General features: G+C 44.0%; 13 protein-coding genes across 34 annotated transcripts in view; 5 read left to right on the top strand and 8 right to left on the bottom strand.

Moving 5' to 3' along the window:
• Positions 1-4,580: 4,580 nt before the first annotated feature.
• LOC108097668 (RAC serine/threonine-protein kinase) lies at positions 4,581-11,495 on the bottom strand. 3 transcript variants are annotated; one of them, XM_017200143.2, is made up of 7 exons: positions 11,426-11,495; positions 9,105-9,871; positions 8,827-9,024; positions 8,368-8,757; positions 8,077-8,310; positions 7,863-8,009; positions 4,581-7,791 (listed from the first exon to the last, which is right to left on the bottom strand). In XM_017200143.2, exons 2-7 carry the CDS (start codon positions 9,639-9,641, stop codon positions 7,708-7,710), a joined length of 1,590 nt encoding a protein of 529 aa, XP_017055632.1. In that variant the 5' UTR covers positions 9,642-9,871; positions 11,426-11,495; the 3' UTR covers positions 4,581-7,707. The 3 variants fall into 3 exon arrangements, with proteins under 3 accessions (XP_017055632.1, XP_017055623.1, XP_017055614.1); XM_017200134.2 differs by having other exon boundaries at positions 11,400-11,487; XM_017200125.2 differs by having other exon boundaries at positions 11,051-11,465.
• A 708-nt stretch (positions 11,496-12,203) lies between these two features.
• On the top strand, positions 12,204-45,419 carry LOC108096604 (unconventional myosin-XVIIIa). 7 transcript variants are annotated; one of them, XM_017198311.2, is made up of 18 exons: positions 12,204-12,310; positions 13,424-13,915; positions 13,973-14,791; positions 15,089-15,232; positions 20,703-21,128; positions 21,191-21,377; positions 22,064-22,230; positions 22,289-23,199; positions 23,261-23,864; positions 23,998-24,192; positions 35,676-35,810; positions 35,874-36,101; positions 40,129-40,497; positions 40,569-40,847; positions 42,372-43,330; positions 43,390-43,773; positions 43,835-44,011; positions 44,556-45,419. In XM_017198311.2, the coding sequence occupies exons 2-18, from the start codon at positions 13,463-13,465 to the stop codon at positions 44,725-44,727; spliced, it is 6,609 nt and encodes a 2,202-aa protein (XP_017053800.1). In that variant the 5' UTR covers positions 12,204-12,310; positions 13,424-13,462; the 3' UTR covers positions 44,728-45,419. The 7 variants fall into 7 exon arrangements, with proteins under 7 accessions (XP_017053800.1, XP_017053831.1, XP_017053849.1 ...); XM_017198342.2 differs by lacking the exons at positions 12,204-12,310; positions 13,424-13,915; positions 13,973-14,791; ... (5 more) ...; positions 23,261-23,864; positions 23,998-24,192 and adding an exon at positions 31,785-33,715; XM_017198360.2 differs by lacking the exons at positions 12,204-12,310; positions 13,424-13,915; positions 13,973-14,791; ... (7 more) ...; positions 35,676-35,810; positions 35,874-36,101 and adding exons at positions 37,070-37,435; positions 37,813-39,002.
• LOC122320756 (ras guanine nucleotide exchange factor G-like) lies at positions 17,252-18,464 on the top strand. The gene has a single exon (XM_043209158.1). The coding sequence runs from the start codon at positions 17,882-17,884 to the stop codon at positions 18,419-18,421; it is 540 nt and encodes a 179-aa protein (XP_043065093.1). The 5' UTR covers positions 17,252-17,881; the 3' UTR covers positions 18,422-18,464.
• On the bottom strand, positions 24,937-29,064 carry LOC108096635 (phospholipase A1 VesT1.02). Its single transcript, XM_017198395.2, has 3 exons — positions 26,470-29,064; positions 26,155-26,398; positions 24,937-25,920 (listed from the first exon to the last, which is right to left on the bottom strand). Exons 1-3 carry the CDS (start codon positions 26,537-26,539, stop codon positions 25,074-25,076), a joined length of 1,161 nt encoding a protein of 386 aa, XP_017053884.1. The 5' UTR covers positions 26,540-29,064; the 3' UTR covers positions 24,937-25,073.
• Positions 45,420-46,320: 901 nt separating the features above from the next.
• On the top strand, positions 46,321-54,513 carry LOC108097061 (NACHT and WD repeat domain-containing protein 2). Its single transcript, XM_017199099.1, has 12 exons — positions 46,321-46,481; positions 46,577-46,986; positions 47,460-47,604; positions 47,672-47,897; positions 47,987-48,428; positions 48,550-48,750; positions 49,679-50,527; positions 50,583-50,975; positions 51,035-51,348; positions 51,398-51,501; positions 51,679-52,797; positions 52,850-54,513. The coding sequence occupies exons 1-12, from the start codon at positions 46,379-46,381 to the stop codon at positions 53,734-53,736; spliced, it is 5,193 nt and encodes a 1,730-aa protein (XP_017054588.1). The 5' UTR covers positions 46,321-46,378; the 3' UTR covers positions 53,737-54,513.
• Positions 53,742-63,763, bottom strand: LOC108097027 (protein mini spindles). 6 transcript variants are annotated; one of them, XM_017199048.2, is made up of 16 exons: positions 63,389-63,761; positions 61,685-62,469; positions 61,557-61,627; positions 61,173-61,492; positions 58,586-61,116; positions 58,288-58,525; positions 57,714-58,228; positions 57,054-57,149; positions 56,451-56,864; positions 56,202-56,391; positions 55,889-56,142; positions 55,498-55,828; positions 55,267-55,440; positions 55,070-55,208; positions 54,755-54,984; positions 53,742-54,697 (listed from the first exon to the last, which is right to left on the bottom strand). In XM_017199048.2, the coding sequence occupies exons 2-16, from the start codon at positions 62,371-62,373 to the stop codon at positions 54,617-54,619; spliced, it is 6,273 nt and encodes a 2,090-aa protein (XP_017054537.1). In that variant the 5' UTR covers positions 62,374-62,469; positions 63,389-63,761; the 3' UTR covers positions 53,742-54,616. The 6 variants fall into 6 exon arrangements, with proteins under 6 accessions (XP_017054537.1, XP_017054553.1, XP_017054545.1 ...); XM_017199064.2 differs by having other exon boundaries at positions 54,755-54,960; XM_017199056.1 differs by having other exon boundaries at positions 63,661-63,737.
• A 236-nt stretch (positions 63,764-63,999) lies between these two features.
• On the bottom strand, positions 64,000-64,927 carry LOC108096256 (methyltransferase-like protein 23). Its single transcript, XM_017197715.2, has 2 exons — positions 64,679-64,927; positions 64,000-64,619 (listed from the first exon to the last, which is right to left on the bottom strand). Exons 1-2 carry the CDS (start codon positions 64,805-64,807, stop codon positions 64,005-64,007), a joined length of 744 nt encoding a protein of 247 aa, XP_017053204.1. The 5' UTR covers positions 64,808-64,927; the 3' UTR covers positions 64,000-64,004.
• Positions 64,928-65,200: 273 nt separating this feature from the next.
• LOC108097651 (inhibitor of nuclear factor kappa-B kinase subunit beta) lies at positions 65,201-68,221 on the top strand. The gene is made up of 5 exons (XM_017200086.2): positions 65,201-65,397; positions 65,704-67,172; positions 67,228-67,397; positions 67,461-67,856; positions 67,918-68,221. The coding sequence occupies exons 1-5, from the start codon at positions 65,298-65,300 to the stop codon at positions 67,949-67,951; spliced, it is 2,169 nt and encodes a 722-aa protein (XP_017055575.1). The 5' UTR covers positions 65,201-65,297; the 3' UTR covers positions 67,952-68,221.
• A 532-nt stretch (positions 68,222-68,753) lies between these two features.
• LOC108097663 (protein takeout) lies at positions 68,754-70,048 on the top strand. The gene is made up of 4 exons (XM_017200113.1): positions 68,754-68,930; positions 69,103-69,422; positions 69,499-69,553; positions 69,621-70,048. Exons 1-4 carry the CDS (start codon positions 68,828-68,830, stop codon positions 69,929-69,931), a joined length of 789 nt encoding a protein of 262 aa, XP_017055602.1. The 5' UTR covers positions 68,754-68,827; the 3' UTR covers positions 69,932-70,048.
• Positions 70,049-70,056: 8 nt separating this feature from the next.
• LOC108097660 (protein takeout) lies at positions 70,057-71,228 on the bottom strand. The gene is made up of 3 exons (XM_017200099.1): positions 70,987-71,228; positions 70,595-70,835; positions 70,057-70,516 (listed from the first exon to the last, which is right to left on the bottom strand). Exons 1-3 carry the CDS (start codon positions 71,111-71,113, stop codon positions 70,078-70,080), a joined length of 807 nt encoding a protein of 268 aa, XP_017055588.1. The 5' UTR covers positions 71,114-71,228; the 3' UTR covers positions 70,057-70,077.
• A 3,573-nt stretch (positions 71,229-74,801) lies between these two features.
• Positions 74,802-92,368, bottom strand: LOC108097931 (GATA-binding factor A). 3 transcript variants are annotated; one of them, XM_017200523.1, is made up of 4 exons: positions 91,617-92,368; positions 76,702-77,370; positions 76,364-76,640; positions 74,802-76,081 (listed from the first exon to the last, which is right to left on the bottom strand). In XM_017200523.1, the coding sequence occupies exons 2-4, from the start codon at positions 77,209-77,211 to the stop codon at positions 75,393-75,395; spliced, it is 1,476 nt and encodes a 491-aa protein (XP_017056012.1). In that variant the 5' UTR covers positions 77,212-77,370; positions 91,617-92,368; the 3' UTR covers positions 74,802-75,392. The 3 variants fall into 3 exon arrangements, with proteins under 3 accessions (XP_017056012.1, XP_017056002.1, XP_017055991.1); XM_017200513.2 differs by lacking the exon at positions 91,617-92,368 and adding an exon at positions 81,004-81,498 and having other exon boundaries at positions 76,711-77,370; XM_017200502.2 differs by lacking the exon at positions 91,617-92,368 and adding an exon at positions 81,004-81,497.
• Positions 92,369-100,538: 8,170 nt separating this feature from the next.
• Positions 100,539-109,342, bottom strand: LOC108096898 (box A-binding factor). 2 transcript variants are annotated; one of them, XM_017198848.2, is made up of 6 exons: positions 108,906-109,342; positions 104,334-104,671; positions 102,863-103,802; positions 101,884-102,379; positions 101,087-101,429; positions 100,539-101,018 (listed from the first exon to the last, which is right to left on the bottom strand). In XM_017198848.2, the coding sequence occupies exons 1-6, from the start codon at positions 108,948-108,950 to the stop codon at positions 100,922-100,924; spliced, it is 2,259 nt and encodes a 752-aa protein (XP_017054337.1). In that variant the 5' UTR covers positions 108,951-109,342; the 3' UTR covers positions 100,539-100,921. The 2 variants fall into 2 exon arrangements, with proteins under 2 accessions (XP_017054337.1, XP_017054345.1); XM_017198856.2 differs by having other exon boundaries at positions 101,087-101,405; positions 108,906-109,341.
• Positions 109,343-118,658: 9,316 nt separating this feature from the next.
• Positions 118,659-121,896, bottom strand: part of LOC108096858 (box A-binding factor) — a 10,622-nt gene continuing 7,384 nt past the window's right edge. For 2 of the 6 annotated variants that reach the window (XM_017198786.2, XM_017198828.2), the window contains exons 4-8: positions 121,728-121,896; positions 121,251-121,415; positions 120,800-120,953; positions 120,266-120,696; positions 118,659-119,892 (exon numbers count right to left, since the gene is read on the bottom strand). The exon at positions 121,728-121,896 is cut by the window's right edge and continues 55 nt beyond it. In XM_017198786.2, coding sequence (XP_017054275.1) covers positions 119,269-119,892; positions 120,266-120,696; positions 120,800-120,953; positions 121,251-121,415; positions 121,728-121,896 — 1,543 coding nt within the window. In that variant the 3' untranslated portion in view covers positions 118,659-119,268. Of the gene's footprint in view, positions 119,893-120,265; positions 120,697-120,799; positions 120,954-121,250; positions 121,416-121,727 lie in introns of those variants that run through there. The other 4 variants (XM_017198795.2, XM_017198803.2, XM_017198820.2 and 1 more) reach the window with 4 other exon arrangements.

The raw sequence follows: 121,896 nt of genomic DNA, 5'->3' as shown, positions 1-121,896 counted from the left end.
GGCGAATCGTGACATTGCATAATGGCAGCTGCAAGTGGACTCGCGAGTGGCCAGGCGGACATGCAAGGCGCCGCCGACGTCTTCGTCTTCGTCTTGGCCGTTCCCCAGTCAAAGGTGGTGTACGGGTACACAAGGTACAACCACACACACACTGGTAGAAGCTGGTGTAGATGCCACACCTACGTGGAAGGTGCAACAGCTGGGACTGCGAAATTGATTCGCCGCCTAACGGCAGAGTGGCCGCCCGCCGATCTCCGTTCTCATTCACATCTAAATCCCCATCTTCATCTCGATCGCAACCCCATCAGTCAGCTCATCATCTTTAGTAGCTACCGCACACAGCGTTTACTGTGGGCTATATTCAATTTTTTGGGTCAACCCTAGCCTCCGAAATGGACGCCTCTGCACAGCAATAACCATTTCACATTTCCATATTCCAATACACAATACGAAATATTTATGGCTAATAAACATGGCACGAATTGAAAAGCCTGAAATTAATTAACTTTAAAGTTAGGTACCACTCCAAAGCTTCCATCTAAATCAATAAGACATAACTTTTTTAATAGGTAAATATTGAATGAAGTAGACAGATATGTATATTATGCTGATGCTGAAGATGAAGATAAATTGTCCCAAGTGACTTACTTTTATACTAATAAAACACTTTTTCCTTAGCTAAAATCTTTAGTTGAGTACTTTTTCTTGAGAGTATGGAAATTATAGAAATGATAATCAATTCTTGGGACAATTTTCTCCATGTGTTCCCTTGGCTTCGATTCTTGGTCCAGGTTGCAATTAGAATCTTTGTCGTGTCGCTGGCTTATCGCCGCACACTTTCCGACATTTTCGAGGTGTGTTCTCGGCCAGCTTTCTTCTGTCTTGCCAGCCCATTCTGGCCCATCTGAGACCATCCCATACCACACCATACCATACCATTCCGATTGCCATTCGCATTTCCCCTCCTGCAAGAGATAAAAAGAATATGTTGCGGGTATTTTTTCCCATTTCTCTTTCTAGGTTATCGCTTATAACAACTCGTACATGGCTCTTTTTTGTCATACTCCATGGACTGCGACTATGAGTTTAGTTAAGACGGAGTCATATAATAAAGGCGTTCCAAGGCATGCTCGGAAATTGTCCAACGTCTATATTTGGTGTCTATGCTGTGTTCTGGTCCTCCCCGAGCCCCAAGCCCCTGGATCCGGGGATCCGGCCATTCTGCTGACCACAACTTGACCACGGAGCCAAAGACTCGCCTTCGGAAGAATGGGAGTAGAGATGTGTGCCATGTTGACCCGTTTTTATTATGTTCAACATGCGGGAGCAGCGGGGAGGCGGGCGAGGAGGGGCCAACTGGAACGCTTGACATGTGCACCGAAGCCAATCCAAAACGCTGTTCAACATGGCCAAAATATTCGCAAATGCGGTCAAAGTTGAAAAGGTTGCCGCGAAACTGGAGTGAGTGCATCGCAGTTGGTCAGCGAGTGGATGACTGCTTGTTTGTAGATAAACAAATGTACCAGGACGCTACCGAATCGGAATCTGGAGTGTGCGAAGTTGTTTGTACTGGTAGCAATGGCCAAGATAGTTGCCACTTGCAACACATTTGGTTCATGTCGAGGGCGATAAAAGTTTATGGAAATGGGGAAATTGTATTCAAGTTGAATGTGGGATGGTGACCCCTTTAAAATTTTAAAGCTGTAAACCATAAAATAATTATGAATTGCATTAATACGATTATAAATCTACATGAAAATATTATGATATAAAAATGTCTAATTACCTTACACTTTGAAGGGTTATTAAATGGGTAAATGTTTTATGTAAAAAACCAAAGTAAATAATGTACTACTTATGATTGTACTTCTCATGATTTTATTTATGTTACTTGTATTTCCTGTTCCCGTTTTATCTAAGTGATAATCCACAGACGAATGCCAGAGCAGATCTCGTTAGGCCATTAGTTGATCATTAGCAGATCACACATAACTCATCTCGAAAAAAGTGGATCACTGGTCGCCACACTTTCCCGCACTTCGGCAGCAATTAGCCGCCGGATTGGAGAGCCATCAATTCCCAATTCGATTGGACGGATGCCGGGGCTACCGAAGAGCCTCTTCTCTTCTCAATCAGCCTCAATCAAAGATTGTCCGTTTGGTGGATGGACCGATGGACCGATGTACGAGTATAAACGATCGATCCCCTTAAAAGCGAACAAACGAAAATTGCGGCGAAATCGACGAATAATGCGCGAAACAAATAAATAATTGCCCGCTAAAAAGTCAAACAAATCTTCGGCTACACCAAAAAGGAGTAACAACAGCCAAATACTGACAATGTCGGAATTGCTATATATAAGCGGCAAATAATATTAACAGCGAACAAACAAACGCCGATCAATCAATCAATCATTTTCTCTCAGACGTCGATGGCGAAGACTCGAGGCTGGATTGAGTTGGATCCAGCCGGCTGGTCTTGCCCTATGGATTTGATATGGCCATAACCCATAAACCAGCCCCTTGTCTTCTTAGCCTTGTCTTCTGCCCGGTCTGGGCGGCTGTGCAATTAAATAAACGAAAGTTTTTCATTAATTTCGATTGCAGCCAGACGACACTTAGACCAGGGCCTCATCTTCCTCCTCCAGTTCCTTCCCCCGATCTTTGAACAATTCCAATTCATTAGCCACGCTTTGGCTGGGCTTTTGGGCCAGCTTGGCGATGGCTGGCTGGAAGCCTGTTTTCGGTGGATCTGGTCTTGGTCTTCGCCTTGGTCTTGGTCTTGGTCTTGGGTCCAAGACCTGATCCGCTCTGGAGTGGGGCGTGCTCTCGTGCTGCTCATAAATGTCTGATGGATGTGACGTGCCTTGATGTATTTCACTTTTCTTCTCCGCTTTTCCTAGACGCCAAGCTGGAGTTGTTAAGTGCCAGCACATACTCACGATGTTGCCGCCGCTGCCCAACAGCAACAACAAATAGTTGTTTGTTATTTTTCTAGTTTCAGAAATTTTCACATTACTATAAAGCAAAGAGAGCCCCGAGAGCTTGAGGTGAAAATAGAAAAATCGCTTGGCAAATGAAAAGCGCGAAAAACGCGCGTAGCGAACAAAGCAAACGAGCCGCTTCCCTCTTGCCAACACACACACTTTGCAGGGATGAGGGTAATAAGTTGGTAGGAAAACAATGCTGGTTTCAGTACACATTTTCCAAAAGCGTACCCGATTTCCCAAGTGCACACATCTTTAATTAGCGATTGTCAGTCTCATCCGTATTGACTCCAAATCAATAGGAGGTCTTCTGACTTCCACTCGTATTTTAAAAATATTTAAGTTAACTGCACTGGATTACTAGATAAACCCTTCTTTTAAATTTCTTCTTTCAGTATCTAGAAGATGGATAGTTAGTTAGTTAGTTTTTTTTAGTTGTCTATACGAGAATATTAGATGCTCCTAGGAAGACAAAGTATCCAAAGAGCATCTAATGTTCGCAGCAACTATTTCCGATCGCCGGCTTTCATTTGGTTTCGGTGTTTGCCATTTCATTTGTCGTCTTATCCGTCATAAGCTCTCCATCTCGGCTCAGTTAGGCCCAACTTGACTTGGGCAGCACAAGCAGCAAAAGGGAAAGTACAAATCGCACTTTTCCTAAGCACTTAGGGCTTGCCATCGGCACTGTCACAAGTCGGTGCAGCATTGGCCCAAGGATGCAACCCAACCCAGAAACAACCTCGAATCGAACCCAGCCCAGTTCGTAAAGCACATCTCAAGTTCGAAATGTGATTCACTTTGATTCACTTTCGCTTTTGTTGCGTTCGAAATTTATTTTCTTCGCTTTGTCTTGGCTATTTTGGTTGGGCGCAGTTGCTAAAAATTAATAGCTTTTTGTCGCGGTTAATACGCGCGTATATCCGCCGGCTGGAGCGACACACATTCTGTCCATATACAAACGTATACTCGCATATATACACATACTATATATATATCCAAGCCATTTGTACTCGAGGTTGGGGGAAAGCTGACTGCACTGTGGCCTCCAAGATTGCGTTGCAATTAATCATCGGACAAAACGCATTGTTCGCGTTCCCCAACTTTGGCGATGGGATCGGGGAACTCGGACGAACTTGGGGCTCTGGAGGTGGAAGTCGGACCCCGGGCCTGTCACGCACCGCTCTCGCCCAGGAACTGCCCATTCCTCGGACTCCGTCCGCTGCTCCCGAATATTAAAGTCGGTCATTGGCGCTTGTCCAGTGGGTTTTTTCATTGCTCCCTCCATTTCCACATACACTTAAGATGTTTGTTTCCTCGTTTTCGCATAGTTTTCTTGACCCAATTCTTACAGAGGATGAGGTGAAAAGCATTCCTTAAGCCTTCTTTCCGAACGAGTTATGTAATCTGCAAGAGAAGTTTACGATTCTACTAATGCGTGTTTATTGCCTATTACTTCCCTTCTATAATTTGCGTAAAAAGCTTAAAATTATATAAAAATACTGAAAAATAGGCAAAACACTAATCGTATTTTCAAGTTAATAAACCACTCCCGACCCAAAGTATTATTTTCCCAAAATTCGCTATGCATATAAACTTGGTTTTATGTAGTTTTATTATTATGTTTTCACTGTATAATAAACTTGGTTTGAATGCATGTATAAGATACATACACACCTTGTATCGAATATATCCTGTATATATATATTCTCATTATGTATGCATGTTGGTATGCGTAAGCGCGTATAAATTAATCGTAATCTTTATAGTACTTATGCAGATCGTACATTATCTACATGGTTGCTGCTCAGTTGATGTTAGTCCTCTTTAAATATACATAGTGGTGTATATGCATGTTTTAATTCGATCTTGAATCGTTTTATAAATCAGCTTAGTCATTATTATCAATATTTAGTGTTATTAATAATTAAAACTTTGCGAAATCCGCAGTTTCGCCTATCAAAAATTACACCTAATCAATTTTCGGTTAGTATTTTGGGGTATGGATCTGGATCTGGGTTTTGGGAACGGGCTTTATGTTTTTCTTTCTACAATACAAAAACAACTCAAGTTGCTCGACTTGATCTACGATCTGACTGGATATATCTCTCTCAGTTTCTCTCTTTATATAGTCATCATTTAAACAATTTTGTTTTATTATTTTGCTTTAGAACACATTGTAGTTTGCAGTTCGTGTGAGAGTGTGTTAATATATTGAAATCAAAAATTGTCTTACAAAAATCAGTAAACTTATAAAACTACTTTCATAGATTTCTTCCAACCCCTTCGGCGGGGGGAAAATGCTTCGATTTGGGATACTAGAGATGTTCACGATTTCCTCTGAGGCTAGTATACTCATTTTGCTCCAGTTCTCTAACAGTTTTTCTAAATCTTTGCTATAGATCTCTAGCTGGTTCCCCTGATTCGGGCTGACTTTATGTCTAACGAGTCTATCAAAAGGGTTCTTGGGTTGAAGTCGTTCAGTTAAAGTCGTTTCTCGGGTTGTATGTCTAGTAAGCCATGCTTAGGGTGTTCTATATTTTGTCTATGTATTGCTTGATCGATCTGAGATTGATATTGGCTAGCCTAGATGTCAGCCGCAAGCTTGGGGAGCAGAAAGCAAGGACCTCCGAGCTGTTCAAAGATAAAGTGATTGGTTAATTCGGAGCTATCTGATATCTCTCGTCGGCTTGAGCTGTTTCAGCTAGTTAGTTCGTTCCAAGTCGCGCTTTGGAATCACCACAAGTCCAAGACTCTAACCCAACTAGACCGACTGGCTGTTAACTGTCGGTCCTCCTCGAGTTCCACCTAACTCTGCCGCTTCTTTGGCATTTTATCGTTTCATTATCGCTTCGTTTTCAATTTGCTGCTTATTGTGTTCGATTGATAGGTTTTGTTTAACATTTAGAAGAGAGATTATGCTTTCATTTCTTTGCTTTCAGTTGAAATACCCGAAATTGATTTTATTTTATTATTTTTATTTACAAAATTTATTTTTACTTTCTTTTCGAAATATAAAATAACTATTTTGTTTCTTTTTCGTATTTTTTTTCTCAATTTTTGTTTTTATTGCGCATATAAAAATATCAAAAATTCTTTTTTTTCTGTTATATAATTTTTTTTTCAATCTTCCTTGTGGAACTATTTGTAAGTCTGTTGTGGTTGATTTCATATATCTTTTGCCTGACTTGCTTTAAGTATACAAAACTTGTTATGAACTTTTCAATGCCAAAAACTAAATGACAAAGTTAAATTTTTTTTTTGTGTCAAAGGTTTAACCTTTTCTGTGGCCTCGAAACGGAGATTTCCATTTTCCGCCCGACACATTTCGTTTCTGTTTGTGTTGCTTTATACCCTTGCAGGGGGTAGTATAACTTCAGTCAGAAGTTTGCAACTCAGTGAAGAAAACACCACCATCTTCTGAGTCGATTTAGAAATACCAGTCTTCTCGTCTGAAAATTTACCAAATGTCGTATAGCTCGTCTAACTTAGCTGCTGGAACCACCGGACATTTTTAGAAAATTCATATGAAAGTCGAAATAATTCCGTTGTCGCATACAAATAGCTTTCGACCTAGCATTTTTTACTAATCGTAATATAGATAGACAAATGTATTTTGTTAAAATCCGATGTCTGCGTCACATAGATGCCATAAAAACCGAGATAATGAATGAAGAAATCGACATAACTTTTTTTTAAATAACTAGTTCCAGTTTAAACTGCAAGGGTATAAAAGCTTCGGCTTGCCGAAGCTAGCTCTTCATTTCTTGTTATTACTTGTTTTCATTTAAAAATGTTTTTTTGCTTTTTTTTATAAATATGTACAAATATATTTTTCGTAAAAAATTATAATAAAAAATGGCGTCAATTGTAATTATTTTGCTGTTATTGTTTCGAAATATGTTTTTGTCTGAATATATCTTTTAGTTGTTTGCTAATTATTGGCGCCTATAAACTGCATTGATGTAAGTTTCCGTCGTTTATTAACTATTAGTTTGTTTCTGTTGTTGTAGTTTTGCATAAAGCACAGCACATTAGAGGCATTTTTAACATTATATATAACTCGTAATTGTTTCTGTTTCTTTTTTGCTTCTTTGGAGTATAAATAATGTAATGTAATGTACACAAGTGTTGCATATTGGGGCGGGGGTTGAGTGTGTATTTCGATTTGTTGCTGTTCAGTTAACTTAACTTCATGTTTGCTATAAGCTAAGTGTCTGTGTGTGAGTGCTGTCCGCGTGAATAATCTGTATAATCAATCAGCTCGAGCTCTCCTGGAGATGCGTTCCCTTAACATTCCTAGGACGAATGACCATATCCTACTACTAAAACGCATCGCCTGAGCCGCTTGGTTAAATGTTTAACTTGCGTTTAAAATTAACTAATCACTTGACGCGCGATGCCCCAAGTGTTATATTTAGATATATGTGTATAATCATATGTAGTAAATTATTTTCCTCGGCTTCGGCTGCTGCCCTCTCGTTCAACGTTCCCTTTTCTCGTTATAAAAATAAGTTACTATCAATTGAATTTTCTTATTATTGGTGTATATATAAACTAGCAAGAAAACCCTTTGCTTGCCTTCGTTATCATGGTATAATTATTATTTAATATATTCTTGCTTTTTGTTTTCTTTTGCCCATTTCTATATGTTATAGGTATAGTATAGTAATAGGTGATGAAGCAGAACATGATGTGTGCTTGTAAAAGTTTGTAAACTTGTTCTATTGCATCGATGCGAGACTTGTGGAAGTACTAATGTGCGACGAGGTGCCCAACGTGGAGGCCATGTCTCCTTGGTAGCTGAACTGTGGCGGCGAAACCAAAAATCGGATGAGCAAACGGTGACCCGCTTTGAGTGTATGCAATGAATCCTTACCTGCGGGAAAAGCGGTTCTTCGGCTATGGAGCCAAGCGGCCCAGTGGGGTCCGGCGGCGTTAGCTCCACACTCTCTCCCGTGAACTCCTTGTCGAAGTACCTTGTATCCGTATCGGACGTGACCTGAGGCTTGAAAGGCGGCGGTATCTATGCGAAAACAATTTACAATAATTTTTAAACAAGGCCCTCGGAAAAGTAATCCCCTAATACACACCTTTTTCAGCACCAGATCTGTCCAGTTAATACTCGCAAAGAAGGGATGTGATTGTATCTCCAGGACATCATCTTTGCCGCCGCCCAAACGCTTCTTGGGATCCTTGGCCAGCAGACCAGCTAGCAGACTTTTCGCCTCATCTGAGATATTGCGTGGGAACTTAACCTCCTCCATCAAAATCAATGTAAAGAGCACATCATGATCACGATTGTAAAACGGAAGACGACCACAGCTCTGTCAATAGATCCCATTTGATGATAATCGAATAAATAAGTGTAGTTCTAGTCTTACCATCTCGTACATAACCACACCGGTGCCCCACCAGTCCACCGCCTGGCCGTAGTCAGTATCGTCTAATACTTCCGGAGCCAAATACTCCGGTGTGCCGCAGAAGGTTTTCGTTGTGCGGCCGAAGGTGATGTCCTCCTTGCACAGACCGAAATCGGCGACCTTGATGTGGCCATCTTTGTCCAGCAAAAGATTCTCCAGCTTCAAGTCGCGGTAGATGATGCCCTGTGAGTGCAGGTAGCCGAGGGCCGAAATGATCTCTGCCCCGTAGAAGCGGGTGCGGTCTTCGGTGAAGACGCGTTCGTGGCTCAAATGCCAGAAAAGCTCGCCTCCGTTCACGTACTGCATTACGAAGCACAGGCGGTCGTTGGTTTGAAACGAATATTTAAGTGACTGCGATGGAAGAACAATATTTCAATCAGATATTCTCATTGAACTGTAGTTAAGAAAATCAATACTCACAATGAGGAACGGATGATTTGTGGACTTGAGCACACGACTCTCGGTCAGGGTGTGGGCCACCTCGTCCTTCTGTATGATGACCTCCTTTTTGAGAATTTTGATCGCGTACAGCTTGGCGGTAGCCTTCTCGCGGCACAGGATAACCTTACCGAAGGTGCCCTTGCCGAGCACCTTGAGGAACTCAAAATTCTCCAAAGTCTGCAACAAGATAAGGTTGAAGGGGTCAGTTCGATCACGCTCCAGGCCAGTGACTGACCAGCCCGCCACCACATACTTACCACTTTCTTAACGCCGCTGCTGTTGCAGGTGGTGCCCTGCACCGAGAACTGTTCGGAAAGCTCGACCTCGGCAATGCCGGCCATGTCCACGTCGGACATGTCTGTCTGAACCGATGGCGACATGGCCACCTCGCCCACATCAATGAGCCGGCTGGACACATTGCGAATGGCCTCCGTCCACTGCTGACGCTCCAGTTCCGTATCCACGGCGAATGTCCGCTCGATGACCGTGGTCCATTGCAGGCCGCGGATGATAAAGGTGAAGGGCTTGGGGCGGTCCACGGTCATGATCTGGCAGCCGCGCACCGTGAAGTTGTTGAGCAGGGCTTCCGAGGCCGTGCTGGCACTGTCTGCCGGCTTGCTGCGGTAGCCTGTCAGTCGTCCGTCCGAGTGGAGCACAAAGTAGCGTTGACGCCAGGTCTTGATGTGCTCGCCTCGCTTCATTAGCCAGCCCTCCTTGACCGGCTGCGCCTTGATCGTCAGCGAGAGGTCCACATTGGTCAGTTTGGGCACATCGAAGGGGCTGTGCATCGACATGGTTACGGATCGGTTTGTATTGGCCAAGGGGCTCTTGTCTAGCCAGGATGGCTGCCTCCAGCTGAGGTTTTCTCCGCCGCTGCGGTTTATGTCGACGCTGGTGCCGCTGCTGATGGTGCTGGACGATTCCGGGATCCTAGATCCTTGCGCTGGGGCGCTGGCCAGGGAAAATGGTAGATAATTCGTGTTGAGGCTGTTCCAAAAACCCTAATGACAAGCAAATGGGGTACCTATAAAATATAAAGAACAATTAGAAGAATACCTATTTAAAATTATAAAACATCGACAAACGTTATAAAATATAAAAAAAAATTTATATCTAAAAGAGTTTATCCTGCTGTATCCAGTTTATAACAAATGCTAAAGGCAGCCATTTTTAGCACTTGAAGATAGGGAATCGTAACTTAACAAGTTCAAAGTACAATTAAATAATTGTTTCCCTTATGACGCTGATCCACAAATCCTAGAAATGTCCGACACAAGTTACCTTAACAGGGGGAAATAAAGAACTGAAAGGGTGCCGATTATATCCAGGTACATCCCCCAAAAAGCGCTTATCTCACGCTGGTAGTAAACAATTGTTATTGTCATTTTGCATGTTTATGACAAATGCAGTTGGCGCTTGCGTCAGCAGCTGGGGCAAAGCATTCGCGGCATTTCCGCTGCCATACAAAAAGGGATCGCAGTGGATCCGATTGGAGTGGATCCGATTGGATTGTGTTGGATTGGTTCTTAGTCACTGGCCCACATGCAGATGTAGGCGCCATCGTCGCCTGCTTTTTTTATATTGTTGCGGCTGGCACTTTCGGCTTCAAACGAAATTCCCCGCCATGTTACGCAGCAACACAGCAATACAGCGATACGAGCGAAAATTGTTTGCATTTTGCGCAAAATGAAATCAAAACAAGTCGACGACGGAGACGACTGTTCATGAACTTATATATGTATATAGGCGACACACACTGCCAGCACTCACACTCGCACAGCTGTGCAAAAGCATATTCATTTACAATTTGCGCAAATGTCAACGACGGATGGCCGCCGGCTGTACAAATTTCGCTATCTATCTAAAACTGTAAACAAATGTACATAAAATAAAAATCGACAAAATATACACACACTCGCAGGCACTCGCACACTCAGACAATTTACACAGACAGGGCTGCATTGCAAAGTGCGAGGCCAGACTGTGGATGCGAGGGGGAGGGAGACAGACAGTACGCGTGTCTGCCACAAAGGTGTGTGTGTGTACAAGTGTTTGAATGTGTGTGAGTGTCTGGCCGTGTGGGTGTGAGTGAGTCTTGAGCTAGTGTGTGTGTGTGTGTGGGCAGCGGCGACCTAGCAGCGCAACATGTCAAATCACTTCGTGGAAATGGTGGAAATGCTTGCGGAAAAACTAAAAAACCCACCTAGTTTTGGAAAAAGAACGCGACTTTTGCTTTCACTACTATTTGTTTTTTAGCTCGTTTTGGTCTTTTGCTTTTGATGGTGACGGCAGCGACAACGTCACGGGCCTTATTATTGTGCGTGTGTTGTTGCTGCTGCTTCAACTGCTTGGTGTTGTTGTTGTGTTAAGGTGCCGTCTGGCAGAGGACGGAACGGAACACACACACACACTCACTCGCGCACTGGAAAACACGCAGATTCAGCCTATTAATGCCACCCGAAGGTTTCCACTCGCTGTTTTTTGGCCTTCCAACGCGACGCGCACCAATTGCAATTGCTTAAAACCTATTTTTCATAAAAACAATAACGCACACAGGCACAATAAATTTTCCATGTACCGTTTGGTTTTTACGCTTCACTTTTTTTCGATTGTATCCCAGTGGGTATATTTAGTATTTTTCTGAGCTACGAAAATACGCTTTGTGGGAAAGACATTTCTCTCTGGTAACACTGTTCCATTTCCCTGAACTGGTTCCCTTTTCAGAAACGGTCACCCTGATGATCATCGGGTGTATTAAATTAATTTTTTATTTACAAAAATAAATCACTCACTATTTATGGGATTGGCTGAGAAATTTGTTTCACAAAAATTTTATTTTTTACAAATAAGTAATTAGAAATCACGGCTTCCGCCACATTTTTAATTAATGCTTAGGTCCCAATGCAGCTCTTTAAAAAAGTTCCTAGCCTATTTTTAACAAAAGCCCCTAAAGCACAATTTTTCCGATCAATTATATTTTATACAAATTTTACACATATTTTTCTATGATTAAAATAAAATGCGGCTACGAACTAAAATCAAAGTCGATGTATTAATACAACGACGATTATTTAAAAATGATTTTTAATTAAATTTTATAAACGTATTTAAGAACAAAAAAATATGTTTAAGCAATGACCTAATATTTTTCTAGTTAAAATATCTGGGATCACTTAAATTTCGGCAATTAACAACACTAACCGATTACTTTTAACGGCTTCCGGCTTGGACATTTTCGCAATCCTACGGTTCGAGTCTGTGATTTAATATAGCGAAGTTTTCAACCGCTTTATAGAAAAATAGCCTATTTTTTGCCAACTTCTTTTTAAGGCGTTTTGGTATTTCTGGTTCTCAGAAGTGGGGGCACACTGCTCAGATTTGTTTATGCAGAACGCGAAGTCTTGAGCCGAAAAAGCGAAAAAAAAATAGCAGAGATAAAAGTGCCCAAGTGGCAAAGAATAAGGTAAAGAACTTGTAATCCGATCGGAATGCAATGTTATGCCTGCCACTCCCGTATTAACAACTGAAACTCCAACGCGCATATGTGTGAGGGCCTGCAAAGTGTGTGTGTGTTATCAAAAAAGGCGTAGAAAAGTGCAAAAACAAAGGTGTTATTGACTCGCAACTTTCTTTTTCTGCCTTTCGTGTGTATCTTTGTGGGCTGTGGCTAAACATTAGCCGAATAATACCAATTCGAATCGCATAAGTAATGAGGCACCATCGAGTGCATTCAATTAGTAGGAGAAATGGAAATGGAAAATTGGAAGAGATGTGCGAGAGACTGCAGTCTGGGCCAATCAATACTAATACCAATGCAGTCACGAGCCCCCCTTTTGTTTCTGTGTATGTGTGTGTTCGTGTGAAAACAAAACAAATGTGTGCTGGCTGTGGAAAAGAAAGCGCATAATTGAATAATAAATAATAACAGAAACAGGGCAAATGGCAACGACTCAATGACAAAAGCAAAGCCGCCACCGCAGCACAAGAAATGTGGCTGCAAAAGTGAAGAAAATATGCCATTGTTTATGTGATTTGCAAATGTGCAGATTTACACATATACGGTTGCAAGATAACTGTTGTTGTGCGGGCGGGTGCATTGCTCGGCAGGGCCTTCCGTTTGTAAGAGTGAGACAGCTGTAGGCAGAGAGCAGGACAGTGGGACAGGGGCGGATCCAGTGGGAATATCTAAGAAAATACATAGTTCCTCCTTTTTGATGACTTCGTATTAATAATACGATAATAAATGAGTTTTTAATAACGATCATATGATTAATAGTTTTTAATCCGCAGAATAAACCTATGATTACATTTTTTTTGTTAAGTCATTGAACAGAAAATTATTTTTGTTTAAAAAAAAAGAAATTTTTGTTTTCTTAAAATAAAATAAAGCTGTTATTGAATATTATTCTTCATATTATATATTTTTAACTTTCAAATAGTTTGTCCGTTTTGTATGGTTGCGATCCGCCCCTGAGCAGAGAGCAGAAGCGTAAGAGAGCAGTGCAAATCAAATTAGTCCAGACTTTTGGTCACGCCCTTGAACTTTGCGTTAACCCACTATCAACCCACTCTGCAGTTAGCACCTAAGGACCCCACACACACACCACCACACAAGATGTTCAACTTTATGAAAAAGAGTGCCGGCGATGAGGAGAAGGAGCGCCGCAAGCGCGAGAAGAAGCTACGCAAAGAGGCTAAGGGCACCACTGGTGGACAGGGAATTGGCGGCGTTACTGGCGTCACCGGGAGCATGAGCACCGACGAGCTTCTTCGCTTGGATGAGGTGCGTCGTTCGCTTAAAATCCGAGGACGGCGCAAGGAGAAGGAGAAGCTGCCTAGTGGAATTACGGCGGACTACAGCGCCGACTTCTTCGCCGCCCTTAATGCGGACGCAAATGGTGGAAGCAACGGGGGAGCAGCGAGCGCTGCAGATCCCGAGCAGGATCGTGGCAATGAGGAGATTGTAGCATCTGTGATGACGCACATCGAGAGCCGAGCGTCCAACGGCGCCGCCGTGAGTGTCAACTACAGCGAGGTCACACATTCCCTGCTCTCCGGCGGACTTAAGGTGAGTTCCTCGTTTGCACCGAAAAATCGAAGTTAATTCTATGTATCCTTCCTTTAGAGTCGCTTTCTGCCGCCTATACCCCCGAAACCACCTAAGCGTGGCATCCTAAAGGGTTCGCGCAGCAACATGACCAATGTGCACGAAGAGATTAGCTTTGCAGGCGGCGCTGGAGGAGCCGGCGGCACTCCAGAAATGCTCTTGCGAAACACCTTCCAGAATGAGTTGCTCTATGAGGGAGCCGGTAGAGGGGCAGGTTCGATTGGCTCCAACTCCAGCCAACATGGCACCTCTTTCACTTCCGTGGAGAGCTTGCGCAGCGATGGAGAACAGCCGGGTGGTCAGCAGCGGGCCATGACTCTGCCGGCCAACGCCCGGTATGGGGCCACTCCCCAGGGCAACAGCCAGGGATCCCACCTCCACGTGCTCACCTCGCCGTCGCCCAGCGCCGACAGTCTCACAGATACCACAAACTCCTCGTTCGCCACACCTCCCTTCTCGCTGAGTCCCGTTGGCGAGTCGCAGGGCATCGACCGCTGGGCCCGCGTCCATGCCTTCGAGGATGTGGAGCTTCCACTGCCACCGGTGCAACTGGTGCAGCTTCCACCGCCTAGACAGTTGATCATCAGGCGGCAGAAGTCACCGCGGCAGGACTTCGGCTTCAGCCTGCGCAAAGCCATCTGCTTGGACAGAACAGAGTCTCTGACTTCGCCCATTTTTAGGCCGGTTATATTCGCCGAGCCAGGTGCTGGGGGCGGAGCCACAGGTCTGCTGCCTGGGGATCGCCTCATCAAGGTCAATGGAACGCCAGTCGGCGACTTGTCGCGAGAGATCATCATCGAGATGATACGGAACAGTGGCGATGCTGTGACAGTGGAGGTATGTATGAATTCCGGGAAATCACTAATCCCTTTCTCAAATTCTAGAAGCAAACATTCGATAAGAAGCATTATGATAAGAACTAACATTGGTGTCTTTATGTTATGAATTGTACCTAGCGTTGTCTAAGAATTCTCTTTATTCAGGTCTTGTTAAATTAATGTATATTTTATTTCTCTAAAATCTTTGCCTTCTACTTGGATTCTATTGACAAAGTATTAAAACACATAAAATTATGAAAATACATCTTTCTTGTAAGCTTGTTTCTGACCTTTGAATACCTTATCATTTATCCAGGTCCAACCAGTCGCTGAGTTGGTGGAGCTTAGCAAGCGATGCATGGCACCCAGCACGGCCACCGTGGAGGAGATCGATCATTCCATTACCAACGGCAACTGCAATACCCTCAGGCGCAGTGCCAGCAAGCGCTTCAAGCGTCAGGTGAGTCTCGATCGCATCCATTAGTGGGTCCAGCGCACACACGTGATTGATGGAGCTGACTGCCCGTCATCGCAGCATTGCAATGAGCCAAACCTCGGGGCTTTGGTTGCATAACAACATTATCCATTAGTATGTATTGGACTGTGATCAATTATGAAAAGCTCAGGTGCATCTCTGGAATTATTTACGATCTTAAGAATGATGTTCTAAGCTGAGAATTTGTTAAGTCGGTTTTGTTGTTCTTTATGCAATTAGAAAGGTATAGTTTGCTGACTAAGATAGCTCTTTGGTATTCCCATTAGGCGTTTCCCGTTTAAGTTCAGTTTCCGTTCGCAAAATTTTTTTTTATTTATTTACAACCTTTTCTTATATGACTCAATGTCAGTTTTGCGGAATGTAGTTAACTAGTTATTTTGTTTGAGATAAGAGTGAGTTATGTCATAGGTAGTAACTGTTGTGGCCAATTATTTTTGGTATTCATTGGGAGTCTACATTCCTGTAGAGACATCTGAAGCCACTTCCCTAATACCCTTTTCCGATTTTATTCTAAAGTTTTAAGTAAAACTCATTAAAATTTTAAGAAAAATCAAATGAGTTATGAGTTTGTACATTTAAAATATCTTTGGAGAGCATTCCATAATCGCATATTTCCTTATCCATCTTGTCGGCTGCAATTCTTATTGACTTGTTGACTATGCTAGAAACGTGTTTGACATTTTCTCGGCGTGTTTAACTTGCACAAATATTGTGAAATGTGGTCGCCAGCTCAGGCTCTCGATCTTAGCCAGCGATCTATTCACCTATGTGTGTATCTATCTATCTGTCCACATATCCAGCTCGGCCTGGCCCTTTCTATAAATATTTACGTGTATGAAGTTGGTGGAGCAACTTGGGTGGGGTGGTGCTAAGGCGTTGACATATTTCACCGCCTTACTCGCTTCCATTGAAGAACATGAAAATAAAACCAAACCGATTTGGCAACACTGTGGAAAAACTCGAACTGCATTTGGTATGCACTTTATGCCTTTTAACATTCGGCAGCAGCAGCAGCAACCCACTTCGAAGCGTCCAAAAGACGGCGATCCGTGGATTTTCACGATCCATGAGTTTGCCTTCGGCTAAAGCACCAAGCAAGCAGCGCAGCCAGCGTCGACTGCTACGCCGACTGCGACTTCAGCAGCGACTGCGGCTGCAGCTGTGTGTGCATTTCTACACCCACTTGGGGCTGCCTACACAAATATCAGGCAAAGCCACAACAAAACATGAAAGAACTCAATGGAGGCAAAGTCCAGACTTTCAGATACCTATTACTCCCTTCCTGGAGTGAGAATTTTATATCTTATACAATCAATCTTAAATATTTTTTTATTTAAAAACATTCTTTATGAAGTATTTCTTAATGGATATTTTATCTAGTAATAAACAGAATCTAATATTTAAATTTATTAATGCATTATCCGCAAAACTTTAAAAATAAATCATAATTTGAATAAGCGATCTTATCTCTCTATTAGCTTAAGATTCGTACTTATTCGAACTCCTTTAAGAAGGGCAATTAGTTAAATAAACATAATTTTCCCATATTGTGGGGGAACTAAATAATGAAATGCATTTCTTTATTTGTATTGACATAGGTGGTTGCAGAGGGGAAGTATTCCCAGGCAACAAACTAGTTTGGATTGCAATTCCAATTCCATTGATATCAATGTATGTCAAAAAGTGCCATTTGTTGAAAAGCTATTGCTTATCCATTTACGAATTCGAAACAACGATTTCCACAAAAGACTTGATTGTTATCCTATTTCCTATCCCCAATTATCTGTCCCAAAGTTGGGAGCTCGTGTCGGGTTCTGGTTCTAGTGCCAGTATGCCCTGGCACCCACCGAACTACCGGGTACCATCATGGGCAGAGGCTGAAGCAGCGCTTCACATCGCTGTCGACGCAGTGTGTTTTCGTCTGTGCTTCTTTTTTTTAGTTTTTGTTGTGTCTTTGGATTTGTTTTTGTTTGCGTCTCGGGGTTTGTTGTTGTCGAACGGCTCGCAGTCGCTGCGCTTGGAGCAGGGCCGTCAGTATGCTGAAAACTTTGCCCAGGTTCGGTACGGAAATCGAAATCGAGGAAAGACTGCGCGACGCCCACGGCGGAGTCCGATGTTGTTACCAGTTGTTGTGGCTTTAGCTGCCTGGCGGAGTGGATTTCGGTGTTTTGTGCGCCATGACGATTACGATTCTGGCTGTCACTCGGTCTGGGTCTGGACTGGCTTTAATTCATAACTCGCTGGCGTCGTCGCGTTCGTGACTTGAGTCTTACAGTGCAATCAATCAATCAGTGCGGTTTGGTCCATCGATCGGTCGATGATTGGCCATTTTTAGACGCGCAATTGTCTAATGTCAAAGCGCTAAGTGCTCCAGCCACAAAAAGCCAAACAGTTCCAAGGTTCCGCGGGCGCTCCAGTTACCCAATCGTCGACTACTTCCCGCTCCGCTTAGACTCTGGCTATTGTGTATCTTCGCATCGGTATCTGTATCTGTATCTGCATCTGTATCTGTATCCGTTTTCGTATATCTGTTTGCTGTTTGCTAATCCGCTCTGGTCATGCTCCGCGAGCTGGCCATGACAATTGTGTGTGCCCAGTGATCGCATAACAGCCATGTTCCTCAAGCCCAAAAGCTTTGAGCAGTCGCTGCGCGGCGGAATCGTTCCGGCTGTGCCAGCAGCTCCGGGATCGGGTCTGAATCCCTCTTTTCACAAGGGTTGCACGGGCAAGGCCCATGCCTGTGGAACGAACAAATCCCAGCGAACTGGAGGAGGAGGAGGAGGGTCTGGAACGGCAGCCACCGGAGGATCGAAGGCTGGCCGGCAGACGCCCAAGGCTCAGCGCAAGAACAGCATAAGTTCGGAGACGATCAGCGAGAGTGGTTCGGAGAACTCCAACAGCTGGCCCTCCTCCTCCTCGGCGGCGGTTCCTTCTACCGCTCCGCCTCCGAAACCGCCGCGACTGGCGGCCACTAAAGCTAAGGAGGCGGCTGCCTTGGCTGGCTCTCCACCACAACCTCCGGTCACGCCAATATTCGAGCGATCAACCAAGAGATCCCTCAGTTTCCGGAGCAGCAACAGTAAGAATGCTGAAGCGAAGGCTTCCCCGGGGGAAACTCCTCCATCCGTCCACCTTGGAACATTTCCGCCGTAGCTGCATCGAAGTATGCCGCTGCAGCTGCCGCCAATGCCCCACAATCGCCAAATCCGAGCGCCAGGAGTTCCTTCCGCCGACGTCGCGATGCCCAGAACATTGGTCTCCAGTGGCCGGCCATTTGGGCCAGTTCCCTGGCCGCCAACTATAAAAACTACGATGCCAGCGTTAAGCAAAAGGTGCGCACAAAGAACTACACTAAGCTGCAAGTTTTTTTTTTGTTGGTAAAAGTTGAGTTAATATGGAAAGTTTTAACAAAGAAAATAACAACAAAAAAGATTATGGGATTAAGTTGAAAAGTAACATTTACATTTAAATTTTATAGTTCAATTTTCAACTTCATATTGGGTAATTTATAAAATAAGTTTCTTAAATCTACTCAAATCGGTCTCAGAATCGCCACAAACTTGGTTGGACAGTGTGCGGGGAGCATTTGTGTATATCCCACAGAAACTTTCTAGTACTCCCCTCCACAATCGATGGGCGCAATAAAGAAACAAATGAATGGACAAGCCGACGAACGAACAAAAGATGGAATCGATCGATAGATCGCCGAACCATGACCCAATGTACGATTTAGTTGTTGGACCTTTTATTATTATGCTCGGACGGTGCGTGGGCCGTCGAATCCCAAGCTCATAATTTACGGTATGGTACGGTCGTCGTCTTGTCGCTGCATTTATGGCGGTATGACTTTATGGCTCAATACGCCTGCGAACCCGAAGCCGAAGTCGTCGAGCGGAAGTGTTCATTTAGGTTCGAGTTAGCTCCGCACTCCGCCTATTTAAAGTTCTTTGTGAAATGGGCGGGCGGGGTATTGGAATCGGGTTGCATAACGCAGTGAAAGATAGCTGGATATGAAATCCAGACGGTAGCTTTCGGTTAACCCCGTCTATCCATTCATTCCATCAATCGTCTATCCATCCATTGCCTTATCCTATCCGCTAGCCATGTTAATTAGTCAGCTCTGATGTCTCTGTGTGGCGTCTACGCCTCTTCTTCGTCTAATTTGTGTGCTCGCCATCACCATCATCGTCATCATCATCATCAACAGCTGCGGCTAAGTCTGCGGGTTCGTTGACTTCGCCGTGAAGTGGAGTGCAGCATTGATTGACAGTGGACATGCGCCCGGGGAACTACTTTGTTTATCTTAATATTCCTCTAAACAAGTTCCATCCGATTGATGAGTGTTCGCGCGCTGTAAACTTAACCGGGCGATCAAATTGTGGCCCAGTTGGAAACTAATTAGGCTGGTCCAACGGCGCAGTGAATAAAACTAAAAGACATAAATAATATCTTCCGCCTAAATTGGGTTTACTTTGGGTTCGTTTAGGATATAGTAGTCGTTTCAAGGGTATTTGTGTTGATTCGATTTGATTTCTGGATTGGTTTATATCATAAGAAACTTTTTACTATTAGTGAATGGCATGAAGTGTTTTTATTAATTAAAGGTCTTTGAACTCTTAGTTTATATTTATTAAAGTATTTGTCTTATAAATGGAATTTACTTTTCCTTCTAAAGATATTTTAGTCCAATACCAAAACTTGCAACAGTTTTAATTTCGTTTAAAGTCTATAAACAATCGTTTGAATCTGTTGAAAAGCCATAAAAATTAAGTGACTAAGAACATAATGAAAGACTACATTCGATTTAACATCCGTTCCGGCTTTCCCAACGTCTAACAAAATTAATTAGTTCCCCGCGCACACTCTTCCGAAACGTGCCTTTAATTGAGGGCTATTGAACCTTGCACAATATTTTCATAATTCGGGAGAAGATCTCTCTGGCGGATACCATGTGGAGGGGGATGGATCTTGGTGGGCAGGGAGCTTGGGAGGCTGCTGTTGCTGCAACGACTAAATGCCATTTATAGCCACAAATGTGAACTGATGCCGGCGACGACGTTGGTGGGTTGCATAATGGCGCATCCGCGTCGTCGTCGTCGTCGTCGGTTTGGCTGTCTAGCCCAATAGCATTTGGCGCGTCTAGGCGGTTAATTAGGATTTAGAAACATCATCAAATTTAGAAATGCACCCGAAATAAACAGAGAGCGCAACTTTGTTGGATGCGGCAGTGGAGTAGGGATAATAAATGGAATAAATGCGTGAAAATGTGCCCCGATCCGCGCCGATCCGAAAATAAACTCGAAGTACACCCCACACCGCCGGCGAACTCTGCTGCTGCTGCTGCCGCTTCAGTTGAAGTTGCGCCGACAAAATGTTGACCCCAATTTAACTCAATTTTCGTGTTCGCTTTGTTTGTTTTCCATCTTTTTCGCAGAGCCGCCACGAGAATGGCAATGGAGGCGGAGTCGAAGGAGGAGGAGCCGAAGGAGTGGGACGCAATCTGGAGGCGGATGTTGCGGATGCCAGTCAGCCGGAGCGCGTTTGGCTGGTGCATCGCGGTGGCTTCACAGCCGCCATCCGGCTGCCGACGCCTCCGTCTGGCCGGGATGAGGAGCACAAGCTGAATCTGCGCCTGCTGCACAACGGGGAGCAGCTGACCGTCGACGAGGACGACGTGGAGAAGCAGAACAGCCCCGCTCTCGACCTGGCCGAGGACATCTGCGAGCTGAAGTATCTGAACGAGGCGTCCGTACTGCATTGCCTGCGCCAGCGATACGCCAGCAATCTCATCCACACCAAGGCGGGGCCCACGCTGCTCGTGGTCAATCCCATGGCCCCGCTGTCCCTCTACTCCGAGAAGGTAACTAACTGGTTACTGGTCCGAGCTGGTCACTTATCGCCTGCCGTCTCTCTCGTCCGTAGGTTGTCTCCATGTTCCGCGGCTGCAAGACGGAGGACATGCCGCCCCACGTCTACTCACTGGCCCAGACCGCCTACAGGAGCCTGGTCGAGACGCGGCGCGACCAGAGCTTGATATTCATGGGCCGATCTGGTTCTGGCAAATCCACCAGCTTCAAGCATGCGCTCAACTACCTGGCGTTGGCAGCTGGTATGTCTAGACTATACACTGTTGCTGCTGCTGCTGCTGCGTTACCACCATCTCATTGTGCTGGCTGGAGGCTGCTCCTACTCGCCTTCGCTTACGACTTGCAGTTGCAGTTGCATTTTGTTTGTTTTCCTTTTGGCCGTAGGCTGTGCGGGCTGCTGGCTGCTGGCTGGCCCAGTTTGCCAGGGTGCCACGCCAAAATGCAATCTGTGTTCGATTGGCTCATTTGCATTGTTGGCCAAGAAATGCAGCTGCAATTAGTCAAGCCTCCCATTTGGTTCCATTGTTAGATTTATGACCCAAAAAGGGGAACCGTCTAATGAAAATGTAAATTGCCAAGATACGGATTATTGATATTCCATTTTATTGGGCAACTTATATTGCACAAGATAGAAAGATAACTTCAGTGACGTAAAAATTAACTTCTGTTATGTAACCACATTAATATTTTGGAGGCAAATTAATTTGGATTATCGATGTTATCTTTACTTTCTCTACAATATTTAAATATGTATTAACATATTCCACCTCAAACCTGAATATTTTAATTTTTTGTGAGCTTCATTAAAATATCAGAACAAAAGATATTGTTCATTAATATGCACAAAACAGAATTTTGTTTTGATAAATTAAATTCTAAAGCTTTTTGATCTAAATAAAATAAAAGAAACACTTTTTCTGCTCTTTAGGTGCCTACAATAACTTCATAAATGCGGAGAAGGTCAACGCTCTGTGCACGATTCTGGAAGCTTTTGGAAATACAAAAACTTGCCTCAACTCGAATGCCACTCGGATGACGCAGCTGTTGAGTCTGGATTTTGACCAAACCGGCCAGATTGCATCTGCTTCGTTGCAAGTGAGTTTTAATTAAATGCAGGCAGTCGTATGGTTTTCATACCTGGTTTTCCGATTAGGTTCTGCTCCCGGAGCGTCAGAGAGCTGGTCGTCGCTTGAGCCACGAGCACAGTTTCCACATCATGACGCGACTCCTGGCTGGCGCCGCTGGATTGCTGCAAAAGGAGCTGCATTTGGAGAACATAACCTCCGAGGACAGCCACCCGTTTATATCGCTATCCCAGAAGCTGGAGGATCGCCATCGAGCGGCCAATGACTTTATGCGCACGGTTCAGGCCTTCGAAACGCTGAACATCGATGCCAAGGCAGTGCGCGGAATCTGGAGCATTCTGGCAGCCATCTACCATCTGGGCATTGCGGGTGTCACAAAACTGGGCACTGGATCCACGGCGCGAACTCAGTTTGCCAATCCCACAGCTGCCCGCAAAGCGGCAGGTCTGTTGGGCGTAAACTTGGAGGATCTGTCATCGGCAGCCTTTGGTCTCACGCAACCCAATGCGCCCAACGGTGGTCTTAGCCCCTCGAAGTCACCCACCTCGGACTCTGGCCACGAGTGGGCCTGGGAATGTCTAGAGGCTTTGGTCATTGGCCTCTATTCGGAGGCTCTGGCTGCGGTGGTGGCTCTGGTTAATCGACAAATCTGCACTTCGGCCCACACAATAGCCTCGATTATGTTGATCGACACGCCCGGCTTCCAGAATCCCGCCAGCTGTGGCCAGCAGGTGGGCGCTACGCTGGCGGATCTGCGTCACAATTACCTGCAGGAACGCCTGCAGATGCTCTTCCACCACACCACGCTGGTTGCGCCACGCGATCGCTACGCCCAGGAGCTGGTGGAGATCGAAATGGATCAGGCTTCGGAGTGCCATCCGGGTCCGTTGATCTCCCTGATCGACAAGGCACCGCAGAACCATGTGGTGCGCTCATCCCAGCGAGATTTACGCGAGCACGATCGTCGGGGTATGCTATGGTAAGATATAACCTCCTTTTCGTTTTAAATTGGTAGTTAATGGTTACTTTTTCTATTACAGGCTACTAGATGAGGAAGCCATCTATCCCAACTCCAATGACGACACATTCCTCGAGCGGTTGTTCTCGCACTACGGTGACCGGGAGCATCACACGCTGCTGCGCAAGTGCGCCGGACCCCGGCAATTTGTGCTCCACCATTTGCAGGGCACCAATCCGGTGCTCTATGCCGTCGATGGCTGGGTGCGACACAGTCGCGAGCATCCCGGCATTCGAAACGCCGTGTCCCTGCTGCAGGACAGCAGTCGGGAGGAAATCAACCGGCTGTACATTGGCTCACTGACTCGGGGATCGGGAGCGATGGTGTTCTGCGGATCCTTCGCTGGATTGGAGGGCACTCAGTCGCTGCGTCGCGTGTCCAGTATTCGGCGCTCCTTCACCACCGCCGGGGTAAAGCGCAACTCCATCATGCTGCAGGTGAAGTTCACCGTGGACGGAATAATCGATACGTTACGGCGCACGGGCACCCACTTTGTCCACTGCTATCTGCTGCAACACAACGCTGGCAAGCACGCCAAGTTCACAGCGAACGGATCACCCAGCTCTGCTGCTGGTCAGGCGGCCAGCGAGGAGGAGATGGTCAATGTGCCACTGTTAAGGAGTCAGGTAGGCTTAAACTCAGTCTCTTAAAGTGATTTCGACAATGCTTAAGTTCTGTTCAAATCACATTTCTAGGATAATTCAATTGAAATCCTTCTTTAACAATTTTGTAATGTTTTCATTTGATTTTTTCATTCAGCTACGTGGCTCGCAAGTCCTGGAGGCAGCTCGTCTGCATCGCCTTGGTTTTCCCGAATCTGTGCCATTATTGGAGTTTGTCCGTCGCTTTGGCCTTTTGGCCGGCGATTTGGCTAGCAACAAGGATGTGAGCGTGGAGCAGATATTAGCAGTCAACGAGCTGGACGTGGCCAGCTATCGCATCGGACCTAGTCAGGTGAGTCCTTTAATTTGTAATTAAGTTATTATTATTATTGGCTTATCGAACTACAACTATTTCTGCACGTAGTCCTAAGAAATTATCATCTGGTGTATTTAAAAAAATTAAAATAAGGATGTGGCAATTCAGTTTTAGTACCTACCTTAAAGAATTTACTTTACGCTTTTAACTTTTTGCTTTAAAAATCATTTCGAAAACGGTTGGACTAATTACGTACTTCTCGGCAATTAAGTATGCTGATATACACCAGGTGGCTTTCATATGAAGCAACAGCATTACTTATGTTCTCCTTAAATGGGGGAAAAATCCAAATGTCAAAAATCAATTATGTGCAAAATGAATTGACTATAAATAATTAGAAATTGCAGTCTCTAATTGCTTTGGTAGTTAGACCAACAGGTTTTTGGTAAACATGTGTGTTAAATATTTTGTAGACTTTATGTGTTATTTTGGTGTACCTGCCAGCCGATGAACCAGTTTGATTGGTACCTCCCATTCGTTTCTCCCCCTCAAAGTTGTCTTTCGATCTCACGTTCCTATAACTTTAATCACTCTCCGATGAAGGCAACTTCCCTCTAATTGTTTTTACTCGTGCGTAATTAGTCGGTTAAACCGAAGAGTTGACATTGGCTAAACACACGTTCGATAGTTACTGCATATTAAAAAGGGCAAGATAATCTTGAGCCTATTTTAACTGAACTTGAGGAGTGCTTCAGTTTCGTTCAAGGAATATCCAGCTGGTTATCAATTGTAAATTAATCTTTGCTTTATTCGCATTCTTTGGGCGGAATGTCTCTTAAGGCTACACTTAAGTATAATATATACACCTAGATAAATCACATTTTGGTCTGTCGCAATTCGGTTTACTTGCTTTGGATCTATCCAAATCGCCGGTTCGCCGTCTCCCGATACGTAGACGGTCGGGGTCGACGGACGTGGACCAGTCCATCGGCGGAGCCGTACGGAGATCGCGGCCGAGTGCTGGCATAGAAGATACCCCTCTTGGGCACCGCCGGCTCACCGCCCATGAACTCGTTGCCACTGCATGTCTGAGGCTGAGCTGCAGCTTTTCGGCTGCCTCCGCCGCTGCAGTTGCAGGTGGCCGAGAGCACCGACTGCGCCGAGTTGCAGCGCAAGGCGGCAAACGATTCGGGCCGACGCACCGACTCGGCAAAGTAGAACATGGCCGCGAAGTGGTCGCACACGAAGTCGAATTCCGTGGCCGTGGCGTTGGGACAATGTGGCTGCCCCCGGCCCCAGTTCACAAAGAAGGAGGCGTGGCTGAGCTTGGTGCTCGGATTGCCCAGCAGCGTTACGTCCGTGTGAATTGACTCCACATACAGGGCGTCGTTGACATCCAACCGCTCCTCGGGTCCCAGGCTCAGTTGAGTTAGTCCGGCGGGATCCAAGGCGATAATGGCACCCAAGCGATGGGGCTTCAGCAACTTGCCAGCCAAGCCGGAGATGTGACTCCCGGCACTGTGACCCACCAGGTAGATCTGCTCGTAGGGAACTCCTGTGTTGTCGTGCAGAAAGCGCAGCAACTTGGCCACATTGGCAGCTATCGCAGGAAGCTGCTTGGAGACACGTGGATAGCTGATATCCAACGCCTGGCGACTCCAGTCCAGAATTATAACATTGTAATTACCCCGGGATAAGTAGGCATCCTTGATGGCGGCATTCGAGCAGGAGGTGCTCTTCCCAGCCCAGCCATGAATTGATACCCTAGAGAAAAAGAAATAAATAATTGTTCTTGAAAGAAATCATTTCAAAGCTCTTTCAAAGTGTATTAATATACTTTTTTTTATGTCAATCAACTTTAAAAGTTATTTGCATAATATAAAAGATTTTTGAATTTATTGGATTCATTTTAGCGACCCAACTTGAACTTTATAAAATTTAATTTTATTCAAATCAATTCAGTTCGTTTATTGATATTATGTTGTTTGGTCCACTCACCTCACTGGCCACTTGGGATTGAAGTGCGAGTTCTTCAGCATGCTGACATCTCCTGGCCGCAGAAACTGACGCTCCTCCGGATTAAGGGGCGTATAGAGATCGTATTGCAGCAGCTTGGATTGCGGTGGGCGAGGCCGTCCAAGGATGATGCCCGCCTCGGTGTTGAGCATTGCCTGGATAACATCCGAAATGGACACGTCGCACTTCCCGGGAGCATAGGCAAAGTACTGGGCAGACACAGCCGCTGAAAGAGCAGATGGAGGCGAGGGTTTGCAAATCGAACATTAAGATCGGATTGGGGTGATTGAAACTCACTTCCCGTTGCGCCGAGAAGCAGCAGCCACATCCACCGGCTTAATATATGCATTCCCGTTAACGATCCCATAAACCGCACTGGCCGAAACCCGAAAATTCGACGACAATTCACGACAAGACGTCAATTAAAATCCACTTTTAAGTGCGATTTAAGGTGCTCTGTTGTTTTTCGAATTCCCGTCTTAATTCGCGATCCAAATTTTATCGCTCGTTCGCGCCGCTCACTAAAAGAACGCTTAATTTCTGAGCGGACGACGCACACCTCCGAATCGTTACAAGCTCCGAGCCGAAGTATTGCAAGATTCTAGACGGAGGCTTGGTTAAATAAAGCCCGCTGCGTTCTGTCTCTGTCGTCGGCGATCGGCGAGCGGCGAGCGGTAAGCCTACCAACAAATCAAAGGCATCAGATTCAGCAGCAGCAGCAGCAAAAGCGTCAGCAGAGCGGTCACTGTCATGATGAACGACCGCTATGGCAACTGGTTAAAACGGCGGGCCGGTCAATCCCTCTCGGCAATTGCAGTGGCAGATGTACTCGCACATCCATTTTTTATTTTCATTCTCCTAAGTGCAGGCAAACACTCCACGGATTGTCAATAAAAGGGATAGCGACAACTGGTCGAGTAATGGATCAATGCTAATTCAAGCAGCTATCTCAGGCATGCTATATCGACTCTAGTTGATTAGGCTTCTTCACACTTGCTAATTTTTTGCATTTTAATGCAATTTATTCTGCAAACAAAAAACGGCAGGTCAAATTAAATTATATTTTTAGAGTCCATTGTGTGATTAGGTTATTTCAGTTCATTTTAAAGAAATAAGTTACTATAATTATTTTAATTGTAACCATTTTGCCTGGGCATTGCCCAATTTTGTACAGGTTATAAATAACTTAGAAAGAGAAATTTTAACTTCGTTATGAAGATTCTACATGAACACTGTTAAGCTTGTATTCTGTCCAATACGATCATTGATCATTTCGTCGGTCAATAGGCTTTCACTTGGCCAATGGGATGTCTTAAGATATTCATTTATGCCTTGATTATAAATGATTTTGTAGTATAATATAATCGACACGCACATCTGAGAGTGATTTACAGTTGCGGGTCGATAACTGCCATCGCCAGTTGGTTGATCTTTGCCAGTTGTTCGCTTATATAAGTTGACCGGATCATTAATATTAATTGGAAAACTGTCAAAGGCTGAGTCAATCAGGTGAACTGTCGTTTGGAAAGGGATTGTCTATTACACTTGGATGGATCAGATTAAATATATATAGTAATTGCACTGGTTTGTCTATTACATTTCGATGGGTTAGATTAAATAATTACACGGTGATTGAAAAGCGACCAGTAAACTTAGTTGGATCACAAACAGTTATTAGCAGTAGGCACTACTTAAAATATAGCAACTAGATCTTGTAGATCAAACATTGTTGTACCCGATTTAGGTTAAATTCCGATCAAGTAAAATGAGGTCGGTAAACAGAAAGCCGCGAGTCGTTGATCTCAATTAGAACGCGGCACTTCCTCACTTTTCACCTGCGCCACACGAAATGCGGCAGAGTTAGTTGGTGACTGGGCCAAAGATCCCAATTGGGTTAGGGTTCAGCTCAGAGAAGCGGGCTCGGAATTTTGGGCTGTTTTGCGAACCATTTAGCAGGTGTTAGGCTGGCTTTACGACTTCCCCTCCTCTTCTCCCCTCCTGTTTTTGTTATTTTTGGCTTAAACTCATTCATGCTCATGTTAACATGTATATGTATATATCTTTAAAGATCGTTAAACCCGTGCGTGGCGGTTGGCATTGTCGTGTGTGCTGATCTCGCGCCGACTTGTTACAAACAGTTTATTGACAGGATTTACGTTTTTAGGCAAACACATAATATAATATGTGCTTTTTGTTATTATGGTTATCTCAAACGAAACGAAACGCAACGCAACGGATTCCGTTGGCATTGTTCCGTGAGTATTTGTCCAAACAATTCGCTGTTACTTTCAATCTAATCGAAAAGTTACCTTGGAATTCGTCGGCTGTCGTTTGCCATCTACAAAGTATTGAAACGTTTTCTGGCGTCAGTCTCTTGTAATCGCTTATGGCATGCGAACAATCACCGCCTCGTCAGGATCCTTTAATTAACTGGGATCTACTCTGCAATTATTATATTAAATGGGCACCTCTCAATCATCACGATCCCTTTCCCGATGGAACTGCACAGCAGCGTTCGCATTTTGAGGAAACCTCAAACTGGTTACTCATCTCCACCATAACGTAAACTAAGTAAGCATGACTTGGCCAAAGTTCGCACGTTTGATTTGTTTTCAGTCTCTGGCACAAATGTTGTTGGTTCCTGTCTTAGCTCCAAATCGAATTAGAATAAATTAAGGCTTTGGTATAAATTATGCCTTGAATTAAGACCGATTGACAATAATGTTTTATTGTGTTGCTTCCCTATCAAATCTGTAGGCCTAAACCAGAATTTCCAGTCATTTTAGAACTTATTCATAAGTAATCTATTTTAAGCAATCGTTTGCACGTGTCTGATTTTTTTATGTTGCTAATATATATATTCTAATACATAATAATAATTTATTAAACAGATCTATTTTTCTTTTATTAGTATATTTACATGATTTTTAATTAAAAACATTTAAATTAACTGAGGAAACCAATTATTTATTTCATCTTGATTCAAATTGTATCCAAATATACTCATTTGCTAGGAAGATAGTTGCATGATCGGTTGGTTCTATATCCGTGTCCCCAGGTGTGCTGGCTCCCTGGGAAGATATCGGTTACATGCAGCATCTCTGGATTCACTCGGCTGCCCCTCTGATTTTTGTATTTCCTGTTCTCAGCGGTGCAACTGTGAATCGAACTGTGCTTTCGGCTGGTCAGCATTCAGTGTTCAGCATTCAGCATTCAGTGGTCTGTGGTCAGTGAAGTGATCGTAATAAAGCCACTTTGACGTCACTTGCAGCCAGTCCAGTTTGTGCGTCTTCCCCCGCCTTTCCGCCACTCTTTCTCCGCCCGTCGATGATGATGACGCTGGCTGCTTTCACGGTCAAGTTCATCTCCCCATTGTTGTTGACTTGGGTATAGAATTCCCCAGATGTAATCTCTGCGCGAAGATGGACGGGCCCAACTGCGACTCAGTTGGACTTTGCGAATGGAAATCGCCTGAGCTCTCGCCGAGATGTGGTCGGATAAAAGCGCAGTTTGTTTGCCGTGGAGCGGCAACGCGAGTGCCTCCCATTCGTTGCGCCACCGAGTTCAAATCCTTAGCCTTTTCTGTGGCGAGGGGCAGGAGGATTTCCTCGTGGTGGCCGATCCAATCCTGGGACTGCTGGCCATCGGCTGTGCCGTCGGTGCCCTCGTCGCCATCTGCCTTGTACGTACGGGAAAGTGTCCAAATCCGAATCCGAAACCAATACCGATTCCCCCGATTATGATTACGAACACACGCACGGCGGCGTTGTCGCCTCGCCGACTTTCACCAAAAATAAAAAACAAATGGGGGAAAAAAACGGCAACCAAAACAAAAATCGAAAATGACGTTGCAACCTGCATTCGCCTGCCTCACTGGGAAACCACATTTGACTAGTGCACATTAAAATTTTTCCTTGGCCAAAGTGAAACTTCCAGCGTTCGCTTTCATTAGAAATGGGGAGTGGCTTTCGGCGGATGGCTGATGGCTGTCTGGTTGCCGAACATGATTATGTAACTCGGTTGAGGCGGGTTCTGTCAACGCCAGAAAATGAAAGGGGCGGAGGGGGAAATACCTTTTAAATTAGCTCTCGCTGGTCGAATGGATGGGAAAATAAAAGCCCGAACCAAACTCGATCGAGACACGAAAACTTCATTAACGCCTCCCCTTTTTTATTTTGGAAGGGGGCGCGGCTGGCGTCTTAAGCTTTAATCTCCAGCCTCCCAGACATGCCCTGCATGCTACTATATATGTAAACTAGTTTTTAATTATGAAACAATAACCAGGAAGCTGCGTAAGATGCGCTTCGAACGGCCCGTGAAACCTCATCGCCGTTTGCCGGACCTGTTTGTTTACTTCTGTTATGTTTCTTGTAATTGCCTCAATTTGTTGCCTGAAAAACGGTAAGGGAAGCCCCAATGACATCGTTACCGCAGCTTCTGTCACGCCCATCGTAATGATGATCTGCGGGGGATCAAGGATTTCCTGATCTTTAAATGCGACGTGCATGTGTTTTGAAGATTTCTTCGATATTATTGAGGCTATAGATTAAATGTTGTCCGAGGTTGATGTAATTATCAAACAATTAAATCACAAAGTCTACAAATATTTGCAGATAATTTGTGGCTAAAAAGTGTAAATGGAAATAAATTGTGTAGCCCGCCTTTTCTAAAGTACAAAGTAATTTGCTTATTAGTTTAAACAATGCAATTATACACCCAATAATCTTAGCTAACTGGTTCTACTTTATAAAGCTAACTTAACATTTTAGGGGTTTGTTGGATTATTTTTTTTATAACAGTGCTAATTGCAATCACCAATCATGGCATTATTGATACTGTAATTAGCGTTAATTGGTTTGGGGTTCTAAATCCTTTTAAATTTATATTAACCTCTATACAAAGTTCACCCAACTTCCCCCATTGATCGATAAACCTCTTAAAATTCCGAGTTGTGGAAAGAACGCGCTCTGGTTAACGACCTTTCAACCGTGTTGCAACCTCTGAAGTCTAGACCAGTGCAGCCTATACCAATATTTATTTGTCCCCGATGGCATGGTGCAAGTTGTTTTTGCCCATCTCATTGGGTCTCTTTTGTGTGGGGAGCAGGGCGAGTCCAATTGCTGGCAATGAAAAGGCAAAATGGAAACACAAATAACCAGCCGAGGGCATTTCCAGACCTAGTCCATTGCCTCACTTGCTACGCTTTTCTTCGCATTTGTGATTTGTGACTTGTGATCGCCTTGATGATGGCGATGATGTGACTAATTATGCACTCGTATGCTGGGTAGCCGCCAGTCGAGCATGTGTGGCCAATTGTTGTTGCCGGTAATTAGCATCATTGGTCCAGCCAGCCGGAGGATCGCTGCTTTGGCTTTTGCTTTGGCTTTGGCTTGTTGCATTCATTGCTGCCCCTTTCCCTCGGCCAATTACCAACGGCCGCGACCTCAGCCAAGTTTTTGTTTTGCTTTGTTGTTATATCTTTATGTTGTGTGTAAGTTTTAGTGTGTGTGTATGTTTATGTGCCAGCCGTTTCTCGATAAGCCACTTTCGAATGCAGAGCCAGCATTTGGCTTGGACTCTTGGATTCGGGCTGGGGACTGCGTCTGTTTGGCCAGCCAATTCAGTTGCGTCGCCGAGCCCGAAGAGAAAACACCGTACCACCAGCACCACCGATTGTACAAGACGAAAAAAAAAAAAAATAGCAGGGAAAAAAAGGAAAACAAAACTGATTTGCCGCCGCCCAAGCCGTGAAAGTGGTGGCCAGTTAGCCGCCGTCGAGTATTGGAAAAGGAAACTGCAATTTATTGCGAAATTATATGCACTTTTACTTGCCGCCGCCGCCGCCGTTGCCAGTGGCCAGTGGTCCAATTGCTTTACATAACCAACCGGAGCAATGTACAAGCATACGGTCAAGTCCAAATTGAGCCAGGTGCGCAGTAGTCCTGCGCCCCTTCTCCCTGCCACGCCCACTGTGCCCAAACATGGTTTGGGGGCGGGCAAGAAGTTCTTCTCCCACATCAGGCACAAAATCGAGGATAATTTAACGCCGAAGCTGAGTGGAAAGCTGTACTGCAAGAGCAGCAAGCACACCAGATCCATGAGTGCTCTGTGTACGGTGGATGGAGGATGTGTGGGTGGCAAGTACACGCCGAAGGCTCTGCCCGCGAGTCCTGTGCCCCGGGAAGTGCCGGCCAACAAGATGTCGAGCAGTGTGTGCAGCTATGTGGACAGCGACGAGGAGAGCCACCTGAGCCTGAGTCTCAGTTTGGCCCAGCAGTCGCTGGAGGACGAGATCTTTGCGGAGCTGGAGAAGGTGGCCCACGACGAGAGCAAACTGAACGAGGTGCTCCAGAGCTTCGATCACATACTGAACGAGTATCCGCCGCTGGAAGGAGTTAAGTTGCCTGCACCCGAGGAGCTACCTGCTCCGCCTGCGGAGTTCTCCGATCGCCAGCCCAAGTTGGCCAAGTCACACAGCACATTGAGCATGGGCAGGAGCAGGATGCAGGTCTACCAGTCGCCGGAGCTGGCAGGATCAGTGCTGCTACTGCGTGGAGCAGGAGGAGGAGACTCCAGATACAACTCATTGAGTGACCTGAGTGGCAGCAGGATTCCTGTGCGAAAACAATCGAGTCTGCGCAAGCGCAGTGAAAGTTTCTGCCTGGAGCAACCTTTTTCCTTGCGAACTGCCAGTAAACAGAGGACTCGCTCCATGCTCACCCTGAATACGGCAGGACCTCAAAGAGTTTCCAATCCTGCCCCGATAACCATGCCCAAGCGAGCCAACTCCAGCCTGGAGAAGCGACAAATCGTAGCGAAGCCTATGGCCAGGAGAGCCAACTCCACCTTGAAACCAGGAGCTGCAAAACCGAAATCTCCAAACGCCAGCAGCGATGAGCTGCTGGTCAAGTGCCTGGCCAAGGGTCAGGACATTCTGCGCCAGGTGGAGAGCATGAGTGCCAAGCCCAAGAGAACCGCCAGCCGGGGAGTCACCAAGGAGCACTCGCAGCTGGTGAGGAACAAGAAGAAGCTGCAGAAGCTGCACTACGCCAACGAGGAGAAGGTGGGCAGACCCAAGCTGGAGTCCTGCAAGATCATACCGCCAAAGCTGGGCGAGACCTCGGACAAAAACCAGGAGCTGCTCGTACAAGTGGTGCAGGAGGTGAAGAGCAAACCGCAACAGCCGCTGAAGAAGCAGACCAAGGAAATCCGGGCGGAGCAGGAAGAGGATTCGGATGACTCGGGACACATTAGCAACACGCAGCTCTCCACCTCGACGAGCAACTCCACCGGGAGCCTGTGCGAATCCGAGGGCGACGAATCGGAGGAGCAGCCCCAGGAGACCAAGAGCTGCAGCAAGTCCAACAAGATCGCGGAGCTGCTGCAGAAATTCGAGGCAGCTGCGGCGGCCGGAAAACAGTGTGCCACTGCCACCAGCACCACACATTGTCCCACTACGGTGGCCAGCAAGATGGTAGCCCAGGTGCAGGCGGTGTGCTGCATCCAGACCCAGGTGGAGATCTACCCCACCTACACGAAAGAGGTAACTATGCGGCTGCACTGACGCTGCCCAGCCGATCCTCCCCAGCCACTCCACTCAACCTTACTGTTTGGCCTCTGTCTATATAGTATGCATATCTAACTCTATCTAACTTACGCTGTAAATGGAATAAATATTTATTGTACAAAACAACTTGCTATGGGTTTATCTCTCCCCTCTCCTCTGGCACTATACTCCCCTTTCCCTTCACCGCTTTAGTCTTGCTTTCATCTCCTTTGGCCAAATCCGAGGTCCTAACACCTGGTTTCTGGAGCTCATTTCCTGGATTGTTTGCAGTTATTTTCTGGTCTAATTTTTACAGCCCAAAAGAAATTTAAAACAAGATAAGTCTTAAAATGAAAGTGAAAGTGATACTAGTATCAATTTCTTTCTTTGTTTGTTAATTTAAAAACAAACAAACAAAAACGAATGAAATTGGCACCATATGTGTGGCTTTTAAGTTCAAATTAGTACTGCTTTTGTTAATGGGATTGGAATCTATAAGTGGAATACATTTAAATTTAAATTATTATTATGCAGTATTGAGTAATTAATGTTAGAAATCAAAATATTTTGGGAAGCCCTATTTTTATTTAATCGTAGCTGTGTTTGCTTTATCCTGGTTAATGTTTATCCCTTTTAATGTTTTGTTAATTTTCAGAGAGATAAAAACCCCTCATTTGGCATAATTCCATGAGTATCTCCACTTTCCCCAAATCAAAAGTTAGAATTTATAGGTGGTCTAAGGCACAAATATTGTTAAATCGTTAAGAAGCACTTCAGTTGGCTTTTTATCGCCCGGTGCCAAAACACTCCCTGGCTCCAAATGGACGCATCCGAGTGTCCAGGCAACCGAAGACCAGCAGGCGATGACTGTGCCACACACACTCAACACTCGACCCTCCACACTCGCCGGCACAAGACAGTTTAATTTGCCATTTCACATTGGTTTACTTTCATTTTTGTCTACGTGCCGGGCATAATTAAAATTTCGAGAAAATAGTTTCTCGACGCGGTCGCGAATTTGGCGCTGACAAATAGAGACACAGACTGGGATTGGGATTGTGGGGGCCACACCTCGAAGGTGCGTCTTTTCAGCGGCTAATTTGTATGGGAACCCGGTGGCCCTAAATATGCTAAGCACACACATATCCACTCGACTATGTGCATTGCCACCTGCATGAACCGCCATTAGGAGGGCACCACTCCAGTCCAGTCCACTGAGCTTTTCGCTTTATGGCAATATCTTGTTTACAATTTCGTTTTCATTGCCCTCTGCTGCCGGCCGTCGTTTCTTCTTCTCACTTTCACACCTGTAAGAGCTTGGCATCTTCACTTTTATTTGCGCACAGGTGTTCAAATTGCTCATAATTTGGATTTCCCCCCTTTCGGGTTGCCTCTCCAGTAATCTGCATCTACATTTGCATTGTTTGGGCTAAGTCAGCCCACCTTGACCTTCACTTCCTGGGAGTGATGTGATAGTATTTTTTTCATTTCTCATTTTCTGCTCCACTTCAGAGTATTTCAGATTGAATATGCACCTGACTATTAAAGTTGTGTCAAAACTAAAGTGTTGGCAGTGTGGGAAAGAATATTGCTTTTCCATTGCATTGTTAAAATGCTTATTATGCTTTTAAATGACTTTTTTCCAATTGCTAAGCTTTTTGTGTGTTGACTTGTTTGTCAAAAAACATTAAACGAAGTTAATTATAATATACGGACTTCGAATTTCTAATTAATATATTTTTTTTCTTAACTTAAGATAAATCCTTTTACAATTGCAAACATTTTAATCGAAATATGTTCTGTCTCTCTCGGTGGTATATTTTATTTATATTTTAGTATACCATTGAAGATAACACTTTTTAAAACAGAAGCATAAATAATAAAAGAAAAATTAGTTTTAATCCCAAACAAGTTAAAAGCCCAATATTAAATGAGAAATGTATTTTACTTTTTTCAGATCCTCTTCCGCTCAGGAGTACTAAGTGATCTGGAAGCCAAGCGCGATGTCCTGCTCTCGGATCGCATTATACAGCTGCAAGCTTTTTGCCGCGGCTACTTGGCCCGGAAAAAGATGGCTCAGCGTCGTGTACAGGTAATTTTCACCCAGATCGTCTTCTAAATGACTTCGTTATTAACTTTATTATTTTATTCACAGGAACTGGCAGTGCGCTGCATTCAACGCAATGTGAAGGCCTTCCTCGCCGTGCGCGATTGGCCCTGGTGGCGTCTCCTGGTCCGGGTAACTCCCCTGCTCAACGTCCATCGCACCGAGGAGCAGCTGAAGACGGCCAACGAGGAGCTGGTCATGCTGCGTGCAAAGCTGGAGAAGATCGAGTGCGATCGCAGCGAGGTCAAGGCGGAGAACCAGAAGCTGGAAGCCAAGGTAAGTGCAATCTCCTGGTGGAGAAGAATTCGCGTTGCTTTGCAATTAAAATTGCGCCATAAGTGACGTGACAAGTCATCTGCAAGATCATGTTTGCGTTGGCAGTGCTTGGATATCTGGGGCGCCAAAACAAAAAGAATGCTTAATATATTTAGATGATATTGCAGTGGGGGTTCGCCATTAAGAAACAGATTCTGTTGCAAGAGAAATAAGTATTCCCGTTTGGTGTTTAAATCTATATATAACTGAAATAATAACTAGATTGACAGTTGACTTTCTGTCGTCTTTAGAAATGGTTTTAGGGGATCATGCCTAATAGTTCTGGTTTCGCTTTAGTCAAATATTCACGGATTCAACTCGAATACGTATGTATATGTAGAAGGATGTTTAAATCCATTTAAAGATTTGCTGATTTGCCCAATCAATGGAAAGATTGATTTATTTTCCTTAGTAAGCGCGAATAAGATGCACAGTTCGCCAGTGGATTTCCATTGCCTCTCCATTTGTTTTATTTTGTTTCTGAAGTGGGCCAAAAATAGCCTTTTGGGCATTGAACACCAACTGACTCTGACTCTGAGAGTCCGTGTGTGTGAGCGCAGATCTTCTGGTGGAGATGGATGGGATGTGTTGTTGTGCCGAGTGGATGCTAAGGCAATGTTTCGCACATATCGCACACCAGAATAGCCAGATGTATTTTTAAATGCTCTAAAAGATCATTAATAATACTTTGTCGCGCTACAGTTGTGCTGCAGCTGGGATGGGATGGGATGCGATTGGATTTTTTACATAATATCCCACCCGAGGATTGCCAAATTATTGGATCAACAGTTGGCCGAAATCAAGAGACCAAATCGTCTGGCCATAGATTATGTGATAGGCGGAACTGCCCGATGTTGCAATTGACTTGGCCCGATGGCGGCGCCTCTTCTCTCGCTTCTCTCTGGGGGAAAAAGAGCGATTCCGCTGGCGATTGGTTTGCCAAAAAAACAAAACGAGAGCCGGCGAGCTTTTTTTCTTGGTTCCGCTGGCCAGAACCGAGCGAAAAACCATACGCATCACTTAGTCGCCGAGCAAACGTCGCGTACGCCTGAGGCCTTTGGCGCCGAACCCGGGAGATTCAATGTGATTCAATCCAATCCGATGCGATCCGTGCCTAAGCATCCGATTTGATCTGATCTGTCGCGATTCGTTTCCCTGCCGTGTGCGTGTGTGAAAAATCGCTGCCAAAAGCAATAAAAGCCCGGCGAAAACAAAGGAAAATCTGCTGGCAATTTGAAGCGAGCGCGTGCTGAGGCCAAAATAAATGCACCAACAACAAGTCGCACAAAAATTCAGTCCGAGATAAATTTAAATTGCATCAACGGTCTCAAGTTTTTGACAGCCCCCTAGCATAATATAATCCCCACCGACACCGAAAAAACCAAACCAAAAAAAAACAAACGAAAACCAACCCGATTGATATAACAAACAACGACGAAACGACACAATAAATTTCGAAATTTGCGAACCGAAACAAAAATCTGACAAATATTGGCCAAGGAAATTTGCACAGAAACAAACCGCAGAGCCAACAAACCCAGAAAAACGAAACCCCCATTTATAATTAACCCCCTCTTTGCCCCGCTTGCCACTAATCCAAAAAAAAAAAAAAAAAAAAAAAAACCCATGCCGCCCCTGTCGCCTGCTAATGAGGCTCCTGCTGACATTGCAGCTTCGGGAGATGGGCACGCAGGACCTCTAGAAGCGGACCGATTGGAGAAGGAGAAGTTCCTGGCCCGCGTGCTGGCAGCCATGAACAGTGGATCCAGATCGGGAGCCCTTGCCTCCAACAACAACAGCAGCGGCTCCTCGCTGAACTCCACCCTGAGTGGCAGTGCCCCACTGGCACGTCCGCCCAAGCCACCGCCAAGTCAGGCCAGGAAGCAGCTCCGCCTGCTGCCCAAGCAGCGGGAGCAGAGTCCTGTGCTGAGCAATGGCCACCATACCACCACACGAACCACACTGAACCAACAGAACAGCAGTAGCACCACCACCACCACCAATAAATACACTGCCACAAAGACAACGAGCAGTTCGTCGCTTTCATCGTCCTTGCTGGGTAATAAGGACACTGAAAGCATGTACGAGGTCTCGCTGAAACTGCCACTGAATTCGCCCACAGGAGCGGACAGTGACCGCCTGCGTCTGGTGAACCGTTCGCCCAGTCCCGCCTACTCGGTGTCCTCGCGCTGCTCCACCCAGTCCTCGATCTCCAACTACACCTCGAACTCCCGGCTGCAGACGCCGCCGCGAAGGGTCTTCCCGCAGAGCTACACCCGCGGATCCGGCGGCGTGGATCCCTACGAGATGCGGCAGCTGGAGAGCTCGCCCGTGGTCTTCGATGGCAATCTGTCCTTTGTGCTCGGCTGCCAGAAGCAGCCGGTGCACCAGTCGATGCGTGCCTCGCCCTCCTTCGAGGATCCGCGCACCTCGTCCGCCTATCTGAGCGAGAAGATCCAGAACTTCCTGAAGCGCACGGACCACGTGCAGGAGGAGTGGACCGCCATGGGCAGGAGGACGCGACGAACGACCAGCAACAGTGGTCGAGCAGGAGGATCCGACAGTCGCTGCACCACCCCGGGCAGCACTTGTTCCGGATTCGATGACTACGACACCATCTCGCTGATCGAGCGACAGCGGGAGAGGAACAGCATGGAGCGCTGTGGATCGGTGGGACGCACCCGCTCCTCCCAAAATATCCTGACCAAGGCCTTCCAGCTGGCCAAGCAGCTGCCCTCCACACCAACGTCGCGGGGGAATTCGGTGGCTCGGGATCGGGAGTCCTCGGTGGCCACCATCAGTCTGACCAACGGAGACCAAGACGATGATGATGATCGCACCATTCGCGAGGAGGATGATGAGGTATCAGATGGGACTAACCTTGAGCTTGTCGTTGACACAATTTTTACCGCCACCTTGCCATTAGGTTCTGTTGTTGTCGAGTGGGGGTGATGATGTCTCCTCTTCATAAATATTAAATTCCTAAACAGAAACCACAACACCGATTGGGATGAGGGGGCTTCCATGCTGCGCTGACATTGACAGTCGCGAAGCTCCTCCGTCCACTTCCCCCACACCTGAGTTGGATGGGTATCTATTTTTGGGATCGAATACTACTGTATGAATCACACGGCGGAATTCTTTCGGGCCGAGGAAAATATTCCATATTCATGTCCATAATATTCTGTGTTTAGATTTTCATTTGGGGCCGAATAAAATAAATCATAAGTTTATGTGGGCTGGAAGATTCGAAAATAGATTCTCCAAAATATTTTCTGTAAATTTTGTTATTCGGAAGAGTTTGAAATCCCAGAGTGATTTTTAATTTAACAGGGCAGTGAACCGACCTTCTGAATATTACGGATAGTTCATTGAGTCAGTTTCAATTTGTGTCATGGCTATAAGATCGAATAGTAGTACTTATTTTGACAGATATGCTTTGATCTATGGTTTAGAAAATGATCCTAGCGAATGAGTAATTTCCCTGTCGCATTTTGCGATCTTAAGTCAATTTTTCTTAGTGACGGTTTTCATTTTGTTTTTTACCATTTCATTCTGTTTGCTTGTATTTTGGTATTTCTACGTCACGGGAAGTAAATAATTCAGCTGGCATTAATAAAACATTTATTTTTAAATAAGAAAGTGTTACTCATTGAATTGTAATTTGTTAATATTTATACAGACTTTAAAAATAGAGATACTAGTGTTTATTAGAAAAGGAGGCAAACATATGTTATGTAAAAGTGATTAAATATTTAGTACTTCCACTTCGCATTTCCGCCATTCAAGGTCCGATAAGTGTATCCCATAACTTACTAAAAATCGGCACTCCGAAACCGGCGTTTTATAAATAATGATCTCACTTGTTTGGACACATGGCAGACAGAAATTGAAATCGGCGAAGCCAAACAAACAGTTTGCCGAGCAAAACTGGCACACAATTAAAATGAGTGTTCTATATTTTTCGAATGCCTCCGAATCTTTGCAGCTTTCCGAGCTGACGGTGGACTTGGCCGAGGAGCGGTCCACGGCTCACATAGCCACGGAGCGTCTGGAAGCGGAGACCGGCGAGCGTCTGAAGCTGGAGAAGGAGCTCGGCGACCAGGCCAACAAGGTGAAGAGCCTGCAGGAGACGACCGAGAAGCTGGAAATGGAGCTGATATGCGCCAAGTCCGATCTCAATGGCATCTCCGAGGACGAGGATGCGGAGAACGAGGATGGCGGCGGCGGCGGAGTCTACAAGCTGAAGTACGAGCGAGTGGCCCGGGAGCTGGAGTTCACCAAGCGGCGCCTGCACACGCAGCATGAGCACGATCTGGAACAGCTGGTCGGGCTCAAGAAGCAATTGGAGAAGAAGGTTTGTTCAATCAAGAGTAAAAGTTATAGTTTACAGAATCCTATAACTGATATTTTCCACTTTCCATTTAGCTTTCCGATGCCTACGAAGAAGTTGAGGAACAACGTCAAGTTGTGGGCCAATGGAAGCGCAAGGCACAGAAGATGACCAACGAGATGAACGATCTTCGCATGCTGCTCGAGGAGCAAAATGCCCGCAACAATTTGCTCGAGAAGAAGCAGCGCAAGTTCGACGCCGAGTGCCAATCGCTGCAGGATGCAGCTCGTCAGGAGCGGCAGGCCAAGGAGCGCTATGGTCGCGAGAAGGACGTCCTGCAGGCGGAGAAGTTTACGCTGGAGCAGACGCTAGCGGTAAGTACTTTCTGCAATCTTATCTAGATCAGTCTTAGCAACATGTAGCTGGCGCTTTAAAAATCGCGCAACATGTAGCTGGTAATTTGAAAATCGCGCAACATGTTGCTAACAGTATCAATCAACATTTGTTTAGCACTGATCAACAAAGCTATTGTAGGGCTAAGAAATTTATATTTAAACTGCAAATATTCATTTTTTAACAATGATTATAATAATGATTGATTTAAAAATGATTGATACATTTTCTAAACAATTGTTTGAACTAAATTTAAATTCATACATTTGTATAAATATTACTATCTTCTTTTAATTTAAGAAGTAAATAATTTGTAGGAACAACCCTATTTTATAATTTCTTCAAGAACAAAATCATTAAGTTTTGCAGACACAGTTCTTAACCGCCCATTAGCATTCGGTTCAGGTAATTTAAATATAGTTAACCAAACATTTTGGTTGCACAGTGTCTGAGCAAGTGGCGGCAGGGTGCGCACATTGCACAGTTGAGATACCGATACAGATACAGATACTGAATATCTCGGAGTGGAAAACTCGTTCGGCTTGTTTGCCCATGCACATTCTGGGTTCTCTACGCTGCACGCTCTACCTAGACAGACATGCCTACCTGCCTGCCTGCCTGCCCCCAGATCACCCGACACATGTACGCATGTGCGGCATGTGCGACCCGCTCTCTTGCATAGTTCCTTCCAGAGATCTCCAGTTCTCGGTTCTCAATTCTCAGTTCTTGGTTCTTGGGGTTTTATGTTTTTATCGGTCTGTACTCGAGGTTCGCTGCTTCTCTTGTGTCTCTGCCTTTTCGGTCACACATTTGTGGATCTCCGCTTTGCCGCTTTCTTCACGGTTCCGGTCGACAGTAGCTCGACGAACGTCAACGTGCGATAACTGGAGTACATGGTTCTGTCCGATCCGATCCGATCCGTCTGTCCCAGTCCCAGTGCCAGTGTGTTCTGATTGTTCGTCTGGCAAAAAAGAAATAAAAGAAATTAAAACGTTTGCGGCGTTCTCATTACGCTTTCGATACTCATAATTAGTTGGCAGAGGAAGAGCTTCCATGGAATGGAAGGGCGATAACTGAACTGGCCACTGCGATTTAGATAGCATAAGCCCAGGGTCAGAGACACACAGAGACAGTAACTGAATTTTCCCAGACCAGTACAGCCATGAGTTTCCGTTACTCAACTCGACTGATCCAAGTGAGTTCATAAGTCCAAAGCCAAGCTACAAACTCCAGAAAACAGAAGTCATTTCGTGAGTTAATGGGTAGCAGCTGCAGTTCATTACTCAGTGCCTTTATAGTGAAAATACCTCAAATTGTAATTGTGAAAGAGTTTTTGGAAAGTGCTTGTAGTTAAATATAATATTTGCAACACAAATCTTGGTTGAGGAAGACTTTTCAGAAGTCGTCCATAATAAAGTAAATTACAATAGGTATTTAGAAGTGTGGAAAATTGTTTGTTGTATTCAAAGTTTAATAAATCAAATCTTAATTTATTTTTTTAATAGGATACCCGTTTGGATCTTGACCTCAAGGAGGAGAAGCTCGCCTCGCTGCAGCGGGAACTAGAAGAGATGACCTTTGGCGGCGGCACCGAGGAGGAGTTCGCCCAACTGCGGCGCTCCAAGAACGAGACGGAGCGTCGGGCCAAGGAGCAGGAGGAGGAACTGGACGAGATGGCCGGCCAGATACAGCTGCTCGAGCAGGCCAAGCTCCGCCTGGAGATGACTCTGGAGACGATGCGCAAGGAGGCGCGTCGTGAGTCCCAGCAGCGCGACGAGGAGCTGGAGGAGGTGCGCGGCAATGGTTACAAGAAGATCAAAGCGCTCGAGTGCCAGTTGGAAACGGAGCACGAGGAGCGAACGCTGCTGCTGCGCGAAAAGCACGAGTTGGAGCGCCGCCTGTCCTCCATGGAGGATCGCGATCGCGTCGATCGTGACGCCGAGGAAGCCCTGAACCAGAAGCTTCGACGTGATCTCCGTAAATACAAGGCCCTGCTCAAGGACGCCCAGACGCAGCTGGAGAGGCTCAAGGCGGACACTCCAGGCAAGACGCTCATAAGGCAACTGCGCAACCAACTAGAGGATGCCGAGTCCGCTCGTTCGCTGGCCATGAAGGCGCGGCAAACAGCCGAGGCCGAACTCACCGAGGTACAGGCCATGTTCGAGGAGTCGCATCGGGCCAGGAACGATGCCGAGGAGCGAGCCAATGCGGCACACAGGGATCGTGCCGAACTGCAGGCCCAAATCGAAGAGAACGAAGAGGAGCTGGGCGAGCTGATGAAGAAGTACAGCGCCACGGTGAAGCAACTCAACACAGAGCAGATCAACGTTTCCGAGGCGGAGTTCAAGCTCAACGAGATGGAAGCCGAGCGCAATAATCTCAAGGAACAAGTCACCGAACTGCAGCATCGTCTGGATAATGTTGAAAACCTGGGCGATCCCTCTATGGCCATGATGTCCAAGCGGTTAGTTTTGGTTCTCTGGCTATGTTTTTCAGCTTAGCTAATTTTTAATGTTTTATCAGGTTGGAACTGCGCACCAAGGAACTGGAGTCCCGCCTCGAGCTGGAGCAAGCCACGCGAGCTCGCCTCGAGGTGCAAGTGAACCGTCACAAGGAGGCCCTGGAGAAGCTGCAGAACGAGGTGACGCAGTCGAAGATGCGCGAAATGCAGGCCCAGGATGTAATCAAGAAGTCGCAAAAGAGTCTGCGCGACATGCGCGAGGAGTTCCACACGGTCTCGAGTCGCGAGCAGGAGTCACTCACGCGTCGCAAGGACCTCGAGAAGAAGATGGAGCAAATGGAGTCCGAGGGAGCGGCGCTCAAGAACGATCTGCGCCTGGCCCTGCAACGGATAGCGGATCTGCAGCAGGCCATGGAGGAGGAGGGCGAGGAAGAGCTGAGCGAGAGGTGAGTACAGTCATTTACAACTCAAGTAACTCGACTAATGATCTCCTTCAATCCGTTGCAGTGACGAGAGCCTCAGCTCGGTGGGCTCAATCAGCGATCTGGAGGATCGCCTGCGGCCAGTGCATGTGAAGCGCAGCTCACAGCAGTCGCTGAACGGCAGCATCGGCGGCGGGGCGAGCAACAACGTTGTTAGCTCCACACGCACCGTGGTCTACGAAAAGGACGACAACAGCCCTAGGTACGCTGATAACGAAGTCAACTCGAACAGCAGAAAGCAGCACAAGCATTAAGGCCCAAGCACCCAGCGTAGTAGACTCTCTCTCACCCTCTATTTGTCTGACTCTTAATATGCCTATCGCTAGTTAGCTAGTCTGTAAGGTCTGTTGCTATTTGCCGGCTTATCTAATTTAAATAATTAAACCATACATGCAAACCATCCGCCACGATCCACATCCACAAACGACCCAAAAAACGAAAACAAATAACGACAACCGCCGCCAACACTTTAATGCAACGACTCCTGCCAAATCAAACAAAATCATAAAAACCAAACGCCCCCTAAAACAAACGATGCGTGTAAATATGTTAATGCGTATGTGACAAAAAACAAAACCAAATCACACAACAAATCCTCACTCCGCTCCGCTCTGATCCGATCCGCTCCGCTCCGCTGTACCGCCCTCCGCATCCGCTCCGCTCCGCAACAACAACAACTACGAAACCCTTCCCCTTCCTCCTCCGCGTGTGTGTGCGTGTAAACCAATAGCTTTTTCTTATTGTAGAATAACAGTGACGTCGCCATCGTCGCCACACATTCATAAGCTGGCACTGGCGGCCAAAGCCATACCGGCCAACAAACCGGACACAAAACCAGCAGCACCGACCACCAAAATGGGACTAGCAGTGCCAGCGGGCCAACAGAATGGCCAGGATGCGGGGCTGGCCAAGCCGTAGATCCATCTTTGTTAGTGGCTCGTCCATCTTTCGCAGCTGCAGCTTGTAATTTGTATCTTTTATTTTTTGGATATTTATTAGTTGTTTATCATTATTATTTGATTACTGTTTAGTTCAATATGTTTAACTATTTATTATCGAAATATAGCTACATGATAATATATATGATATAAACCCAATGGGCATTCGAAAGAGCAATGCTGAATCGTAGTTAATTTAATTTGCGCGACAGTCCCTAAACAAATCGAAGTGATTAACATGTTTTATCTCTCTCAAAACAAACAAACAAAAACAAAACGGAACTAACACCTATAGCCTATATAGAATATAGTCCATTATCCTATAGCCAACTTAAATGAAATTAGTTAAACGCGTTTCAAAATCATAGGCAAGTGTATGCAAATGCAATAAATTGAATCTTTAATCGAATTAAATCCCACAAAAGCGAGTATTTTACAAGTAACTATTATTCTTATACGAATCATCGTTCCCATCATAACATCAGTAATTAAATAACATCATTAGCTTCATTCATCACATATGGAAAGGAAATCTTATAAGTAAAGTCACAGTAATATATATTGGAATACGAAATTTTGCAGAAATCATTAATAACTAAAAAGATTCATACAAATCCTTATAAAAACTAACAAAACGAACATAAACAAATAAATATATTGTTATAAAACTTAGCTAGTGTGTTTATACTGGGTTCGTGCATCTTTAAAGGTAATAGTATATTGCATACTTTTTGGATCTCATTGGAACTCGTGTAAAGAAAACTCTTTTCATGCAAACAATTTTGTTGGGGCTCTGAATTGATAATCTTAAATGCTTTGCCCAATTTCGCTGGCCTAAGTTTCGAACCAAGGAGAAACCATCAAAGTCAAAACCTGAAAATGGCACACAAGCAGCCCAAAAGTGAACTTCCGGATAAGAAGTAAGCCAACTCTTGAGCTCCGCCACCGCATTGATTTATTTGTGTAAACACGCACCCTGCTAGGTCGAGGTCAGACGTGTAAGCCAAACCCGGATTCATGCCAGACCAGGGGCTAGAAATCTAGCACCCACTTACCTCCTAGGAGGTGCCCAAAACCCATTAAGTGGCACCATTCGGCTTCGGCAGTAGAATCCATCCCGGTTTGACTTTGAAAGTTGCTGCAATCGGAATTTGAATCCCACGCCCACGCCTCAAATCCTGGATCGGTCACGAATGAAAGCCAGGCACGCAAGTTCACCGCTTTTTTGGGGGAAGGCCCCGAGCACTTGAAAACACTTGTTGTATGTCAAAGCCGGAGGCCCAGACATCAATCAGCCGTCTGACATCCATAAGGCCCGGCGGCAACGATGGCTTTCCAATCTGGGCGAAAGCAACAAGTGTTGCCCGGGGAAACTCCTTCCTCTATTTTAGTTCGAGGAAGGAAGGGTAGAACTTGCCGCGTGTCCGTCAGTCGAGCTGAACTCAAAACAACCGTCAACTAGGCGACTGTCAAATGCGCCACGTATCCGGATTATCGATCAAACAGCAGCGACTTTACGCCGATTTCTGGGTCTCCGTTTTGGCGCAGACACATATTGGATTTCAAAGGCTGCGGAACGTAATCGCAGAGCTGCACTTGCGGCACTTGGAGTAGCTAAAGATAATACCAATATGGATGACCGCACCATAGACTCGATATTCCTGGGCTCCCTGGAGTCCCTGCCGCCGGTTAGTTCGAAAATCGTGCGAATCTTCACCAGCTCCACGTTCACGGGTGGGTCAAATAACAAAGCCAGCCGCCTTTTGGCCATGTGTGGCTGCGGGCCAAGGGAAGTGTGAACTTGTTATGTAATGCACGGATTTTCGCAGACACCACCATGGAGCGAAACACCCTGATGGCCAAGTGCTATCCGCGGATCAAGGACTACTGTCGCGAGAAGCACGGCCTGGAGTTCCAGGTGGTCGACATGCGTTGGGGCGTTCGAGACGAGGCCACCGACGATCACATGACCACCGAGCTCTGCATGCGCGAGATCAAGAACTGTCAGCGACTCTCGATGGGACCGAACTTCATCGTATTTCTGGGCCAGAAGTACGGCTACCGGCCCATTCCCACGTACATCGTCTCCTCCGAGTTGGCCCTAATTTGCGAGGAGCTGACCTCGATGGGCGTCGACCGCGCCATCCTCGACTTGTGGTACAAGAAGGACAGCAATGCGGTGCCACCCATCTCGGTGCTGCAGCCAATCTCCTCCATTTTAATTAATTTCAACAACAAGGTAAGTTATCAGGTCTGAAGAGTGTCTTTGTGTAAAATCAATTAAATAAAGTGCTGTGATTTGTTTTCCTTAAATATTGATTTTGAATATTTCCTTCAAAAATAATCGACAATCATACTCTTTTTTTATCTATCAACACCTTAATAAAATGTAATAAATTACAAATGAGATACTTACAAATTTTATTGAACAAATAGTTGTGTCTAGAACAAAGAAACAAATTTAAAAAAAAGGCATAACAAATGACTTAGTGTCTGTGTAAAAAGAAATACATAGGTATGTTTAAAATAGTTCATAATAAAATATGTATGAAAAAATTCTTTAAAATTTGTCATGTTAATCAAAGACGTACACCTCTTATAACAGAGCTTTGTGTAATATTAATTGTAATTAAAAGTTCGAAACAGATAATCTTTTATTGAATTAAATTTATTTTTATTGTTGAACTAATTGTTTAAGATCCCAATTCACAGCGCGTGCCCAAGCTGCAGGCGGAGGACCAGGCGGTCTGGTGGGACACCCTGAACAAGATGCAGAAGCTGCTGCGCAAGGCGGCCGCCTCCCTGGGGGCCAGCAACAAGATGTCCAAGGAGGACGTGCACAACTACTTCATGTCCGGTGAGTGCGTAGCATTTAGCGAGTAGCGATCGTAGTGGTAGCTGAACAACCATTGGTCCGCGTTTAGTGACGGAGCGGGAGGTGATCAACGGAATACTGAACGTTAAGAACACGAAGAACCATTGCCTGTCCTATGTGAGGTACATCAACAACATCAATCTGCAGAACCTGAAGAAGGCCTCGCTCTTCGTGGACATCATCAATCGCAGCCTGGACACGGAGTCGGCCAAGCTGTTGAGCGATCTGAGGGACACCCGGCTGCCGGCCAAGATCGAGGCCTGCAATGCCCAGAAGTAAGGGAGAAAAGGAGCACCAGGCTCGGCGGAAGGAAACCGAAACGGATGCTAATCAAATTTGATGGGTGGGGTGAACAAATTTACAGATACACGGTCGAGTGGATCGGACGGGAGGGACTGGACATTGAGACGCACGAGGAGTACCTGAATCATTTCATCTCTCACTTCTATAAGAACGTGGTGAAGCTGGTGGATAGGGCGATGCGCAAAGAAGACTCCAGTGCACAGGGGCAGATAGTAACTGAGATCCTTCAGCATTTGCACGCTTGCAACAATTCGGTGAAGATATTCTACGGGCGCGAGGAAAGTTGCGAACGTATCAAGCGCTATATGCTGGGGGATTCAGATAAGCCACTTGTCCTTTTCGGCGACGGAGGCTGCGGCAAGACCTCGCTGCTCTCGAAGAGCGTTTCCCTGGTGGCCACCGAATGGTTTGCCCACGCGCGGCCAATAAACATCATCCGATTCCTGGGCACCACGCCGGACTCCAGTGCCTTGACGGCCACCCTGATTTCCATCTGCCAGCAGGTGATGTTCCCCCCTCAGAACAACCAGCCACCATTTAGCTCCCCGAAACTAACGCTTCTTACCTCTTATCCCTGCCCCACACACACAAACAAACAAACGAACACACGACCCCAATAATCAGATCTCCTACAACTACATGCTTCCCTTCGAGAACATACCCGATGATCTTGTCCCCTTAACAGCACACTTTAAGCAATTACTAACTTACGCCAGCCCCGCCCAGCCGCTGACCATCTACCTCGACTCGGTCGACCAGCTAACGGGCACCCAAGACTCGAACAAGGTATCCTGGATACCCACGCGTCTTCCTCCGCACTGTAAGGTGAGCCCTCCAATCCGATGAGGCTGTGGACCCCACTCCAAGGCCACTTCTTTTACCTACTTTTCTCCTTTTGCATGATCCTATGAATATTCCTCTGAATATAACACTCTTTTCCAAGTCCTTACTGCATGATTATTTTACCTTTCTAATGTAAATAACTCAATTGGCGATAAAATCTTTTTCTCCCCTCTTACACTGTATAAAATTCTGCATGCTATCTTATCTTACTTTTAAATACATAATACCCAAGCACTATAATCTAATCCATGGATTATGGATTACTTATGGATTATCCAGTTATTTACACTTACTTTGTACTTCTCTGCCTTAAAGCATAACTTAACTTGTGGAAGGAACAACATTTTTTTAAACATTAATTAGGCTTTAAAAGAGTTTGATTTTCTTTTAACTTCCGAAAAAGTAAGTTACAGGTTTCACAGTTTGTTAAGGAAATATAAGATGTCTTAGGTCTAAATTGTATTTATAGGATTTAAGGACATAAAGTGTTTCTTTTACCATAGCTTCTTAAAACACGATTCATTGAATTCGAAATAGAAATAAGCATTGAAGAAATGCTCTTTTTTTCCTAAAATCGCGTTTTACGATCTTATCTGTCTTGAGAAAACGTAGAGTTCAATCCCCTGCTTCAATTCGATATCATCCTCATTACTCATACGCCCTGTATATACTCGTACACTGCATGATTCCGCATGTCCGAACTCAGGGGAGAACTGAGTAAGTTTTTCCAATTGCTTGACCTGTGCGTGCTAAGCAAAATCACTCGACACCGCCACCGAAGCAATCGCAGGCACCTCTCCCAAAACGACACCGCAAGGAAGCCGTTCTGCATGAGGCGACCCTCGCTTGGTATCCACACCCTATATACCCTAATGTCCTTGTGTACAGATCCCATTCCGACTGCTTCCAGATCATCATCTCGTGCGCCAACGAGCCGGCGAATCCGACGGTTTCGCACGAGTACCATGTCCTCTGCAAGATGATCGACGTGGAGGAGAACTTCATCGAGGTGACCGCCCTGGGCGAGGATCTGGCCATGAACGTGATCAAGATGTGGATGAAGACGGCATGCCGGGACCTCAACAATTACCAGTGGCGTCTGGTGGCCAATGCCATTAGCAAGTGCTCGCTGCCGATTTTCGTGAAGCTCGTCTTTGCGGAGATTTGCCGCTGGCGGAGTTACACTCGTCCCCAGGAGACACATCTGGCCAACACGGTGATGGACTCCATTATGCTGCTCTTCGAGCGCGTGGAGAAACAACACGGTCGCATCTTGGTCTTCCATGCGTTGGCCTACATAACAGCCTCCAAGTCGGGTTTATCCGAAAGCGAACTGGAGGATCTGATCTCGCTGGACGACAAGGTGCTGGATGATGTCTACCAATACCATTTGCCGCCGACGCGGCGTATTCCTCCGCTTCTCTGGACCCGTATCCGAAACGATCTGCCCAATTACCTGAGCGAACGGGAGGCGGACGGGGTCAACGTGATGAACTGGTATCACCGGCAGTTCCGGGATACCGCCAAGGAGCGCTACTTCAAGAACATGAACATGGCCATTTATTTTCACTCCATGATTGCAGATTATTACCTCGGTATTTGGGGAGGCGGTGTGCCCAAGCCGTTCAAGTTCACCGAGATTCAGCGGCACAGGTTCGGATTGGCAGACAAGGAGGGCTCCGCGGATCGTAAAGTTCCCATTCAGCCATTGGTTTTCAGCAGCAAGGACGGACTCTCCAAGCGCTACAATCTGCGCAAGGTTAGCTTTGAATTTTTAATTCAATTATGTAATGATAATTCCTAATCCTTTGCAGTTTGGTGAGCTGCCCTTTCACTTTGTGCGCTCTCGCCGTTTCAAGGATCTCTTCGAGCATGTCCTTTTCAACTACGACTGGCTGCACGCCAAGCTCTCCAGCTGTCCGTTGCAGGCGGTTCTAGCGGATTTCGAGGATGCCTCCAGCAACACCGACGACAAGGAGGCCAAGCGAGAACTGATGCTGGTGTCGGATGCCCTGCGTCTGGGCGGTGCCATCCTGGCCATCTACCCCAATATGCTGGCACCCCAGCTTGTAGGGCGACTTCTGCCCGAGATTGGAGGAAATCCCAACATCAAAATGCTGTTGAGGGCCTGCGATCGCAGTGGACCCAAGGATTGCGCCCTCATTCCGGTTAATCATTGCCTGCACACGCCAGGAGGTCCTTTGAAGGTAAATTGTCTACTTAAATGTTGAATTACAAACCTAACCAATAATCTATTAATCTGTAGTATTCCCTGGAGGGCCACCAATTCGCGGTGTTTGCCTTTTGCTTGACTAGCGATATGCGTTACATGGTCTCCATATCCACGCACTTTATCACCTTTGACCTCTCCACTTCTGATCTGACTCGGGATGTTAATCCCGGCATTGAGGGCATTATGCAACAATTGGTATTAAGTCCGGACAACAAGTGGGCCGCAGCCTACTCCAACAACAACCAGACGGTGCTGCTCAACATGCTCTCCAGCGAGTTTGTGGTGATCAACAGCCCCTTCGAGGAGTCCCACGGGCCAGTCAGCGGTCTCTATCTGCTCAATCAAAAGTAAGTATTTCATTCGATACAAATATTTGCTCACAGGATTCGCTTTTAGTTTGTTCATCACCTGTAAGCTTCGTTGGGCTCAGTTCGACATGCGCGGCAATCTGGTGGATACCTTTGAAGTACCTGGCGAAAATACCGATTGGGAAATCTTGAGTAAGTACATAAAAATCGAGAAGTCATTAATAAAATATAATATAAAAACTTATGGGGAAATATAAAATGCTTTTCTCCAATGCTTAAAAAAATATAAACATATAAATAAATAAGTTTTTAAGAGATCATATCTGAAATACATAACATTATATGGTAATTTTCCGCATATATTTTTAGCCATGGAGTTCTTTAACCCTGCGGATTACAACGTGGTCTTCTGGTCGGGCTCCATAAACGACATGCGCCTGCGGCTCGACTCATGTCGCGGTGGCAACTACTCCAACTCCCAGCGGCTCTATAGTGCCATGGTGATGAACAAGGAAAGGACCAGGGCTTATGGCTGTGCAAACGAGGAAAACTTCCAGGTCTCGGTGTTCGACTTTATCGAGGATGAGGCTACCGGAGAGATCTGCTGGACATTGGTGGAGAGTCTGCCGCGCTATGAGAACGACGACAAGGAGATGCTGCTGCAATTGCGAATCGATCAGCATGATCGCATGCTTTTGGGTACTGCGGGCAAGGGATTTGTGATCTGGGACTTCGGCGGCAAGGAGTTGGATTCAGCGGAGGAGTCCCGCTTAAGGGAGGGTGCACTGTACCTGCCTCTGCCTCACGGAGTGCGCAATATCACCACCCGAATCATGCAGTCAAACTCGATCATGGTTAGCTCCAAATTGGATTATGCCGTTGCCGGAGTTCGTAAAAATCTCTACGTTTGGTGTCTGAATACCGGACAACTGGCCAAGGTGCTGGATGCCCACTTTGGACGCATCATCCAGCTGGAGCCGCTGACCATCGGCAACTGGAACAACCTGGTCACCTCGTCCATCGATCGATCCGTCAAGGTGTGGAACATCAACAACATCTTTGAGAAGGTTCACGTGATCGATCGCCACGAGTTGCAAATCGACGACATCAGTCTGTCCGAAGTGGATATGGCGGTTACTGTCACCCGGAGTTGTGTGGGTGTTTGGGAAACAAGATCCGGTCGCCTGCTGGCCAAACTGGCCGACAGCCCCTTGGGTGCCATTGTCACCCATGCCGAGATCACGCCGGATGGCCGCTACATAATTTCCTCGGAAACTGGAAAATTTCTGGTCTGGAATCGAGTCTCCGAGCAGGTTGTTTTCCGGGATGATCAGCCCGGAATCCAGCAGATCACCCTCATGGACTACGGCTACAAGGTGCTGACCGTCTCCGTGCCGAACATTAATCAGCGGGACATCCTAGCAGCTGCTGGCGGATCAGATGAAGCCAATCGGTTAACGGCTATAACAACAATGCGATCAGTTCCAGGTTAGTAACTTCAAGTAACATAAAACATACCTCCTTAAATACTCCATTGCAGAGGGAGCCATCCTGTTCCGATTTGACTTTCCCATACGGATGATAACTGGCATGCCCTTCCGGCAATCGGTTATCACGGCGGACAATGCTTACATCGTGGTGGTTACTGTGGATAAGTCCAACAAGGATTGCCTTGGAGTCTATAGCGCTACAAATGGAGCTTTTGTCTCGAAAATATTACTCAAGGGTTGCTCCATTAAAGAGGTCATCTCCCTGGTCCCGATGCCGCACAAGGCCAACCAGGTGGCGGTGATCAGCAGCGAGAAGGGCAGCGTGATGGACATTAAGACAAAGAAGCACGTCCGTTCGATTGCCAAGTGGGGTGGCAGCATCACGCGGGATGGCAAGTGTGGGTTGTATGCTCCCACCCGCGGAGGACTGGAGATGTTGGAACTACGCAAGGGCACCACGGTCAAGACCTTCATACCCAAGGTGGCCGAGGGTGTCTTCTCAGTCATATGCATATTCACGGAGAACGACGAGTACGTGGCCTACTACCACAGCGGCCGGAAAACCATCCGCGTGTTCCGCACCGTGGACACCGAGATGATTGCCAACTACCGTCTGCAGGCGGAGCTCACGGCGATCAAGAGCAGCAAGGATGGGCGTGCCATCGTTTTGGGCACCGTCGACGGGTGCATGTCGGTGCTGGCCATTGTGGATCCGAAGAAGGAGGAAATGAACGAGTACCTCAACGATCTGCCCTCCCGCGATGAGAATTGGAAGGCCAAGCTGGCCAAGATGAAGGCTCGCGTTGGATTCAAGGCTGCCATTCGCGTGGCTACCATATCGTCGCGCTACGCCAAAACGAGCAAAGGCGGAGAGGACGGCGAGGAGGAGCTGCTCACTGAGATCACCGAGGACGTTGTGGTGCCAGTGGCGGACTAGGTCGGTTAGTTGATTTATAAATATAACATTTATTTTCGCATATAGTTCATGAGGATGTTACAAAAATACGCTGCGTGTCTACCGTGTGTTATCCTGCGTGTAATGCGTGCTTTCGGCATCGAAATCAGTGTGTGTATGTGTGTGGTTGTTTGTGTGCGGGTAAAACTGAATGGGTCTTAAACTAAACAATGGTTAAGGGGTAACTGCTAATTGGTAAAAACTATGGTTAGCTAATACGAGTATAAATTAGAGTTTTAGCGCGCACCGCGTGAGCCCAACGCTTGGCTTGAAACAATTTGAGGCGTGTTGAGAGTGTAGAAAACATAACCAGACGTAATAACAAGAATCGATCCTAGTGGGCGCGCAATGCAAAACAATGACCTTTTAAGTGTACTCAAACCTTTAACATGCTACTGCTTTTACTGATAATTTAAACAAAATAGCGTAGGCGAAAACTAACAAGCTGTCTAATGGAACCCGGTCTCAGTCACAGTCGCCACTTTTATCTCAACTTAGCCAATCGAATCTTATTGAATCGCATACGGAACACAACTCAGTGCTAATACATAGACCGATCAATTGTTATTAGTACAAGTACAATACATAGTTGGAGGAGACGTAGTTATAGTGTAATCTGTTAATTATTGTTACTGTTGTTAACCTGCTTTCGACACTCGCTGCTGCTCCTGTTGCTACACATTATTACCGTGAATATATATATGTGCCGATTTGTAAGCATACAACTATGTTAAATAATAAATGATTCATGTAGTTTACGAGGACTGGCTCGTTCAGTGTTTGTTTCAGTGTCTTTGTTTTATATAATTTCTAGCTGCCGCTGTTTATAGCTTAAGATTGTCAGCTACAGGAAGCGCACAGCTTATTGGGCATGATTCTCCTTCTTAATCTGGGCCAGCTTTGCCTGGAGATGCTGCAAGCGATTAGGTGACATGTCTCGCTTCTGAAATAAGAACACTATTTAATTTCTATTAACAGGCATTACTTTGTTACATCTTACATCTCGCTTTATGATCGAGGCCTTCTGTGAGTTCATCCCGTTCAGGCAGAGATTCTCGTCAACAACCTTGTTGTCCAGCATGTGGGAACCATCATCTGCTGATCGGGCGGAGGCCAGTTTACCGGCCACGCCTCCGCCAGACAGGTGATACTGCAGTCGGTCCATCCAGAAGTCAGCGTCGTGCCCGGTGTTCTGGTAGTTGACATCTGTGAGATAAGAACGAGTAGCAGCTGCAGTTCAAACACGAATATAAATGCATGTCCGCGTGGTTAGTAGATGAAATCGAGTGTTAAACTTTTTGTGCTCTGTCCTTACCCGTGCGATTATCCGGCGCCTGTGTAGAGCCGGCATTCTGGTTGCGTTCAATCTCGGCCAGACCCTCCTCAATGTACTTGTGGAACGTGGCACTGGAGCCTTGAAGGAAGGTACTCAGGTCGATATCAGGATTTTGTTGCTGCAATACAATGAATGAATATAATTGAGGTTAAACAGTTGCTTCACAAAACACAAACCTTGAAATCGTAAAGCTTCTGCAGACCTTGCTGCTTGGTATCTCTATCCGAGATCAGCTTAAAGATTTGCGATACTGTGTCATGTGTTTGATGGGAAATACGCTTTGAGGCGATTTCCTTGGCTCTCTGCGGCGATGCTCCAACGCCTGTAGCAGTGCCCTCCTTTTGGAAATTCTGCAAAAGATTATCGCTTGTCATTAATCTGTTACTACATGGTTTATAACAACTAACCTTGAGGATGCGTATCAAATACGTGTGAAGTTCTGAGTGTGTTGGAATCTGGTTGAGATGCTGCAGAATGGCATTGCCTTTATGCTTGGCCATGTTATGCAGAATTGTCTTGACCGTGCGCATTGGAGTGTCCGATGGTCGGTTTTGCCACCAAGTGCTTGGCAAGGCCAGCATAAACTCATGCACCTCAAGAATAACCGCATCGTAGTTCAGCTCGTTGCTACGCTCTGCCATCATCTTTACGTTGCGCCAGATGCACTTCATCAGCAGATCTGTAAACTTGGGCAGCTTGGCCTCCGGACAAGTCTCGCGCAGCAGACGTATCAAAGCACTAAGAAGGATTTGTGGCAATTAGGAGGTGTGATTGTGTAGTTTACATTAATTAACATACCAATTTAAATTCGTAAAATCGACCTTATCCAACACCTTGAGACATATGCCATTTATAACCTTGTTATACTGACTATCATCACCCACGGCCAATTTCGGATCGGCCATTAAGTTCAGCAGAGACGACATGAGATTTTTGATGCAGGCCACGCTCAGCGTTTTGCCCAGAATGTTGGCATGGAAAAATGTATAAAGAATAGATAATAACGGCTGGTAAACAACCACGGACTGAGCCGATGGCATCTGTGAGAGATTCTGGAATACAAAACAGATTATATGTAAACCTTGCAAAGAAAATCAGTCCAGGAAATTACCTTAAATTGTGCCAGCACATTTTGGATAAAGATTTCCTCGTAGTCACGCAGCACAGCCTGCTTCTCAGGAGAATCGATAATGGCGGCCAGCTCGTTGATGGAGGCACGAGCCTTAAGCGTGTCCGTGCTGCTCACACCCTTAATCACCTTGACCAGCTGCGGGTCGTGCTTGGGAAGAACATCCGCCAAACTAAATTTAATCAAGTGAAAGTTAATAATCGTTCAGATGGAGCTAGATGCAATACCCACTTTGGTATATTGTTCTCCAGTTGCTGCGGTGGCAGCTGGTGCTGCATACGCAGGGGGCTACGATAGGGCGAGATGCCGCTGGTCATGCCACCGGTGGACGACGGTGATGTGGTCAGATTCTGCTGCATATAGTGCTGGCGCGAAATCAGGCGATCGAACTTTTCCTGCGGATAGTGAACGCCCGCACGCGTGGGCCTCACCTTAATGGGTTCGTCCAACGAAGAGATGTCCACATTCAGGAGCGGCTTCTGTTCCATTTGGTCCACCCGGACCCAGTCTTTTTCGATCTCGCTTATTACCTGCAAGTCCAGACCAAATGGACCACTGGGCTTCTGTTGCTGGGCCTGCTGCTGCAGCTGAGCCAATTGCTGCTGGAGAAGGAGCAGCTGCGACGAAGGCGCCTGATCGAAGGTTCTACAGTGTCGAAAAATAAACAAAGTATTAGCGGAACTCGGAAAACGGAATCTGGCTTGGTACACAAAAAGCAAAGACAAAACGAGAAAAAAACAAAGGCAAAGCCAACTTTTCAACAAACACACGTCAGCAAGCAATAGCAAAACAATTGAACAAAAACAACACAAAGTATAAAGAAAGCCACTTTACGCCTGTCGAGTCAGGGAGTTCAAGTAGGCAACCACATTCGTGGCACTCCGCTCCGTCAGGTTGCTCTGCCCACGCGCATTTAACTCCCGCTGCAAACTAAGTCAATAAAATAAAAATATAAACGAAAATCAACAGAAACCAACCGAAATCAACAAAAATAATAAGGTTTAGCTACAGGAATAACCGAGGGAGGAAACCACTATAGCCACCTCTGTAATGATCCTAAGAAACATCCATCTGGATGGATCCATTTTTTCAATTTTATTAATTTTGTACAAATTATTTTGTGATAACTTTCCAGACGACAATCATATAATTGATGTATTCAAAAATACAAAAAATATAATCCTTCCCTTTCCTAGGGAGCCAAAATCAAAAAATTCTGATGCTTCTGGATATCTTCTATTACACACGTCTCCAAAATATAAGTCAAAATACACACTCGTATAATAAATGCTTCTCGTTTACAATCGGAATTTTGGAATATTCGAAGGTTTTGCTGGGGATGAGAGAATGGTTCGTGCCTTGTTCACAACGTTTGCAGCAGTTTCCAACCCTCGGTATATTGTACTCAGCAAACTGAGTAGATAAATCGGCTGTATCTAGGGTCTAGGGATATTGGTTTTAAAGTAAACCCCCGCCTCGCCCCCACACACTTACCCTTCCTCATCCGGTGGCGGTAGTTCGTCGCAGCCGTTGCCCACCTCTGCGTCTTCGATCTCGATGCTGTCATGTCGCTGAGTTGGTGGCCTGCCACTGGCGGGCATGTCGACAGAGGCCGGAGGAGTCGGCTTCTTAGTCTTCTTGGCCCGCTTGATGCGCTCGTCCAGCATGGACAAGTCCTTCTCATTGAGATTACCAATCATCTTATATGTCTTCTCGCCGGACAAGAAGAAGACCTGGACGATGCAGTTGAGGGCTGCGTTACGCACGGAATTATCTCGGTCGGAAATCTGGCGAGCAATTTCGCGGATCGACGCCTGAGGGCAGATATTCATGCCGTAGGTTTCAATTAGGAAGGAAAGCTCATCCAGGCACTCGGTACGCTGGCGGGCATTCTTTGATTTGAGACCTTCCATTACGTAGGCAAAGACCTTGACGAAGGGGAAAACCAGGATAACTTGCCGCAGCACACGACGAACGCCATTGCGAACGGCATCCTTGGGGTCTCCGATCTGCAAATAAAAAAAAAACCGCTTAGTAACACTTAAAATCCTAATGGACCAAGACTTGCCTTCAAAAGCAGATGGGGCACAAAGCAGCTGCCCTCGTTCTCGGCCAGAATGTATTCCTGATCAATAAGCATCTGGAAGACCTGCACTAGATATTCAAGACCCTTAATCAAGACAGAAGGGTTCGTATCATAGAAACGCAGAGTCAGCCACTTGAGTATTAGGTCCAGATTGCACACTAGCGCCTTACTGTTTCCAGAAAGATCTTCGCTCAGTTGCTCGATTACTTTCAAGTGATAGCTGGAGGAAAATTTGAGGATGTTATTTCTGGAATGCAACAGAAATGCAAATATTACTCACCGAAAATCGTCGTGAAACATGTTGGCTATTAGCGCCTTGTTTACATTGGCCGTCATCATCTGGTCACGAAGAAGCTCGGTAAACTCCTCTCGCGGCGTTACGAAGGTCCACTTGAGTACCTTCATTTTCTGTTCGTCCAGCAGTCGCTGGTTCTTGGAGTTGTTAACGGTCAGCAGCGGCGAAGTGTCGACATCCTCGTCCTTCTTGCGCGTCGGTGCCGGCAACTTGTCCTGACCACCGGCTGCCCGGGCAGAGGCAGTTTTCTGGACGCCAGCTGCTCCGCCGGCACCACCGCCTCGTACTGTCTTTGCCTTAGGCTCCTCTGGTATTGGAGCCTGCTGTTTGCCCTTGGGAAGCGGTTTTACCGGGAGATTGGGGCGTGCCTTCTCCAAAGCTGCAAATATGTCCTTCTTGGAAGCAGGTTTTTGCTTGTCCAGGGCACGGTTCATGGCTTCAAATCCAAGATGGATCATTATGCCAAGCACGGCCTCGTTGGCGTTCTTCCGCACATCCGCATTACGATCACAGATGTGAGCGTACAGGTGCGGCACCATTGAATGGAGATCCTCCTTGGAAATCGACTTAGGGGGAAGACCTGGCAGCTTATCCGCCAGCCAGGCCCAAAGCTCGGTCTTTAGGGCCGGAGATCCGCCCTTGAGGGCATCGGCTATCATTTCGCTTTCGAAAAACTCCTTGTAGCCGCCCTTCTCACCGAAACTGTTGATGCAGTTAAGTGCGGCGGCCCGCACGAAACTCTTGTTATCCCCCAAAGCGTGTAGGAATCCAGGGAACAGGGTGCGCACATGATTTCGACAACCAGCGCCCATTGCTGTGGCGAGCTGTTCGCAGATGGCCAAGGTCGTCTGGGCAATCTTTGCATTGGAATCGACCAGGCGGTGCGCCAGAGCTGGAGCCAAATCGCCAATGCTAGGTTTGATGAGCCGGGCCTCCGATATGATAACCTGCAGCTTAGTCAATCCCTCGTTGCGAGTCTTCCAGTCCTTGTCCGACATCTCCTTCAACAGGGCCTCCGTAATCTGTGACGAAATGTCGACGCGTGGCAAGAGATCAGCCATGTTAATGGGCTCCTCTTCTGCAGCAGCTCCATCGTCGTCCTCATTGTCCGCGGAACTGCTGGCTGCTCCGCCCGAGTTTCGCAGGACTCCCCTTACAGGCTTTGGCGGTTTCTCGCCGACGTTCTTGTCAAACTCCACCTGGATCTGCGATTTCAGAGCGGGCTTCTCACTGTCGAAGAACATCATGAGCGCATTGCCCATGTACATGGACATGGTACCCACAAGCTGAATGGCAGCGGCACGAACCGTTGGATTTGTGCTCTGCACGCCTTTGCGCACGTCTTCGATTAAAGTCTTCGGCTGCAGTTGGAAACCGAACTCTGTGATGGATTTGCCCACCCAATTGAAGGACTCTGACTGAACTTTGGGCGACTTTTGCTCGAAGGCAAAGTTGAGCACTTTGCCCACGACATACTCTAGTTTCGTGGCTTCAGCAAATGCGGAAAGAACATCCGCAGCTGCGGATCCATTCTTGGCATCAGCCAGCTTCTCAGTAATCTCATTGATCACTAAGTCTACGGTTGTCGTGGTCAGCGGATAATTTTCGGCCACACTGCGGATAATGTCCAGTTTGAACTTGAGTACTTGGAAGTTCATTTCCTTGAGGCCGGGCTTGCGCCCGCTGATTGTGCGGATCAGGATTTGTGAAATGCCCGCCTGTTTTGCATCGAAGCCGGTAATTTCGCCCAGGAGCTGCTCCACAGCGGCAAGACGATTTTTCCAGTTGGAGTCTACTAATCCGTTAAGTATTTCGGCTGGCAATATCTCCTCAGCCTTCTCCTGCAAGTCCTCGGGTGTTAATTCGCGTTCCGTGGCAAGAGCTTTGCCACTCGCTTTGGAGGCTGCAGCTGGGGCAGTTGCAGCTCCTCCCGCAGCACCAGCAGTGGGTTTTTTGAGGACCTTGCGTGCTCCTGTGGTCGCAGGTCGGGTCACAGGCTTAGGCTCCACACTGCCAGCCGTTTTAGCAGGAGCAGCGGCTTTTGCAGCCGGAGCTGATGCTGGTCGCGCCTCCTTCTTTGGACCAGCCACCTTTATTTTGATCTCCGCCTTGTCGTGACACTCTTTGATCTTGGCCATCTTGAGTGGATCAACGTCGGCAAGCAGCGGAGACACCGCCTTTTCTCCCATCAGCTTCATTAGGGTGCCCAAAGCTTCGGCGCTGCTGTCACGAACTGTGGGATCTGGTTCATTGAGCGTCTTCACCAGGCTGGTGGTCAAAAGCTTAAGCAACTTCTTGTTAATCGCAGTCGGTTGTGTTCGGGTCAGGGCACGGGCCAAAAACAGTGCCGTTTCGGATTTAACACTAGGATTTTTGTTGGCTAGTGACTCCACGACGGATTCTTGCTGGGACTCCAGTGAGGTGGAGGAGTAAACGGCATCGATGGCCTCGCGTAGAGCTGTCACAACATTGGGTTTCTTCTCCTTGAATTTCTCCAACAAGGACGGGACACAAGCCTGGTTTAGAAGAAGTTAAATAAAGTTTTGCTTGTACAAAATTAATAAATATTTACCGATGCGTAGTTGGAGAACCGCTTTGCTAGTCCTTTGGCCAACATGGCTAGGCATTTGCCGGCCATGGCCACAAGTACTACGTTGGAGTCCTTGGTTATAACCTTCTTCAGGGCGCTGACCAGTGTTCCATATTCGCCGTTCTCCAGCTTCGGATGGTCGGTTAGAAGCTTTTCCAGAGCCTCTAGAGATTCCTTTCGGAGTGTCCACTTTTTCTCCTCCAGCTTGTCGTAAAAGTCCTTGGGCATCTTTGAAAGTATGTCTACGGGATCAATGAGATCCATTGGGTCGATCTCCTCTACTCCAGCCTCGCCATCCTCTTCTGTGTAGTAATAAATTTAAAATGTTATTAAAATATTGAGTACGGAAGATTTTGGATCACTTACCATTATAGGCATCTTCGATAGCTGCTGCATCCGCAATCTTAGCCTGCTTCTCTTGCTGAGATTTGAGATATCTAGACAATAACGTGGTTTAGTGAGGAAATCACTTCGGGAAAAATGCTTAAACCCACCTGGAGGGCTCCACACGTTCGCCCTTGAGCTTGTCGAACTCATCCTCCAGCTCCTTAAGTGTCACCTGTGGTAATGTTGAGATCTGTGCCTTCATGGCAGCTCCGATCCAGCGGTAGATCTCCACGGCCAACTGCTTGCCCTCATCTCGAACTGCTTTATCTCGGTCTGACATTAGAGGGGCGAGCTTCTTAATCAGTGGCTTGACGCCAATCACCTTGTGTCCGAATTCGCGGAGGGCCAAAGTGGTGGCTGCCACACAGGCGGACACAATCTTGGGGTTCTTGGCCTCCATGCCCTTGACCAGCTCCTCGACGACGGCATCCTGCTTCTCGATCTCGACGTACATAAGTGCCACCTGTACGGAGAGCTCCTTGGTCTTTGTTTTGGGCGCGGCAATGCACTTCTGAACGATGCCGGTCATCACATCGCCAACGGTTCGTCCAGCGAGGCCGCTGTTCTCCACAAAGATGAGAGCAGCTTCCAGACCCTTTTCCTGCGCTAAAGCATTTGAGTCCACAACCATCTTTTTGATGAGACCAGCGAACTTGGACCACTCCGGCGACTTCTCGTCGTCTAGTTCGCGGAAGATCTTGGCTGCCTCCTCGTAGCCATCGACACGGGCCTTCCATAGCTTGTGGACACACCGTTCCTCCACCGGCAGCTTCTTGTACTCGGTATCTTCGGCCATGCTGGTGTGGTGCTCCAAACGCTACTCGATTCGATCTGAGTAGCGGATTGCTCTTAGTGTCGTTTTGTGGCGCAATCAGTGGTCTCAACCAACATTCTAAGAAATAAACAGATTTTATTGAATACTGGAATTTTTTTTCTAAAAGTCAACCAAATCCCAGTGAAGCAGAACTATTTTGGCTGTCAGGAGCCATCAAGCTAATGTTTCAAAATTGAGCTTAATCGTCAATGAAATGTCGGAGGCCAAGGAATCATCCATCCGTTTCGCTTGAGAGGCGACAAAAAGTAAATGGGTCGGCCATATTTAGATTGCCGACGTCTAAGTGCAGTTATTTGGCAAATAGAAATAGAATTAGGAGCGTGCAAATTTTGTTTTTTTTTTTTTTTTGAGCGAAAAAGGTTGGTGGGCTTGTCCCCAGGATGGGTGATATCATATCGCAGAATAGCGCGCTTTATTCATACAAGAAATCAGGGGCAAAGCAGCCCCCTCCCCAAACAACAAAGGGTGACACACACGCACACGCAAGTTTGTTTCTGATTCAGCCGCAGATACCCGACGTAACATCCAACAAAAAATCATTAAATGAATTTAATTATTCAAACCCCTTAAACATTTCTTCTTCAAATACGCCTCTTAAATCAATATAACTGTGTTTCAGTTCCAGTAGTGAATGCCATTAGTCGGATATGCCCGCGCTTTGTTTCGCTCTCAATCACGCTTTCTTAAGCGCTCTTCCAAGCTCTCACGCACACCGACGCTCTCTAGTTCGAATTAACGGATCGCGAGCAACAACAAATGTTTCTCCTGCGGGTCTATGCGTCTGGAAAATGCCGTCGTTTACCGTTCCACCCTGCCGCTAATTGTTGCTATGTCTGTTAATTTCCAGTGGCTGCAACTTGAGAGCTGCAGATGCACCAGATTTCGTCCATTTTAGCGACAAACAAAAAGCGACGCCCTGGAACGAAATCGCGATGCACTCAAGTGCATTCCGGCACACACAAACACACACGCTCACCATCCGAATGAGGATCCAAGTGCCGATGTACAGCGGGTGGGAGTGGCGGGGCTGTGGGGCGGACAGCTGGCCAGTTTCAGTGGTTCTAAAGGGCTGCGTAATGCAATAACTTCGATTTTTCTCAGGCGTCACACCAACAAGCACACACGGCACAACACTGAGGCACGCACACTTATTCGTCTTGACACAGCGACGAGCTTTTTCTTTGGGCCTCCAATCTGTGCAATAACATTAAACAACAATTTAACTACGTTCTAAGCACTTCGACGCACTTTTATGCAGCGGAATTTACTTCAGTCTCGCGCAAGGTAAATAAATAATAATTTTGCAGTTCTTCAGCGTCGTCAGTGTGACCGCCAGATAAAATACTATAATGCTATAAAAATATCGGGCTGACAAACGATATTATCGATGTTTTAAAATCGATAAGTCGAGTGCGAACTCGTGAACTAGCGAGTGCAACTACAGTTAGTCGCGATAGACTCCATGGACGATCGATTTTGATGAGAGGGAACTTTAAATTTTTGATTTTTTTAGTCAATTTTTAAAAAGGCAAGTGTACCAAAAGTCTAACTTAAGTTAAAGAAAATATATTAAAACACGATCTGAACTATTGTTATAAGGCATTTATTGTGGCGCCGCTTTCAATGCGCGTAATCTCAAGCAGGTGAATAGTGTGTCCGCCCATAAACTCCAGCAAATCCACACCCGACTCCTTGCCAATGTCGTCCATGCTAATGGGCAACGCCTGCAGCTTCCACTTCTTGAGCAGCGCTTCAATAGACCAATCTGCGCTCCGTTCTTGGTATGTGAATATGAACTTTGCCCCCGCATTCCGCTCCAGCAGGAAAGCCACAGTGACCACGATGTCCTCGAATACACTGGGATCGTAGAAGCAGTCGGCGGCAATGATGAGGTCTAGCGGTGGCAGCCGAAACACGCTGTTTAGCAGGAGGCCCCAACTGAGGCCCACCACATCAATGTCGACACCCGGTTGCAGTTGGTTAGCCAAGCAGGACTTGCGGATGTGGGCCAGTGACTTGGGCAGGATACAGTTGTCAGTTAGAACGACCTGGGCTCGGCACTTGGCGGCAAGGATGCCGGGCAAGGCTGTGCCGCTTCCCAACTCAAGGATGCGCTTTCCGGCCAGCGTCTGTCGGCGCTCCCACAAAAAGTGCGCAAGAACCGGTGCACAGGGCCACGTGTAGAAGGAGTAGGCTCCCTGGAGCAGCTATTTTAAAAAAATGTTAGATATTATTGGTTCCGGGAACACCTGACTTTCTGTCTCACCTCAGGGATCTTGATCTCCAAACGCTCAGCGGGAGATCCGCTGAAGACGAACTTTCGGATATGCTCGGCGGTGGCTGTGGCTGCCACAATGTCGTTGTCCTCGCTGCCGCTCTTCATGTGGAAACGCATTTTAGCTCGCGCATGCAGTAGAGATACTTTTTTTTTTACTAAACTTTTGTTATTTTACAGAGTTTTGTTTACAACCTGTTTGATTAGCGATGATGCACCAAAAACGATAAGGCAATCGAAAATGCTAGAGGTGAGCTGACAAAACAGTGACTAAGTATTAAAAGTGGTGTGCAGCCGCAGATAAAAATAGGGATTAAATGTTGAAACACTCAATAATATTCGATTAAAAAGGGAAAATCTACATTTGTAATTATTATGATTTCATCTATTGGGGTATTTTCACCGATATTTAATAAAATCAAAGCTTAAGCTAAGCGCGCCCACTTCTTAAATATTCATGACCCGCAGAAGCTGCTGAACGCTGGGTCAAGTGTGCGTGAGCGAACTATCTCCCATCTCTAAGGATCGTTTTAAAGTTTTGATTTTGACTGCTATGTAGGGATTGTGAAGAAGGCTGCGTACACTTCGAGGCAAGAGAAAAGGCAAAACAATGCGCTCCGTAGGAAACTGGGAACAGTGCGGAAAACTGGGCCAGGGCGGATTTGGCGAAGTGCTCTATTGGCGGAACCGGTCGACTGGCCGGGAAATCGGTGAGCTATAAACAACTTTTCGGAGACCCCACACGAACGTACATATATGGGAATGCTTTTCCCTGTGTTCGGGTGTTCGTGTGCAATTCGCAGAAATCGGGCTGATGCAAGCATATCCCGTGCTGCACTGATAATAAAGGGCCACCCGCTCGAATTTCTACTCGTGTGCGGTCCGCAAATGCGATAGGGCCTAGCCTTAACAGGCGTATGTACGTACATCTTATAGCTTTTCGGCTGACTCAGCCAAAACCCAGGCTCTGCGTCTTAGAAATAATCCCTGCTTTTGTTTGTTTATCTTTCATTCAGCCACCAAACACATAAACGACATAAAATCCTTGAGTGCCGATCAGCAGATTAAACTAAGCGAGCGCTGGAATAAAGAGTACCAATGGGCTCGCCAGTTTCAGGATACTACGCACATTGTGCGCGGCGTGATCCTGGACGACGAGGATCCGGACTTTTTGGAACACCTAAATGCTAAGCACATTGCCAAACTGCCCGTGATTGTGCTGGAGTATTGCAACGGCGGAGATGTGCGGAAACGGCTGCAGAGTCCGGAGAATGCGAATGGATTGGTGGAATTCGAGGTGCGGCAGATCCTGGGAGCTCTGCGGCACGCCCTGTACTTCCTTCACTCCAAGTGTGGAATTTGTCATCGCGATTTAAAGCCTGATAACATAGTAATTCATCGAGGAGAAGATGGCAAGAAAATCTATAAGCTAACTGATTTTGGACTAGCACGGGGAGCACCCGACAAGACGATGCTACAGAGCGTGGTGGGCACCAGACATTACTTTGCCCCCGAGGTGGTGCAGAGCGGATGTTACAACACAGCTGTAGACTACTGGTCGCTGGGCATCATTGCCTACGAACTGGCAACCGGCGAGCTTCCCTTTATACCACACCAGACGCCAAAGAACATATTGTTAAACTTGATAAAGAAGCCCGCCAATTGCATTGCTATCACAGAGGATCCGGAGGATAGCAGTCGGTTCGTGAATCAGTTCGAGCTGCCCAAGGAACACCATTTGTCGCAGCCTTGGGCCGAGGAGTTTACCAAATGGCTGCGCCGCCCACTGAACACAGACTACAAGCAGCGCGGTCAACTGGCATCTGATGAAGTACAATCAGTTCCAGTCGTCTTTGCTGAGCTCGACAAGCTGCTTCAAATGAAGGTGCTTACCATTTTTGCTGTCAACTGCAGCAAGCGTCTGGAATATGCGGTTACTGCTGATATGAGCATGGCGAATCTCGTTAGGTTGATTGTAAAGGACACCGGGATAAACGAAGAGGATTTGTTCCCATTGCTGCCCACTTTTCATCCACACAAGCATATCACGCGCCAAACTAAGCCGTTGGATCTTTATGTGGAGGAGTGGAGTGACACCAGCAAAGAGTCTTCCAAGGGAGCAAAGCGTGGCAATCCGCCCGTTATGTTGTACGTGTTTCAGCTTAAAAAGGACTGTGACTATAGTGAGCCCGATCCCAGTTTGTCAGTACTGTCTCGAATGTTCATGAACAATAAGCTTAAGTCAAAGGAAAGGTGGCTGCTTAAACGTGTGGCGCTGGACATGCTCTACGTTCTTAACAAGGAGAAGGCAATCTATCAAATGTTCCTGTCCGGTGTTAACGAGCACATACTTTCGCTGGAGGACGAAATTATCGCTATCCCGTTTATCACCATCATTCATGAGAAGTTGCTAACTGCATGCCACAGCTACGAGCAGCTGAAAAGGCTGCGAGCAGCAGTTCAAATTGAATGTCCTACTTTTAAGGTATATAATATACATACTTTTTAGTTCATTTTTTAGTAAATTGATTTTTTTTCAGCTAAACGACGAGACAGAATGGGAGAAGCTCACGCAGAACTACGAAGCCATTATTGAAAACGCCAAATCAATTAAATCCCATTTTGAAGCCTGCTTGCGCAATGCCAAGGAATTAGTTAAAAGCACCACTCACCTCCTGAGCGATCTTAGCGAGAAAGATATATTCAATGCGTAAGAGGACAATAACAGCAGTCAAGCGGTATATGTAACAAATCTAATGCGTTTCTTCCTTAGCACTTTATTCCACAAGCAATACCTGCGCAACGGTGAGGTAATTCTGCCATCTGAGTTAATGCAAGCTGGACATCAGTTCGTCAAAGCTCGTTTTCAATTGATTAAAAAGGGCGAGGTTAAATCCCTATCAAAGGCCATTGATACCCTACATATCTACTTTGCTAAGAACAAGAATGCCTTCCCCGACCTTATGAACAAATTTGCTTACATCGAAAAGGAGATATTTCAGCTGCATTTAAAGATGTTGACGTTCAAGTGCGCAGCTCCACCTCCGATGGTTCAGCTTAACGAAGCAATGGACCATATGACTTTGAGCTGTGGTTCGCCAAGCTCGGACTTATTTGACTCTCTAGGCACGTTTAGTGTTATCGACGAGGCGGAAAGGATACACAGCATGTAAGTGCTTTTTAAAATCAGAGATGGTTTTATACTTATGAGCGGTTTTTTCTTTTGTCAGGCTGATTCGCGAAATGGAAATCGATTCAAACTAATGAATCATATAAGACTCGTATAAGTATGATCATCCGACAACACTTGTGCCCTTTCGAAATATTGATTTTGTTTCGATTTTATTTTGTACTGCAGACCGAATTGGTAATTTATGTAGCTTTATTGGTTTCAAAGAAACTTGATTGCATGTTTCTCATCTGAAAATGTTTTTTATTTTTTATAGTGATATTGAATTAAACTTGTTTATGTTTTTTCACGTTGATATTAAAGAAAAACCATTTTTAAAATAATCGTTTTTTTTTTGTGACCGTTGGTAAGTAGTTTTTCAACAAGCATCAACGCTTGCATTTGCTTTACTGAATTAAATTCAAAACTGTTTGGGCTAATTTAACGCCTGTTTGTTCAGATGGCGACAAAGCTTTTTGTTGTTTAAGTTTGAGCTATATTGTTTTATATTATATACAAATAATTCGTAGTGTTGATTCAAACCGAGCTTTGTTTCTATAAATTGATTGATTTTATGAATAGATTACTGATTCACGTTTTCGTTGTTTTTAGTGATATTTTTAGTTGTAGTTTAAACTATATTGTTTTATATTATTTCTTGAGCTTTCTATTGTCTAAAGGCTTTGGAAAGACAAAACCAAATCTGTATGGTATATAAGAATTATATAACAGGCGGCTTAATTTACGAATGAACAGCTGTGAGAAGCTTGTCTTGGTCAATTGAAATGAAACTGCTGAGGATTGCAATGTCACGAGAAATTGCACATGCGGCAGAACCGAGAACTCGTCGGCTTTTGGCCATGCCAGACTTTACTATAAAAGCGATTCTAGCTGCTGGCCAGAAACCAAAAGCTGTAAGCCGTTGAGCACTATCGGTGCTCTAGAAGAAAAGGATCGCACAGAAAACCGGAATGGATCGCAACTGGTTAATGGGATTAGTTCTAATCCTGGGAGTAATAATCCAGATTGAATGGACAGCAGCCAATCCTACGTCGGAGAAGCCGAATCAACTCCGTGAGTACAGATGAAAATGAGTATCTAAGAATATAATTAGTGTCCCAATCCATGTTTACCTAAAGTGTTTTGAAAGCTAACTTAAAGGTGATTTTTTAGGCAGTTTAATCAAACAGAGAATTAATTTATAAAACCCTTTACGCAATTATTAATTGTCTTGATGTTTTTGCAGCATCTTTCCTGAAGGTGTGCTACCGCGATTCCCCTGACTTGAACACATGTGCCCGCGAATCCTATGAAGCCCTGCGACCACGTCTCATGGAGGGCATTCCCGAACTCTACATTCCGTCCATGGAGCCACTGATCGTCCCTCAGGTGAAGATGGACCAAGACTCCGGCGCCATCTTCTTGCACTCCGTATACCGGAACGTCAAAGTCACGGGCATTTCGAAGCACACGGTTAACGAGCTGCGATTGGAGCCCTCAAAGTTGAAGTTCATTGTGTCGCTGACCTTCCCCAAACTGCACATGGAATCAGACTACAGCATTAAGGTCAGTAGAGAAGTACGAAGTCTTTTCGAAAGCACACTCCAAACAAACTGAACTACATTCTTATTGTTCTTTTCAGGGAAAAATCATGATGATGCCGCTTCTTGGCGATGGTCACTGCAAGGTGGATCTGGGTAGGTTTGATGACTAATTTCTCTTTTGAATTATGTATTTACTGATTGCAACGTTACTCTTTTACAGTAAACATCACCATGCGCACGGAGCTCATTGGACAGGAGTACAAAAAGAATGGAGCCAACTATCTGAAGATCAACACTGTGAAGGTCAAGTATGAGCTATCCGATGTGCACATCCACCTGGACAATCTGTTCAATGGAGACAAGGCCCTGGGCGATCGGATGAACGAGTTCCTCAACGAGAACTGGAAGGCTCTGGCCGAGGAAGTGCGTCCCTTGATGACCAAGGCCCTGGTGGACATTTTGAGGGCCTCCGTGGACAAACTGTTTGCCTCCTTCAGCTACGATGATCTGGTGCCCAAGGGAAAGAACTAAGAGGAGTCACTGATGGTCAGCATATTTTTTATCTTATTGATTTAGTCGTAGTACAAACATTAGCCTACAAATAAGCACACACTTAGAAGTGAAATAAATTATGAATATAATACACAAGCGGCTGATGAGGTCCACCATGAGGACCACTAGACCAGCCAAAGTTTGGTGGGCATCTTGGAGAAGACGTTGTTCCACAGCCCGTGAAAGATGTCGGCCAACCCGAGCTCCAAATCGGGACGCAGTTCGGCAATGACCTCCTTGCCGTTCTGATTGAGGAACGAGTTGATCGAGGCCGCCAGGATTTCGTTTCCGTTGAACAGATTCTTCAGGTGAATGCGCATGGCGCCCACGTCGAAGCCCACCTTCATTTCATCGATGTGGATGATCTCATCGCCCGTGCGGGTCTCGTTCCTCATGGAGATTCTGGTGTACACCGTAGTGTGCACATTCTTCAAGGCCATTGCCACGTCTCCGCTGCCGACGAGTGGCAGCAACAGGATGTTTCCCTTCAGGTTGTATTTGGCCCGGATCTTCAGACGTGGAATCTCCAGCTCGAAGTTTAGTTGGCGCCGCTCGAGGTCCAAGCTGGAAAAGATAATAATTTTGCAAAAAAAAAATAATAAATATCTAAAGTGGATTTAAGTTTATAGCAAAATTTAGTACCTGGCTCGCCGCACAGTTGCATTGGATGGTCCGCGGATGACCAGATTCTGGAACCCTCCGGACAGCACCAGGTTGCCACTGCCCTTCGACACGGACACTTGGTCGATGTTCAGTGGCTCGAAGCTCTTTACCCCGATCTCGGGAATCCCTGCCGCGAGTGCCGGAAAGCAGCCCTCGAAGAGTTCACGGAAGCACTTGTCCTCATTTGGATTGGATCGCTTGCAAGTCTGCAGCCATGGAGCTGCAACATAAACGAGCAAGGATTAACTAACAAGGAATTATTTAAATATGAATAGTATTATTTTCTTTAATACTTTTTTAATATTTTTCCTGTTGTTTCTTAATTGAATACATGACTAATTATAAGATCCTGATCAGTTAACGGCACTTACGTCTTTCCTGTAACGGAAGCTTGTCGTTAACAATTTCGCGCGTATACGCCCCGTAGCCTTGTGTAACACAAAACGAAAAGATAACGCCCAAACTTATCGCCAACTTCCAGTGGGTTGTGTCGAACATGTTTAAAGGAAAACGAGACGAAAAAGAGACAAGTGTCCTTCGCGGCTTAAAACTTTTGATCCGTTGCGCGCGACCGTTAGCGACGATGGCTCGAAACCAAGTGCCGGGATGGCCAAGTGAAAAGTCGGACGAAACCATCGAAGGCCATGACGATGTTGGCTCTTTCGTTCGCTGCCTTTACAGCCAGTTTTACATACTCTTTTTGCCCGCGCACTGGCGTTACGAATTCCGCAATTTCGGAACTGGCGCCGCTTAAATTCCCGTTTACACCCGCTCGTCCAATTGCCAATTGGCCACGGGAAAAATGTGGATAAAAGAGTTTAAAGTGCACTACTCTTTAGGTATTTCAAGCTATAGGATAAGCATTCATTAAAACATCCATTAAAAAGAAAGCACTTTAAAAGTTGAAACACCAAATTCAAAGGTAAAACTATTTCAAATGTAGTTATACTCAAATAAATTTAATCATTTATAACACATTTGTATTTATTTTTTTTCAAATAATGAAACCTCATAAATTTTAATAGCTATAAAAACCGCATAAATGAATGAAAGTTATTTTATGAGAGTTCATCAACAATGTGTGAGCAATTTAATTTAAATAAAGACATTCAACCCGTTTTACCTCCATTATCCATAATTGCCACCAACTTTCCCAAAAGAAGTGCATGGAGCTTCGCCACTTGACCGAATATTTGTAATGTTTTATTTGCTGTATCGATATTTGGACGCTGATGTTGCCTTAAATTTTACTTTCGTTCGGCGTGTAAAAGCCACCGATTCCCAGGTTGTTTATGTTTATAGGCATTGCGCCACACACACGCAAACAAGTGGCCAGAAAGAGGCAGCCGACTCGTCCCCCTGGCCTGCTTCCACTTCCACCGAAGTTCCCATCCAAAGTTGTTCACCTGTTGACTACTTCTGGTATTACGCAGATCGATCGCCGTTTCGGCTTGGAGTTGTCTGGTGTCTGGGCCCCCTCATTGTCACGGGTCTTGTCCGGTTTGCTGGCTGTTCGTGCTCCAATGCCTCCGGCTACGGAGGCTGCGAAAGACCCCCCATTTTCCCCTCTTTGAGAGTTGGTCGCGTGCACTCCGGTTGCAAGTCTCTGTTACGCAGTCTCCTCAATTAACATTGGGAATAGAGGTGGTCGAGTGACCTGTAGTTCAAAGACTCTAAAGGTGTTTAAAGTATTACATTTAGCCGGATATTAAAACTTAAAAACTCCAAAGGTAATTGGAAAATTTAATTTCTGGAAATGAACTGGATTAAAAATATAATTAGAATTATTGAACTACTATTTCATCACAGCTAAAACGTTTTAAAAAATCTAGTATGCTTTAAATGCTTTGAAGAAGTTTAAATTACAGTTTACATTTTCTTAAAAATCATTTCTAAAAATTATTTCAAAAAGCTTTAACCTTTTTCACGTTATCATCTCTATCTCACATTTGTCATTTGTCAGCCAACTAATTATCGCAGTTTACGAAAACATAAATATGGAAATTAGGGCTACTACGATTATGTGACTAATAATCTTTCTCCCTCAGAGGTCGGCTGATTTCAATGTTGCATGTTGCGACAATAACCACCAAAATACCACCATAACACTACTCATCCCATGATCATCTCTTCTTTTTTTTTGGCCAAAATGTCGCGTGCGGAAATGGCCAAAATTAAGGGGCCTTGCAAGAGTTGGCCAGCGTTTGGGGATTGCGATATCTTTAATTGTAGCTTCCTCGCCGACCGCCCCATAAAAAAAAAACATATATAAAATCCAGTGGAGATTGAACAGCTGTCGAACCTGCAAAAGTTGTCCCACTCGGAAAGCCTGGAATTGCGCAACGTATGGCTCGAATTATGAACAAGCATTTTATTTTCTTTAAACGACAAACAAACGAGTTTAATGTTCGCTATTGATTTGGTTTCTTTCTTTTCGTTTCGGTTCATGTTTCATTGGCGTTTGTTTTCACACTTGCTGTTGCATTCCTCGATGCCAGGTTTTTGTTTAATACTTGGCCAGGTTGTCGGATGTCCACGCCGCTGCCACAAGTGATGCAATCGCCCGTCTCCAGCGCTTTTTGCTACATTTTTTTTGCAATGTCATAAAAGCAAAGAAAACAAAGCAAATAATTGAAGGGGCTTTCCCACAACTCTCCGCCAATGTTGACCCAACCGCAATCCGCAGCTGGTCACGTGCAATTTGAGCCAAGAGTTCAATAGCTTCGATTGGGCTTTTTAAATTGGTACCTCGGTATGCAGATCACGCCCCTAATTTTATCGTTTTTCACTCGGTTTTAGCTTGTATTTTGATTGCAGGCGCCGTTGTGGCATTGACCGATTAACCTGTCAATAAACCGTTTTGAAAAGGGCTTGCATTTTGGCGGAGGTTATGCCAAAAAAAATATTATTTTATTGAATTGTTAAATGAGATTATTTTCAATAAAAACTTTCAAAATGACGATATTGCATTGCAGTCACCACAAATGTCGAGCAAAATGCATAAAGACTTAACAACATTAAAGTAATGACGATTATTTATTTTTCTATATTTTAAATATAGAATCGATATAGTCGATTTTTATACAAATTAATTAAACTTTTTATGTATATAAAATCAACGAAACAAAATTACTTTGAGAGGCATGCCACTTTAAAATGTGAAGTAAGAAAAGTTATGGACTTAGAATTAGTGAACTTTGGTCCATTTTAAGCAAAACCATGTTTTGGAAATTCGGAAAGGGATGCATCATTAATTGAACAAAAGCGCAAAAAAAAAAATACAAAATTAACTTATGATATCTAATGTATTCGTTAACCTTATTTTATAATTGTGGGGATGGCGAAGAACAGACAGAAGGCCTGCTGCAAACTGGTCTCCCAACTCATTGAGGAAATGCACATGGCATCAGCATAGGCAGCTAACGAGGAATCAGCGATGGATTTTAAATTTAAAAATAGTTAATTGACTAGACTCGCATTTAAGACTCACAAGACATGGATTGTCTTAAAATGTGTAGTATAAGCCTTAGGAATATTTAAACTAAATTATGTAAAAATTTTGTAAAATAAACTAAAACTACCGAATTTGTAATATACTTGTGGGGGCTCATACAAATGTGCTGTTGCTCTCTCTCTCTCTCTCTCCCTCTATATAGTCGCCCGATCCGGAACGTTCCTACTTACATATATAGTGCGAACAATAACTACATAACTTTTGGTAAAGTTTCAGCAAGATAGCTTTACAACTGAGAGACTAGTTAACATAGAAACAGGCAGGCGGAGGTCTCTCCGTGGCCATGCTGAAACTTTACAAAAAGTTGTACACGTTTAGTTAGAATCAGATCGTGATGCTGATCAAGAATATATATTATTTGTGGGGTCTGAGGTGTCTCCGTCACTGCGTTGCAAACTTCTGACTGCAATTATAATAACCTCTGCAAATGTACAATGAAATTTAAGGTAAGTAATTTCAGCAAAAAAGTAGGCAAAATATTTGACATCAGTTCAATACCTGACTAAAAGCTGATGTACATAAAACCATTTTATGTATGTATATATTATTATGAGCCGAAAGCCTGAACATTTTTAAAAGATCTTTAAAATAAAAATATCATTTTTTTATTTTAAATTTTTTATAAATAGGCTCCAAAGATAAAAATTCATTATTTTATATTTATTTTAATACAATCTTTATTTAGCGTGGATATTTAAAGGAGGAAATTATAATAATATTACGTCTCTAAGTACTATTACTAAATGTTCTATGAAGTGGGTGGGCGGGGAAGTGCGGAATACACAGAGAATATTTAAGCTAGTTGAACAAGAGTTATGATAAAGAACTATATGGAACTACATTATAAACGAAGCGATAAACAATATCTGTACACACACATACATATAACTCCATGGATAAGCACACACACATAAACGTATATTTGTACAACGAGAATTGCTATTAGTTATTTACACGAATTATAAACTAGATGCCAGTTAGGCACATTTAAAACTAATAACAACCCATTTGCATTTTCCATTTCTATTAGGTTTTGACCAAATCATAATAGAATTAATATCTTTCCGGAGAAGTTAGTTTTATATATATTATGATTTTGTTAAACCTTAAGATACAGAAATCGCAAACAGTGCTGAATGGGACTAATGTCTAAAGTCTTTTCAATGCAATGATTCCAGCGTGGGCTTCAAGTTAGGGTGCAGTTTCTGAGGAGGAGGGAGATCACATCACGGAGGAGGCGTCCAACTATGGTATCTTACGACCTTACGAGGTGGCCATCAGCTTGGCCGCCTGGATGACGTTGTGCTGGTGATGATAGCCGGCCAACTCGCTGGCCGCTCCGCCCGCCATCGCCGCCGAGGATGCAGCTCCTCCCAGCGGACCAAAGGTGCCGCCAAAGTAGCAGTTGTTCACATAGTCGTAGTTCGTGGCACTCGCCTCCGTTTTCACTCCATAAGCAGCGGCAGCAGCTGCGGCGTGCAGATGATGATGGGCCGCCGCGGTCACATGGTGACCATGGGATCCGCCCAGGTGATGGTGGTGCTGGTAGTGGGGCGATGGGGTGCCATTGCTCAGCGTCGGCGTTTCGGCACTGTGCGACGTGTAGGCGGACGCACTGCCTCCCCCGGAACTGCTCCCTGTGGTGTAGAGCTGCGATCCCGTCGCTCCGTGCAGCTGACGAGCACTCAGCTGGGATTGACTGGAGCTGGGGGTCATCCCGTGGCCATGTTGCTGGTGCTGCTGCTGCGTCGTCGCCTGTCCGTAGTGGGGAAAGCACTGCTGGTGTTGCTGCTGCTGCTGCTGTTGTTGCTGCTGCTGTTGCTGTTGTTGCTGCTGCTGCTGCTGCGCATTGTGATGCGCCATCAGGGAGCTGCTACTGCTGGCCGTGCTCTTGAGGTCGGAGTGCAGCTTGTTGAGGCTGTGCCGCTCCAGACTCAGAGAAGGCTTGAGATCTGTTGGGGGAAAGAACAAAAGTATGGAATTAGTTTCGTTTACAATCTCAGGGAAAAGAACATCACAGTTATCTAAGAAAAATCACATGGGTAAAATTATATCTTTTAGATTTGTATATAAGTTCAATTTCTCTCTTGATTTCTACTTTCTAATCTTAATAAAATTTCACATAATATAATAGCTTAAATTGAGATTTTCTGAAAAACCATGATAAACTGAACAAAAGGAACTATAACTTGTTAGATATATTTCTAAAGTAAACATCTGTCTTCGCAACTCACCGTGCTCTTCCTTGCACTCCTTGATGGCCTCCAAAGTGGAGCTGGATCCCGATCCAGAGCCCGTTCCGCCAGCTGAACCACTGCCAGTCTTCTTGGGCTTTCGCTTCCTTGTCTGGATGCCATCCTTCCGCATGGCCAGTGGCCTGTTGACTCCGTGCAACTTGTAGTACAAACCACAGGCATTGCACACCGGTTCCCCATCATTGTTGCGCCTCCAAAGTGTCGTGGTGCGGGTGCCGCAGTTCGTGCAACACAATCCCAATCTCCTAGTGGCCGTCTAAAAGGGAAACACAATGGTTAAAACCGAATCTAGAGAGGATCTGGAGGGGATTACTCACGGCACTCACCAGGCGCTTGCTGGGTTTGATCAGCGGCCGGTTCATTCCGTTCATCTTGTGGTACAGTCCGCAGGCGTTGCACAGATAGTGGCCAGTGCCATCCCGTCGCCACAAGGGAGTCGATATGGCGCCGCAGTTGACGCACTCTCGTCCCTCGCCAAACTGGAAATCCATGGCACTTTCGTAGGGCGAGGATCGCTGGAATCCCGACGGATCGTAGGCACTGCGCCAGGAGCCCATCATTACGGCGGCATTGGGCGAGTAGAACTGCGCAGGCAGCTGCGCATGCGCAGATCCAAAACTGTCCGTGGTCCAGGCATTCTGTGCAGCTGCACTTCCGAAATGCGCGGCCACGTGGTTGTACTGTCTATTGGAGGGCACATAAACCGGAGCGTTCACCGCCTGCTGGTGATAGCCAGACACCCCGACTCCCACTCCCACTCCGGCACTTGCCGCACTCCCGGCGGCAGCCAGATCCGTGTACGCCGCTACGGCGCTGCTGTGGTACATCTTTACGGCCGCGGCGTGCGAGGCTGACACGGAGGCGGATGTGGATGCGGATGACGATGACGATGCGGATGTGGATGCGGAGGCAACCGGAAACGTCACGTTCTGAAGGTCACCGCTGAAGTGCGGATAGTCGCGGCTCGACAGCTGATCCGATGTGGACTGCAAAGAAAAGAGAGTAATGATACGTTATTAGTTAAAAGTTAAAAATTAAAAATTATTTAATAAGAAGACTGTTGCAAAAATGGATAAAAAGGTTTATAAAGAAAATGGTCAACATACGTAAAACTACTTTATATAGAATATATAGAAGCTACCTATTCCATAGAAGAACGTCACATTTTGTTTTAGTTCTACAACAATTTATTTAAAATATGGTATTAATATTTAGTAGTGTTGCACATGCATAAAAATAAAACTAAAAGGACAATAAAATAGTAATAGTGCAACTGGGGCTATTAAACGAAATAGGTTTCAAAAATGTATTTAAAGAACTTTAATACTATGGACTTCTCTTAGAGGCCATATACCAATTCTTTCCTTTCAACTCCCCTCTCCCCAACTCCCTTTTCTGTCTCTTTCGTTCAGGGTCTGCCATTGGATGCTCTGGCTCTTGGGAAACTCCCCTTGGCCGGCAGCCATTTTGGTTTTGTTTCTGACTGCAACTCCTGCGACTGCTCTACCCCCTACCCCTTCTCCTCCTCCTCCTCCACCGAATGGGAACCCGTTTTCCCGGACTGCGCCCTTTCGGTTACCATCTCGAATTAATGGCGCTCTCTGCATCTCAAACTGCTCGTGTATCTTGGCATCCGTGAGTTTGTGCATCTGTATCTTTGGCTTCGCAGCACTTATCTGGTGCGTAGGCACTTCGTTTTCGGTGAGGAGGAGTGGGAGGGACTGGCCACAAAGTGTCATTCTCAGGCACTCGGTACTTATTTAAAAAAAATAAACTGGGAATTACGTTAATATGATTCCATAAAGTAGTGATAGGCAAAGTACAGCATTCGAAGGATTTGATGTTTTACTGAATGTAAATGAAGGCAAAAATTTACTAATTACAAATCGTCTACCTAACAACAAAAATTCCAATTCGTTTTAAATCTTTACGATTGTTTTGATATTTCATAAAAAATTTTCATTGTTCATTCAACATTTTTGCACCAAATGAGGGAGAAGGCTTCAAGTGGCTTTAGCTGTTTCACCCACATACACTTTAATTGTATTCAGATTCAGTTTTTTTGTATTTCTATTTCAGAAAAGTTCAACAGCCAAAGCACCAGCAACAACAATAACGAAAACCGACAGCGATCATCGAAATCTGTGCTTCACATCGATTTCAATTAAGGCGCCAATTGCATATTTTTATTTATGCGGATATATTCGAATATTTTTTTAAATTGCCTTTACAGCCAGCCACAACGCATCGAAAAAAAGAAAAAACATTTGACGTCTTTATCTTATCCCACAAATTTAATGCGATGATGTATGAAATTTTTAATTTTCCCCATTCCAGTTCGCCTCGAGGGGGGAGCAAATAAATTTGATTTGTAAACAGATGGCCACTTAAGGGGCGGGGGATTGGGAATGGCAAAGTTTGGGCAATATTCATGAAATTAAAAGATTTTAAATTGCAGTTCAATGTAATCGCACGAAGTCAAGTTGTTGAACAAGAAATCGAGGCAAGGGATCTGGGGATTAAAAAGCCGCCGGCAATTTAAGCAACGCATTGCAATTATTTAAGAGATTAAAACTATGTCTAGTGCAATAAAAAGCGTACGCTATAAATTTATTCTAAAACTTAACAAGATTTTTGGTCGTAAACTGTAGTTAAGAGTTTAATGGTTAAATTATTCTTTACGAGCACTCTAAAGTCAATATATTTGGATCACCTGAAGTGGTATAATTAATAAACCACCATAACAATATATATTGTTTTTATTCCTATCGATTAATTGAACAATTTGTATTGCCGACACATTTTTATTATGTTCTCTGTATCGCACGTGCTTTTTATATTCGTTTTAAGTGCATGTTTTTTGTTTTTACCATTCACATTTGTTTAAATTTCGAATGTTTATATTTTTTTTTTAAATTTGGAAAAAGTCCTCGAAGTAAATTCAAAACGGCGTTAAATTATAAGATATTGATTCGTATTGATTGAGTGCAACATGACGTATGAGCAATAATATTTAAGACCCAACACGCAACTGTCAAAACAAATTAATTGCGAGAGCGAGAAGGGGATACATACGCACATAGGTGAAGATCAGTGCAGCAATTTCGGCTGCAATTCCTCAAATTCCAGCCAGCCATGCGTGCGAAAGGGACGGGCAGAGACGGGGGCAATCAAAGAGTTGACCACGCGTGCATAATGACGTCGCTCCCCCCTCTTAAGATCACTCGATCAAAGAGAGCGCCGAGTGAGAGATGCGATGGCGATGGAGTTAAGCCGGCCTGGAAGTCGCAGGGCGAGATCAAAGCAGGCGGCGACCACACGAAAAATTGTCAACAAGGCAGGCGCAAAAGGCCAAAAGGATGGGCGAACGACTCGAAGGGATCATGACGTATGGAGCAGTCCAATGTGCGAGTGAGGGAGAGGGCGCTTTGGCGCTTATTAAAAAGCGATCAGCAAAAGGGACAAACCGCGAAATCCCTTAAAAGAGGCGAGGAATTCAAATAAACAGCCATAAAAATTAATTTCATTAAAGTGCACTCAAAAAAATTGAAAACCTTTTGAGAATTCCTAACATCTTGTTTACAATTGTTTAAGAATGTAAATATTCTGTTTATAAATTTTGTTTTTATTGTTTAGGAAACCATTTAAGATATTTCAGCTTCTACTTTGTCTTGAAATATTATTTTCAAAGGAGTTTTAAAATATTTTTTAAGTGCATAAAAGAAGAACAACAAATAAGGATACCTATACCAAGTATAACGTTAATAATTTGTCACCGCAGATGAAGGAACAAAAACAAACAGAGAAAACCACTTGAGCGGGAATGGCCGGGTAAAAAGAAAACAGAAGAGCCAGAAGCAGGAGGATCCAAGGAGGATGGGGGCAGAGGATAAGTGGAGACCGAGGATGAGCGGCGCTTTGAGTGTTTATGTCTTGGTTTTTTCCCGCTCTTAAGCTGGCGCTCTGCCGTCAAGTGGAGGATCCTGTTTTCCTCTCTCCACTCCTTTCCACTCTCCTCCACTTCAGCCAACTCCACTTGAATCATTCATTCATTCATTGATCTTCGCTATTCCAGGCTCTCTCCTCGCTTTCTCCTATCCTCTTCCCTCCCCTTCCCCCTTTTCCTTAGCGGCTGCTTGTTTCGGTTTTGGATTTTGTTTTTGCCTAATCGTTGCACCATTTAAGTTTGCCGCCTGTCAAGGCTCATCTTATAAGAGGAAAATAATTTTACTACAAGATTAAGGAGTTATTAAAGTTGATTTGAAACTAATTAATCTGATAAACTATTTACTTGGTTAAAAGATATATACTGACACATGAAACTGATACTGGATATTATGCCTAGTTCTGTTATTGGGACTCAATCTATTTATTTAATATGTTCCATGTTTCTATATTCGTAACGCTATTTATCTGGACAAAATGTATTAAAATAGTATTTATTTTTAAAAGGTGGAGCACAATAAGTTTTGACAAAAAAACGCTCTTACATTTTTTAAAATAAAATGCTTAAAATAATTAATTAAAGCTCTGGACGTAATACCCCAGCCAAAAAGGAAGCTGCAGCACATGTTCGGCGACATAATTACGAGAACTTGAAAAACGTGAGTTGAACTTACATCGCCATCACTCAGCAAGATGCCCATGATTTATGTTTGAAAAATTCGCGATTCGCAGCTCGTTTTAGAATGATTAATGGGCCACGCACGCAGCTCAGTTCAAGTTGAGGTTGAAAGCGATTCGGATTGGGCTTCCGATACGGATATATTGATTCGATTCTGTATAGCTATGGTTATTGAAAATGACGGTGTCGTTGCAAAGTGTAAATAAATTATCGTTTCACAAATGCATTCAGATTAATTGCAACAAGTTCGGAATGTTTTATTGCACTTTTACACGAAGTTTGTTTATTATTTATATGGCATTTTATGGGCCTTGTTGTAAGACATTTGATTAATGTGGCCTATAAAGCAATAAATTTCGTTTTAATCCATTTACGAGCACTTAACCGATTCCGGGGCTTTTGTTTCTGTGTTCTTCTTTTTAATTGTTCTTTTTTTTTTGAGAGCGAGAGCACAACGATCTGAATTCCTTGAGGCGAGCAAACAAACTAAAAAACTCCCCGAAGTAAACAAAACTTAATCCCAAATATCCAGATCCAGTTCCAGGCGTTGGCGTCGGCGTCAACGCAGGCAGCGACTGCGAAGCCGGCAGCATATCGGCAAGAAGTCAACGGCAACAACATAAAAAGTCAATTTCATCAATGGGCAGTCCGTCGTCGCTCCGCTCTCTCCCTCTCATCCGCTTTGGATATGTCAACCAACTTCCATGGGCGGGAGCGAGATGCACTCAGTTGACAGGTAAAAATTTGTAGGTGCATTTCACGATGCCAGCTTCGGCAGAGACGCCGGCAGAGGCGCTGACTCGAAAATTAGTCAATTTCATGTAAGTATTGAAAAATGATGTCCCGCACACTTGAGCCGGTAAATTGAAGCAGGTCCGCACTTGAGACCCGGAACGGTAGGCACTCTACCACTCGGCCCTCTAATCCGCTTTTCTAGACCCCAATCCAGAATCCTATACCCATTTCTATCCCGGATCGTACACAGGAAGAAATTATCATAAAGATCTTTTCCTTGTTTGCTTCCATAGTTTGAAGGAATGTTAAAACTTGTAAAAGTTTCATATTAATAACTAACTAAAATTGTTTTTATTTAAAAAAATCTATAGCTTCTTTTTATATATTATACATTTTTTGGATATTAACTAACAAATTTTATATGTTGGCATAAAAAAACTTAAGTACCTACCTAAGTACCTACCTATTTCCTCAAGTGTATCTCCACTTGAAAATGATATTATTTTTCTTGTGTGTATGAGAATCAAAAACCGAGGCGAGATTGTGGGCACTGAAGGCCCGGCCCATTGTCAGCAGCTCATTAAATTGCCTGGGCGTGTGTCTGTCCCCGGGAAAGGATCACAGGATCTCGACAGGCTCGGATTAATTGATCGCTCATCCATGTGTGTGTTTCTGTTTATATATCTCTTAATGGTAGGCGATTAATCCAGATGACTCAAATCGCAACTACGTCAGGGGAAATTACATAAATTCTTTGGAGGAGGAGTAAGGGTTCGACATTCTTATAGCCCTACGTTAATACGACAGATAAGTGCGTAAAGATAAGTAATGTGAATAATGTTTCTAAGAAATTTAATTTTTAACCACAATTGATAAATAAGTTTTTGTCAAAATATTTAATTACTTTGTATTTCGTGTAAAACTTATTTAATTATTTCCCTCCTATTTAAATGACTAGAAGTCAGTAGTAATGTGTATGAAAAAGCCAAACCAATAATTTGTACATTAAAAACTCATGTAATTTGCGTTCTATTTATGTATAGTAATTCACTGAAGATTTCCTTTATGTTTCATGAGTAAAAACAATTCTAGTTTTAGCCTGGGTTCAGACCGAACCATTAGGTTGCTAATTCGGAAACACAACTCGACCACAAATCATTCGGAAGGCAACCGGAGACCCCAGGCGACGTCATTAATCAAGCAATTTGCCTTATTTTCTGGCAATCGGCCAAAACAAGAAAAGGTTCTCGATGAGCGAGGGAGTGAGAGGGCGAAAGGCCAGATCCGCTCCATTAAAATGCAAAGCAAAAGTGGCAGAAAGGGAAAAAACAGCAACAAAAGAAAATAAAACAAAAGCAGGGCGAGGAAAGTCAGTCAGAAAGCCAGTGGAAGGTGAGGAGGTACGAAAGATGTCAAAACAAAAACCGCAGGGGTGGGGGTTTTTTTCGAAGGAGGAGAAGGAGGGAAGGGGCGGGACATGCGCATATTTCAATCCGCGCTGACACATCCTGCTGCGCTAATGGACCTTAATTTGTGAACAGCTTTATATATCATGCGCCAGACCGTTAATGTGATCATCCACACGATCTGGCCGCGACTCCAAGTTGAAGGTGGAGCGGGCGATAAAGTTTTTTATGGAGCTTATCGGGCTGAATGCGCGGAATGGCATGGAACTGGCACGCGCTTTCCTGGAAATGGGAAAACCACCAGAGGATAGGCTCTCTGGAGAAAGTGCAGGAGAGCGATTCTCGAGTCCATTGAGCTCCTGATAACACGCAGACAAATGATAATTGTTCTGGCTCCACTCTAATCCTTCCTTTTAGTCCAAAGGGAAAACCTTCATCGATTTCGTTTTTGGAGTGGGGGAAATGTCGCCAGAGTTTTCAAAGTGGCGTCACCGCTATCCACCCCTTTCTTCCACTTTCTCCCCAACCCTCGAAAAAGGGAAAACCCAATGAAGTCTTACTCTCGGGTACTTTGCATCTCGATAATCACAATTCCCATTGATCGTCATCGCCATCATCGGTGTCTTTTTTCCCCTCTCGGCGAAGATGAAAGCAATCTTTATTGGTTTTTGTAGTGATTTTAAGTGGATTTGTGGTTCGATTCTTAATGCCGAAGTGCGCCAGGGCAGCCTCAGATTCAGAGATCCAAAGATTCGGATTCAACCCCAACCTCTGCGACTGCGGCTGCGATGTCTCTGCGGTTATATCGTTTTTATTCAAATTTGTATGTTTATTTCTTTCTTTATGCGTAATTATGAGAATCTTCCAGCTGTCGTCCGCCAGACGAAGACATACTTGGCCCGCGGCCTTTGAGTGTTTTAGGCAGTTTGAGGCTTGTAATTATGGACATTGGTTCGTCTTTAATGTCGCAAATGCATCTAGTCAAGGGAGGGGGCAGGGGGTTTTGAGAGGGAGCGGTTTTATAAGGTTAAGGTTCTTTGATGGCATTTCCATCACCAGTTGGGCAAGTCAAGTGTGCATTTTGAGATTCAACGGTGAGTGGAAAAGCTTTTTGGTAGCATTTGCAGTCGATTATAATTATCACTATGGCACTTAGAATAAATATAAGAATTCTACCTATCTTTATATGCAACGCATTTTAATTTTAGTTATAAGTATAAAGACTTGAGCAGATTTGTTAGTTCAAATAGATGCAGTTGAGTGGCAATAAAAGTACACAACTTTACAGTGAAATAAACTTAAATTTTTTAACTAATAAAAAATCCACTCGTTTTTCCAAATATTTGCTTTTATTATTGACTCATTGAAGAAACTGATTAATACAAATTATTTTTTTTATATGTGAATTTCGATTGTTATGGTTTCAATGCAAATTGTTATTCAATGCAAATGACTGACTGTAAAGCATTGTAAAGTACCCCAATGAAAATGAAAATTAGTTATTAGGTTATTGTACAAAAAGTGTCTGAACCAAACGGCTTAGTAATTTTACTAGCGCCACAAAGGTTCCGGCCTGCTTTCGTTATCGCAGTGCCATTAGGGTTCTTTTCAAACAATCGCCGCAGTTACCCATCAAAGTAACTCCCCGAGCTCCACTTTTCGATGTGGCACCCCCACTTTTCCCCATTCCCGACCCGCACTCACTTCAAGGAGGCACTTGACATAGCAACTAAAACGCAATTGAAGTGCGACGAATTAATTAATTATGGCCACCTAATGTCGAAGAAGGAAAATGTGCATTTGGGGGCTTTCGAAAGTTTTTATTTTTATTAGACATTGGCGCCGTCCCGAGGCTCAAATGAACTTAAAGCCTGAGAAATACTGAGATAAGGTCCAACTGCTAGCGGATTCGAAATCTGTTTCTCGAACAGAACTTATCGTTGTGGAACACAGCTTCCTCTAAGACCCAACGATAAGTGCGGAGATTATGCCTCCTCCGCGAAGGTTTCCAACGGCCTCGATTTGAGAATCCCGTCTTGATAGCGATATCGCCTTGAATATGGCAACCTTATCGCGCCGACTCTTTGTATCCAGCTAAGAATTATAATTATGATTTATGTGGCAGTGTGATTCCAATTTAATCTGCGCCACTGGTAAACAATATTGCGGATAAGGATTGGAGAACAGTGGGTGACTTATAGTCAATGATAGCCACCATGAATGATTAATACGTATTGCGATATAAGAATATATCTGTAGAATAAAACTTATACGACATGTGGTATTTAAAATTCTTTTGCGATTTAAATATCAAAATATTTTTGTATATCTTAAACAAGTGAGCAATAATATTTTTTAATAAATTATATTTATTTTAAGAATATTGTTCAACGTTTAAATATCTCCTTCTGAAGCAACCTAAAAATATTCCATAACCCACACAGCAAGAAACTCAGACTGCTGACGCCAGTTTTCCGGCTACCGAGAAGTGCCAGGACCTCGCCAGGATCTGCTATCTGCTGGCCAGGTCCTTGGCTAACACGCAATTAGCCGCCGTCTCGCAATTCACGGCAGGACTTCCAGGACGTTGGGTCAATGGTAATAAAAAATCCACTCGTTTTTCCAAATATTTGCTTTTATTATTGACTCATTGAAGAAACTGATTAATACAAATTATTTTTTTTATATGTGAATTTCGATTGTTATGGTTTCAATGCAAATTGTTATTCAATGCAAATGACTGACTGTAAAGCATTGTAAAGTACCCCAATGAAAATGAAAATTAGTTATTAGGTTATTGTACAAAAAGTGTCTGAACCAAACGGCTTAGTAATTTTACTAGCGCCACAAAGGTTCCGGCCTGCTTTCGTTATCGCAGTGCCATTAGGGTTCTTTTCAAACAATCGCCGCAGTTACCCATCAAAGTAACTCCCCGAGCTCCACTTTTCGATGTGGCACCCCCACTTTTCCCCATTCCCGACCCGCACTCACTTCAAGGAGGCACTTGACATAGCAACTAAAACGCAATTGAAGTGCGACGGCTACTTACAAATTCCTGAACAACAAAAAAATTAAAGTTGGAGAACTAGCGAAGAACTCAATTTGAATATGGAAAGATAAGTGAGGCCGCTCCGCCCTTCCCCTTCTCTCCGTCCCCCGCACTGATGATTGTTCCAATCGCTGATTTTGAGTGTGTGTCAGTCTATAAACATCGCCGAGGATAGAGGCGCACTAAGGCAATCGCTTATCAAGTTGCCTTCGGCGGGGAACTGATGGCGGAAATGGTGACTTATTGCAACTTTTGTACCGATAATGCTTCATTTGCTTGTGCATTTTGTTTTGTAATTAATTACCATGGAGATACGCGTATCTATGCTCACTCACTATGAGCGCACTCTTATGCTGGCTCTTTTCGTTTCTTTATGGTTTTTTTTGGGCCACAGGGCGTGTGAATAACGAAAGACTCAAGCGACGAACTCGATTCGGCGAGAGTCCTTTGCGGTGGAGCATACATAGATGGCGTCTAAATTAAGCCTGCCGAAGGGCTTTTGATCTCTGCCGATACTGGGATACCACAGAGGTTTCCCCCAATCCTCTTGTTCTGTCCCTTTTTGGTTTTCTACACTGGAACACCAACAACAGCTTGACATAGAATCAAATTGATTAGGTAAAAAAAAAATACACAACTTTTTATAAGACAAGTGATTCACTTACAATGTTAAACAAAGTGAACTTAGGAAAATAGCTTGCAATATTTTATTTGTTATTAGAATGGTTTCGCTGAATGCTACCGAATGATAAGTTTGAAATTTTAATGAAAAGTTTGTGGGTTCAGCAGATTTTCTTATTTAATGTATATTTAAGTATTGCTATTAATTCTTGATGTTCTACACATTAAAGGAACTAGCCTAAAAGGTGCTACTATTTAAAATGTCATATTTTATAGCATATTTTTTCTCTGTGTAGTGGTAGTGACAAGTTTTCGGCACGCGGACCGACAGATTCCGGGGGAATGTGCTTCGAATGTGCCTCGAATGTGTCTCTTGATTGGGCCCCCATTCCGCGGTCCGTCGGTCCCTGGCCAAAGCTTTTAAGTGTCTTGGCGTCGGCGCGGCTTATGTCTTCTCCCTCTCCTCTCCCTCTCCCTTCCTCTCCCGGGTGACATTTACATTTGTGAGATCAGAGAGAAACACAGAGAACGAGAGAAAGAGAGAGAGAGAAGCCGAGGAATTAATTGCTGTGGAAAAATCAAGATTTAATCGCCGCTCTTGACTGTGAAACGATGTCGCCTAATTTTTTCTAGTCTTTAATTAATTAATTATGGCCACCTAATGTCGAAGAAGGAAAATGTGCATTTGGGGGCTTTCGAAAGTTTTTATTTTTATTAGACATTGGCGCCGTCCCGAGGCTCAAATGAACTTAAAGCCTGAGAAATACTGAGATAAGGTCCAACTGCTAGCGGATTCGAAATCTGTTTCTCGAACAGAACTTATCGTTGTGGAACACAGCTTCCTCTAAGACCCAACGATAAGTGCGGAGATTATGCCTCCTCCGCGAAGGTTTCCAACGGCCTCGATTTGAGAATCCCGTCTTGATAGCGATATCGCCTTGAATATGGCAACCTTATCGCGCCGACTCTTTGTATCCAGCTAAGAATTATAATTATGATTTATGTGGCAGTGTGATTCCAATTTAATCTGCGCCACTGGTAAACAATATTGCGGATAAGGATTGGAGAACAGTGGGTGACTTATAGTCAATGATAGCCACCATGAATGATTAATACGTATTGCGATATAAGAATATATCTGTAGAATAAAACTTATACGACATGTGGTATTTAAAATTCTTTTGCGATTTAAATATCAAAATATTTTTGTATATCTTAAACAAGTGAGCAATAATATTTTTTAATAAATTATATTTATTTTAAGAATATTGTTCAACGTTTAAATATCTCCTTCTGAAGCAACCTAAAAATATTCCATAACCCACACAGCAAGAAACTCAGACTGCTGACGCCAGTTTTCCGGCTACCGAGAAGTGCCAGGACCTCGCCAGGATCTGCTATCTGCTGGCCAGGTCCTTGGCTAACACGCAATTAGCCGCCGTCTCGCAATTCACGGCAGGACTTCCAGGACGTTGGGTCAATGGGTCTCCAGCCCAAGAGCTGTACTTCCTATTGGGTCCTGGGTTTCTGGCCCGCTGACCTGCTGGAGGTAAAGTGCATTTATCATGGCCTGCCGGCGATACACTTTCCACTTGCGTGCTGCAATATTTCAACTAGCTCTACCTGAATGAATATGGTTATGGACATGGCTACGGGTTCAGTTCAGTTCGCTTGGAATTGTGCTGTGTAGGTTGGTCGCTCGGTGGTCAGCTTGGCGAGCGAGCGAGTGTTAAAATTGCATAATTAGGCTGGCTTGTTGCAGTTTGCATTCGCAGCGAGCTAAGTCTGGGGGTTGATCGAGCAGGGTTGTCAGGGTGTTGGAAAAAGGTATCTTAAATATTTTCCAAAAATGTTAAACTAAAATTTTAAGTTAATCATACTAAATTTAACAAATCAAACACTGGTAGTGACTGGTAATAAGATACAAATTAAGATACAAATTTAAAATGCCATGAGGTTTTGTTTTTTTTTTTAAGAATTCAAAATGGAATTTAAATTCCCTGAAATTTAAAATAACCTAACTAAATATTACTGCACTAGTTATGTACAAATTCCTTTGGCAATCAGGAAACCCTTACCATCGATGACCTTTGATTTGGCCTCGCTAAACATTTTGGGTTAAGATTTATGATGCAATTTCCCGAAAAATTCTATCGGGCCAAACTGGAGACAAAGTTAGAGCCATTTAACTAGTTTTGTTTGGCCTTCCCTCCGATGTTTGAAGCCAATTTCAGTTTTATGGGTTTTGCTGGTCTCATAAAAGTGTCATAAATTAAAAGGCGCTTAAACACGCACACAGATCCATCCACGAAACCCAGAGGTTGGATGGCTGGCATAGGGATCATGTAACCTGTAACCTGTAAATGTAACCTGTGCCACTGGTCACACGCAGCGCCTTTGACTCATGACCTCCGACCTCGGAGGGCGGAGAAGGGCAAAGGTTTGGCTAGCCTTTGGCCTGCTTTTATGGCCCCTACGGACCGGACTTTACTGTTCTCCAGCTAATGATTTTATGGCATTTTTTGCAATATTTTCCCGAATTCGGGAATCTGCCGTCATGTTGTGTCATTGTCAACATGGCCGGGCTCGCTGGGACTCTATTCTCTGGCCACTCGGCTGTCTGGGTCATCCATTGAGCCCTCCACTTCCCGCTGCTGTTGTCCTCTTAGTGGTGGCGCCAGCAGTTAATTGCTATATGGAAGGAATGGCGTGGCACTTGTTAGGACTTGACGAAGGATGACAGATCCGTGGCCTCTGCTCGGAAGTGAAAGTGTAGCAAAGGGTTGCAGGATAACTTCACTGCTAATTGGTCTGGCCAAGGCTAGAGGTTATAATGATAAAAGGGTTGCCAATTCGATAAGGTGTTCAAGGATATTTGGAATTTTAGAAGCAGTAGTATTTCTAGTTCAAGGTTTTCTTTTTGTCGATAACGAGATAAGGATTCCAAAAGCGTGATTTTTTTTTATTAAGCCATTTTATTATGTATTTGAACTAATTTCCAAGGATAAAACCCCGGTGGATAACTGATCTTAACAAAAGATAAAAACAAAAACAAACGACAAATAACTGCTGGGTTTTTAGGAACACTTTGGAGAAAAAAGTCAAAGCTGGTCAGTTCGAATCGCATTGCCAAAAGTATCTAAAAATAAAACCATTCGCTTAATATTATTTATAAGTGCAGAGTTATAAATAAATCTACAAGAAAAAAACTTTCTCACTTGGTAACGGGGAATTCAAATTAAATCAACTTGTTAGAAGGCGATAAAAGCACTTTGAGAGCAATCAAAAATCTATTTAAAATGCCTAATTGTTGCGGAATAATTTCACTTCTTTGTAAGCCACTTCCTCGGACCCCCCTTTTTGGCCCTCCCTCTTTGTCAGCTGCTTACACCTCGCTCTAATTTATGTGCATTACCAAAGAGTTTCGGCCATGTCCCGGACTGAGACGAGACCCTAATGAATAGTGATACGAGCTAATGTTAATGTTAATTCGAATGTTAATGACGACCGTCCGTTGTTCTCCCAGGTTTCGTTCTGGAGTCTTTTGTTGGGGTTGGCCCGAGTCGGCAATTTATGTATCTGCAGTGCAATTGTGCGAATAATTATGCCAACTACTGGCATTGCGAGTAAGTGTTGAAAATAGCATGAAACAAGTTCAGTTTTCAGCTGTTTTCAGGCGTTTTCAACTGCTTTCAGCTGGCTTTGCTGCTTTTGCTACCTGGTTGGCTGCTCCCATCAATTACGGCCAGCCAAATGGAAGCCTGAAAGATTTTTGACATTCGGGCTTTCAACGGGGAGCTAATCGAAACAAAACTGCTCTCATGTCAACTGCCAATGGACGCCAAGTTCATATCAAAACCCTCCCCTGGGACAACCCCTTATCCCCATTGCTTGACAGCTCAAAAGTTGATTTGAAATTTATGGCTTTTCTTGCTATATTTTATGGCAGTTAATGCCTGAATATAAAACCCAAGCGCATAAATTACAATTCAATTAAATTATTGAAAAACACCACAAAACCAAAGGCAATTTCAATTTGATATACACTGAGCTGCTAATGGCACAATCGAAAATGATTCGTTTTTCGTTTGAACCAAATTTACGAACCTTTCACCCTTTCGGCTTCTGGATATCTGTAGCTGTATCTCAAGCGATTGCCTTCAAAGTTATCAAAGATTACCGTCAAACGAGTTTGTTTATATAGATCGGTATCTTAACGTAGTTTTTACATGTTCAACATTAGTCCGATGCTAATTTCATTGTTGATCCATAAAGATTGTGTTGTGGTCGAGCTTTAGCTTAGCTAATTGATACAACAGATCATATTGTTTATGTCTAATTTAAGCTGTAACCGTTTTCACACAGAGTTGCAGTTCGCCAATCATCGGAATCGATCATTGAGTGGCATTTAACAACGCTCTAATGAGTTGCCACTGGAGTTGGGAACCAGTTTCTTAATTTTTTTATGTTCATGAACGGAGAGGTAAGAATAATGTTGTTAATGTGATACTTAAAAGAGGATTCTTCAAATTTAGTATTATTTTTTTTAACTATTATGATAATAAATTGACTTTTCCACTGGATTACGTTATGAACTTTGAAAAAAATAGTACAGAAATTCGATAAATATTGTTCGTTGCAAGGGAACGTACACTTAATAATTAAATAAATGTGAAATAAAGCTAACAAATCGTATAATCACCGTAAAAATATAAGTTTAGGAAAATGGTTACCGTTTAAATTTTAAATAATGCATTTTAGCATGTCTACAAGGTTTTTATATAGCTTTCAACTTACTTAGTTTGGGACAAACAGCGAATATCTGTCTCTTTCCCTCCGTTTGATTCCTCTGCGGTTCACCAATTGCTTTGTTTGATTTATGCTAATCAAGATTCGTATGCCAGTTGGCAGTTATGGCACTTAATGGCCTTTTTGTTGGGTGGTTAAACGAAAATGTGAACTGCTTTTAAATCGCATTTATTGTTTTCACAGCGAACGTTTTGTTAGTTTTTGTTTTGTGCGCTGTTTGATTTGATTTTGAATACTGGTGTCTGAACAAAAGCGCCACAAATCACACGCAATTTACAGATTGATGGGTACCGAAAAAAAAGACGGAGATCACAGCACTCACAGATACACTTTTATATTGGCAGCTGTTAGATGGCCAATGAAATGGATGCGGCATCCGAAAACTTGTTTAATTAATCAAAACGCGACTATTAAAACTGTGAGTTTTCCAGTTTCGGTTGATTGATGATACTTGCTTTCGGTTATAGATCACTGTTTGCTTTTTGGCGACGGCAAATTCGCGTTTCGCTCGCCTCGTTCGCTGCGTTTCGCGTGTCGCGCATAAACGTTCGAAATCCAACTGAAGGCAAGGAATTTCAAATTCGACGGTGACTCCTTGTTTTGTACAACTTGCTGGTGTGTGTGCGCGTTCTGATTGGAATGGGGAAGCACTGGCTCACACGTACAGCGGCACAAGATGGAGTGAGCGTAAGTGAGCGAGCGCGTTTTCCTTTGGGCTTCCGGTTGGACGTACGCTAAGAGAGCAACTGAAGCGCTCTCGCGGGCAAACAAACGGGTTTCCCACACACGCACGCAAACAGTCGCTATCGATATAAAAGTGGGTGTTGCCTTGCTATCGCGATCTCTCTCTTACGCGCCTAATAGCCCATCCTGTTTGCTCGCTCTCTTTCTTAATCGAAATGTGGCCATATTAAAAGTTTTCTTGATTTGCTGTTTAGATATTGGTGTGTGTCAGCAGGAAAGTGGGAGAGAGAAAGAGATAGGGGGCGACTCTCTGGGGACAGCCCACTTTAGCGCTGGCTCACGCGGCGTATGCGCAATGTCTCTCCTTCGCCATTTAAAAGCCATTATATGCGCTAATAAAAGAAATAAATTACAAATATCAAAGCTATAACGACAAGGCTCTTTTTTCCGCAGGTAAAATCCAAACTTTATGTGCTCTTTAATTGGCACATTCATAACTCTTCTCCCATCGCAATTAATGGCTATGTAATAAATACACTTACTTATATACCCGTTCTAGTACTGGCCTGCAATTTATAACTTTAACGCCCACTTGTGATTTATTTATCTGATAATGTCTTCATTAAGTTGATGCCATTTACATACATTCAATCGGAACGAACTTTAGAGGTGAGAATAAACAAATTCTTTTTGATTTACAAATTAGTTGTGCCATTCATTTGTCATAATGCAGATAAGGCAATCTGTTAATGCTAGTTTCGATGCATAAATTTTAATTGCTGGCGCAGTAAAAGATTTTCAGTGAGAAAATAATTCGTCTATTGTGAAGCCACTTGAATTGCTTAAGGTTTAAACAGTTAAACTCACCAGCCCAAAAAAATATTAAGAAACATCTTAGAAGTTTAGAATTTTTTCAACATTTGCTTCTGTTAATCGCCTAGACTTGAGTATACAAAAATATTTTCTTGCCTCTTAGTAGGCGCTTCAATATTTAATTTTCTTATCACCAACTTGGAAACTAAAAATAAAATTTTTAAGTTTTTTTTTTTTAAACTTATTGTATCCAACAAAGAAACTTGATATAAGTTGAAAACATTTATATAAATTTTGATTGATTTTAGCATTTTTAATACTAGTTGACGCATATACATGCCTTTCAAAAAGGCAGTGCTGGTATGATTAAAAAATATATTATCTTTAAGAAAAAGTTTAAAATTATGATTCATATAATAAATGAGTAATCTGAAAAGATATGTTTGGGGCATTTATCCACGCCATGAAGACTCATGTGAAGAATCTTTTTTATTATGTTAAAGAGATTGTCAAATGACACATTTCCAAAAAAAAAAAAACCCTTATAAAGATATTTTTTGTCTTACTAATTACTCGTCAGCACTGAAAAATGGGCAGTTTCAATTGGAATTTCAGGCGGCGACAGCTCGATAAGCTTCTCGCTCCCCAATTTCGTGTTTAAGTCTTGCCGAAGCGTGTTGTTCAATTACCACAAATTAAATTTATTAAATGGCAAGCGGGCAGGCAGACGATAAAGTTCAATTATTTATAGGAACTGCCAAAATACGAGCAGGCCAAATCATAAAGAAAAACGCAGACAGAGACACGAAATGCGTTTGCCTCTAGCCTCTACCAGTTTTCCACCAAAAAGGGGGGAAATGGAAAAGCGAGCTGCAAATGAATTGGACCTGAAACGCGTGTAGCCGTGCGATATTTGGACGGACTCGCTCCGCACGGACACATGGACACGAAGCGCCGCAAACATGCAACAAAATTTATGCGAAGCTTTAATGAAAGCCAGACGAAAAAGTGGGGGAGAAGGGGACAAAAACTTTGGTAACAAACAGCAGGAGATACAATACAACAACAAAAACAACACTCCCAAAAGGGGCTCCAGTCGACCGACCAATCGCAGAATGCTGCCTCATCGGTGACTCCACCTTAAAAATGGGGACCAGCATTGTGTGGCACCCGAAACGGGTTTCCGTTGCAAGTCGCCCCGTCGGCCTGCAGTGGCGTCCTGCTGATTTCCAGGCGTGATAGCCCCACCGCGACAACCATGACAACCACCAAAGCCCCGCTCCTGGCCATCTGAATGTGGAGAGGGGGATTGGGGGATTCGAAGCCCCCGCGTCTGGTTTCGATTGTGGCTTCGGAGTTTCTGGGGAGTGGCCGAGGTGCCCAGATTGCCGTGGGCCGGGGCAGAAGCCGCCCGGCCGTCGCAGCAGGGTCAAAAGTGGTAGAATTTGTAATGGTGGCCAAGGAAGAACTGCAGGCCAACAGCAGAGGCGCCTCGAAAAGGGTATAATTTTTTGTTAACCCTTAAAACCAAATAAATGTTTAAACAAACCAAGTAATAAATAATTTTAATTTTACATCTTAAATCCTAAAAGCTTATATTCAGAGGAGCTTTTTATTGATTTAAAACATTAAGCATGTTGATATTTTTATATGCTTTTGATGAATCTGTTTTATAAAATCAATACATTTGTCTATCAATTAAATGTGCTGCAGAAACAAAGAAATGAACTCTTAAATGGTGTCAATTATTACATATTAATTCAGTAAAAAAAACTCAGAATCTTTAGTTTATAATTTTATATAATCCCCTTAAACCTTTCTCAACTCCACCCTTGACCTCCTTCCAGTTCCATGGGCCTCTTTGTGGCGCCCAAAAAGTGGGCTGTGGCTTATGGCCAAGTCTTTTGCGGACTCTGACTTCGACTTCGCTTTCGACTTTGACTTCGACTGCAACTCCTTGAGGTGGCAGAAAGGCCGGGCCTCTGGCTCTTTTGCCTCCTTGTGGCCTCTTATCCACAGCACTGCCATTGCAATTAATTTTGGCATTTTGACATTTACGCTTTTTGTTGGCCGTGGCCGGGGTTTCTTGCCACTATCTCAAGCATACGCACATACATTTTTGTTCAGGTATGCTGGCGCTCGATAACGAGACATTTTGCCTATATAATTCCGAGCGGAATTTTCTCACGTTGAAGGGTCCACGAAAGCGGCGCCAGTTTCTTCGTGGCTCCAAGGGATTGCCCCAAGAAACCTTTAATTGCAACTGGTTGGGACCACTTTCTGGGCAACATTTGAAATATTTTCCCCATCCTCGTTGCTTCGATAAAGTAATGAAAAGCCCTGAAGGATTTTCGCAGGCGCTTAATTGAAGAGGATGCCAGTCATAGATTCGCTGCCCAGTTTCGATATGAGCGATGCTGGCCGTAAGTGGGTGCCATACATTGTAATTGTTATGGCCAATATCTCCAATAGCTCTTTCCCACTTTAAATTTGCGTTTGAGGTGGCGCCTGCCAACAAAGTTGTTAAGGCTGCAATGGGTCGTAAAGTTTATCGCTTATTAAAGCATCGCCTCGGTGACGGATCCTAACATAATGACGCCGAAGAAATGGCTGACTAATTGAAATATCGGCTTATTTTGCTTTAATGATACTGATGATACTTTAATGACTAATCACTGGTGACATTTTAGCAAAGAATTTGTATGATTATTGCATGTTGATCATAAGTAACATATATGTTTACTTAAATTGTACATAAATACCATATCAAAGATTTGTATGAGGCTGTAAACCATTGTTTTATATTATCAGTTTTGTATATATATTTAATTAAAGGTTTCTGCAAGGCTTATAAATTAGATATTTAAAAGTAGAGACTTTATATACTAGAACTTTAAATATTTAGAATATTACAAGCTAAAAGGCTTATTAGTTTTTACAATTAAATGTACTGCACAGCAATCGTTCGAAAGAAATCGCTTCCCACCACAAACAAAACCCCAACTGATATCACTAATTATTCCAATTGAATACACACGACCAACTCGCTCCTTCGATGCAATCGAGTAAGGCCAAGTAAAAAAGGGGGCTAAGACCCGAGGGGGATTACAAGATCACAAAGTGGCCTAGCTGGGCAGCGGATCGTGATCTCGATCGGACTGGAGGAGTGCCCCTGGTGACATTTAAAAGCTGCAAGTGCATTAGTGTGAAACAAGGATCGGAGGCGCCGTCTAAATTACAGTCGCCAGCGAGGAGTCATCGCGATTGAGATCAAGTACCATTTTCAACGCTTCCTTTGGCGCCAGGTTTCCGAGCAACCCGACCATCCAACCATTCGAGGGCTCTTGCCCCATCTCATTTCGCCCAGGTTGCATTCCGTGATGCAAATGCGATGGCCATGCAATCCAAAAGAGGAAGAGGAGGAGAAGGAGGAGATGGGAAAGGGGCAGGCAAAGTCTGCAGCTCGGGCGATAAGGAACGACACAGAAATATGCGGAGGAGATGGGACTGTGTGCAACTCCTATCCTGAACTCTTTTCGGTCCTCATCTTTTCGTTCTCTGCTTTTCTCCTCGATAAGCGCCGCATCTTCAATCTTCTTCCAGGCGGCGTCTGCAGAAAGAGACAGCGAGAGAGGCCCATCATCATCATCATCATCATCTGTGATATGTTATACCTTATACTATATGTATATATATACATATATATGTATCTGTGACTGCGGCGTATCCATTAGCTGCGTCGCCATCTCGCAGCGGAGAGCGGAGATAATGTGATTTCGGGTTCGGGCCCAAAACCGAAATGGAACGAGACGCGCGTGAGTTGTGATAAGAGCCGAGCGACAAGGGAATACCTTACCTTAACCCATATCCCCCATGCCCATTCCAGTGCCCATATCCATATCCCATACTCGATTCCGATCCCGGTCCCCTTCCTCTGCCGCTCTGCTCTCTGTTCTCTTCCAAGGCAATCGCATTTTGTCTTTCGTGTGAATTCTTGGAATTTCGATATTTTTTCCTAGAACTCGAAACTCGAAGCGGTTAAGCCGATGCTTCTGCCGTTGCTCTCGTGACGTCACTGAATCTCTGGGTGTGTCTTCTGTTGTGATGGGGAAAAAGAGTATTTAGAAGAAAAACTTTTATTTCAGGAATAAGGATTTCAAGGAGAAAGTAAACAATTGCTAGGAAATGAAAAACACACATATTAAAATATTTTTATATATTGAGTTATATATTGAAACTTCGAATTTTGGATTTAAAAAATATATTTTACTAGAAACTAAAACCTATAAATATTTAAAGGACAAAGTTTAGTTACCCCTGACTTATTATACTGGTAGATAAAAAAGTTACTTTTAGATATCATATCATATTTTACTCCAAGTCGAATTAATCTACTCAAAATGCTTAGAGAGCTTTAAAATATAGGTAACTAATAGAAACCATTTTTTAGTATAATCTGCCTGTTTTGGATCGCCCAAGCTTTGGCCAAAACAAATGATACTCCCATTCGTTCCCGATCTAAGGGTTACTCCCCTCATTCCCCTCTTCTTCCCTAATGCAACCCAAAAACGAACTTGCAGTTGGCTGGCGGCGTCCGACTATCGGCTTTTATCTATTTTAACTGCGCGTTGTTAAAGCGCATTTTCGTGTCGTTTGTCGATTTGTAATGCCAGCCATGAAAATGACGCTGACGATGATGATGGTAGCTTGCAGCCCAGAGGAGAGCAACCCGCGCCTGCGCGGCCGCACTTTGAAGTTGGCTAAGTGGCGCCTCGAAACCCGGTTTAGGGTTTTCGGGCTCTGACTCCGAATCGGAATCGGAATCGGTATGGGTATCGGGATCCAGTTCGAGGCGGGTTCAAGAGGCCGCCGTGCTAGGTGGTCAACGCCGAGCTAATTAAATGTGCGGGGAGTGGGGGAGTTGACAGTTTTGACTTTATGTTGGCTTTTATGCCCCCTCTGGATGACCCTGCCACTCTATCTTTTCTATCTGCATCGTATCTGCACGGGAAAAATAATAGCACATGTTGCTTTGATATGGGAATAATTTTTAAATAAATATACACTCAACATACACTTATATTTATTTTTAGCATAACCTATTAAAAATAGATTCTGCATAGCAAAAATGTACAAATCTTACAGATAACAAAAATAACATTCCCGCTTTAAATAATAAATTATGCAGCTAATGAAAATTCAAACAATTGAATTAATATGGAATCAACTATATGTCATACTTTATTTATTTTTTTCTGTGTGGCAACAATCGTTACTTAACTGTTATTGGACATGAGCAAATGCGCGTTCGCCTTGGCCAATTGCAATTAACTTAATAGAAATTCAAATGCATGCAAGGCTCCGGAGATTAGCGGATCGCTTTTCCCCCTTCCCTTCACTCTCCGCCAATTTCCCCTCCAACCCCCTTCCCCCCTTTCCACCAGTCGAGGCAAGTCCCTCATTTCTTGCGCCGTTGTACGTCTGTCATAATTCCAGCGATAATGTCAGAGAGCGTTGCAACTTGCAATAGCGCAAGTATAGTAAGTGTGCCAGGAGATCGGAGGAGGGGAAGGAGGGGGAAGTGGGGAAGCGGGGCAAGGTGGCATCTGAAAAATGGCGCCCGCTGTCGTATCTTGTTGCCTGTCACATTGAATTATTATTTTACGGTCTCGCCAATCCCCCCAGCAATCCGCACTCCACACTCCGCCGAGGAAATGGGAAATGGAACAGGTTGGCCGCTAATGTTTTAATTCGCTGCCGCAGAGGATGTGCCTCCACTGGCCACAGGTGCGGCAGCAATTAGTGGCTCGCTTATTATGGATTGCCGAGTTATTAAAGCATAAATACAATTGCGATTCCGATATACTTTATGTGTCTGACGGGGCTAATTAAAAAGCGTATGCAGTAGCAGCTCTTTTGCAGTGAGGATATTCGTGGGAAGGGCCGCTGAAAGTTGGCTAAATGCAACCCATTACTTTGCGATGGAAAAGCGATACACGAACTTTAAAATACTGGGGTCAACATTCCCTTTTTTTAAGCTTGAAAACAAATGATTTGGACAGCAGCTGGACTATAGCTAATATTAAAAACTATTGATTTCAGATTTCAATTGAACATAAATTTTTGGTTAAATACAAAAAAAAACAATAACGATATAATATTATTACAGTTAACGTGAATACGGCATCTTATATTATATTTATTTTTTGTGGGGATGAGACCCTGTTTTGTTCAACTGACAACCAATGATATTTCCATGGAAGATTGATATTTTAGAATTAGTTGATGATATTTAAAACATTCTTAGGAGTTACTAAGGTTTAATCAATTATATGTGATTTTTAAGTATCCCCACATTTAAGTAAGCTTTAATTAAATATAAACCCATAAATGTTTTTCCTATTATATCCCTATCAAAAATATCACTCCACCACTCGCGACCATTTCATTCCGAAACCAATCGAAGCCATTCCAATCCAATCCACTTGCACAACTTGACGCTGCACATAATTTTTGCCAACACATTCCAAAGCAGCCGGGTGCTGTGGCCGCCGTCTCATTACTCATTCGCACCAGGGTCCCAGCCACAAACACCACCACTTCCACCACCGCCACCACCAATACAACCACAACCACAACCGCAGTGGAAACCACAACTTTGAGGCTCCTTTTGAGCCGCAGCTTTTTTTCTTGGACTCGGTTAACTCGGAGCGCCGGCCAAGAGCGGACGCTAATAAAAGCGGTCGTAAAACAAGTTTGCCTAATTGATCGAGCGTACGCCAAAAAAACAAAAACAAAAAAACCGAAAACCAAAAACAAAAAAAAAGAACGCTTCGGACAAAGGCGAAAAACGGAGGAGACCCCCAGAGCAAGGCGTTAATATTATGCCTCCTTCGTTTGCACTGGTCTTGGGGCATTTTTGCCATACCATACCATATTATACCATACGATACCATACCAATACTATACCATATACCATATACCATGCCATACCGTACCGTACTGAACCAAAGCGGTCCGTACCGCCAACTGGAGATCAAAGAGAGCGGCTTCGGGCGGTGGCGTTACTCGGCGGCGGCGTTGTGCGTTGGACAGGCTTTTAAGCGATGACACCAAATCGCTATTTAGACACTGCTCCTCCAGCTTCCCCACTTCCCTGTCCCTGTCCCTTCCCTCTTCCAATTCCAATTCCAATTCCACTTCCAATCCGATCCGAACCGAAGCGATCCTTTTCCCCAACCCAAAAGCCTTTCTGCTCTTCGCCTTGTTAAGATTTTATGGTCTCGCTCTGTGGTCCGTGGGGGTCATTAAAATTAATTTGGATCAATTTGGTTGGCTGCCAAATTGTTGACAATGAAATATAACGAGCTGGAGCCCACTCATCCTGGTAGAGCCATCAAAGCCAAGAGTGTCTTGCGTTTACAACTTATTTATTTTGTTGGATTAAAAGAGAGGCTTAAACATACAAAATCGTAGACTTCTTTATGGGCTTGTGCTGTTCCTTTTTCTCCTTTCTTTTTTTTTTTTTGTTTAAGTTTTTGCTAAACTAGTGATCTAAAGTGATCCTAAGTGGTTGGCACAAATCATTTCAAACTATTTGCGGCAAGCAGTTGACTAAAAAGCGAGGAAGACGTCACTCGAAATGCGGAAACTTTGCAAGTCTTCCTCTAACTGGGACATTTGGTCTTGGCACTATATATCATACTACTAAATCTTAAATAAATATTTTGGCAATCTTGACAATTTGGTTAGGTTAGGTTTAGATTACTTTAGTTCGTATTTAAGTTAGGATTAGCTTAGTTATTCGATGATCGCTCTGGCAGACCAGTGCGTGTGATGACGCTGGGTGTGAGTTCGCTGTTCGAACTGCGACCGCTTTCGATCGTGGGTACTCTACAGAAACAGATATAATATACCATTATTTAAAAGATTCAATAAAGAGGGAGGGATTTTAAACTCACGGTTGAACTATCTGGCGGTTAATGGCCACCGAACTGGGCAGATGTGGCGACTGACTTTGCGGAGTGGACTGCTGACTGTAGGGCGAGTGGCTCTCACTGGTCACGTGGTGGCGAGCGGACATGTTGAGCGTTCCGTCGGAGGTGGGCGGCACCGTCGCACTCAGCGGTATGGCCACCACTCGGGGCACCCCCGCCGGTCCCGTCGTCGACATGTCGTGCAGCTCCGGACTGGCGTTCTGCTGGCTGTTCAGCATGCTCACCGGCACTTGCGAGGGATACAGCGGACTGTTGGCCATCAGGTTCACGCCTTGGGACATGCCTGCGGGTGGAAATGGGAACAAGCCAAGAGTTGGAATTAGTCCAGAGCTTATTATATCATAAATGTATAGATATATAGTAGGGTAAGCAAAATCAATATTGCTTTTTTCGTTTTAAGGATGCAAGGTTACGTTACTTTTATCTCTTATTGGCAGCTTACCATTCGAAGTTTGTACAAAGTGATAAATATCCTATTCTTAAGATCATCTATCTTTGATATATATTAAGCCATCAAAATCATTTTTCTCTTTTAGTTTTAAGGATTCAAGGTTAAGTTATCCCTCAATGGCAGCTTCCTTTTTGAATTATGTATAAAGTAGTAGGAATCGTGTTCTTTAGAACAAAATATTAGCAACATAATATGTTTAAGGTACATATTATAGTTAGCTTTTTGAACCTCAACTAATGGTCCAATCCAATTTACTACATTCTGGTTTTGTTTTCCTATATACCATATAGGTCGTTATAGTAATACTTACTTGGCAGCGGAGCTCGGTGCATTGGCGCTCCTCCGTTGTTCTTGGGCTTGCGCTTTCGCTTCTGGATGCCCTCCTTCTTCATCGAAAGTGGACGGTTCATGTTGTGGAGCTTGTAGTAGAGTCCGCAGGCGTTGCACACAGGGTTGCCCTCGTTGTTGCGCCGCCACAGGGTTGTCGAGTTGGTCTGGCAGTTGGCGCAGGTGACTCCATTTCGCCGGTTGTTGGGGGCGGCGGCGGCCTTGGGCTTCGACTGCCGAGGAGGCATGCGTGGCGCCATCCGCATAAACGGTGGGCAGTTGGTGCAGAAGTACTCCGCCCCCTTCCGCATCAACGGGGAGTGGCAGTTCTCGCACTTGAGCTCGTGTCCCGGCGACGACGTGGAGGAGGCTGTCACCAAACTGCCGTCGTACTGGGCGATGCTCGCCGCTGGAGACCAGTGGGTGGTGGTCATGTTCCCGTTGGGGTACTCGTCGATCACCTGCGGGTGGAAGTTGCCCTGTGGAAGAAAAAGAGACAAGGATTAGTTGGAGAAAAGAACATAATGCATTGCTGAATACTGAGCTAACATATTATATATTATTAAGCATTAACAATTCGTTTCACAATAATTCAAATACTATATTATCAACAGTAGAGCCTAGTAGCGTATTATAAATAATCAAAAGTCTGCTATTAAACAATAAACTTATTTGGAACTATTCTTGCCTTTTATCTCTATTTATTTAAAACCAAAACTATTGACTTGCTGTGATTTAAAATGTATTCAAAAATATCATAATGTTTTACATTAAATATATTTTAAGAGGATAAGTACTAAGATCGTTTCTATTAATGCAAAATATAATTTTGAATTATATTTATATTAAACTCCTTATAAAACTCTTGAATTTTACAGACGATTTGCCTCTATTTCTAGATATTGTTTGATTTTATATAGCTATTCTGCTGAAGAATTGGTTTAGAAGAGCTTTCTACTTACGAAGGGAACATTCTGGTACTCCGGAGGAGCATTGGAGGTCCACAGAGCCTCGATGGCGTTGTTGCCGTCGTTGAAGGCGATCGTCTGGAAGGTGGCCGGTCCCGCCTGACGCAACTGGTTCAACCCGGACTCCGTCTTGGCCAGGAACTGCCCGGTGCCCGGCACACTGTAGATGGTGTTGCCCTGCTGCAAGGTGGCCGCGTAGCTGTTGCTGCTGAAACTGGAGCTGGGCGGGAAGGGGGAGTAGGCGTTGCCCAAATCAGCGTACGTCTTCGATTCATTGGCATGGACACTTCCATCCACCACCGGTGCATCGTAGTACAGATTCGAGGCGGAGCTCTCCGGCCCAGCGGAGGTGGTGAAGCGTCCATCGTCCGTCACGAATCTCACGGTGCCGCCATGCGAACTGGTGGCAATGTGGACCGCTTGTGCCGCTGCAGCCACCGCCTGATGTTGGTGGTGTTGTTGTTGATGCTGCTGGTGATGATGCAGTGAATCCGCCTCGCTGCTGATCACAATGGTCTCGCCATAGCTGCCATTCCCGTTCGGAGTGGGACATTGCTGCTGTTGCTGTTGCTGCTGCTGGTGTTGCTGCTGCAGTTGCTGCTGCTGCTGTTGCTGTTGCTGTTGCTGCTGGGATTCCCCTCCCGATGCCTCTCCCTTCTCGATGGTCTCGATCTTGATGGCCACATCCTCGCCACTGCAGATGATCTGTCCCGAGGGATAGGCGTAGATGGTGCCAGGTGGAGCTCCTCCGGCGGCGGTTGCCACCTGCTCCGCCACCTCCGCGGTGCGCGGCGCCATCTGCACGTAGTGGGTGGCTCCCGGCGAGTGGTGCGCACTCCGCTGCTGGTACTCGATGTGGCTGTCCGGAGCGGATCCGGAGCTGGCGCTGCTGGCGTTCGTACTCGGCTCTCCCTCACGAGCTTCGTTTAGTTCACTACGAAAATAATATAAATATATGAACGTTAATATAGTATTTAGGAGGAAAATAGTTACAATAAATAAATACAATTTAAACTGTCACTTTATTCTTAGTTTATTGTTGTTATCATATTTACTGTATTTTAACTCCCTGATCACGGATTATATATATTACAACTATACGTTGATAAATTATGTTAAACTGGAGTATTATTCAATCGATTTTTTAAAAGGATTATTAAGAAAAGTATAAGAGCTTAACATTCATTTTGAATTAGAGTTATTTTACCTGACTATTATAGCAATTGCGTAGTTCGTTTAATTCAAAATTTGCATTGCAAATAATAATCGCAACACAGTTGCAACTAAAAATTAGAAGTATTCTACTTTATATAAAACAGAAACACTGGTAAAGTGAAACAGCAAACCTGCCATACTCATAAGACCCTTAATTTTGTTTAACTTTTTCATGGGATATTTACACATATTTTAAGGAACACTACTGAGCTGAGATCTATCTTAAAGATACTTTATTCGTTGTACTCACAGTGTGCCCGCTGTGGTGAGGATGCGGCGCTGGATGCGCGGCACCACCACGTACTGCTCCTCGGGTTCGCTGACGCCCGCCTGGCTGGTCTGCACCACCACGCCCACCGATGTGGCAGGTTGCTGCTGCTGCTGCTGTTGCTGCTGTTGCTGTTGCTGCTCCTGTTGCTCCTCCAGATTGCTGGCCGTTTGCTGGGACAACTGCTCTGCAGTTCCGTTGCTGGACTCGAGCTTGATCTTGTCCAGCAGTTGGAGCTGCTGCTTGGTCAGTTGCTGTTGCTGCTGTTGCTGCTGCTGCTGTTGCAATTGTTGCTGCTGCTGCGTCGTCTGCTGTTCCATCTGCAATGAGCAAGCGACAAGTGTTGAATGCTTCACTCTAGTTCGCCCTGCCGCCTCAAAAGTGTGGCTCCAGTTCCGGCCAGGCAGTGCGAACTGCCCGCCTCGATTTCCGCCACAGAAAAAACAACAAATAAACCCGGGCTAAAACCACTGAGTCGGACTTCAAAAGGGCCGACCGCTCTCGCAAGTCGCAACTTGCGACTCACAGCTCAATTTGTCGCCTACAACAACCATAAAGTACCAGAAACGGAGAAACGTTGGAACGGAGACGGTCTTCAAGAAGAAACCCCTCTCCTTTCTACCGCTCAGTGTCAACATTGTCGAACACATTTTTCACTTTTATTCCGTTTCATTTCCACCAGAAGAAGTATTTACTCACAGAACCCCAAACTCAATGCGTTGTCTTGGTTTCGTTTTCATTTTGGTTGTGTATTCGGGGTTTTTTCTCATGTTTTTTTGGCGGAAATTAAAGCTGGCCATAAAAACGTTTTGCTTTCCCCGCCACAAACGTCAGTGGGTTTGGGTTTATGACCTCATTCCGTTGGGGGTGGCACCTCCATCCCATCCCCATCCTCGAACTTGTGTCAACACATTCGATCGTCACTGTCACCTGATTCACCATTCACCATTCAACATGAGGCCCAGTTGGAATTTGCCGCCAGGTTGCTCTTGACAAGTGTCATATAGATCGCGGGCTTTCAGGTGGGCTTCACCTTTACTACGGCTATAAATAAACCTATATACGAGTATACCTATATGTACATATATAGTGTGTATGCCCATGTGCAACCCGTGTTCAATACACACTCGTCTGGGAAAATCCAAGGCAATATTCAAGGATGGCAGGCCAGTTGGTATTGCCAAGATAACAGAAAAAACATAGAAATATTGTCTATATCATCAAAATAAATTGAGTAAATATAGTTCAATTTTACTGATTTGTTAATTGCAAAGTATTGTCATTTTAGAGAATTTATATTATTCCAATTCCTTTTGGAACTCTTCAACTCTATATGATCTCTACATAATGTATATTCTAAGTTTGGATAAAATTTAACCAAAGGTGCAAAACAAAGTTATTTAATTTTAGTTATTTAATTGTTGTTTTAATTGAAATATTGTCCCTAGACTCTGACCATATTAATTGGCTAAAAATAGGAAGAGTTCCTACAGCACTTTAAAATAATTTCTAACTAAGATAACATTATTATTGGAATTCTAAATTTACTAAAATGTTAGTAGGAATAACGCTTCTAAAATCCCTCTTTATAAAGCACCCTTTAAAGCCAACCCAAAATATTTATTTACCTTCCTTTAAATTATTATTGATTCATTTTACTTGGAACTCTTTGCTGACTTGCCAGAAATGATTGATACATTTAATTTGTGGATACTTGCTAAGGCCAACCGTGATTCACCTAACTTGTGGATGAGTTAGCAGGTCATAAAAGTGAAAAAGCACCTCGTTACCAAGTACAAAGAAGAGGAGGTGCTTCCTTGAAAAGTGGTTCGGTGCCATTCCACCGAACTCGACGTCTTGGCCAAAGTTCAAAGAATTCCCTCGGAGGGAAGAGTGCGAGATAATGTGGTGCAAACGTCACTTTGACAATCGGCTGGCCAACTGCAGATAAACCCGACTTTGGGTGTGTGTACCATACTATATAGTATGTATGGTGGTACGATAGGGGTAGGTATGCCCCCGTATGCACGTGCCATGTACCGTTAACCGCAAAAAGTTAAGATACTACGGCCGAACGATACGGACAATATCTTATCCGGTCGCTATCAATGTACATAATCAGTTGCTGCTGCTGCTGCTGCGAGGGAATCGCGACTGAGAGGTCATGGTTGCTGGCTGGGAAGGTATCCCCCGCCAACCAACCAACCCACCGAGCACCTACGTCATCAATAGGTACAGATAAATCCGAGAATTACAATACTCGCAAGTTGGGCAAGAGTTGTGCCTTCGTTTCGTTTTGTTTGTCACTTTGTGGGGAGAATGGCATGTGCTATTTGCTCGGCTTAGTCAAGACCTTTTGCGAGGGAGTGCTGCAAGTTATGAATGAAATCTGCCCAGTCACACCCACAGCCACACACGCACACATATTCCCCCACTTTATCTATATAAACAAAAGATATTGGCTATATGTAATCGCACCTCATTTCGCTTTCGTTGAGCTTGGGTTTGTGGTTGAGGAAATCTCGAAGGCAGCTCTGTCCCAACGCGTTAATATAGCACATATTTATAGGTTTAAAGAAGTAATATATGTATTAGCTCATCAATTAAAAAAAAATATGTATTACAAGTTAAAAGATTTTATGAAACTAAAAGGTTGTTAATGTTAAAATTGGTTTCTACACAAAATGAGGATACACCTGTGAATGTCTTTTAATCAACATGTTTTATTTTGGGATTATACTTTGGGGATTAAATTTAAAATAATTGATTAAAGGTATTTATAGGAACATTTTTAGTTTAGATCAGAAATTAAAGAAGGCTTGAATAAGCATAGTATAGTATAGTATAGTATAACCCTCTTTTTATATTACTTTCAAGATGGAAACAAAGGTGATCAACTAAATTTTATATTTTAACTTTTTTTGTTATGCATATCTCGTAAAGAACTAAAGGCATTGGGTTTTATAAAACAATTAGGTTTATGATCCTACTTAGCTCTTTTTTCTTGGTTAATGAAGAACCCATTTCATTTAACGTCAACGGTCTTTTTACTCCTTCTATCTTCCCATCGCTCGAAGATCCCCCCGATTAATTAAAGTCCATTGCAGTTGGCTAATGAAAGTGAGATAAGCCCTTCGGCTGCCAGCTGCATTTACGGCTCTATTAAAGGGCCATCAATCGCTGCCCTCGGGAACCTCCTATCAGCCATCAACTGTCAACTGGCGACGCGTGTCTAATAAAAGTATCTGCAACTGGAAAAGTATCTGGAAGTGCAGCTATCGATGCCGCCATTGAGCAACTGTTAACGGGCTGGCTTTCCACTGGCCGACCGGCAACTTCCGGCCGGGAAAAAGTAACCCCCAGAAGGACCAACCCTTGGCCTAATCGGCACTCCATTCATGATTAAAACCACCCCAACCCCAAAAGGATAGGCTCGAGTCAGGGATAAGGACCAGAACCAAGTCCTGAACCAGGACCAAAGTGAGGTGATAAGATTGACATAAATTTCACATTATCCCTGCCCAACGGATAACAAAAAAGGACTCGTTTTTTTCATGAATGAAGCAACTGGCCGTCGCAATCGAAGTCGGCTAGCGTGTTTCAAATTGTATTTTTGTCAAAGGTATTTTGACGCCACCTTCGATCGCAGCTGAATTTTTTTGGGCCTCATAAAGATTAGCCATCTTTCCACATTTAACTTGCTTTGCCTCGTTTTCGTTCCCATTCTCGTTTTCTTAATGGTTTCGGTTTTTCTTTTTAGGGCGGACACAAAAATAAGTGTCGCAGTTTTGCCGCTGCATCCCAGATGACTCATTCATTATAAATCAATTTGTCTTATCTCATTCTCCGGCGCTAGAACTAAAAAACTATCCACTTCGCTGCTGTTTACTGGCTGAAAATCTGTTCCTCATTCGGTACTTTAAAGGATGTGGTTTCATAAAGCCTTTTTAAATCTGTAGACTCCATTGAGAGCTCTTTATACACCATTAATTAATAAATTAATATTTATTTGCCTTTTGCCGCTGATCTATAAACTTTAAGAGCCTGCTTTTATGGCCCTACTATATATGGCTTGTCTATTTAGCTTAATGAACTTGTGTGAGAAAACGTAAAATAAGTTTTTATGATCTTGTCTTTTCAACAAAGTTGAAATGATAGATAGGCTTATAGAGATCCCATAAATTGAGCGGCAAAAAGGTATTTAAATGCCTTTAAACTACTTCACATTTTGTTGCTTAATTTTGTAAATTAGCTAATTCACATTGTGATTTTGAGATCGTATAATTATATTGATTTTGGAATTTTTAAAAATTTTAAATATTAGAAAAGCTAAAAAAAACCAAACTGTTTACCAGTTCAACTCAATTTGTTAATAGTTTAATTGATCATAAAGTACAGTTTTCTATGTTAGCTAATAGAAACTGTTTTAATTCTACTTTTCTAAGTTGATTTAATTTTTATTTTAGCTATGCCATTTATGTTTTTGTACACTGGAAATTTCCTAAATATTTTTTTTTCTTTAGTTCTGAAGTTTTAGATTTGTGTTCAACCCACCTTCAGCTGCATTTTCAGACTCGTCGAGATAGTTTTGCAGACCATCAAATTGAATTACCCGCGGCGCTTCTTTGGTTTTGTTCCGGCGTTTTATCTAAGTTTGGTTTTTTATCACTTGCACCGTTTTTTTCGTTGTTTCTTAAAAAGTTATCACTAGCACGGCGTGTCCAGGTGTTTGGTGTGTGGGGGCACTACTCTACCAGCTCTTCAACGGATTTTGGCGGCCCGAAAAGTGGCGCGCAGAATGTGAAATGCCGGGGAGAATTGTGGTCGTGGGTTCTTTCATCCGTGTAGCAACCTTTGGCGGTTGGCAGTGATACGAAGTGCTATTTTTCAGTTTTCGAGACCAACTCTGTTCTGAGCTGTGAGCACCACCTCACTTGCGATGACAACAACGACGGCGACGCAATGCGGTGCCTGCCGCGCGTTTGCCGCCCAATTAGCTACCCACACAAACACTCGCACACTCGCACACACACACACACAGCACCTCTGCGGTTGGGCGGACCCACACCTGTGTGGGTGCGCGATCCTGTCCGTGTGCCCAGCGTTATGATTTATTCCAGCCGCGTATCTGTAATACATAACCTGGTGTTGGTTATCTTATCGCAGGTGCGATAAGATATTGCGCGAATGTTGGTGCGTTCGGGTGCGATAAGTATCCGTGAGATACAAATTGCGCCTGCGTGCTCGGATCCGATGTGGATTCGAAGTGGAAGTCGACGTTACCACGAAGAGTGGCGTCAACAGCCGGCACAATTCAGCCAGCCCCACATTTGATTCTGGCCCCAAAAACCCCACAGAACCCCACCTCCAGCTCCACATCCCCGACAACCCCGCAACCATTTGTCAATTGTGCAATTTAGTCTAGCGCATTTTCTAATTGCACTCATAAAACACTTTTCTGGCAAACTAATAAACACGACCGGCGTTAGTCAACGTCAACACAGCGAGTGGAAATTGGGTCTGGGATGGATGGGTCTGTGCCTTCGGGGCCTTTTGCCGTTCCAAGCCTTATATGACCCCACAAACAGTCGCTCGAGCGCTCCAATGCTCAAATACTCGAATACCTGAATACTGGAATGTGGGCCGCTTTGACAACTCGACTGCGTTCCACTTCCCCACTTCACAATCGCCTCTCGAGTGTGGCAACTAATGAATATCGACGGGGAGGGGAAGTGGGGAAAGCAGGAGCACACGTGGTCGAGGATCAGGTGCTGCCAATATACGGCAACACCTCTGAAATGCCACCAGCCATCAAGAGATTGAGTTTGAAGTGCTCGTTTGAGTGGAGTGCTCGATCAGAAATCTGATACATTTGCAAACCATTCATTAGGCATACATTGCAGTCAAAAAAAAGTTAAATGTTAAAAACTTAATGATTAAAGTTCAATAAGTTTTGCCATTGATTTGTATCAATATATTTTGAGAAACCAAAAAAAAAAACACCAAGTCAAGATCTTATTTATCACACTGTTTACCACTTTATTTTCCAATTCGTTTGCTTTTCGGAACCCTCACCATTCTACAATTAAAGAATAAAATTATAGGATTGAATCGACTAATATATATAATTTTCTACCTGTAAAAATGTATGTTAGGAAACCTTGAAACCTCTTTGAGTAAAAAGTGACACTCATTTCAACAATATATTCCTGAAATATACTCAAAATTTATTAAAAGTCAAACAAATTTTTGAGTCCCATAATTAAATCTCTTTACATTTTCTCTTGTACTATACTTTTACCGTCTTCAACTGCCTTAAATTTCTCTGAATAAATCTGTATTAATCTGTAAAGTACTGTGATAAATCGGTGGGCTTTCCCACTTATACTTAAAACGCAACATCCGAGCTCGCAGCTTTCTCTCCTTTGAAGAGGAGCAATCTGGTAGTTGGCCACATATCTTGGACACCCCGCCAAGCTGGCCGGGCAAATCATAAATTGTTTATAGTTAAAGTCATAAAACAAGCAGATATATGACGGCCATTAACATGCACAGCGCCGAGTGGATCGAGTTGCTTACTATATAATACCACAATTACCAGCGACTTCTACATGAATGGAAATCGCTGGGTGCGATAACTTTAATTGTTGCAGCTCATGTGGCGCATAAATCATGGGCAAATCTTAAGAGCAAAACCGGCAGACAAAAAGTATCTAATAGTAGCTGCTGCTGCGTGTCGCGAAATATCTTGGCAGTGATTAATCACTCAAAAACCTGACGGCAATGCCAGTTTCGATCGCAACACGAATTCAACATTACAGGAGATTAAGGCGAGTGGAGTGGGAGGAGTTTGGCTACCTAGGAATCCTATTCAAACGGACTGAACTGACTCATGGGCTTTGTTTTTGGGCCACCTTTTCGCAGAGCTGGGCAATTAATACCCTAATTGATGGCACCGCCTCGCTGAGCTTTAGGTGCTTTGCAATAGAATTTATGAACCTAAGACGCAAGACTTAGGGGCGGCAGAACAGACAGGGTCTTAGGAGATTGCTGACCAGTTCGTATCGCACTGGGAATCGTACACCCTTCAACTTGTCCGCACATCCGTGCAGTTTCAAGTGCTGCGCCAAGCCAAAAGCCAAAAGCAAACCAAAGGCACCCAGAAAAACACACACCAAAAACACCAAAGTTATCTAACCCAGACACAAGTGTTCTTGGCCAGTTGACAGTATCGCCGATCTGCGACCGGAATGACGCTATGGAATTTAATTTATATATTGTAGCACGCTGCTCTTGTTTTGTCATAATTATAGCATTTTTTCTATATTTTTTGTTTTTATTCTTTCCACCCATTTTGTTTAGATGTTCCTCTGATAAGGCGAAGAACTCTTTGGAAATTAAACGCCACAGCGGCAACAAAGGCGTGCGCCATAGTTTTAATTATAGCCAGCAGAAGGGGTGCGATTCGATTCGATCCGATCCGCTCCCCCTTCCCCCTTCTCCTTTTCCCCTTGAAGTCGGTTTCCAACCCCGGAATGGTTGCTCAATCCCCGCCAGAACGCAATGGCGTGGCTCAATCGAATAAAAAAGAGCTGAATGGAAATGGAAATGGAAGTAAAAGCCGAAAGTGCTGTTGTAATGGCCCTCCCTTTTTTTTGGCCGCTGCATTCTGCGCTTTTTGGACTCTGCTGGCTGGCAAATTGGGTTCAAGTAAATTCTATTAACCCGCCGGGGTCATAAATCATCCGGCAAAGGCACGCTACCGACATTTCGGACATGAGTTATGAAAATGGAACTGCGCACTCCGCAATTTCGAGCCAATGGGCGAAAGGGTCGTTAAAAATCGGAGACGGAGGCATTGGAAACCTCGAGGAATCGGAGCTTCAATTCCGCAGAAGGAGCTGGCGAAAGAGTTGAGCTTTCTTTGTTTACGCTCCAAGGAGTTGTCACTTGGTTAACGAATGTTCATTCGTAAATTTATCACTCGGACAGTGATGTATCTTTCGAGTGAGTCAGGGGAAAGTTCGGATAACAGAGAAGAAAGAAGCGTTTTTATGGGGCAGCTCCACATTTCCAAATAATGGAGATAACGCAACGCATTGCAAGTAATATCATTTCGAAAATATTTAAGATATTTTCACAAAAATTATTAAAATTGTTAAATTTGACCAAATTGGTTGCCATTGACTAAACAAATTTGGAAACTTAGCAATTTGAGATCATACAGAAATCCAAAAGATATTAAAGTTTTTCTCCCAATAACTATTTATTTCTGATGAGGAGATTGCCCTTTTTTATAACTTTAATAAGTTTATATTTTTTATATATTTAATAAGAAATATTTAAAACCGCTTTGGTATTTTATATAATGCCTTCAAGCACTATTTTATATTAAACTTACAGTAATTGTTATTTATCGTATTTTAATATAAGTAATTATTCCTAAAATGTCGATTAAATGTAAAGAAAGTCTTCTAGGTTTAATTTTGATTTGAAATCAACTTCTTTTCTGTTGAAAAACGAAATGGAGGTATGAATTTTGATTAGAAGATGATAATCAAACCATAATATACTATGCCATAAACTCATATTAACATATGTTTCGGTGTCAAAATATATCACTTTCAGATTCAGATTCAGGTTCCCCGAGTACATAGCCTCTTGCGATTGGCAGTAGCGTCTTCGCTGCGAGGCTGTCGCGATTGTTGATTGTTCGGAGTCGGAATACGCACCTTTGTTTGCCAATGGGGCCCAGGCTGTGAATCATCATCATTGCTGGCAATCCGTAATAATCCGCGAGAGCTGCTCGCTGCCAGGCATTGTTTTGGCCTGGCCAGAACGAGACGTGGGAAGAGGGTGAGGCGGCCACAACAGCAACAACATCGACGCCATTAACGTTAACAATCATGGCTACTGGGGTTGATTGGGATCGCCACTTGGAGTGGGCATTGTATGGTATGGCTTTTGGTTTCGATTTGGGGTTCGTTTTCGGTTAGGTAGCTGGTTAACTGACGACTCCAGCGACCCCAAAACGCATAGAAACATTATTTATTACTTATGAGCGCTGACATTTTGTTGTTCGCTTTTTCTCTTTTTTTTTTTGTTGTTTTGTTAACTGACTGTACTGAAACCTCGAATGATTTCCAAAGTGCGCTTTAGCCATGATATATGTATTTATGGTTAGATTTTCGTTGCCACCGATTTGGATCGAATAAAACTAAAAACGATGTGACTTTTTCACGGCGGACGGAGGAAATGCTTGAATGAAATGAAAAACTCCGCTGGGTGTTGCACACCCGCTGATTGCTCCTATCAACCAAAGCGATTTTTCCTATCGTCGCCGCCTCTAATACAGACATATCGAATATCTGAGAATAGATAGTGGCCTTAGATAAGTTAACGTATCTTAACAGAGATTTCGGCCAGCAGAGATACACAAACCGCCCCCCCGCGAAACAAACCGATATCGCAAGTCAATCGGTGGCGGCTACTTAACCCACTTCTCCACTCCACTCCCCTCCACTTTGCCCTTCCATTTGGACAAACATCCCGGTGGAACTGGGAATTTGCTTAACCGATAATGGGGGAAACTCTATCTGTATCCGTGACGTCGCCAATTTCTTTGGGGGGAACACAGGGGAATGGGGAATGGGGAATGGGAATGGGGATGGGGACGGGGTTGACCCAGCTAGATAAAAGTATCTAATCTTGGCTTTTTAGCGATACACGACCACCAATGCAGCCGTATTTATAAGATAATGAAGATTTGCTATCAATTGGCCGACTGTTGTTATTATTATTGTTGTTATTGTTGTTGGTAGGATATCGGTATCAGTTTGGGGTATCTGCAGGCAGTTAAGGTTCCATTTCCAGTTTGGGCGGGGGTTTCAGGTTCTGTTTCAGGTTCTGTTTCCAGGTTCTGGGCATGGCTCTCTCTCGCGGCCTGTATCAGTATATCAGTGTTTGAACTGATAATGTCCCAAGATAATAAGCGATAATAATTTGAATTTTTCAGTAATTCCTTAAGTTTGGACGCCCAGCGGCATGGAATCTAATCACAGTTGGTGAGTGTAACTGGGATTTTCAACATGGAAACATTGCCTCAGCGCGTTCGTCCCGAAAAAAACTGTAAAACGGTCCAAATACAAAGGTTAACAATCTATAAAAAAAATGTGAAATAGTGTGATGAAAAATATAGTTAATTCACGGATATTTGGATTATCATCAATCCACGGAAAGTGTACTTGGCGAAATCAGCCATTTATATAAGTGCTTCCTAGGAATTGTGGAATTTTTCGCGTGTCTTTCGGGAATTGAAAATTTGATCTTTGGCTCGTCGATAAGATATTGGCAGCCTTGTGTATAAATTCCAGCTGCCAAAGCAGCGCTCAAGTAACACTTGAGAAAGCGAAAGTCAACCTGGGTAGTTAATTAACGATCCGCTGATTAGATTAGAATATGCTTATTAACTGCTGCCTGATACCGCCAAAAGCAAAGGCAAAAGCCATCACAAAAAACAATTCCCAAGAAATCGGCAATGAGGTGCAGTTTTCAGTCCGAAAAAAAAGATCCGATCGATCTTATCCAGTCAAGTGATCTATGACTGCAGACATATTATATATGTATATGAATGTGTTTTAAAGTTCTATAAAGTTCAAATTGGAAAGCATTGACATTCTGTGACTTTTCCATTTGAGTTGCTGCTGATGTGGATATGTGGCCACCTTTATTTCGTTCCGAGACCCGGCTGCTTCTTCCTCATTTTTACTATCTTAAGTACACATTCTGAAGTACAAACGTCAGTTGGCGATAAGGCCTCGACAACAAAAAAAAAAGCAGAAACAGCAACGTAACCAACCGAAGAAGACATCAAAAAGCAGTCAAGTCAACAACAAACAGAAAGAACAGCGGAGCTCAGGGTGAAAAATGTGGGGGAGGTGGGGGTTTCTCGACTGCTCTAAATGCAATCTGTTTGCACAACTCAGGCCTCAACCGAATGCGACCTGAACCTCTATATACATATGGTATACCTACACGTTTCAGCATTTTCATGCTAAATAAAAATCAGGCAGATGTCAAACATTTAATTAGGTGCACCGCAACTCAGGGAAACCCGTGAATTTCTTATGCATTATATAAGGGATATAAAAAGCAGAAACTCCAGGCGACTTACACAACTCAGCTGAGCCGCCTTGCGACTTCGGTTTCTGCATATGGTAAATACCATTATCAAATCATATTATCTTATTTATAAGCATTATCGTGCCACAGATACAGATTGCCTATCTATGGAATGGGCATGTAAAAAAATCATATATACTCAGATATCTTACCGAGTGTGGTTATTTCGTGGCTGGCACAGTAAGTTTTGCACTTTCCATTAAAACGCGCTCCGTTCCCAGCCGATTCGTCGTGTCGCAATTATAAATTAATAATAATCATAATGATGAGCTATAACATTGAAGCGAGAGCAGCCAGATCGTAAAGTGACAAACCAGAAAAGTGCGCAAAATAGAAATGAGTAACGAAACGAAAAGCGTCTAATAAAATAATAGACCCATAAAATGTCGAGCGGGAGGCCGAGCATCGTAAATTACGGACGACAAGTGTGTGCAACAAATACGCAAAAGCTGAGGATATATAATGTGTATAACCAACCAACAGGACTGAGAGTAAAGCCCACTGCAACTTTTGTCAGATTCAGGCATACCTAACACAACCAATCTACTAATCTACAAACAATTTTTATGCCTTAAATATGTAACTTAGTGTGGGAGAAACCCAGTGAATTTCGAAACATTAATATCCGCTTCCGATTTCTATATCTCTCCTTGGTGTATCTCGGTACCAGTGTTAAGTGTTCAGTGATAAAAACAAATTCAACATAACTTTATCCAGCAGTTTATCATTTCTTGAAATTCAACGGATTTAGCTGTGGATGAACCCGAAAAAAACCTAAAAAAGTTTAGATATAATTTTGCATCCGGAATAAAGTGATTTAACAAAAATATTTTTAAAAATTTGAAATATTTAATCTAAAAAATATATATATATTTTAAAAAGCTATTTTGGGTAGTTGAAGCAAAAAAAAAACCCTCAATATTTTTAGCTAAAATTTGGATTCGGAATTAACTGGTTTCAAAAATATTTTTAAAATACATGTTTTGACTCAACATCTGTTAGGGTTTTTTTAATCAGTAGTTCAGCCAAAAAAGCTATGGGCTTGATTCGCAGTTAGATAGTATACATATATACATCTAGCCTAGTTTGTAAACAAATAACTGCCTTGTTTGCTAGCAGCAAACATAAAAATCTAAGCTCTTATAAAATTAGAGTCAACAAATTCAGCCTAATGCTTACCAAACAATGATTCAAAGTTGCCAAGGCTTAGCAAATTAGGGTTACTTAAATACAATGTGTGTTTATTTATGGGCCACAATTTTACTGTGCTATCACTAAGTTTTAATAAAGTATGACACATAAACAGTACGTGCAGTTATGTATATCATTTGGATATGGATATTCCCAAAAATTAAAGGAGGGAACTCAAAGCAATCGTTATGTTGGGAAATGGTTCCGAAAAGATGCGGAATGAAAACATAGAAATACTTTATCTTATCGCGCATGGTTTGGTATCGTGCAAGACAAGGCTATCATACTATTGTTTGCCCAAAAGCTTTGATAATGGAAACCAAGCGAGGCGCCAAAAAAAAAACTAGCAATCTCTGAAGTGAAAGTTTTGCGAATAGATCTGTGCAATGACCGATTAGAACAGATATCACTTCTATATCAGCCACAACACTTATCAGAAGAAAGGAAGAAAGCAACACCATTTTTAAAAGGCTAAGAATTAATTTAGAGGCCCAAAAGCATTTATCAACATGAATATTTTCATTTGGATGGACTTCATTTCGCGGCTAATCAGAAGCGGTATCAATCACTTGAGTTGTGCACGAGCTGTTTCAACGACATGCGGCACTTTTGTACAGTCACGTAGCCAGGCGCACCTGCCTCCCACTTCCACCCACCATCCACCACCCACCAACAGCCATTGCCAGCCAGCACCCCTTTGGACCCTCCCTTTTGTGGATCCCCGCCCTCGGCGAGCAAACAACCCTAGCAATAAACAAAAACTGTTTTGCCACATGAAATGACTTTCAGATTTTGTTGCTGTTGTCGTTTTGTAACGCGTGACTCCCATAAAAAAACACACAACACCAACCGACGTACTAAAAGTTTATTAAAAAAGAAATAGAGCGAAAAATATAAATAGAGCAAGAGGGAGGCGGGGAAAGTGAGGGGGTAATGGAAGAGGGAGGAACAGAGACAGAGAGACAGAAAGGAGGGGACCCAGCAATGTGCCGTTATCTTATCACTGAAAATGTCGCTTTCGTAAATGGCGGCGCACAAAATAATATAATACACACACACACACACATATATATACACTCTCCCTCCCCGTTCATCCCCCCACCACATGAGATACAAACACACTTTGCTTTATTGTTTTGTTCCTGACTGAAATTGTTGAATTCCAGAATGTGGGTACAAATTGGGGCCAGAGCTCTTTTTCATTTTAAGTTTTCAGCTCAATTAAATTCTAAACATTTGTAGTAACTCTCTGTAACTCTCAATAACCATGAAATTCTAAACCTTATCTAAATCTTCTACACACCCACCAAACAAATTTAAATTCTCAGAAAACGGTTTTTTACCGAAAATAAAATTTGGAGAATAAAAAAAGAAAAATAAAAAAATTTTGTTAGAATTTATCTTAAATAAGTACCTATATAAATAGTGTTTTTTTTTTGTATTTAACTGAGGGGTCAAGTTGTAATAAAATATGGTTTACTTTTAGCGTAAAAATGCTACGCTATCTTCAACAGTGATACCAATTTAGCTAGATTTTTTCCGAATTTATTTTAATTCAGCTGAATTTCATTCATAATTCGCTAATTTTAACATTTTAAAATTTACATTTACTCCCTTCATTTTTACACTTAATAAATTTAATTAACAAATTTAAAAAAAAAGCAGAAAAATAGCACTACACATTTGTTTTTGTTCTTATGTAGATAACTATGCTACTTTACTTGACTACTTTACATTACATATGCTACCAAAATTTGTAGCATAACTTTTTGGGCCAATATGGTATTCGAAAATACTAGTGCAGACTTTTAGGTTTATGTAGAACAATAGGAAAAACGTTTACTTACCAACACTAAAAAAGAAAATGAATTATATTACACATACGTCCTGTTGGCTTATTATATTATCTACCAAAAAACTTTATTTTTGGGAAAATTCATGACAATTGTCTTTTATTCGCTCAAAAGAAATAAAATTAATATTGCAAAGATGATGTAAAATGTTATAGACTAAAAACTTAAATTTCTTTAAATATTTATCGATAATTGCATAACAAATATATAAATTACTAGCTAAACTGCATGAGATTATTGGTTACTTCGATTCTTTTTGATTTTGATGTCTTTTTTCGGTTTTTGTCATTGTTTGCTGGCTTATCTACAAATAATATCTAATATCTAAGTGGAATTTGATTGTAAGAAATCTCAAAAGGTATTCGATTTGATAACAAATTTAAATGATTAGTATTAACCTAGGCTCTGAATCGATTTTGCTAAGAATTAAACTAGTTTTTGATAACAAATTTCGAGTAGTTGACGATTCAAATTCGCCGAAAATGGAAATGTCAATTGACTGGCTTAAACCGTATGTCTTGTATGTACAACTAATGATGCGATCGTTTTGATTTCGTTATTCGAGAGTTCTTGTAGAACGGCTCTTGGTATACGGGCGACTAAGGGCTATAAATTCTTTGGAGCTATGAGATTAATGTAACAACAGAATCTTTGGTCATGGTCCCAGGCAGTAGCTACTTGGCGTCTGCCAGCTACTCCATCTTCACCACCGTTTCCCGCTCCACTCCGAACTTGTGCATGGCGTAGTTGGTCACATGCTGCTCGTGTTGCCCCAAAAGAGCAGCTGCCTGTTGCTGTTGCAGATGTTGCTGCTGCTGCTGTTGTTGCTGTTGTCGCTGGAAGGCGGCCAGTTCGTAGTGCTCGTCCAACGAGGAGGATCGGCTGAGCATTAGTTCATCATGTTGCTGCTGCTGTTGCTGCTGCTGTTGCTGCTGCGGCTGGTCCATCTGCTCCAGCTTGATGGCCGCCGGCTGGTCATCCTCCTCCGGAGTCAAATAGTACGGTGGCGATGGCCGAGTTGGTTTGCACAGTGCCTGCTCCAATCCCAGCTGATGGTACGGGTTCTGCAGGCTAATAAGGTTGCTGTTGCTCAGCGAGGATAATGTGCTCGATGCCGTGGTCGGTGTTGAGGTGACCCCCGCTCCCGATGACGGTGTGGAGCAGTTGGCGTGCGAGGTGAGGGACAGGGCCTCCGTCTTGATCGCTGCCGCTGCTGCCGCCGCAGCTGCCGTAATCGAGTTCGGTATCAGGTGCGCCAGCAACTGATGGTCGCTGCTGGAGCCGCTGCTGCTCATTTGCTGCGCCTGCAGATATTTCTGTAAATGGTAATCGAATTAGAAATGTACATTCATTTTTACACTAAATAAATCTAAATAAAAAACTGCAACATATTGCCTCTTAATTGCATGATTTTATAATTCTTCACTTTGAGGTATTTCCAATGTAAGATATTTTTATGGATTAGTAAAATAACAAGCTTTAAAAATAACAAACCAAAGATTTGAAATTCATTATACAAAGTTTTGTTAATGAAATGTATAAATCAGAGTAAATGAGTTTAATTCGAGTTAATGTTTATCAATCCCACTCAAAAATTGATTTGAACATTTGTTAAATATCAATTGATTTAAAGTATTATCTTATTTATCCAGCATTTAAATCCCCCTTAGATGTAGAACATTAATTTACCAGCGTGTTGTTGTTGTTGAAGAGCGTGCTATTGTTGTTGTTGTTGTTGTGGAGCTGATGAGTGGGCGATGGGGTGTTGTAAATGGGCGTGCTAGGCGAATGTTGCATGCTGATCGATTGCTGCTGCTGCTGCTGATGTTGCTGATGCAAGTTGAGGGTGGACATGTCGAGTCCGGAGCAAAGTTGCTGCTGCTGATGCGAAAGCGAATGGGAATGGGAATGCGAATGTGATGTGGCTGATGGCGACAATGAGGAGGAACCCGTGCTATGTGGCGAACTGGCCGCCGATGAGTGCTGATCAGCCATTAGCAACTGTTGCTGCTGTTGTTGTTGTTGCTGTTGCTGCTGCTGCTGCTGGTACTGCAGATGTTGCTGCTGCGACTGCGATGAGTATGAGTTGTATGGTTTCAGGTCGAGCTGTGGTTTCATATCTGACCAGGTGAGCGAAGGAAGTGGTGGTGGAACAACGAGAAGAAAGCAAACGACACGAATTAGGCATGCAAATGGAGTTAAGAATGTGTTACTACAACTTACCTTCATCGGCACCCATTTGGCTGCCATCTGTGCGAATGCCACCACCAATGTGGGACACCGTCGCCAGGGAACCGTTCTCCATTGTGGCATTCAAGGCGTTCTTCAACTTTCTCCCCTTTTCGCTCTTCGTGCCCTTCGGCTTGCGTTTGCGTTTCTGAAAGGGTTGAAATTGCAGACATTTTACTATTTTGCTACATTTTACTTTACATGTTTTATGTGCAATCGAATAAAGTCAAATTACAATATGTAGAAATTAAGAACTGGATAAGCATTCTAATATAAAAACACTTAAGTACCTACAGTTTAGCAAAAATATAAAAAAAGTAAGTAAACAAAAACTACAAGGTAATAATATTGGATAAAACTTTTTTTTAACTTCATATATTTTTAAATAATTTTAAACGCACGAAATCTACACCTTAATTATTATTTTTAATCGATGATTACTCACTTGTATGGTATCCTTTTTCATGGTCAGCGGTCGGGAGACATTGTGGAGCTTGAAGTACAATCCGCAGGCGTTGCAAACGGGCTCTCCGGCGGGATTGCGGCGCCACAGAGAAGTGTGGGTGGTTTGGCAGTTGGAGCAGCACAATCCGGCGCGCTTTGTGGCATTCTAGATGTGGCAAGAAGTCAACGGATTAGACACTGAGAACTGGAGAACAGCGGAAGCTTTTCGTGTGGAACAACGTTTTCTATGGCAACACTTTTTGGCCGGGGAAGTCAGGGTTTAAATAACTAATGGGGTTCACGGGTTAGTCTAGAGTGGTTAGCAGCGATTCTTGGCTAGGTTAGTGGCTCTACTTGGTCTACTCTCATTCCTCGGTTAGTGGGCTTGGTTTCGGTTGATTGGTTGGGTTTTGGTTTGGTTTTTTTTTAGGTTTTGCTTTTTTTTGGTTTCGGTATCGGTAATTAATGGGCGACCTACCAAGCGTCTCGAATTGGCGCGACTAACGTGCTCGTCGAGCGTCGTCGCTGCAGTCGCCGGCGTTCCGGACGCCACCGCCGAAGTGGCCGAGGTTGCACTTGCGCCTGGACAGGAGCCGTAGGCCTGCGCGCCGGCGGCAGCACTCGTGTTGGCCTTACTACGGCCACCG

This window comes from Drosophila ficusphila, unplaced genomic scaffold, assembly GCF_018152265.1.
Source record: "Drosophila ficusphila isolate 14025-0441.05 unplaced genomic scaffold, ASM1815226v1 contig_791, whole genome shotgun sequence".
In the NCBI taxonomy this organism is placed as follows: domain Eukaryota; kingdom Metazoa; phylum Arthropoda; class Insecta; order Diptera; family Drosophilidae; genus Drosophila; species Drosophila ficusphila.
The sequence above is the reverse complement of the archived record's forward strand: the minus strand, read 5'-3'. Positions and strand labels throughout refer to the sequence as shown.

Bases quoted from the DNA above. Each gene is read 5' to 3' on its own strand.
- LOC108097663 (XM_017200113.1), top strand. From the start codon at position 68,828: ATGGATCGCAACTGGTTAATGGGATTAGTTCTAATCCTGGGAGTAATA. The intron at 68,931-69,102 runs GTGAGTACAGAT...ATGTTTTTGCAG, and splicing joins GGAGAAGCCGAATCAACTCC to CATCTTTCCTGAAGGTGTGC. The intron at 69,554-69,620 runs GTAGGTTTGATG...ACTCTTTTACAG, and splicing joins TCACTGCAAGGTGGATCTGG to TAAACATCACCATGCGCACG.
- LOC108097061 (XM_017199099.1), top strand. From the start codon at position 46,379: ATGGATGACCGCACCATAGACTCGATATTCCTGGGCTCCCTGGAGTCC. The intron at 48,751-49,678 runs GTGAGCCCTCCA...GACTGCTTCCAG, and splicing joins GTCTTCCTCCGCACTGTAAG to ATCATCATCTCGTGCGCCAA. The intron at 50,528-50,582 runs GTTAGCTTTGAA...AATCCTTTGCAG, and splicing joins AGCGCTACAATCTGCGCAAG to TTTGGTGAGCTGCCCTTTCA.
- LOC108097651 (XM_017200086.2), top strand. From the start codon at position 65,298: ATGCGCTCCGTAGGAAACTGGGAACAGTGCGGAAAACTGGGCCAGGGC. The intron at 65,398-65,703 runs GTGAGCTATAAA...TCTTTCATTCAG, and splicing joins GTCGACTGGCCGGGAAATCG to CCACCAAACACATAAACGAC. The intron at 67,398-67,460 runs GTAAGAGGACAA...TTTCTTCCTTAG, and splicing joins GAGAAAGATATATTCAATGC to CACTTTATTCCACAAGCAAT.
- LOC108096604 (XM_017198311.2), top strand. From the start codon at position 13,463: ATGTTCAACTTTATGAAAAAGAGTGCCGGCGATGAGGAGAAGGAGCGC. The intron at 14,792-15,088 runs GTATGTATGAAT...TCATTTATCCAG, and splicing joins GCGATGCTGTGACAGTGGAG to GTCCAACCAGTCGCTGAGTT. The intron at 40,848-42,371 runs GTAAGTACTTTC...TTTTTTTAATAG, and splicing joins CGCTGGAGCAGACGCTAGCG to GATACCCGTTTGGATCTTGA.
- LOC108096635 (XM_017198395.2), bottom strand. From the start codon at position 26,539: ATGGGATCGTTAACGGGAATGCATATATTAAGCCGGTGGATGTGGCTG. The intron at 26,399-26,469 runs GTGAGTTTCAAT...CTGCTCTTTCAG, and splicing joins GCTTCTCGGCGCAACGGGAA to CGGCTGTGTCTGCCCAGTAC. The intron at 25,921-26,154 runs GTGAGTGGACCA...CTTTTTCTCTAG, and splicing joins AATCCCAAGTGGCCAGTGAG to GGTATCAATTCATGGCTGGG.
- LOC108097668 (XM_017200143.2), bottom strand. From the start codon at position 9,641: ATGTCGATGCACAGCCCCTTCGATGTGCCCAAACTGACCAATGTGGAC. The intron at 8,758-8,826 runs GTGAGTATTGAT...CTTCCATCGCAG, and splicing joins CAAATCATCCGTTCCTCATT to TCACTTAAATATTCGTTTCA. The intron at 8,010-8,076 runs GTGTGTATTAGG...GTTTTCGCATAG, and splicing joins CAGATCTGGTGCTGAAAAAG to ATACCGCCGCCTTTCAAGCC.
- LOC108096256 (XM_017197715.2), bottom strand. From the start codon at position 64,807: ATGCGTTTCCACATGAAGAGCGGCAGCGAGGACAACGACATTGTGGCA. The intron at 64,620-64,678 runs GTGAGACAGAAA...TTTTTAAAATAG, and splicing joins TGGAGATCAAGATCCCTGAG to CTGCTCCAGGGAGCCTACTC.
- LOC108097931 (XM_017200502.2), bottom strand. From the start codon at position 81,030: ATGGGCATCTTGCTGAGTGATGGCGAT. The intron at 76,641-76,701 runs GTGAGTAATCCC...TTTCCCTTTTAG, and splicing joins GCAAGCGCCTGGTGAGTGCC to ACGGCCACTAGGAGATTGGG. The intron at 76,082-76,363 runs GTGAGTTGCGAA...TTCCCCCAACAG, and splicing joins GGAGTGCAAGGAAGAGCACG to ATCTCAAGCCTTCTCTGAGT.
- LOC122320756 (XM_043209158.1), top strand. From the start codon at position 17,882: ATGTTCCTCAAGCCCAAAAGCTTTGAGCAGTCGCTGCGCGGCGGAATC.
- LOC108097027 (XM_017199048.2), bottom strand. From the start codon at position 62,373: ATGGCCGAAGATACCGAGTACAAGAAGCTGCCGGTGGAGGAACGGTGT. The intron at 58,526-58,585 runs GTGAGTAATATT...ATTTTCCTCCAG, and splicing joins ATGTTTCACGACGATTTTCG to CTATCACTTGAAAGTAATCG. The intron at 55,209-55,266 runs GTTTGTGTTTTG...ATTGTATTGCAG, and splicing joins AGAAGCTTTACGATTTCAAG to CAACAAAATCCTGATATCGA.
- LOC108097660 (XM_017200099.1), bottom strand. From the start codon at position 71,113: ATGTTCGACACAACCCACTGGAAGTTGGCGATAAGTTTGGGCGTTATC. The intron at 70,836-70,986 runs GTAAGTGCCGTT...TTTATGTTGCAG, and splicing joins GCTTCCGTTACAGGAAAGAC to CTCCATGGCTGCAGACTTGC. The intron at 70,517-70,594 runs GTACTAAATTTT...TATCTTTTCCAG, and splicing joins GCAACTGTGCGGCGAGCCAG to CTTGGACCTCGAGCGGCGCC.
- LOC108096898 (XM_017198848.2), bottom strand. From the start codon at position 108,950: ATGGTCTGCAAAACTATCTCGACGAGTCTGAAAATGCAGCTGAAG. The intron at 102,380-102,862 runs GTAAGTAGAAAG...TTTCTTCCACAG, and splicing joins AGTACCAGAATGTTCCCTTC to GGCAACTTCCACCCGCAGGT. The intron at 101,019-101,086 runs GTGAGTTTAAAA...CTGTTTCTGTAG, and splicing joins AACCGCCAGATAGTTCAACC to AGTACCCACGATCGAAAGCG.